At 37.5% G+C, this 144179-nt stretch overlaps 6 protein-coding genes and 1 long non-coding RNA gene across 12 annotated transcripts in view; 4 read left to right on the top strand and 3 right to left on the bottom strand.

The window, feature by feature from the left end:
- The window catches only part of LOC131336323 (L-Ala-D/L-amino acid epimerase), a 27300-nt gene extending 13880 nt beyond the window's left edge, over window positions 1-13420 (top strand). The window contains exons 7-8 of one of the 2 annotated variants that reach the window (XR_009202777.1): window positions 11913-12021; window positions 12947-13420. Coding sequence is in view for 1 of the 2 variants with exons in the window: in XM_058372111.1 (XP_058228094.1) it covers window position 12947 (1 nt within the window). In the remaining variant the exon portion in view is untranslated. The remainder of the gene's footprint in view (window positions 1-11912; window positions 12022-12946) is intronic. The other variant, XM_058372111.1, reaches the window with a different exon arrangement.
- Window positions 13421-53301: 39881 nt separating this feature from the next.
- On the bottom strand, window positions 53302-55001 carry LOC131298614 (uncharacterized). The gene is made up of 3 exons (XM_058324093.1): window positions 54460-55001; window positions 53445-54223; window positions 53302-53336 (listed from the first exon to the last, which is right to left on the bottom strand). Exons 1-3 carry the CDS (start codon window positions 54999-55001, stop codon window positions 53302-53304), a joined length of 1356 nt encoding a protein of 451 aa, XP_058180076.1.
- Window positions 55002-62936: 7935 nt separating this feature from the next.
- On the top strand, window positions 62937-63561 carry LOC131335510 (non-specific lipid-transfer protein 2-like). The gene has a single exon (XM_058370898.1). It carries the CDS (start codon window positions 63023-63025, stop codon window positions 63305-63307), a length of 285 nt encoding a protein of 94 aa, XP_058226881.1. The 5' UTR covers window positions 62937-63022; the 3' UTR covers window positions 63308-63561.
- Window positions 63562-63839: 278 nt separating this feature from the next.
- On the bottom strand, window positions 63840-70932 carry LOC131335511 (kinesin-like protein NACK1). Of its 4 annotated transcripts, none has more exons than XM_058370904.1 (15): window positions 70691-70932; window positions 68857-69174; window positions 68669-68758; window positions 68476-68576; window positions 68272-68388; window positions 68095-68176; window positions 67942-68009; window positions 67794-67853; window positions 67580-67704; window positions 66926-67124; window positions 66713-66823; window positions 66534-66626; window positions 65510-66439; window positions 64941-65266; window positions 63840-64434 (listed from the first exon to the last, which is right to left on the bottom strand). In XM_058370904.1, the coding sequence occupies exons 2-15, from the start codon at window positions 69095-69097 to the stop codon at window positions 64107-64109; spliced, it is 2871 nt and encodes a 956-aa protein (XP_058226887.1). In that variant the 5' UTR covers window positions 69098-69174; window positions 70691-70932; the 3' UTR covers window positions 63840-64106. The 4 variants fall into 4 exon arrangements, with proteins under 4 accessions (XP_058226887.1, XP_058226883.1, XP_058226884.1 ...); XM_058370900.1 differs by having other exon boundaries at window positions 65510-66448; window positions 68857-69129; window positions 70691-70928; XM_058370901.1 differs by having other exon boundaries at window positions 65510-66448; window positions 68857-69170; window positions 70691-70928.
- A 23129-nt stretch (window positions 70933-94061) lies between these two features.
- Window positions 94062-97969, top strand: LOC131335512 (LEAF RUST 10 DISEASE-RESISTANCE LOCUS RECEPTOR-LIKE PROTEIN KINASE-like 1.2). 2 transcript variants are annotated; one of them, XM_058370905.1, is made up of 4 exons: window positions 94062-94932; window positions 96153-96188; window positions 96344-96586; window positions 96814-97969. In XM_058370905.1, the coding sequence occupies exons 1-4, from the start codon at window positions 94173-94175 to the stop codon at window positions 97695-97697; spliced, it is 1923 nt and encodes a 640-aa protein (XP_058226888.1). In that variant the 5' UTR covers window positions 94062-94172; the 3' UTR covers window positions 97698-97969. The 2 variants fall into 2 exon arrangements, with proteins under 2 accessions (XP_058226888.1, XP_058226889.1); XM_058370906.1 differs by lacking the exon at window positions 96153-96188 and having other exon boundaries at window positions 94072-94932.
- A 1358-nt stretch (window positions 97970-99327) lies between these two features.
- LOC131335513 (protein SAR DEFICIENT 1) lies at window positions 99328-110484 on the bottom strand. Its single transcript, XM_058370907.1, has 7 exons — window positions 110247-110484; window positions 109900-109975; window positions 108956-109505; window positions 104327-104487; window positions 103829-104023; window positions 103576-103678; window positions 99328-99972 (listed from the first exon to the last, which is right to left on the bottom strand). The coding sequence occupies exons 1-7, from the start codon at window positions 110327-110329 to the stop codon at window positions 99713-99715; spliced, it is 1428 nt and encodes a 475-aa protein (XP_058226890.1). The 5' UTR covers window positions 110330-110484; the 3' UTR covers window positions 99328-99712.
- Window positions 110485-135805: 25321 nt separating this feature from the next.
- On the top strand, window positions 135806-136694 carry LOC131298480 (uncharacterized). Its single transcript, XR_009190519.1, has 2 exons — window positions 135806-136054; window positions 136503-136694. It is a non-coding gene; the product is annotated as an uncharacterized LOC131298480 (long non-coding RNA).
- Window positions 136695-144179: the final 7485 nt, after the last annotated feature.

A 144179-nucleotide genomic window follows, 5' to 3' on the forward strand; every position in this document is an offset into this window, starting at 1 on the left:
AGCTGGGACATAAAGCCCATAAGTGTATTTTTGTTGGGTACTCTCCTACCCAGAAAGGCTATAAGTGTTATGACCCTTATTCTAGGAAAATGTTTGTCTTTATGGATGTTACTTTTTGGGAAACAGAAGTTTTTTATTCTCCCTCCAAACCATCTCTTCAGGGGGAGCATCAGCAGGAAGAATATATGTTTACCTTTTATAATCATAGTGAGGGGGAGAGGGGAAACACTGGAGAGGAACTAGTATCTGTTGAAAGGGAGACACATGATATTGGTGGTGACATTGAGGAACAATTACCTGCACGATTGCAGGGAACTAGCTTACGAAGGTATGCTAGACGGAAAAATAGAAAGTCTTCATGTGCGTTACCACCTTGTCAATCACCCAATCCAGTTCCAGATTCCTCAGCTGACTCTTCTGGTAATGATTCTTCTCTTATTGAACCTCCTCCTATGAATCCTGACAATCTTCCTATTGCTATTCAAAAAGGTGTTAGATCTTGTACTCAACATCCTATCTCACAGTTTGTTTCTTATGACCGTTTGTCTCCTTCATACTATGCCTTTGTCTCTTCTCTTTCCTCTATATCTATTCCACAGAATTGGCAAGATGCATTCAGGTTACCTAAGTGGAAAGGAGCTATGGTAGAAGAGATGACAGCTTTGAAAAAGAATGGCACCTGGGATCTAGTGTCACTTCCAGAAGGGAGGAGCCAGTGGGTGTTCACTATTAAGCAAAAGACTAATGGTACAGTTGAGAGATACAAGGCAAGGCTTGTTGCCAGAGGTTTTACTCAAACTTATGGTATTGACTATGAGGAGACGTTTGCTTCGGTAGCAAAGATGAATTCTGTGCGAGCTCTCCTCTCGTGTGCTGCCCACTTGAATTGGCCTCTTTAACAATTTGATGTGAAAAATGCATTCCTCCATGGTGATTTAGAGGAGGAGGTTTATATGGATATTCCACCGGGTTTCTCTTCTCCTGCAAGTAAGGGAAAAGTGTGTAGATTGAATAAGACACTTTATGGGCTGAAGCAGTCTCCTAGAGCTTGGTTTGGCAGATTTTCTAAGGCCATGTTGAGTTTTGGTTACAAGCAGAGCCATGCAGACCATACAATGTTCACCCGACAAAGTAATGGTAAGATTGCTGTCCTTATTGTTTATGTTGATGACATAATACTGACAGGCAATGATGTGAGTGAGATTCATAATCTTAAGTCTCGTCTAGCTCAAGAGTTTGAGATTAAGGACTTGGGATCATTGAGATACTTCTTCGGAATGGAAGTAGCGAGGTCTGATAGAGGTATCTTTATTTCCCAACGCAAGTATATACTTGATCTTTTGGAAGAAACAGGTATGTTGGGCTGTAGACCTATAGATTCCCCTAATGAGGCGAATCATCATCTTAGTGGAGATGTGGGGGAGCGTACTGATAAGGAGAGGTATCAGCGACTTGTAGGTCGACTAATATACTTGGTCCACACTCGACCAGATGTTACTTATGCAGTGGGTGTTGTTAGTCAGTTTATGCATGATCCTCGTACTTCACATCTAGATGCAGTTTATCGAATTTTGAAGTATCTGAAATCAGCTCCAGGAAAAGGAATTTTGTTCTCTAATTATGGCCATTTGCGATTGGAGGCATTTACTAATGCTGACTGGGCTGGTTCTCTGGACGATAGGCGTTCTACTTCTGGTTATTGCACTTTTCTCGGGGGTAATCTGATTACCTGGCGAAGTAAGAAGCAATCGGTAGTCGCCAGGTCTAGCGCAGAAGCTGAATATAGAGCTATGGCTCATGGTGTTTGCGAGCTCTTGTGGCTCCAAACTTTGTTACATGATTTGGGGTTTGCTGACAGTTTTCCAATGAAACTCTATTGCGATAATAAAGCTGCCATCAACATTGCTCATAATCCCGTTCAACATGACAGAACGAAGCACATAGAGATTGATCGACACTTCATCAAGGAAAAGTTGAACAAGGGTTTGATATGTATGCCGTTTGTGAGATCTGGAGATCAGTTAGCTGATATATTCACAAAAGGGTTAGGTAGCAAGAGTTTTCATTCTATTGTGTTTAAGTTGGGCTTGATTGATATCTTTGCACGAACTTGAGGGGGAGTGTTAGATAATGGGTCTATTTGTATCTAGTATAATTATGTGTCTTATCATGTAATTAGTTTAAGTATCTAGGACCGTAGAGCAATTATTATACAGCTTGTATATATACTTTACATTAAATGAAATTAACCCTAATGGGATTTTTCCTCTCCAATTACGTTACTTCTAAATCAAACACTTTATTTATTTATTATTATTATTATTATTATTTTGGGGGGGGGGGGGGGGGGGGGGGGGGGGTTAATTTCATTTACACCCCTTGTACTTTGATCGATTTTCAATTATACCCCCTAAACTTCAAATTTGAACACTTGCACCCCTTGAACTTCATGGTAAAGTGAAATCATTAACATTTTCGGTAGAATTGTTGGGAAAGTGACGTTGACTTCTTTCTCCTTATTTTTCTATCCAATTAATCTTTTAAATAATATCCCTAAATGAATCCAATGCATCTTTATTTTAGCAGAAACATATAAATTTTTTAAGTTAATATGGGGTACATGCTACACAGATCAAACTTATTATCAGCTAAAACAAAGAAATAGTAAAACATTTTTCTTCATTTACTTGATGTGTTCTCCTTCCATCCCATCATTATACCTTTTGGTTGTGCTAACTTTTGGCAAAAAAAGAAATTTGATTCCAACTTTTTTTTTTTCAAAATCTTTTCTCCAATCGAATGATCTTAATGACTTCTTTTGATTGGTGTAAAATTATTGGATGAATTATTCTAAAAGATGCATTTTTTATTAGAAAAAGCATGACTATCGAAATGGACTGTTGATAGGGACTGATGGATATCATCATTAATGTTTTAAAAAAAATCAATTTTTGTGAAGTTATCATTTGTCCTCTTTTTTAATTCTTATTTTCTTTACACATTTCCAATTCTATCTTGTTTTGGGATTTGTCGAGAGGCAATACAACAACAACAAAGACAACAGAACCCATGTAGTCCCCAATCATTGGGGGTATGGGCGGAGGAGGATTGGAGACATACCTAACCTTTGGCAATATGCATAAAGTGGCTGCTCTCAGAATACCACTGAAACAGTGGCCCCCTATACCTGTTTTGCTGCGGAATTATGCTTTTAAATAAAAGCCAAATGGCATCAGATAAGATAGGCCTAGAGACCCAATAATAATCATCTTATTTTTCGAAAAAGGCCTTAAATATTGTATGCAAAGGTGTTATAGGTATTTAGAAGGTCCATTGGGTAGAAAACTAAAAAAAAGCCACCAATGTTACTTTTCCGTCAATTCGAACAGAAAAATTAACTGTTTCACTTTACCATGAAGTTCAGAGGTTGCAAGTGTTTAATTTTGAAGTACAAAGGGTATAAGCAAAAATCAGTCGAAGTACAGGGGGTGTAAGTGAAATTAGCCATTTTTTTTTTTGACAAACAAAGAGTTTATGTGACACCTCTCCAAAGGAAGGTAAGTCACTAAAGCTCACATGGGCATAAATCTCCACTAATCTAGCCATTGAAAGAACTCAAGTGACAACTCACAAGCAGTCAAGGTCTAAGAAATGTGCAGTGCAAAGGTGCTAAGAGTGTACGCCAAGATAAATTCCTATCGCTAAGCTAGCAAAAAGAACTACCATGCAACATAAATATCCAAGTAATGTCCAACAATTCTCAACACTAGCCACCAAACAAGTAAACATTGCAATTCCAAACCTCAAGTAAATGGGATCCAACCAGATTTTTTTTGTTGAAGTTTTTCAAAGTTTCAATCCTTTTTGTTTTGTTTTGTTTTGTTATTACTCTAATTGTAACCAAAAAGCAAAGCGATCCATCCCCTAACTTAAAACGAAGCTCAACCATAGAAAAATAGAGGCCGCCGGAGCAAGAAGGAGAAATATAGAGAATAAAAGAAGTTAAAATAAACATACTAAGCTAAGAAAATGAAAATAAATAAATAATAATAATAATGATAACAAAGAGCCCCTAAAATACTCCACCAAGATAAAAACTTATCCACTTTCATCATGCGAAAGATACAGGTACTAATTTACTCCCTTGTCAAACACTGTAGTTCCCTATTTGTTGTAAAGACAATATGTGTAGGATTCAACGATATTTTGAGAAATGATGCTATCATCTAATAGACCATCACTCCCTCTAGGGCTGCTAGATCCCTTAACCCACCACTCGGCTTATGAAGCAATCTCCACCAAGTTAGACATTAAAGTCAGACAAAATTACACGCCTGCGTCCCAACCTTCTAGGTACTACGTACTTCGCTTCGACAATGTGGCTATACCAGACCTTCAGAAGCTGCTTAAGCATGACAAATAGTGGAGGTCTCTCAAACTCCATGGATGTCAAGTCTCTTAGACTCATTGAAAGCACTCAAAGGTTTTAGCTGTTGGCCATCAACTCGATGGACTCAATTTCACCCTCCTCACGTATACCATCCACATATGGTTTTAGCTGTTGGCCATCAACTTTAAACACTCGGCCATCATGTGGATCTCAAATTTCTATCGAACTGTGGGGAAAAACATGAGTAATGACATAAGGTCCATCTCCTGTTGAATTCAATTTAATCGAAAATAACTTCAAACAGGAAAAGAGCCACACCTTTTGATTAGGCTCAAAGGACTTCCTATGGATATGCTTATCATGGAATGCTTTAGTCCTAGCCTTACAGATTTTAGAGCTCTCATATGCGTTATTCCGAAGTTCATCTAATCGTTAAGTTGGAGTTTACGATTAGACCCGGGAGTAGCCATATCCCAATTAAATTTCTTAATGGCCCACATGGCCCTATGTTCCAACTCCATAGGCAAGTAGCATGCTTTACCATAAACCAACCAGTAAGGAGACATGCCAATGGGGGTTTTAAAAGCCGTACGGTAGGCCCACAAATCGTCATCAAGCCTAAGCGACCAATCTTTACGATTGGGCCGAACCGTTTTCTCGAGAATTGATTTAATCTCCCTATTCGAGACCTCTGGCCACTAATTTGATGATGATAAGGTGTTGCCACCATGCGAGTGATGGACTATTTCTTCACTAGTGCCACAAAGTATTTGTTTAGGAAGTGGGTTTCCTCATCGCTTAAAATTGCAAGAATTTGACCACAACCTTGTGGTCATTAGTTCGCGTGGCTAGCGCTTCCACCCATTTCGAGACATAATCCACTGCCACTAAAATATACTCATTCCCAAAAGAGGTTGCGAATGGTCCCATAAAATCAATGCCCCACACGTCGAAAATTTCTACCATAAGAACAGGGGACATAGGCATCATGGCTCAGTGTGATATGTTGCCAACTTTTTGGCAATGAAGGCATGCCTTCCAAAACTCATGGGCAGCCTTAATAAGTGTGGGCCAATAGAACGCACATTGCCAGACCTTCGCTGAGGTCCTCCCACCGCTAAATTGTCCCCACACTCGAGAGTATGACAAAAAGTCTATATAAAATAAAAAATACAAGGGTTCTATCAAAATTAAGATTGGTACAGACGCTCTCTTAGTCTCACTCTTAGTCTCAGGTGATAGTGACCAATGCCGATGCATAAATATCCAAAAAAAACCCTAGTTCCATTGCCGTTTTAGCAATTCCAAATACAATAATTGAAAAGAGAACTCACAGTGGGTAAACGAAATCAATTTGATCTGCCTGGCCACCAATAAGTTCAACTTCAAAAGTCTTGTGATGTTCAAAAACCTGGCAAAGCTAAAACAGAATAACAAAAAACAATTAAATAAAACAAAGAATTAAACTAAAAACGAATCGAAAATACACAACTGTGTTAACTCCCAAGCAATGGTGCCAAAATTTGGTCTGTACCAAAAATATAATTTATAAACTCAAGAATTAACTATTATTTCGAATAACAGTGGTTAAGTCCAGGATCGTTCGCCGGGAGTAAAAAGCCAAGTCCCAATTCTTTCAATTAATTTTTAATTAATTTTGGAAAAGAATGGAAGTTGGATTTGTGATTTGATTTGATTAAACTAGATTAAAAGTAGAAAGCAATTAAAGGATTTGGAAATAGGAGAGAGAAGAGACTAGGGTTTCTGATTCAGTCTTCCCTTGTGACATTATTGTTTTGAGACCTAGGGTTCATATTCAACATTCAACCAGACTATTATAGGGTAGCAATTTCTATCGAGATAATCCCCCAAAATATAGGCTATCTCAACACGGCACAGACTGTCTCACTGGATTTAACCAATGGCACCACCCATCTCACATCGTATAGTCTATCTCAAAGCCTATCTTAGAACGTCATAAACCATTGCATGACAGTGCTTGAAACCATGGATACAAACACATTCGAAGATTATAAAACTAAATAAAAAGTTAGGAATTGACCAAGTCATACAATCAAGTTGAATATAAAACCCTAAGAATCAAACAACTACGCCACTTGGAAAGACCTCGTCATTACCCTAGTCAAGGGGTTGCCATGCATGGAGTTACAATAATTTATCATAAATGAATAAACTCCATTCGAAACCAGTGGAGAAGCTTGTTGCCGTGGCCTTGTTGCGTCGTCGGCTGCTCCTGTTCTCTGTACTGTGCGTGGAAATTTGATCCTGTTGGCTGCCCCCATTCTCTGTTCTCCCTGTGAAAAGTGTCTTCAAACCCTTTTTCTCCCTTTTTATAATGGTAATAAAACCGAGAGCTATGTATGGCCAGCACCCAAATCTTTTCCCAAAACACAGTTCCTCCCTTCCAAAACTGCTGTAGCCAGTCCCCAAATTACTCCTTTTTTTTTATTTTATCGAAACAAATAATTAGTGGCCCTCCTTTTTCTCTTGTTGACTGCCGAGATTTCTTCCAAAAGGAAATCAATTCCTTCTATATTATAATTGGTGGACCCAATGATCAACTCCCTCAAGCCACAAACCACGTTGAAGCACTATGGGTTTTATGCTGTCAATTTCTAAATAAAATCCAACTTTGCGCTTTAGCTCCAAATGTTATCCATCGGCTCCGTGAGTCCTAAAATACAATTTATAAGTATCAACCCCAAGTAGCGCACTAAACGGACATAGCAAGTCTAAGTTAGGGGGCGTAAATAGGCATATTTATGCACCTATCAACTAGCAAAAACATTGCACAATGATAGACCAAAAAGAGGCTACATGTGATGGACCTCAAATGCGAACGTTGCACGATGATAGACCCAAAAAGAGGCTACACATGACCTCAAATGCGGCTGCACTGAGAGAGATGTTAAGGAAGTATAGTCCCACATTTCTTGGGAGTGGAATGAGTGATCATGTAATATAATGTTGGGACCTCTCCACTTATTGTCAATTGGTTTAGAGTTGGACATAAATTTCCCACAGTAAGCTTCCAATCCAATTGCGGTAGTGCTATTATGCATCTCCTCAAGTGTTATTTCTACCATAGAAGTTTCTTCACGTTGTTTCAATCCCTGCATTATTTGCTTGTGTTGCCTGCCGAGCACCAAAGTATAGCTTTGCTCTGACAGTCTTCTATGGTTTGGCTTGGATACCATAATTTGTATTGAACATAGACACCAGAATCCTGAAGTCCATGTTTTGCAATATTTCTGTATACATGCATGTCTTCTTGGTTCACGTGTGCATTAGTAGTCACTGCAGGGCATTTGTTCACCTTTTGTAATTGTCTAATACAGTCAATTCGGGATAGGATGGTAATAATTTCACTGTAGATTAGTACTGTTTAACTAAGGTTAAAGAGTATTCTTATTGAACTGATTGTGATAATGTATGGGGAGTTGAACGTGGATTTTCACACATCTTCCTGACGAGGTAGAATTTGTTTAGAAGATGAAACTCTTGTCCCCCCTATGCCTTCTACCTTGGTAGAAGGGTGACGAGCAAGCATCACACTCTCTTTTTAGGTGGTCTACAACTAAAGAGAATTTTAGTGAGGGAAAGTGGAAACGGAATCTATTTCATTCCAAAACGAGAGAAGACATCCACCATGTCCGAGCAATTATTAAGTTCGACTGTTCAGCCTTGATTAGCATAAATTCACCTCCATAAGCCATTTGAGTAAAGGATCTTCACCCAACTGGTAGGTCCTTGCTTGAGAACAGATTCTTGCTACTAACGCAAATGGCGATCCATATGTAAGCCTGACCTTGGGGTGACTTTTACTGTCTTACTGGAGACTTGACAGTAACCATAGGTTTTTATCGAAGGCGTTGACGGGCAGCCTGATAGTTTACTCTGTTTGTGGTTGCCAAGAATGCTTGTTAGCCAATCATTTGACCTGCTCATCATTTAACCCACCAAAATCTGACTAACGAAGATCCATGGGCAGTCTAGAGGGGGAGTGGAAAGCGGGGAAAGGGAGGTTTTGTGCTGATAATCAATCGTGAGGGGTTGAAACCACACATCGACCAAACTGCAGGGTGTCAAAGTGAAGTTTGCTCTAACTGAAATGATACAAACGTATATATGCTTGTTTTTGGCTGTTCCCACCTGTGTATTCGTGCCCCCGTTTGTTTCGAACTTGTCGCGACTAGTGTCTGTGTTCTTTTGTATTCTTTTGTGTGTCTGTATGTGATATGTTCTACTTCCAGTATTAAGTTAAGGTGCATTTGCTAAACTTCGTGGATAATAGCTCCGACGGTGCTGTGCCTAACACCGTAGATAAAAATAGAAGTTTGATGTTAACTAGCTATGTGGTGTGTGAGCACATGGATAGTCCAGGGATAGTTACATTTCAACATCAAAACGATGACTAACACCAAGGGGTAAAGTGTTAAATTGAACTTTATAGTGTGCGGACTTAGAAGGATAAAGGATCCCTACCTTACTGAGTGTTCCTGAGCTAGATCCCCAGTGGGATGTAGCAGCCATTATACTTATTAGATTGTTAGCCACCAACTCATCTGAAAACTTAAGCTATTAGAGAGAGGGGTAACTTTTTTATTTATATTCTCAACGCGCCCCCTCACGTGTAGCCAAGCTCTCCTCCATGAGAGGGCGAAACACGTATAAATTTTAATCGTTAGGTAGGCAATGAGGTTCAAACACAGGATCTATTGCCTGCTTTGATACCATATTACATTGTTAACATCAACTCATCTAAAAGCTTATGATGTTAGAGAGGGGTAATTTTATTATTTATATTCTCAACAAATACGTTATATGCACAAGTTTTGGTTTGAAGATTGCTTGGTTTACGAGAATGGCAGACCTTGCTGCTCACTGGAAAGCATCTAGGATGTCTGGTTGCCTTAAGCTGGATTGGGTTTCTAATCCATCTGAAGCTCTGCTACAAATTCTGTGTAGATCGATCTCCTCTTCTCAGAGTTGTTTTATAATTGTCTTTGGATTTCATTTTCCAAAAGCAAAAGAAAAAGATACACATGGGGAGGTTAGAGTGTGAAAGTCATCCCCATGTTGTTAAACATATACAGATATATGGGCTCATTCACTGATTCATTAAGAGGAACAAGTGTCAAATCAAAAAGTAGGTTACAATCCAAAGGTTTGAAGTACTTTCAAACTACTTTGTTTTTTCTTTGTAATATGAGAAAGGATTTTATTAACTTCAGTAGATTTTTTTATTTTTATTTTTGATCGGCAACTTCAGTAGATTTTACAACAAGCTAATACGGAGAACGGAAAATAGCATCATTCTCAAAGAAGTATGGCAACTATACCGAACTATCTTGAACTCCAATCCCAAATGGAGTTGGTAAGACACCAACTCAAGAAATCACATGAAAAAAACCCCAAAGTATGCCAGCCGATGTTCCTTCCATTGCCAACACCCAAGTAAAATATCAATCTGCCTATAAACACCAGCTGTATGGTCACTTCCCTTTTGCATCTCTCCCCTCTTCTCGATGATATAACTTCTTCATCCTGGAATGCAACAACCATTCGACCTAAATGCAACAACCATTCAACCTGATTGTGATAACCGTTTGATCCCTCGTCACCAATCATTCCAACACTTTGACCTTGTTCGGTTGAGGTATTTTGGATTTGGATTCTAATCATTCCCTATTTTTCTCCAATCATTACTCTCATTTCTCTCTCTATCTTTCTCCAATCATTACCCCTATTTCCAATCATCACTCTATTTCTCTCTATACTCATTACCTATAAATCCAAATCCAAAATCCCAAAACGAACAAGGTCTTTAGGATCCAAACCTTCAAAATCAATTCCCTGACACTTCCCGACAGTGCGAGCAGCCTTTATTTCTTCTTCTGCTGATATCAATGATTCCTATTCCAAATATCTCCAGACTAACTGTGGACTCAACAGCCATTCGAAATAGTTTTGCAAGGTCTCACCAACAACGATTTATTCTTCAAAATTTTGAATCTATCTTCCTTAGCTCCCTTCTTTACTTTCCTTAGCTCCCTTCTTTACTTTTCTGATCTTGTTCACTGTCCTTTTTTCTTCCTGATGCTGGAAGAAACCGTCTTGGAAGTACAATCGTCATTATTACTCTTTTTGCCTTTGAGTTTGCTTTTTGCAAATAGACTGGTTTAAGGCTTAAGAGAAGAGCGGTATGAGATTTCATCAGACCCGGTGGTTGGGACCTCACCGCTACATAGGGATGGCAACGGGGCGGATCGGAGGCGGATATTGCAATATCCGAATCCGAATCCAAACCCTCCACCCGCCCTCCGAATCCGCCCCGAACTCCGAACGGATTACATTTTTGTCCTCCATCCCCGCTCCGAATGGGGAACGGAGATCCGATCGGATATCCGAATCCGAATTTGGAAAAAAAAAAAGAAAAAGATTGGATTATTGGAACTCAATAAAAAAAACTCACAGATTGAAAAAAAAAAAACCAAATAAAGCTAACATGGGGAGGGAGTCTCGCTGCCGCGTTCCTAAGGGGAGATTGCCGCATCTCTCTGTTGCCAGAGGGGTTTTTTAGAGAGAGAGAAGGGGGAGAAGTCATGTGCGAGGAGGGTTGTGTGAAGTGAAGTCGATTGAGTAGGAGACTGATTATTGACTAACTCTAAAAATAAGAGGTATTTATATAGTCGGATATTTGTAGATCGGATATCGGATTCGGGGCGGATCGGATTCGGAGGCGGATCGGATATCGGATTTGGAGCGGATCGGATCGGAGGCAGACTTACCTCCGAATCCAATCCGATCTCTGAATCTTTTTTGAAAAATAAATCCGAATCTGCCCCGATATCCGAAAAATCCGATCCGTTCGGGACAGATAACGGATCGGATACGGACGGATAGGCCGAGATGGCCATCCCGGCCGCTACATCACCATTGGGAACTGAAATGGCATGCCAAACATCTGTACGCTGATCCCAAAATGGAATTCTCCCAACCGTTGATAGGCCATTAATCTCTCCATCCTCGACAACATCATTAGTTTCCCCCACAACTGATTCATTGGCCCCACTGATGTGATTTTAGTGCGAATGTCAATTCCTAGCCACTTGGATCATGTCATTCAGATGGGTAGCCAAGACATTGCCGCCTTCATTCTCCTTTTACCTTCGCTAGGAGGTGGCCATTCTTGACCGCCAATGGATCTTCCATCACTTTGATCGGATAAACATCTTTAGCTTTTAGATTAATCACTTCATTATTAATGCTGTAGAAACTTTATATCCAGCCCCAAAGCTTAAAGCTATTTGGTGGAGAGGTCCCAACATTATATTAAGTGATCACTCATTCCTTATCCTAGGAATGCGGGATTGGATTCCTTAACAAATGGATTCAATGTGCTCTGTTAGAATGAACAATCTTCCTTATCGAAAGACTGACTCTTTGCATTTAACTAACTTATTTTGATAGTCTCCGTCAAAACATGCCTACATTCAAGAATGGTTGTGTATGGAGTGGAACCTACTACCCCCAAGCATGAGATCCAAGTACACATAGATGGCTTAATCCTATGCTTATCCATCCACCGAAACAAACCACTGTGCAAGGCAAGCATTATTATCCCTGAAAAAAGAAGACATTGTTTTCTTTGAGTCAAATGATAAGAGGACATTAAGGCCGCCCATAGATAAATGTGTGCATCCCATATATCCCATGGCTGATAAAAAGATCTTGCAGCAATTATGTGTTTTCTACTCTGTTTAGTTGGGACAAGAGAGAATGTGATCCTTCTTTTCACCAATTTTTAGATTGGTTTGAGCTTTTCTTTTCTCTTGAAAGTGTATAGGGCCTTTTTGTCTTGTGGCCTATTTGTATACGGGCGGCACTTCCTTAATGCTTTTTTTTATATAATTATTTACTTATCAAAAAAAAAAAAAAAATTGTGTTCTCTACTCAAGAAGCTTTCCCACAGTATTGGTTTCGAGCCAACCCATTCCTGATTCTTTTTCGGCCACTCGTTTAATGTTGCTTCACCGGAGGTTTGCTTTTGGGGAATCAAATGCGCATATGTTTCCTGCATGTAACCAACCCTTAGATGGGAGGAGGATTGATAAAATGCGCAAGGATAATAGTAGCTAGTTAAGAATCTCAATCATGTGATGGAAGCCACTGTCAAAGTGGAGATTCTGTTAATTCTCTATTTTATCTTACTTCTAGTTGATACTGTTCCTTAAAAGAAAATTTAAAGACCGTCCTTTGATGTGAGGTAGAATTGTTGTACATCTCATGATCTGTGAGAGTGCTTTTTGATCTCCACTCTAGCTGCTCCACAGAGAATATGCATCTATTCTCATTAATTTTTAGACAGACTTATTTCCATTTTTTCACGGTTGTTTCCCACCTCATGAAGCTGATATTATTGTCAGAAAATGTCCAACTATTGGATGTTAAATCTAATACTAGTGAGTCATTAATTTTGTAATTTTTTGGTTCAACTCTGATACTCTGTTAACCACACCAAATTATCTGCAGATATGAATGGGCTCCACGTGCTTCCTCTTTGTGGATGTGCAAGTCATTCCACAACTTATGAGATCCTATTGCTTGTAAAACATGCTTCACTTTAATGAGACTCTGGCAGCCCTTTGGTTTCTTCAAGGCTCTCTGACAAGTTGAGTTTTCAGAGGCAAGACGGTCTTAAGAAGGTAAAGTCTAAATTTATTCGGGATAATCTGTATCAAGTGTTTGCAAGCATGCAGTTAGATTTGTCTGTGCAAATTCTTTCTCCCATTGTGTATCGTTACGGGTGTTGTTCAGATATTTCATTATAAATGCTAGCTTCATCTATTTTTTATTTTGGTGCTACTCTATTTTCATTGTTGTAGAAAATGTATCTTCTAAACTAGTGCAGGGAGGCAATGCATTGTGTTAAACAATTGTCAGCAACTGAAATATTGTCTGATTCATCAATACTAATGCTACGAATGATTAATTGGTCTCTCCCCATATTTACGTGTATTAAGCTAATAACTGCTTTTTTAATGTTTTTGTATTTTTCAATAGTGGAACGTCAAATCACTACGTTTTTACATTTATTTTTTCTCAGAAAAACAAAACATTTCGAAGTTTAAACATAAGCACTAGATTAGTCCACCAAACCAGACAGATGGTATCCAACTAGGGCAATGCGTATAGTGGAAAGTAGACCTCTACAAGGTTAAGCAAACTGCAGAACACAGAATGGTTGTTTTAGTTAGTCAGTTGACATGTGTGGGAACACCTAATGAATGGTATAGCACCAGCCAAGAGTACTTGGCCGCAATGGCTTTCCTTCGAATATGTCAGTTAGAGATGATGATTCATGGTGTTTTATTTTATCTTTTTGGGTTAGAGAATTTAGGGTAAGAATCACTCAGACCCCTCATCTTTCACTCTCTATCACTTAACACCTTTCATCTTTAAAACTGATCAACCACACCTCCTCATCTATCAACCAGGATCACTTAACACCCTTATGTCCACATCTTTGCTATTTCCTTCCAAATTAATTTTTGTCACATTTACCCTTCATTTTGGAGGAAAAGTTCAGGAGGAGGGTTTTATAATGCCTTAACAGGTACATTTACCATGCCTTAGAATATTTTTTTTCTGGGTAAAATAACATATTGGTGACTATGTCGTATGTATATTAACAGAAACGAGAGTATGTAACTTCGTCGTATGTATAATTAACAGAAACGAGTGTGTTACACAAAAAGATGGTTTGAAAATTTAGCACTTCAAGAAATAGATCAAACAAATATCTCCATAAAGCCAACTTATGGTATGGAACTAGGGGATGGAGATGTCTGCTAGGTATTAAGAGGAGGGTTTTGTAAGCTTTAGGAGGGAAAGGATGAGGAGGGGGGAACTTCCTCTGATATAGAAAAAATTAATTTGGATGGAAGTAGCAAAGTTCAGTCCAAAATGTGGACTGAAAGGTGTTAAGTAATACCGGTTGTTAGATGAGGGGGTGTGGTTGATCGGTTTTAAAGATGAAGGGTGTTAAAGTGATAGCGAGTAAAAGATGAGGGGTTCTGAGTGATTTTTACCCGAGAATTTAAGATACGTACTCGATAGGAGCTGTTTAGATTAGATGGTCTTGCCTATATCTTTATTGTTGGATAAATTTATTATATACTGTGCTGAATTGAGTTGAATGAAAATATTCTGTCAACTTCCTCTCCTGGGCATGGCTATGATAACCGAACAAGTTAATTGTGTGTCACTCTCATCTGTCACTTACAAATTCCCATACTCCGCGTGTGCATCTCTTTCTCTTCTATTGGCTTTCATCGATTCTGTTTTCTATTAGGAGTATCTCATTTTCTCTTGCTTCACACTCCAATTTAGCCTAGTCTCTTACAACTTTGAAGTTGAGTTTGAGAGGCTAAAAGTGGAGTATGACTGTTATTATCGAGAATTAATCAACGTGTGCATGTGCCTTGATGAATTTAGAGCTTTTCTATGTAGAACTATATTGCTATGCTTCTACTGTTCTTTTTTCTTTCTGGCTGGGTGTATGCTTCTACTGTTCTACAATGTCATATCTATACTGCGATCATTGAAATGCTACTGCAAACGTGAATTTTCAGCGGATCGCTTTTTATTGTGTTATGGCGATAATCCAGAACAAGTCTTACAAATTCCACGGGTTGTAGTTTTTGTGTGTGTGTGATTGTTTGTCAATATTTCCAAGTGTCGCCTTGGTTGAGAATTTACATTTTAGAAGAGGGGGATCAAATCTTGTGTAAAAAAGTGTTTTTACGCTGTTATTCTCGTGCACATTCCATTTGGAAGGGGGACCCTTACCAAAAAACGCAATACACTGGACAGTCTCCATATTCTCCCTCCATGAATGGTGGAGAATCTCTTTTATTTGAGGTGAAAGTACACGGAGCCCCCCTCAATTATCACTTTTTTCAATAGAGCCTAATATTTAAAATCGCATATACAAACTCCCTCAACGATAACTGTTAACCAATCAACACTCTTTTGTCAAAAAGACCATTAAAATGAAGGGGTCGGCATGGACAAATTTTATAAATGAGGGGGTTAGTGTGAGAAAAAATTAAAGGGTAGAATTGTTATTTTCCTTTATTCTGTTAACAGAGTTGGCCAATTTTTCATTTCATATAGTTGAGGGGATTTGTATGGGCAGCTTTAAACATTATGGGGTCTCTATAAAAAAAATGATAGTTGAGGAGGTCTTCGTGTACTTTCACCTCTATTTGATGTCAAAAGAATAGCTCATCATAGAACTTCTTGTTGTATTGATGATTGGTAATAGGACTGCTCCAAAAATCCGGTGAATCGTGAAACTGATCCGGATCAAACTGATTCGTATCTTTTGAATTTTGTCCGTGGATTAATGGTTTGGACATAGATCAAAAAATTAGAAAACCGTGACTCGTATTTTGGTCCACGGATTTTCATTATGAAATAGTGAATTAACCGAATCAGACCGTGAGATATGTATTTATATAAATAATTTTCAGTATTGTTAAAACTTTGTATTTATGTATTTATACACTACTATATACACTACATAGTTACACTATATTTCATGTGGGGAACACTATGGGTCTTACAAAAATTAAAAAAAAGATCTATAAATTTTAAATATTGTTTTATAGGGTCTTGTAAAAAATCAGCTCCAACGAATATTGATTAGTATTATTCCCTCGGTTTCTAAATAAGTGTTCTATTCGCAAACCTAGACTTTTAAAAAGATGCATTTATTTCGTTAAATTTTTTTTTCCTTGCAAATGCAAATTAATAGCAATGAGTTCTATTAGATTGTGAAAAAAAAATCTAGATTTGCGCACTGGACACTTACTTAGGAATAGAGGGAGTATTTCTAGATTCGTAGGGGGTAAAACAGCGCAGTTGAGCAGTTTTGTCCATACAGATCGAGAAATAATATTTACTGACATTTGTTGGAGTTGATTTTTTTCAGGTTTCCATAAACTAATATTTTAAAATTTATGGATATTTTTCTGGATTTTTGTGGGATCCGAAGTGAGCTCTACATGAAATGGAGTGTACCTGTCTTTATTGTAATCTTATACTCATTGGGCCCATTTTCGGGTTCTGTAAAAATGATTCGAATCGTTCATTGATTTTATAATGTTTTTTCGAGTGGCCTGTAGAAAAATTAGCTCAATCCAATAACTGCAATTGCTTAATCCAATATACCGTTTTTTTCATTTAGATTCGAGGATCTTGAATTCTGAATAAAAAATTTATATATGGGAAATGTTACGTACCCAGAATTGAGACACATAAATTACCCGAAATAATAACACTTTAGTCTAAAATAATAACACCTTTGGTCCTCCACCCCTAAAAGGTTGTGGCCCCACCCACTAACTCATTAAATACTTGTTTCTCATTTTCTTTCTTTTTTTCCAAGGCCCAAAAATCATATGATGTCACCGAGCCACGTGCTTGACCTACAGTCACCTCAGCCTTACAGAACAATTTCTACTGCACACTTCTACAGAATGCTTGTAGGGCCCATTCCGGATTCCACAAAATCATTTCCATAAATATCGGTAAGTATTTTTTTTTTAAAAATTTGTGGGGGTGACACCGTTCAATAAAAATCTAGTTCCATGCTGTGCAGAAAATATGAAGACAAAAATTTAAGTGTAATGTCATATAATTACAATGTTTTTTCGTTGGATTTTTTTGAAAATAAAATAAATGGTTGCTTAACCTCTCTTATGATATGCAAATACGATTTTAATTTTTCTTAATTCAAACAGATCATTTTCTAAATTGCAATTATTACAATATTTATACATAGCATTGCATACCCGAAAATACCTAGTCGATCGAACCACGTTAGTTTGTGGAAAAAAATGTGTATTGAAATGGGTTACATAAAAATTTAACGTCTAAATGAGTAGTTGAGCAGTTCGCCCCTACGATTCTGGAAGAAATACTTACCGATATTTGTTGGAATTGATTTTTTACAGGGCCCTGTAAAAATTATTTTAGAATTTATAAGTATTTTATTGTATTTTTGTGAGATCCGGAATGAGTCTCATGCGCATTTGGTAGAAGTGTGCGGTAGAATTGTTCGGTAAGGCTAGGGTGACTGTGGGTCAAGCAGGTGGCTCGGTGACATCATATGACTTTTGGCCCAAAGGCTGGAAAAAAAGAAAAAGAAAAGGAGAAACAAGTATTTAATGAGTTAATGGGTGGGGCCACAATCTTTTATGGATGGAGGATCAAAAGTGTTATTATTTTGGACTAAAGTGTTATTATTCCGGATAATTTATGTGTCTCAATTCTTGATACGTAGCATTTATTGGATTATTGGATTAAGCACGCAGTTATCGAATGATTAGATTGAATCCCCACCCTAATTAGTTCAATAAAAGTAAATTGAGCCCTCAGATTTATGTATATGATTTAAAAATTGAGCTAAGTTATTATATAGAAATATATCGTAACAATGAACGGTTCAAATTATTTTTGCGGGTATACCATATGTCTAAATTATGACATTTTGTAATTTTCGTTATGTCAATTTTTGATTTTCTAATGTATATATGTATGATGCTAGTTATGACTTGTACTTTAAAATTAATCTTTTGAACAAGTCATCAGCAAGATTTCCATAGTTAAAAATATTATTATCATATAATCACAATTATTTGTACCAGAATTCATAATACTTATACCTTGACCAAATATATGCGTGCAAGATCACAAATTAAATAATGTTAACCACAAATGTTATAACAACACTGTAACAACTCCGATTTTTTTTTAATAAATAAAATCTCGTTGTTTATTCAAAATTCTTTAATTTCTCTTGGATGGCTTTATAATTTTCTCGTTAATTTCTAATAATCCGTTATGATTAGATTTGAAACTCCTACATTATATTTCTTGGCTAGAGATTCTACTTGACAAGTATAGTTAGCTTCTAACCAACTAGTTGGAGGAACCGAACTACCCATCCATTTAGTTACCTTTTAACCATTACCCATTGGACGATAAATGTTAGGGAAAACTTTATCCATTGGACAATAGAAAACCTAAATTTTCTATCAAAAGTATTTACTAGATTTTGTTAAAGTACCCATATATAGTTATATATACACATGCCTAAAGGACATATGGTATTATTCTAGTATATATAGTACATCACCCTTTTATTCATTGGTCAATAACTACTAGGAAAATTATTACCAATTGGATAATAGAGTTAGTCTTACCAACAAGTACTAGGGTTTATTAAATAAATCATTTTCTAGATTTCCCATGTGATGATATACTTATATATATATATATATATATATATATATGTGTGTGTGTGTGTGTGTGTGTGTGTACCTTATAGATTTCCTAGGTACACTAGTACAATATTATAATAAGAACATGTGCCAATTTGAACTATTTTAATAAAGGATTTTGATCTTATAATTTTTTATTGGATATTTAGAAATCTACCTAGATTGCATGGTACACACTTATATATATATATATATAAAAGAATAGTTTAATAGAAAAATCTTAACTTGAAATCCCATTAGATCACATAGTACCTTAAGTACATTCCTATATATATATGTTTACTTGTACCTAGAAGTGTATATATATATACATATATGTACAAGTGCTAGGAGAGAGAGAGAGAGAGAGAGAGAGAGAGAGAGAGAGAGAGAAGAAGAAGAAGAAGAAGAAGAAGAAGAAGAAAGGGAGATTTGGTTGTACCTTGACTTGACTTCCATGATCTTCTTACATCCTTTCAATCTATGATTATATATTCTTTCAAGCAAAAATCTATCCTTACATGTACAATTACCAATATAAAACCTTGTACCATCCTCATTTCCTCCACCAATCTTTTCAAAATCAAATCCAAAGTGTTAAATCTAGCCATACAAGCCTAGAACTTGGTAGAAAAGTGCAAACAAACCCTTGATCTTTTAATCAAAGCATGCCAAAAATTCAAGATAGGAGAGAGAGAGAGAGAGAGAGAGAGAGAGAGAGAGATTCGGGTGAGAGGGAGAGAGAGGGCATGCTTGGCCTATAAATAGCAAGCTTATTCAAGCTTAAACTTATACCTTCACTCCTTGCTCCAACTTCTCTCTAGAATTTCTAAGCTTTCCAAGTTCCAAAGTTCAAAGTTCCTTGAGTTTTCTTGAAATTCTTGAGAGATACCACCAAACCACCTCCAAAAACCACCCCTAGATCTTTAAAGTAGCCTAGTTTAGTTAACAAAGTTGTTTCTAGGAAGAGAAAATCCATCTATCTTCCTTTCAAAGCACTTCGGAGCTGTTACGCCGCCGATTCACAAAATCGACGACCTATTCTCAAAACCGACCAACCGCCAAGAAGTAAGGTAGAATCCCTTGTTCCCTAACTCAACATATAGCATAGAACCGTATGTTGAAAAATAGGATGTCTTTACTCTTTAGTTCAAAGTATAACATGAAATATTTTTAAGTAGATAAGGTTATCTATCGCTTATAATGTTTAGAATGCATGATGGTTAACAAACTCGTTTTGCTAATGGTGGTATGAACGTATTGAATAATGAACTTTTACTTCAATAAACATGTGTTGTTTTAAACTTTTCACAAAAGAGGAAAGAATGGATTTTTGAAAGATAAAAACGTATCGCTTGTTTAGAAGTATTCGTATTTTGATCTTTAAGATGGTTATAAGCATGCATACATGAATTGCTTGTATTACTTATGGTATAATATTGAGTTGGATGATCTTGCTAGTTTAGTTTCAAGATTACAATAAATGATTTATGTATACGTGAAAAGTCCTACCGCGGAGTCTGTGCATGTGACGAGACACAAAAAAATCAAGGAAGATAGAAACATGACACCTAGGGTGTTTTAATGACAAGGTGTATTCTGAAATCGCAATGTGGCCGGATTTGCCCATTGTGGGAGTGTGTGTGTTCCAATGGAAATCCGGATCAGCGGAACCATTATGAGGTTGTGTGCATTCCCATGGGAACCCGGAGCGGCGGAACCATGATGAGGAATGGCTTGGTTATCCGTGGAAAGGAGCCAATGCAATTTTTGTGTGCCAATGAAAACTCGGTGCTGCGGAACCATTGTGAGGATACTCAGGAGACCAGAACGGCAGAACCGAGGATAGGTGTGTTAAAACAATTTTGGAAATGTTGATTTGATAAGTGATAAATGGAGACACGGTCCACGACGAGTCGCGTAGGAGAAACTCATAAATCATAGACACCAACGATAGTTGATTAGCAAATGTGGATGTGTCATTATTAACTGTTTTTGTTAGATATGCATGTAATTTGTCGAAATCATTAATATTATGATCGAATGTGTGTAAGTTAAAAGGTTAGTGGGTATTGATTATTTTATTGAGCTCTCGTAGCTCATGGTGTTACCTTTGGTGACCCTGACATATTATACTGGTGGCGATGCTGGCATAATGTGTCAGACTTTGTAGATGATCAAGGTGAGCTGTACACCTTGGAGGTCTTTGGAGCTGAAGAGCTGGCTAGGATGGACGAGCAGGAGGAGCTGTAGTTAGGAACCCTAGTTTCCCTCCATTTTGTAATGAAAGTACTCTTATGAAGGTTGTGATATAATAATAAGCCAGACTTTATTTTGAAGTTTCAATAAAATTGTCTATTTAACGTACCCAAAATTGGGGGCGTTACAAACACCATATATTGACATTATCTTATCACAATGGATCGTACCAAAAAGATATTTCGTAATAAAATCAAAATATGTCGTACCAGAATCAACAATTGTTATGCCCAAGCAAAATACATGTGTAAAATACAACAATTTATGAGTTCAGTAGGCATGTTGTGCAAAATATTTTGTATGTTTGCCCAAAATTAAAAAAAGAAAAGAAAAAGGAGCTCCTTTGATTAAATGCTTGGTTAGGATGCCTTTCATATGGAAATCATACTGACAAGATTGAGTGGCATTAAATTTTCATCTAATTTTCTGAAGAAATGTTTTCTTTTCTTTTTTCTAATATAAAGAAAGAAATAAACATAATAAAATGTTTCGAGAATAAAAAAAAAAGAGAAAGAGTACGTACTATTCCTACACGTTCTAGTTATATAAAAATGCTTCAAATATATATACGCCTATTCATGATTCAAGCTAGTACTTTGCAAGAATCTTCTGCTCTCCAAGCATGAAATAAAGTATAAAACCACTATTTCAACACTATATATACAATTGCACGTTCTAGTACGTAGGGAATGGCTGTATTTCTTTTGCCTAAAACAATGTGGATATATACCAATTTACAAGCGCCATGGAAGAGACTTGATTTTTTACAACGGGGAGAGTACCCCTTTTATAGGCATAAAAGGGTCTTCCGATTACATCATAGAGTCCTCCGCCTACATCATAGAACAATACAACCATTATTACAAGTTACTATTACTAGTCCACCTACGTAGGACTTTTTCTACCTATTATCTGCAACTCTTAATACTCCTGACTACTTTTACATTTATGGACAATTCAACAGTATACACAAATTATATTAAACAGTACACACTAATAGTAAACCCCAATTATTCACCCTCTCTGGAAAAGAGGACAACACTTCCATACTTTATATTACACCACACAAAAGAGACAGCTAGTATGAGCACGTGATTGTCACTCTGAATCATCTGAGCTACTTTCTTCATCTCTGTCAGTCAAGTGATACTGGGTCAAAAGATAGCGAATATTTTGGCGCCATTCTTCCGAATAAGTATCATTGAATTTCCAGTTTGCAGATTCATAATGGAGGAGAGATGAGGGAACGTCTACAGGTGTCAATCCATTAAGTGAACACAGTGTTTGAGTCATGACTAGATAATTTCCACTGTGGATCTCAATGCTCGGAGACTCTTGATATGCTGAAAGGAATATAGTGTGATACTCCTTTCTCCAAGTGATAGAACCATCAGGATTAGAAAGACATCTGTTGTTGCGAGTTGTCCAAAATGCAAATTGGAGGTCTTCGTCTGGACCTGTGGGAACTTGTCTGATCTTCTGTTGCCAGTAGGGTATGCTTCCAAAAAGCAGAACAAATTTCAAAAAGAAATCTTCTGGAGGTTGAACTTGATTGAACGCCGCATGAGCCAAATAGACCAAGACTACTGATTTATTAAAACAAGCACTTATAGTATACACATCGACTAAATACCATAAGAGGAGATAGGCTTCTTTTTTGAAATAAAAGACATTATGGTAAGACACTTCAAACTGGGTGAGAAAATGATAGACAGGATGGAAGGGTAGACATTTATGGGACCTTCATCAAGACCATATTTGAAAATATAGAGATGTTGAAGGTTTTGACACATTTGAACACACCTAGAAAGAAAGGGTTAACTCTAAAATATGACACTGAAGGTAGACAAGAAAATTGACTGGATGGAAGCAGGAAATCATGGGAAAGCAACCAGGAACAAAGGAATGTGATTTTGTTTTTGAAAACTGGTTTATTTCTTTTTTGAGCCTTGACAAAAAATCAGGGAGGACATTTGTTTTTCCTTTTATGTGAATAGTATCAAAACTCCAATTGGAAAACCAATTTGCCCATCTGAGTAACTGTGCCTTTGGAAGGTGCTTTTGTTTGAACTTGAGCATACTGGGAAAACTCATCATATCAGTCTCAATTAGGAAATGATGACCGATTAGATGAAATTCAAACTTCTCAATGCTCCTTTTGATTGCCAGAATTTCTTTGTAAGTAAAGTGGTAATGAAGCTCTGCTGGAGAGAATGCACCACTCTTGTATCCACAAATTCTGCGCTTTTGATCTGTGTTTTCTTCTAAAAGAACTGCTCCCCAATATAAATCAGAGGCATCTGTCTGAAGGACTCTTTTTCCATCTGAAGGTATGGTTAATGGAGGAAGAGTTTTGGCTATGGCTTTGAGGTCTTTTACAGCTTTGGTACAAAGGGCTGACCAAGGAGGAGGGATTTTCTTTAGTAAAGCTGAGAGAGAAGTTCGGTATTGGGCTAGGTTGGGAATAAAATCAGCCATATAGTTAACAATTCCAAGGAATTGTTGAACTTGTTTGACTGTGAGATTTTCATCTGAAAAATGGTCAAGTTGGAAGGCTATATGAGGCTGGAGGGTATATTGACCTTTAGAGATATGCATCCCTAAAAAATCAATTTCTAGTTGAGCAAGAAACATTTTTTTCTCTGAAAGCATGATACCATGGGTTTGGACTAGGGAATGGAAAATTTGTAGTAGGACAACATGAGACTCAATATCTGGAGAAAAAAAGTAGGATATCATCTACATAGATAAGGGCTGAGGATAGAATTGGAGCAAATACCCGAATCAAGGCCTTTTGAAATAAGGATGTGGCTGTTTTCAATCCAAAATGCATGACTGACCATTGGAAGTGGTGATCTGGAATGCAAAACCCAGTTTTAAGGCGATCATCTGGATGGATGCCGAGCTGCCAAAAACCTGCTTTTAGGTCAAACTTTGAGAAAATTTGAGCTTTAGGCAAGTTTGCAAAAAGAACACTTCTCCGAGGAAGAGAGAATTTGTTATCCTGTAAAAAATGATTAAGAGGCTGGTAGTTGATAACCAGGCGAAGCTTTCCTCTTATCTGCTCTAATCTTTTGTTCACATAAAATGCTTCACATGCCCACTGAGAGGTTGTGGGCTCGATCAATCCTTCTGATTGAAGTTGCTGGAGTTCTTGAAGAGCAAGCTGGTAGTGTTCTGGGTTCATTCCATGGTGGGTGGCTTTGGTGGGATTAATATCTTCATTTTTCTTAAAGGGAAGAGAAATGAAGAAATCTGAGTTTTTTCAAAGTGGGTTGGAGCATTTGGTGAGGAATTGGGAATGAGATTCAGCACAGGAAGTTTGGATTATGGCTTCTTTGATGGTGGAGAAATTTTCTATGGAAAAGAGATTTGGTTGGGTGATCCATGGTAACAAGTAGTTTTTGTATTTCAAACCTTTTTTGAGCCAGGAAATTTTGCTGAGATTTTGGAGAATATCAAAGCCTAACAATAAATCTTTTCCTGGGAGATCAGAACCATAGACTTGGTGTTTTATGGTGTATCCTGAGAAAAGTTGAATGGAAACAAGCTTACTTATCAAAGTGATGACAAATGTTTCTCCATTAGCTGCTGTAAAGGGTCTGAAACATGACTGTCAGTAAGACCTGGGGAGGATTGCTGGGTTGAGAATGGAGGCTGCTGCACCAGTATCAAAGAAAGCGATAACTGGTATGGGTTTCTCATATTTTCCAAGCAAGATTTTGACCTTGTCTAAAGGTTGAGCTAGCATGATGTTGGAAAATCCAATTGTTTGGACTTTATAGGGGAATGAGTCAGGATCATCAGAAGAGTCACCTGATTCTGAGGAATCGTCTGAATCATCAAAAGTGAATGCTAGGACCGCTTCATCTGTTGCTTCATCGTCGATAGAAAAAAGAGATTCGACATCAGCATTTTTAAGATCATCATCAATGAGAGCCAAAGAGTTCACCATTTTATCTCTTGCTGCTTTATTTGGACATTGTTTTGCAAAGTGCCCCTTCTTTCCGCATATGTAGCAGCGATCAGACTTTTGCTGCCCTCTGAACTTTTTCTTCTTGAAAAATTTCCATTTTTTTTGGCGTGAGAACCTGCCAGATTTTGGAAACTTTGAAAACTTGCCAAGAGACTGGAACTTCCATTTCTGAAAGTGTTTGGACTTCCGGTATGAAGGACGGCAAGTGCACTTCTTGTCTTTGCACTTTATGGATAAGTCTGGTCGGTCACATGCTTTGCCAAGAAGTTTTCCCTGTTCTTCAAGAGTTCTGCGGAATTTCTGGTGATTGCACAATTTTCCAAGGCAATCAAAGAGTGTTGGTAGATACCACCAAGAGATGTTGCATTCAACGTCAATCCTTTTGTCTGAAGTAACCTTGTTGTCTCATTTCCCAATGGTTCAGGAAGGGAATTGAGAAAGGCTTGCTTGAGATTGACATCATCCATGCCGTTGAGAAGATAAAATCTCTGAGACATGCGGTCATAATGAATCTCGAGATCTTTCCTTTTGAATGAACAGCACTTCATGCTGAGATATTCCTCTCGAACAAACTCTTTTGTGTTGTTGTGGTCACCAAGAAACTCAGTATGCAAGACTGAAATGAATTGATCAAGGGTTGGCAATTGTTTAAGTTGTAGCTGTCGGTACTCACCCAGAGCTAAGTACCATTGACGGAGACGGCCGAGGAATTTCGCTATACACTTAGTAATGACATCACTGAGTGTAGCATTAGGAGAGAGCATAGCAGCTGTGCACCAAGCATGAATCTCATAAAGTTTATCCAACCATTTTGAGGGGGAAATGGTATCAAAAGAGAAACCTTAGGTATGGATGTTGGAATGTGAGAAGGAATCAAATGTTGGAATTTCAGGGGGTGTATCAAACTCAGGACCTTCTTCAATGATGGGATCTTCAACATGTTCTTCTGAATTTTCAGGGTTCATCATGAAAACATGAGGAATGGGCATCGAGTCAATGGATTCAGTATCCGATTCAGGCTCAATGGTTGGTTCAGGAGATGGAGCTTTTGGTATAGTGGTTAAGGTATGTAGAAGAGAGGAGATTGGATTTTTGGAAGGGTTAGGAGTTGGCTGAACCATTAACTGAGGTGACTTTGAATTTGGGTCAGATGGTTTGGAAGGAGTAGAAGTAGTTGGTGTAGATGTAGATGTAGATGGTGGAGACGGAATTGCAGGAGGCTGGACAGGTTTTATCTGGGGCTTTGGGAAAGGAAGTTTTGGTGGAGGTGGTCTTTTTGGTGGGGGAAGAAAAGCTGATGAGCTTCCAAAGATATTGGACTCACCAAATCCTGAAGTAGGATTTATAAGTAAAGGTTGAGACATTTGAGGATACCCAAACAAACTTTGTTGAGAAGAAGATGTGAACATGTCAAACGGGCTTTTTTGTTGAGAATTCTGCTGAGCTTGGAGAGAATGAAGCTGGTTCTTGAGATGCTTCATTTCAGCATCCTTGTGGTAAAAGGCTGCTGAAAATGCTTGGTTGGCATAGGCCATCTGGAGAAGTTCCTGGTGAACATTCTGAATTTTCTGCTGCAAATCTCTAATAAGAAGTTCCAAGATTGATAACTTCTTATGGACAACATTCTTCAAATTTTGTTGGGAGTTAGCAATTCTCTGAAGAATTTTGTTCTGAGCCAGAGAATTTGCTGACTGCCAATTTATTGCTGCTTCTGCTGCTGACAGTGCTTTGGTACTACCATCAGGAAGAATGGTAGTAGAGTCTGGAATTTTATGGCGATAGGTTGTCCTTTCTTGGGAATTATGAAATTCCAAAGGAGGAAAATCTGCTTTAATCTAGGAAGAAGTTGAGGTGAACATAAAACATCCACTCGGTTGAGCAAAAGAACCATCATCAGAGGGAGGTTGAGGAGGAGGTGGAGATTTACACGGAGTGGGAGGCGATGAAGGACATATGGAACATGGACATGGATCTTCAAAGTCCTCGTCATCTTTTAGGAGACTGTCTTCTAGACATTCTTCACAGTCACAGGCATCAAAATAACAATGACCTGTTTCTGGATTTTTGAAATAGAAGACTGGAAGGCCACTGGGATTAAAGTATTTAATTAGGGGACCAGGCCTAGAACCATCTACAAATATGTTAATTCTTGAGGGAAAAATGACAGGATGGGTGGAAGATGAGGCAGAGGTTTCTTTTGGAAAAGTGATTTCCACAGTACCATCAGGTTTGGTGATGAAAGTTGGATTTGAAGATTGGACAGGTATGGGCTTGTTTTGATTTTTCTCATAAGCTGTAACCCAAGATTCTGGGAGAAGCTTAAGAAGCTCAGGACGGGAAATCTGTCTCGGAACATGGACACAAGAGGCTTGGTGAGGTGCGTTTATAGTGAGGAAAAGGGCTTCATCTGTGGAGGATGGTAAGGACATGTCAAAGGCATGGTTTTGAAGACGATAGGCCATTTGGTAGTGAAGGGTTGCTACATATGTGGAGGAGATTTGGGAGGCACCACCAATTTGAACTTGGACCTTCAAGGTGGATAGCAGATGAGGATCTGCTAATGGCATGTTGAAATTGGGGTAGAAGGTAAAAATCACAGTTCCAGCATTGAGGGTGGTTTGGACTGTAGCGATACATGCGTGCTGATACTATAGAAACCTGGTATCGACCAGAGCAAGTCTGGAAGTAACAGGCAAACCTTTTCTGCCATGAAAAGTAACAGCAAGTCGAATTGCACCAAAGTGTAGATGGGTAAATCCTTGTTGTTGCCAAAGGCGAGGCAAATCAACCGGGATTTCCAAAGGTAAAAGTTGTTCAGCTTCTGTAGCTGCTATGAAGCATTGGTCAAATTTAGAGGCTTGAACATATTCTTTTACGGAGGTTGGTCGTTTTGTGGAGAAAAGTTGGGTGACGGTCTTCTTTACAGAAGTTTGTGGTCTGACAAAAGCATTATAAGGATTTAGAAAAGGAAGATCAGTAAGAGGAACCTTACTATCATCAGGAAGGTATTCAAACTCATACAAATATTCAAGATTAGAAGAAGAAGATGAGGAATTTCTACTGGTAGAGGAACATGAAGGGATTAAAGATGACGTAGCAGAGGAGTGAATGGTAAACAGATGATTCATTTTTAAGTAGAAATCTGGGTTCTCCTTTTCCTTAGTACAACAAACCTTTTCTTTTTCAACGTAAAGTCCTTCAACAGATGTTGATTAATAAAATTTTGTATACCAGGGTAAATAAACCGAGACACACCGCTCAATAGCCAAAAGTCTCAAGGTACTTTAACCCACTGATACAAAATTCTTTTAACCAAAATAGTTGATGAAGTTTCTGATGTGAAGGATCCTTAAAAGGCAACCACAGAGCATATGCTTCAAGTTTTTTCTTTTAGAAAAGATTTGAAGTAGTTTTGGAAAAGAAGTTCCCAGAAGAGGGTTTAAGCTAGAATGGAAGACATGACTCTGATACCAAGTTTACAGACACGAAGTGGGTACAAACACTAAGTAAGTTAGGATCAAAGAGAGAACATAAGACACATAATTTTATTATGAAACACTGACCAACCATAGAAGAGACAACCAACAAGAAGAAATTAAAGAAAAGAGATCATCAATTCACAAGGGCTACTTTCAGCTGCATCGTAGTAGGCTAGGTTCCACACTAGCTAAGGGGTCCAAGTCCAACCCTTGTGCTCATCCTAATGTAGAGCTACGATTACTGCTAACCATTAATTAATTGAATTCACAATTGATGACACTAGCTCGACTTAAAATGTAAGGCTATTGGTACCATCCTATGAGATGGGAATAGAGAAAGCCCAAACTTTTTAATACTGTTTTTAATCTAATCACGTTGTTTTATACATACTCATAGTACTCGATCTATTTAAAAACCAAGAATTCGATTATTCATCGTAAGTAACTCATAGCATGATGGCCATGTACGTACATCAATCGATGATATAATCTATCTAAGTTAGTAGTATTAAAAAGGGCAGTGAACATAGTGCACCACTAGAAGTATGGCAGATGGTAAGCATAACATTTTTGAACTACTACTACGGACAGTGGTATTTTAAGACATTTTCATTGGGATTGGGTTCTGGTTAGTAATAATGCTGAAGGACAAACATTGTAGCCCTAATGGACATTTTGGGCAATTTATTATATCTTATGGGTCAAAATATGTATTGAGGAAATTTCACAAGCGAAACACCCCCGCCCTTTTTTTCCGCCCCCATGCACCATTAAATGAACCCCAAAGCCAACTTCACTCAGCTATAAATTCAGATGAAACCCAAAGCCAACTTCACCACCCCACCTCAAACGGATCTCTCCTCTTTCTTCCCCTCATTACCATCACTCGTCTTTTTGCTTTCGTTAGGGAAGTGTGAGAAAATGAAGGCATCATACATAGTTGCTGTGTTTTCAGTGCTAGTGCTCTTCTTGGGGTATGAAGCACAGGTGACCATGGCTGTGGTATGCAACCCGTCGGCACTGAGCTCGTGTGCCGGTGCCATCACGTCGTCCACACCTCCATCGAAGCTATGTTGCAGCAAGTTACAGGAGCAGAAAACTTGCCTTTGCCAGTATACCAAAAACCCTAAACTCAAGAAGTTTCTTGCATCTCCTAATGCAAAGAAAGTTGCTACCACTTGTGGGGTTGCAGTCAAGTGTTAGATTACGTATTTGCCTTGAGTACTAGGCATCTATCAGCTTTACAGAGTACCTACGCTATGGTTGGTTTTTGTTTATGTAGTATCTGATATATCAGATACCTAGCTCTGCATGAGTATGCACGAGTTAAATAAAGTTAATAATTTCACTCCCTTGTGTTACATTACACCTTGGATTATCATTCGTATCGTGTACTGGTTGTAGTTATGGTTTTATATATATGTGTATTAGAATAACTTTTTTACTCTCTCTCTCTCTCTCTCTCTCTCTCTCTCTCTCATATATATATTTATATATTCTCCTTCTTATAAGGATTATCTTATTTTAATAAAATGCGGACCTCCATTTCCCGATCAAATTTTGATGATCCAAGCTGCTCAATGTGTTCAAAACGTGATTTTTAAGGTACTTGCGGGAAATCAGCAAAAAAAAAGACCGGTAAGAGCTTCATCCGAGCAGTTTTTGTTTATTTTTTATCTAACGGTTCAAATAAAAACTGCTCAAATCAAGCCATTTCCGGACATTTTTTTTGCCAATTTCTCGCGGGTATTCTTAAAATCACGTTCTGATCACATTGAGCGGCTCGGATCATCGATATCAGATCGGGAAAGACGAGAAATGGGAGGTCCGCATATAAGGTCCTTATTTTAAGGTCCTTACTTGAAGATTTCTGTATATACATATATATATACACAAATTATCAAGTGAGGGATCCCTCACTTTGTTAAAATGCGGGACTTTCATTTTCCGATCAAATTTTGAAAATCCGAACCGTTCAATGTGTGCAGAATGTGATTTTAAGGGTCCCCGCGAGAAATCAGCGAAAAAAATGACCGGGAATGGCTTCATCCAAGCAGTTTTTTTTAACCGTTCAATGAAAACTGCTCGGATGAAGCCCTTCCCGGTCATTTTTGACTATATATATATATATATATATATATATATATATATTAATCAGCTTCTTATAAGGGATCGGGAAATGATTTTGCCACTCCCTTTTTTGTTAACGCCACTCCCTTGCAAGTGTATTTTTGGTGCAAAAATACATTTGTATGGGAGCGGCGTTAACAAAAAAGGGAGTGACAAAATCAGCAGCCAAGGGATCCCTTACTTAGCTTAAATACAGACCTCATAGATTCCTATCGAATTTTGATAATCCGAACCGTTCAATATGATTAGAATGCGATTTTAAAAGTCCCCGAAAGAAATCAACAAAAATTTGACTAGAAAGAGATTCATCCAAGCAGTTTTTATTGAACGGTTCAATAAAAAATTCTTCAGATCAAAAACTTCTTGGTCAATTTTTTGCCGATTTCTTGCTAAAACCCTTAAAATCACGTTCTGAACACATTGAACGGTTCGGATCATCAAAATTTGATCGGGAAAGGGAGAACCGTACTTAAAGTCCTTACAAAAAGTTTTCTGTATGTATATATAAATAGGGAACTTCTAATAAGCTCGCCCTTATTTTTGTTAAATGCGGACGTCGCTGCATGGCAGCCGTTGGATTGTGAGTTCAATGGTCCAGATCTGCTGATGGTCATAAACTATTGATGACCATCAGCAGACATTGAAATCACGATCCAGCGGCTAAGATCACAAGTCCACATTTTGTCTGTACATCTAAGATCGACCTTAGTAGAAGCCCACTCTCTCTCTCTCTCTCTCTCTCTCTCTATATATATATATATATATATATATATATATATATATATATATATATATATATATATATATATATATAAAATAAAACAGAGCTGCTTTTGAATCCCAAATATAACTAACACTCCAGATTTATCCCCTCGTTCTGCATAAATCTCCACCCTCCATTCTACAAAATGGCATTTTAGTATATACCGTACTTTGTTTTTTATGGAAAAAAAATAAAGATCACATTTATGGTGGAACCGAAATCTTGGACTCTGTTTTTGAATTTTCATTATTTTCAAATGGGTAAGATTTGAAACTGAAATGGAACATTACTTTACCAAAACTTCATCTTCTTTGATAAAGGTAATGTTAGTCAATACATAAATCACATCCCTCCTAATCTAATGGAATTTTCAATCTATTATCTCATTCAAATACAAATTTTGTCATAAATTATGGAAAGTAAGGTAATTTTGTGATTGATTCCATAATCTCCAAATGCATATAGGTATCCACTGATCAAAAAATTGTTTAATTAATATACTCACTTATAAGAAACTTTTAAAAAAAGAAGACTTACAGCTAATCATTTCATCTTTAATTTATGGGATTTCTAATAGAGAGAGAGATGGTTAGTTTGTTCTTAGAGACATTCAACGGGGAGATCATGTGCAACCAAAGTGAGTGTGATTTACATAATTTTTCTACGATTTTACTTTCTTACGTATACAAAAAAAAATTCATGAATTTTTATGGTTTTAGACGTCGTTTACAGATTTGCTGAGGTTCTTCTGAGCACACCAAACATCAATCAAGGTAATGGCATGAATTTAATCTATTATAATGTTTGCTCACGCGATGTGTGATTTTTTCCTAATCTTAATTTAATTTTTGCCTAATCTTAATTTGGTACAAGCTTTTGTTAATTGGGAATGAGCTTTCTCTATTATCTATTGACAATATCAATGTTTGGATTGCCCTCTTTATAATCGCTTTCGGGGGACACATCGCAGGCAAGAAAAATGTTATACCCATATATTTTGTCATTTTATTATTATTGATTTTTTTCCCTACCCAAAATCAATATTGTTAGTTATAGTTAATGAAGTTTAAACCCCTATCAAATGCATGAAGTGTATGGTGCCTACCACTGACTAACACTCCACTTGCTATTATTGATCTTTTCCATTTTGTTTTTTTCTTTTATCTTTTTACAAATCTATAATTCAAAATACTTCTTGAAGAAAGTTTTTTTTTTCCTTTTTGGTAAGTGATCCAGCCATTAATGTTTATTCACACTTTAATTTTTGTTTAATCTCAAAAAATTCTAACGAGATTTTTTCTTAACAACAAACATCTTTGTATTAACTTTTGTTATTATTATTTTTTTTTTGTCATCTTTGCATTACAATGTTTGGATGGGATGTGCGCATTGTAAGGCGAATTTCTTAGAGGACACATAAGATGGTTGTATTTGTGGTTGAACCACGTAAAGTCAAAGGAGCAAATAGATAAGCCCTCAATTTTCTATAATTTAATTGTGAGATATTTTTATGTTGTAATTTAAAAGTTTAAGTTTGAAAATTAGGTTTGTTTCATGTGACACTTCAAAAACATTGAAACACCCTCATTATGTATATTTAAGCACATGTGTATTGCCCACAAATATGTGTAATAATGTTTCTCTTTTTTCTCACAATATTAATAAAAGAACGACCTCCTTATATTTTGCACAATTTGTTTCAAAAGTATCAATACTATGACAGTCTTGCAATTTTATTCTATTACATTATGAATCTTGACAGTTGAAGGCCAAACGGTTAAAAGTTAAAACTCATACAATCAGTTTGTATGATCCATATGTAATGTTTTACGAAGTTTTTTTGCAGAGACATGAGAGAGGTAGAGATCATTTTTCATTTACAAATTCAAAATGCACATGTATCTTTAGTGTTGAGATCCTTTTGTTGAACTCCGGTTCATAGCATGGATTTGTTGCTAGAAAAAATCCAAAAGAAACGAAAACAAAAGAAAATCATTGGAATATGGTAGTGGAGGTGGGTGGGTGCATGAGTCATACTGGTTTCAAGCTGGAAGGTAGTGTCAGCGGAACATGAGTTTTACTATTGCTAGAGGCAGATAAGGATAGAGATTTGACGATGGAAAGTATTGGATATGGATTCAAAAAACATCTAATATGGGTTAGAATCTTATGGAAAATCTTGATGTAAAATGGTATCGAATTTTCTTGCAAATCCTGATTAGTACCCGTAATGCAATATATGTATCTCTTAACAAGAGATACAAAGATACATATTTTTTTGGTATTCTTTTATATATCTACTCGAGACACGTATTTTCAGTGTTATGTATTATTTTTTGTTTGCATTGACGTTTGGATGGTGTTTTTTATTTTATCAAAGTTTTATGCTTTTGAGTTTGTGCATAGGGAAGTTAGAAATTGAAAAATTATTTGCTCTTCACTTACTGATTCAAGTTAAACAGATTAATAAATTTGTTTAGGTTATTATTTTCCGCAAAGTTAAATGCATTGGATAGGGGTTGATATATTAGGTTAAATGTTTAGTATTTATTTGCGTGTGCTGATTGTTCAAGCCATGCCTTCAGGCTGAAGGCACGGACATGCACTAGTGTGTGTATGTGTGTGTGTGTGTGTGTGTATATATATACATATATATACAGTCAGGATTAAGTCAGGAGGTGTGGACCGGAGCTCCGGTCCGCACCTCCCTATTTCTCACATTTTTCGATTGAATTTCGATGATCCGAGCCGCTCAATGTGATCAGAACGTGATTTTAAGGGTACCCGCGAGAAATCAGCAAAAAAAATTACCGGGAATGGCTTGATCTGAGCAGTTTTTTCCTGAACCGTTCAAAAAAAAACTGCTCAGATCAAGCCCTTCCCGGTCATTTTTTTTGCTGATTTCTCGCGGGTACCCTTAAAATCACGTTCTAAACACATTGAGCGGTTCGGATCATCGAAATTCAATCGAGAAATGACGGGTGCGGACCGTAAAGGTGTGGATTTGATCCGAACTGTATATATATATATATATATATATATATATATATATATATATATATATATATATATATATATATATTAGGGCAGTTCCGGGAACATCTATAAAAACATCTAAAAAAATATCTCATAGTTCATAATCAAATTTTGATGATCTGATCCTCTCAATGTGATCATAAAGTAATTTTAAAGATACTCGCGAGAAATTAGCAAAAAAAATGCCCGAAAAAGGTTTAATCTGAGCAGTTTTTAGTTCAGATTTTATGAACGGTTCAATTAAAAACTGCTGAAAACATGCACTTCCCTGTAGTTTTTTTTTTAACCGATTTCTCACAGGTACCCTTAAAATCACGTTCTACATATATTGAGCGCGATTCGGATAATTAAAATTTGATCAAAAACTATGGAATTGAAATTTGGGGTGATTTTTTAGATGTATCTTGAACCGATTCGTATGTGTGTTTGTGTATATATATATATATATACACACACACACACACACGTTTTATTTGAAATGAGGGAATCCTTATTTTAGTTAAAATATGGACCCCCCTTTTCCAATCGAATTTCGATGATTCGAGTCACTCAATGTCTTCAGAACGTGATTTTAAAGGTACTCGTGAGAAATCGTCAAAAAAAATGACCGGGAAGGGCTTCATCCGAGCAATTTTGAACAGTTTTTATTGAAAGGCTCAAATAAAAACTGCTCAAATCAAGCTCTTTTCGGTCATTTTATTTGTAAATTTCTCGTGAGTACCTTAAAATCTTATTTTGATCACATTGAGCGGCTCGGATTATCGAAATTCGATCGAAAAAGGGGAGAAATTGGGAGGTATGACCCCCTCATGTGAGCGGCTCGGATCATTTTAACTAAAACCTGGTTCCTATCCACACATCTTTCCATCCGCACCCGTCCGCACCTCTCCTTTTCCGATCGAATTTCAATGATCTAAGCTGCTCAATATGTTCAGAACGTGATTTTAAAAGTACCCGTTACAAATCGGCAAAAAAAAAACACCGGTAAGGGCTTGATTTGAGCAGTTTTTTATTGAACTATTTAATAAAATACGAACAAAAACTGTTCGGATGAAACCCTTCCCGATTATTTTTTTGTCGATTTCTCGTAGGTACCTTTAAAATCATGTTCTGATCACATTGAGCGGCTCGAATCATCGAAATTCCATCGAAAAAGGGGAGGTGCGGACGGTGCGTACGGGAAGGGGTGTAGACTTGATCCGAGACTATATATATATATATATAGTCTCCTTCTCCTAAGGACCACCTTATTTTAATAAAATAAGGACCTCCATTTTTCGATCAAATTTTGATGATCCGAGCCGCTCAATGTATTCAGAACGTGATTTTAAGGGTACCCGCGAGAAATCAGGAAAAAAAAAACCGGGAAGGGCTTCATCCGAGCAGTTTTTGTTATGTTTTTATCAAACGGTTCAAATAAAAACTGCTCAAATCAAGCCCTTCCCGGTCATTTTTTTTGCCGATTTCTCGCAAGTACCCTTAAAATCACGTTCTGAACAATTGAGCGGATCGGATCATCGAAATTCAATTGAAAAATGAGAGAAATTGGGAGGTCCTTATTTGAAAATAACTATATCTATATATATGTATATATACAGTCCGGATCCCATAAGGGATGCCTTACGGCCTTACCGTGTGAGACTCCCTTTTTCTAAGCCTATTTCAACGATCCGAGTCGCTCAAAGTGTGCAAAATGTGATTTTAAAGGTATCAACTAGAAATCAGCAAAAAAAATGATCGAGAAGGGTTTGATCTGAGCAATTTTTTACTGAACCGTTTAATAAAAAGCTGTTAGGATAAAGCATTTCTAGATTTTTTTTTTTTTTGTTGATTTCCCGCGTGTACCTTTAAAATCACATTCTGATCACTTTAAGTGACTCGGATCATCAAAATTGACTCGAAAGAAGGGATTCCCTTATGGTGCTACCGTGCGGGATCCCTTATGGAATCCGGATTGTATATATATAGACACACACACATAGACAAGATTTCAAATAAGGGCGCCCTTACTGTATTAAGTTAACGACATCTCTTTTCCGACCAATTTGCGATGATCCGAGCCGCTCAATATATTTAGAACGTGATTTTAAGGGTACCCACGAGAAATTAAAAAAAAAAGACCAGAAAGGGTTTGATCCGAGCAGTTTTTGTTTGTATTTTATCAAATGGTTCAAATAAAAATTGCTCAAATCAAGCCATCCCGGTCATTTTTTTTGCTAATTTCTTGCAGGTATTTTTAAAATCACGTTTTGAACACATTGAGCGGTTTGGATAATCAAAATTTAATCGGAAAACATGAGAGCGCCCTTACTTGAAGGAGACTATATATATATATATATATATGGTGGCCCCATTCTAAATAAAATGCGAAGGTCCCATTTTTTCAATTTTTTTGATCAAATTTCAATGATCCGAGTTGCTCAATGTGTTTAGAACGTGATTTTAAGAATATTCACGTGAAATCAACAAAAAAATAATGATCGAGAAGAACTTGATTTGAGCAGTTTTTATTTGAACCGTTTGATAAAATACAAACAAAAATTGCATATATATAAACACACACACAAACACACACACACACACATATAAGGAACGGTTCCAGGGACCCTTAAATAAACCTCTAAAAAAACTCTCTAAATCTTAATCTCATAATTCGTGATCAAATTTTGATGATTTGAGCCGCTCAATGTGTTCAGAACGTGATTTTAAGGGTGCTCGCAGGAAATTGGCAAAAAAAATAATCGGAAAGGGCTTGATTTGAGCAGTTTTTTACTAAACCGGTCAATAAAGTTCAACAAAAAAATGTTCCGATGAATCATTTTTCAGTCATTTTTTTTTGCCGATTTCTCACAGTTACCTTTAAAATCACTTTCTAATTACATTGAACGACTCGAATCATCAAAATTCGATCGGAAACTTAAGGGGGGGGGGGGTTAGAGGTTTTTTTAAGGGTCTCCGGAACCGCCCGATATATAAAATACCTCTAAATCTCCCTCCCCCCCCCCCCCACCCCCAATCTCAATTCTTGATCGAATTTTGATGATCCGAGCCGCTTAATATAATTAGAATGTGATTTTAAAGGTAATTGGGAGAAATCAGCAAAAAAAATGACCGAAAAGGGCTTTATCCGAACAGATTTTTATTGAACTTTATTGACCGATTTAGTAAAAAACTGCTCAAATCAAGCCCTTTCCGGTTATTTTTTTTGCTAATTTTCCGTGGGCACCTTTAAAATCATGTTCTGAATACATTGAGTGGCTCAGAACATCAAAATTTGATCGGAAACTATAAGATTAAGATTTAGAAGACTTTTTTTGAGATTTTTTTAAGGGTCCCCAGAACCGTCCCGTATATCGGAGCGGTTCCGGGGACCCTTAAAAAAACCTCTAAAAAGGCCCCCCCAAGTTTTCGATCGAATTTTGATGATTCGAACTGCTTAATGTAATCAAAACGTGATTTTAAGACTAACTGTGAGAAATCTGCAAAAAAATGACCGGAAAAGGCTTCATCCGCACATAATTTAATTGAACTTTATTGAACGGTTTAGTAAAAAATTGCTCAAATCAAGCACTTCCTGGTTTTTTTTTTTGCCAATTTTCGGCGTGAATCCTTAAAATCACGTTCTGAACATATTGAGCGGTTCAGATCATCAAAATTTGATCGGGAACTATGAGATTAAGATTTAGAGGACTTTTTTTGAGATTTTTTTAAGGGTCCCCAGAATCGTCCCGTATATCGGGGTGGTTCCGGTGACCCTTAAAAAAACCTCTAAAAAAACCTCTCCAAGTTTTCGATCGAATTTTGATGATTCGAACTGCTTAATGTAATCAAAACGTGATTTAAGAGTAACTGTGAGAAATCAGCAAAAAAATGATCGGGAAGGGCTTCATCCGAATAGATTTTAATTGAACTTTATTGAACGGTTTAGTAAAAAACTGCTCAAATCAAGCACTTTTCGGTTATTTTTTTTGCCAATTTTTCGCGTGAATCCTTAAAATCACGTTCTGAACATATTGAGTGGTTCAGATCATCAAAATTTGATCGGAAACTATGAGATTAAGATTTGGAGGGTTTTTTTAGAGTTTTTTTTAAGGATCCCCTAAGGGATCCCAGACAGAGTGTTTCGTGCGAACTATGTTTTAACCGTTGGATCGGATTTTCAATGGTCCATATTTTAATGAAGTTTTTTCGAATAAAAGTTAATTATGACCGGTCATAAACCATCCATAGATCTGGACCATTGAAAACATAATCCAATTGTTGAGACGCGAGGTCTGCACGAAACGCTCCAACTGGGATCCCTTACGTGATCCGGACTGTATATACAGTCCTTATCTTGTGAGGGATCCTGAACGGTAAAACCGTGCGGACCTCGCTTTTTCGATCAAATTTCGATGATTCGAGCCACTCAAAGTGATCAGAACGTGATTTTAAGGGTACTCAAGAGAAATCACCAAAAAAATAATTGAGAAGGGCTTGATCGGAGCAGTTTTCATTGAACGGTTCAATAAAAAATTGCTCAAATCAAGCCATTTTCGGTCATTTTTTTGCTAATTTCTTGCGGGTATAATCTTAAAATCATGTTCTGCACACTTTGAATGACTCGGATCATCGAAATTTGCTCGGAAAATGAGAGTTCCGCACTATAGGACCGTAAGGGATCCCTCACTGGATAATTTGTGTACACACACACACACACCAACCTTCACATAAGGGTGCCCTTAACTTGTTAAAATGTGGATCTCTCATTTTTCGATCAAATTTTGATGATCCGAGTCGTTCAATGTGTTAAGAACGTGATTTTAAGGGTCTCCTATATATAATATAGGAGTTGGTTTTCCTCACACAAAAGTTGGCACAAGTTTTCTGACTGACTTATTTTGGAGTCCCACGCAATTAATCGGAACCATTTAATTTGTTTAAAACGTAATTTTAAGAGTTTTCGTAAAAAAATCAACTCATTTGAATATCGGTAAGTACTTGATAAACGAGTTAAACTAAAGCTGCTATAACGGAGTAAGTTGGAATGTGAGCAGTAAGAAACGACATGGAGAGTCACTTCCGTCCATACATTAGAACTAGAAACAAAACGAGCAATCTTAGAAAGATGTTAAGCTACCCGTTAGTGGTTCAAGGCTTTAACCTAATCCCCTAGTTAAAATTCAAAGAAACGGAAATGCTACGATGACAACATTTTGCTACAACATCTTTACAACGAGTCAGTAGGCCCAACCATTTTACAGCAAAAAAAAAATTACTCTCTCTCTCTTATTCTCTCTCCCCCTGTCCAACCCCAAATCGTTCAACCCAAAATTATTTTCCCCAAATCGTCTCTCTCTCTCTTTCTCTCTCTCTCAAAACTCTAATTGTTCAATCCAAAATCAGTTCTGTAATGATCCTGAATTTTAGTCAATAAAAATTTCGTTAAGTATTTGAATTTTATTTGCATTACTTATTTTCTCTTGAGTGACTATATGATTCTTGTTAATTTTCGTCGTAGTTAAAATTTTGGTCTCGACTAAAAACCTTACGTGACCAATTTAGTTAATTTCCAACCGACTAGTTGGAGAAACCGAGCAACCAACTCGCCTAGTTATTAGATGAACCTTTTGGACCTTTTGAAACTTTTGAACCTTTTGCCTTTACCTATTGGTCTATAATGGTTAGGGTAATCTTTGTCCATTGAACAATAGGCCCCCCATTTAAATATTTTGGTAAAGTACAAGATATAGTATTTTAATGGTGTATGTTCACATGTGCAAAGTACATTTATTCTTTGTTTATTGGGGATTCTCCCACCCCTCCATTATCTATTGGATAATAATCACAAGGGTAATTTTCGTCCATTGGATAATAAATTTTTTATTATAAAAGTACATGTAGTCTTTCAAAAATCTTATTTTAAAATAAAAGGTACTTGTACTCTTTTGTCCATTGGTTATTAACCGCAAGGGAAATTATTATCCATTGGGCAATAACCGTTAGGGAAGTTAGTAACCCTTGGATAATAGAGTTTTTTGACCAAATAAAGTACCGATGTGACTAGAAAACTTTCCAATAAAGTTGATTTGACTAGTCAACCTTTCCAATCCTAGAAATTTCTTATTTATTTTCTTTTATTAATTTAGTTTTATTCTTTGTCCATTAGACAATAAAAGTTAGGGAACTATTATCCATTGGATAATAGAAACCCAATTCTTTATATTAAATGGGTTTAATGAAAGATTTGAACAAAATACTATTATAGACTTTTATAAAAATTCTTTAAAGTACTTTTTGATTATTTTACTATAAAAGTTTCCTAGTAGCTATTATCCATTGGACAATAAATGTTAAGGGGTTTATTATCCATTGGGTAAAAGAGTTATTCTTTCAACTAATCATTTTTCCTAAATTCCAATGTGATGAAATACCAATATTTTAATTTGAAAATACTTATTAGCATTAGTAGCCTTTAAGGCCTAAGATTTTTAAAAGTACCCTTAATATTATTTCGTATTGGGGTTTTGTACCCAATTGGATTAATTTATTGGGGAGTTGATCTTCCTAGAGTACATTAGTACACTAGTTTTATTTATTTAATGGGACATGTGCCTTATTGGAATTCTTTATTGGGTATTTGATTTGGAAAATCTTGTACTTTCTTATTCTTTCTTGTTATATATATATATATATATATATATATATATATATATATATATGTGTGTGTGTGTGTGTGTGTGTGTGTGTGTGTACTTGAGAGAGAGAGAGAGAGAGAGACAGAGAGAGAGAGAGAGAGGGAGAGGGAGAGGGAGAGAGAGAGAGAGAGAAGGAAGAAAGGAGGAAGATGGGTTGTACCTTGACTTGACCTTCCTCATCCTTTCAAATCCATGGGTGAATCTTCCTTCCTAGCTAAGAAACTAGCCCTCCATTAACCTCCATTGTACTTCTATATTTGTTTTAGACAAAATCTTATACCATTGTCTCCAAATCTTCCAACAAATCTTCCATAATCCATCCAAGGTACACCATTTAGCCATGCAAGCCTAGGGTTAGCCTCTGACCTTCCATGAGTGCTTGACAAGTGTCAAAAAATTGAAGAATGAGAGAGAGAGGGGGGCCAGCCATGAAGAGAGGAGAGAGAGCCAAGATTTTGCCTATAAATAGCAAGCCATTCCAAGCTTTGAACTCACACCTTCACCTAGCAACTTCTCTCTCTAGAAAAATCTTGTTCTTTCTTTTGTTCTTCATGTTCTTGAGTTGTTCTTGAGTTCTTCAAAAAACTCAACCTAAGCCGCCACTAAACCGCCACTCGACCACCCTTCGATCCAAAAAGTAGAGTAGTGTTAGTCAAGTAGAAGTTTCGAGAGAAACCTTTCTCTTTCGAAGCTACCGGAGACCGCCGTAGGAAGTTATTCCGTCCGATAGCCGACGTACCTTCCGTAGCCGACTACCGCCAAGAAGTAAGGTAGAACCTCTTGTTCCCTAACTCTACGTATAGAACCGTATGTTAGAAAGGAAATCCTTACTTACTTCCTATTTATTTACTTACTCAAGTATAAAGTAGGTTATCTTTATTTACGTACTTATCGTTTGTTTAGAAATATTTGTATTTTGATCTTTAAAGATGATTATGAGTAGGCATGTATGAATTGCTTGTATTACTTGTGGTGTGATTAAGCATAAGTGATTTCAATCCAAAGACGTCCGTACATGTGGCGTTGTGCTTTGAATAAAGCATAAGTGATACACTCCAAGGGCGTCCGTACATGTGGCGTTATGCTATAAATGCTGACTTAGCATGATAAGTAGTATAGAATTGGATGATTTTGTTGGAATGTTTCATGCTTACTTTTATCCCACCGCGGAGTCTTTGTATGTAAACGAGACATTAGAATCGGGAAAGTAGAAACATGACACCTAGGGTGTGGTTAATGAAAGGAAATGTTTTTTGAGGAAGAAAATATTTTGAAATTACATAATGACCGGTTTTGGGTGGCATTATGTGAGTTGTGTGCGTGTGTAAAAGACGTGTTTTGAAAAGGTTTTGAATTTTCGAAAACCGCAATGTGGCCGGACGTGGTAGCCCATTGTGTGGTGTGTGTTGAAAAACCCAATGAGAACCCGGAGCGGCGGAATCATTGTGGGGATACTCGGGAACCCGGAGCGGCGAAACAGAGGTTTTTAGATTTCAAAAACGCCAAATGGGAACCCGGAGCGGCGGAACCATTGTGGAAATACTCGGGAACCCGGAGCGGCGGAACCGAGGGTTTTAAATTGTGTGCGTTCCCATGGGAACCCGGAGCGGCGGAACCATGGTGAGGTATAGCTTGGTTATCCGCGGTACGGAGCCAATGCAAATATTTTTGTGTGCCAATGGGAACCCGGCGCGGCGGAACCATTGTGGGAATACTCGGGAACCCGGAGCGGCGGAACCGGGGGTTTTAAATTGTGTGCGTTCCCATGGGAACCCGGAGCGGCGGAACCTTGGTGAGGTATAGCTTGGTTATCCGCGGTACGGAGCCAATGCAAATATTTTTGTGTGCCAATGGAAACCCGGCGCGGCGGAACCATTGTGAGGATACTCGGGAGACCGGCGCGGCGGAACCGAGGTTGGGTGTGTGTGTGCCAATGGGAACCCGGGACGGCGGAACCATTGTGAGGATACTCGGGAGTCCGAAACGGCGGAACCGAGGTTGGGTGTGTAGCTTGGTTATCCGTGGTACGGAGCCAATGCAAATGATTTTGAAAGGTTGGGTGTGTTAAACAAATGTTTTTGAAAGATAGTTTTGTAAATGAAAATAATGACACAGTCTACGATGAGTCGCGTAGGAGAAACAAAGAAAATCTTGGACACCAATGATAGTTGATTAACGAATGTGGATGTGTCATTGTTAGCTGTGTATACATGTATCATGTGGAAAACGATGGTTGTTTAACCTGTTGTTCGTAAGTTATGGGTTAGCGGGTCTGGGATTGTCCTGCTGAGCTTTTGTAGCTCACGGTGTTACCTTTTTGGTGACCCTGACATATTATATCGGTGGTGACGCTGGTATAATGTGTCAGATTTTGTAGATGATCAGGGTAAGCAGATCACCATGGAGGCTTTTGGAGCTGAGGAGCTGGCAAGAATGGAGGAGCTGAGGAGCTGTAGTTAGGAACCCTAAAATCTCCCTCCATTTATGTAAATATTGAACTCTTGTGGGAGTTTTATTGTAATAAGAGCCAGACTCTATTTTGAGGTTTTCAATGAAATCGTCTTTTTAACGTACCCAAAATTCGGGGCGTTACAACTTGGTATCAGAGCTTTAGGTTCAAAAGCTCGGTCATGGGTAGAATGGGTAGAACCACGAGATAAGTTTGACCGTTGCACGAACGTGAATTGAGTTTAAGTTTACCGTTCCAAATTGGGTGGAATTCTGTCAAAACAATCTTCGGATTGAAGCAAGGCACGGAAATTGGCAGTACGGCCAAGCTGGGAATTTTCGAACAATTGGATGATGACTTAAATCAAGAATCAAAAGTTGAACATAGATTCAAATCTTCTTAAGTGATTACCCTGTCGTAGGATATTCCTAATTGAGGTTGAAACCTTTCCTTGTAGATGAAACACCTAGTTGATCTTTTAGCAGAAGCCTATCAACCCAGAAATACCATATAAATCTTGACAGCCCAAAAGTTGGAGGATCCCGACTTTATTGCCGCTGTACTTAAAGAAAAGAGAGATTTCCAAAGAGTGCAGCAGAATACCCCTATTCCCGTCGAAAAGGACCCTTGGTTCTATGTGATGTTTCCTATCCTGTCTGCCTTCCATGAGTATTTTGGTGTTTTACCCCCGATGGAGAACTTTGAGGTTAGAGTTAAGGAGGAAGAAGTCAATGGTGATGAGGACACCAATGAGCTGACCAAAGAGGAAAACCATACGGAGGAAGAGGATCTCGAAGAGGACGAGGCCCTAGAAGGTCCGTGAAGGCCAAAGAGATTGCTTAGGCGTGCATAGAATAAATCTAGTAACCGTTGTAATCCTTCGGGATGTAGGGTGTTAAGGATTAGGACCGTCTCAACTTGTAGTAGGAATTCTTGTTCTAATCTATTTGTTTTGTAGTAGAACTCTATGTTTATGTTGTAATTATATGCTTATGTTGTATGATGTTTTTATCTATGAAAAACCTGCTTTATTTTTAAAGAGTACCGTTGCATACTATTTGACCCTTAGAAGGAAGCGCCTTTTTCAAAAGGGAAATCGATTCGGTAGACTAAACCTTCCCCTTCCAATTACTTCTTGTAGATGGTGAGCCGACGCGGTGGACTAGGACACGATAACGGAGAACCCTCGAACGCGAACCCCGACCTAGCCCAAATTATGCAAGCGTTCATAGCTGCCTTGAACGCCAACCGCCAAAACCAAAACCACGATGATGGACCTATGACCCGAACCCGAGCGATGAACGAGTTCTGCAAACGTCGACCCCCGACCTTCAACGGAGATCCTAACCCTACCATAGCTGAAGCCTGGCTGAAAGAAATCAAGGTGATCCTGGACACCTTGGAGATCACCCGAAACGGAGACCGTGTGGCTTTAGCCTCTTACCAGCTGAAGGGAGAAGCCCGCTATTGGTGGGATCTGATGGAGGCAACCCATGACGTCGACACCTTGACCTTTGCCGAGTTTGAAACCCTATTCCTCGACAAATACTTCCCTACACCCCTTCGCCAAGCCAAGGAGCAAGAATTTATGAACCTGAAACAAGGGACGATGACCGTGACCCAGTACGCGGCCAAATTTGAAGAGTTATCCCGTTACGCCCCAACCGCTGTGGCAACCGAAGACAGGAAGGCAAGAAGATTCGAGTGGGGGCTGACAACCGCTCGAAGGGCCGTAGTGGCACAAGCCTTTACCGCCTATAATGGTGTGGTTCAGTGTGCTCTCCGCCTGGAAAGCGAGGAGGCTGACTTCAAAACTCGATGGAGGAAGGCGACGGGCAATGCCGGTGGACCAATCCGAACCCAAACCCTCAGCGATAACCGTGGACCCTACTCCACCAAACCCTTTACCCCGTCTCAGAACCATCGACCCTGGAGAACTGCTAACCATGAAAGTGGCGAACCAAAGAGAGGTGGTAGAGACATAGCGACAGTTCAGTGTTTCAACTGCCAGGCTATGGGTCACTATAAGTGCGACTGCCCCTAACTTCAAAGGAATGGGAGCTTTGGAAATCAGGAAGCCCAACAACCTGAACAGGCCAGTTTTGTGAAGCAAAACCCTGGAGGCCCGCCGCAGCAGCAGAATGGGCAAAATAAGGGAAATCAGCCCATGGGAATCCAGCAAGGCACTGGAGGGCGTATCTTCGCACTACAGACTGAAGAAGCAAGCTGATTCGACAAGGACGTGCTAAGGATATGAGTTTGCATGATGATTTGGTAGAGATTTTGCGTTGGTAGTTACGGTGGAGACCTTACCAAAGGCGTACGACGAAGCAAACTGTTCGACGGCAGAAGCAACTTCAACCCCATCTCGTTAAGCAAGTGATGAAGCTTAATTCGATTGATGGTGACCTACTCCAAATTTTTAAGGGGGATAGTCGATGATTCCGAGACCAGTATAGCGACCTAGTCTAACCTGTAGCTGCGTGCCAATTTTGGGGACGAAATTGTTTTAAGGGGGATAGATTGTAACGACCCTGAATTTTGGTCAATAAAAATTTTGTTAAGTATTTGAATTTTATTTGCATTACTTATTTTCTCTTGAGTGACTATATGATTCTTGTTAATTTTCGTCGTAGTTAAAATTTTGGTCTCGACTAGAAACCCTACGTGACCAATTTAGTTAATTTCCAACCAACTAGTTGGAGAAACCGAGCAACCAACTCGCCTAGTTACTAGATGAACCTTTTGGACCTTTTGAAACTTTTGAACCTTTTGCCTTTACCTATTGGTCCATAATGGTTAGGGTAATCTTTGTCCATTGGACAATAGGCCTCCCATTTAAATATTTTGGTAAAGTACAAGATATAGTATTTTAATGGTGTATGTTCACATGTGCAAAGTACATTTATTCTTTGTTTATTGGAGATTCTCCCACCCCTCCATTATCCATTGGATAATAATCACAAGGGTAATTTTCGTCCATTGGATAATAAATTTTTTATTATAAAAGTACATGTAGTCTTTCAAAAATCTTATTTTAAAATAAAAGGTACTTGTACTCTTTTGTCCATTGGTTATTAACCGCAAGGGGAATTATTATCCATTGGGCAATAACCGTTAGGAAAGTTAGTAACCCTTGGATAATAGAGTCTTTTGACCAAATAAAGTACCGATGTGACTAGAAAACTTTCCAATAAAGTTGATTTGACTAGTAAACCTTTTCAATCCTAGAAATTTCTTATTTATTTCCTTTTATTAATTTGGTTTTATTCTTTGTCCATTGGACAATAAAAGTTAGGGGAACTATTATCCATTGGATAATAGAAACCCAATTCTTTATATTAAAAGGGTTTAATGAAAGATTTGAACAAAATACTATTATAGACTTTTATAAAAATTCTTTAAAGTACTTTTTGATTATTTTACTATAAAAGTTTCCTAGTAGCTATTATCCATTGGACAATAAATGTTAAGGGATTTATTATCCATTGGGTAAAAGAGTTATTCTTTCAACTAGTCATTTTTCCTAAATTCCCATGTGATGAAGTACCAATATTTTGATTTGAAAATACTTATTAGCCTTAGTAGCCTTTAAGGCTTAAGATTCTTAAAAGTACCCTTAATATTATTTTGTATTGGGGTTTTGTACCCAATTGGATTAATTTATTGGGGAGTTGATCTTCCTAGAGTACATTAGTACACTAGTTTTATTTATTTAATGGGACATGTGCCTTATTGGAATTCTTTATTGGGTATTTGATTTGGAAAATCTTGTACTTTCTTATTCTTTCTTGTTTTATATATATATATATATGCGTGTGTGTGTGTGTGTGTGTGTGTGTGTGTACTTGTGGGAGAGAGAGAGAGAGAGAGAGAGAGAGAGAGAGAGAGAGAGAGAGATTGCCGAGAGAGAGAGGGAGAGGGGAGCCGAGAGAGAGAGAGAGGGAGAGGGAGAGAGAGAGAAAGAGAGAAGGAAGAAAGGAGGAAGATGGGTTGTACCTTGACTTGACCTTCCTCATCCTTTCAAATCCATGGGTGAATCTTCCTTCCTAGCTAAGGAACTAGCCCTCCATTAACCTCCATTGTACTTCTATATTTGTTTTAGACAAAATCTTTTACCATTGTCTCCAAATCTTCCAACAAATCTTCCATAATCCATCCAAGGTACACCATTTAGCCATGCAAGCCTAGGGTTAGCCTCTGACCTTCCATGAGTGCTTGACAAGTGTCAAAAAATTGAAGAATGAGAGAGAGAGGGGGGCCAGCCATGAAGAGAGGAGAGAGAGCCAAGATTTTGCCTATAAATAGCAAGCCACTCCAAGCTTTGAACTCACACCTTCACCTAGCAACTTCTCTCTCTAGAAAAATCTTGTTCTTTCTTTTGTTCTTCATGTTCTTGAGTTGTTCTTGAGTTCTTCAAGAAACTCAACCTAAGCCGCCACTAAACCGCCACTCGACCACCCTTCGATCCAAAAAGTAGAGTAGTGTTAGTCAAGTAGAAGTTTCGAGAGAAACTTTTCTCTTTCAAAGCTACCGGAGACTGCCGTAGGAAGTTACTCCGTCCGATAGCCGACGTACCTTCCGTAGCCGACTACCGCCAAGAAGTAAGGTAGAACCCCTTGTTCCCTAACTCTACGTATAGAACCGTATGTTAGAAAGGAAATCCTTACTTACTTCCTATTTATTTACTTACTCAAGTATAAAGTAGGTTATCTTTATTTACGTACTTATCGTTTGTTTAGAAATATTTGTATTTTGATATTTAAAGATGATTATGAGTAGGCATGTATGAATTGCTTGTATTACTTGTGGTGTGATTAAGCATAAGTGATTTCACTCCAAAGACGTCCGTATATGTGGCGTTGTGCTTTGAATAAAGCATAAGTGATACACTCCAAGGGCATCCGTACATGTGACGTTATGCTATAAATGGTGACTTAGCATGATAAGTAGTATAGAATTGGATGATCTTGTTGGAATGTTTCATGGTTACTTTTGTCCCACCGCGGAGTCTTTGTATGTAAACGAGACACGAGAATCGGGAAAGTAGAAACATGACACCTAGGGTGTGGTTAATGAAAGGAAATGTTTTTCGAGGAAGGAAATATTTTGAAATAACATAATGACCGGTTTTGGGTGGCATTATGTGAGTTGTGTGCGTGTGTAAAAGACGTGTTTTGAAAATGTTTTGAATTTTCGAAAACCGCATTGTGGCCGGACGTGGTAGCCCATTGTGTGGTGTGTGTTGAAAAACCCAATGAGAACCCGGAGCGGCGGAATCATTGTGGGGATACTCGGGAACCCGGAGCAGCGGAACTGAGGTTTTTAGATTTCGAAAACCCCAAATGGGAACCCGGAGCGGCGGAACCATTGTGGGAATACTCGGGAACCCGGAGGGGCGGAACCGAGGGTTTTAAATTGTGTGCGTTCCCATGGGAACCCGGAGCAGCGGAACCATGGTGAGGTATAGCTTGGTTATCCGCGGTACGGAGCCAATGCAAATATTTTTGTGTGCCAATGGGAACTCGGCGCGGCGGAACCATGGTAAAGTATAGCTTGGTTATCCGCGGTACGGAGCCAATGCAAATGTTTTTGTGTGCCAATGGGAACCCGGCGCGGCGGAACCAAGGTTGGGTGTGTAGCTTGGTTATCCGCGGTACGGAGCCAATGCAAATATTTTTGTGTGCCAATGGGAACCCGGCGCGGCAGAACCATTGTGAGGATACTTGGGAACCTGGCGCGGCAGAACCAAGGTTGGGTGTGTAGCTTGGTTATCAGCGATACGGAGCCAATGCAAATATTTTTGTGTGCCAATGGGAACCCGGCGCGGCGGAACCATTGTGGGAATACTTGAAAACCCGGAGCGGCAGAACCGAGGGTTTTAAATTGTGTGCGTTCCCATGGGAACCCGGAGCGGCGGAACCATGGTGAGGTATAGCTTGGTTATCCGCGGTACGGAGCCAATGCAAATATTTTTGTGTGCCAATGGGAACCCGGCGCGGCGGAACCATTGTGAGGATACTCGGGAGACCGGCGCGGCGGAACCGAGGTTGGGTGTGTGTGTGCCAATGGGAACCCAGGACGGCGGAACCATTGTGAGGATACTCGGGAGTCCGAAACGGCGGAACCGAGGTTGGGTGTGTAGCTTGGTTATCCGCGGTACGGAGCCAATGCAAATGATTTTGAAAGGTTGGGTGTGTTAAACAAATGTTTTTGAAAGATAGTTTTGTAAATGAAAATGATGACACAGTCTACGATGAGTCGGGTAGGAGAAAAAAGAAAATCTTGGACACCAACGATAGTTGATTAACGAATGTGGATGTGTCATTGTTAGCTGTGTATACATATATCATGTGGAAATCGATGGTTGTTTAACCTGTTGTTCGTAAGTTATGGGTTAGCGAGTATGGGATTGTCCTGCTTAGCTTTTGTAGCTCATGGTGTTGCCTTTTTGGTGACCCTAACATATTATATCGGTGGCGACGTTAGTATAATGTGTCAGATTTTGTAGATGATCAGGGTAAGCAAATCACCATGGAGGCTTTTGGAGCTGAGGAGCTGGCAAGAATGGAGGAGCTGAGGAGCTGTAGTTAGGAACCCTAGAATCTCCCTCCATTTATGTAAATATTGAACTCTTGTGGAAGTTTTATTGTAATAAGAGCCAGACTCTATTTTGAGGTTTTCAATGAAATCGTCTTTTTAACGTACCCAAAATTCGGGGCGTTACAAGTTCTCCCAAATCGTTACCAGTGAACAAAATCAAAAGTGAAAACAATAAAATCTTGAATTGGGGTTTAGTAAAATATCCACTCAATTTATAAACTTACAAAGGTCCAAGAAAAGGAAAATCACCCACCACAGCCACTGCCACAGCCACAGCCGACCCCCATCACCACCTTCGGCGACCACCTCCACCGAAGCACGGTCAAATTGCGAAAATCAAATCGCCCACCTCCGAAGCTCCATTGCCAAGGTCTCTCCTGATTTTCTCCATTTCTCTAACATGGAGAAAACTGAAAAAGCTCTAAATCAAAGAACATAATACAGATCAAGAAGGGGGGAAAGTCCTAAAATTAGAACACTATCAACCCTCAATCCCTAATTCAGAATATACATTAACTAAAGAGGAAAAGAGTTCGTAGAAGACACAAGTAGCGATAGTTTTAGTAACACTTGAAACAGGGATTAGGGCTCATAGAAAAACTGTGTGAGAAAGAGAGAGTGAGAGAGAGGCCTCAATGCTCGATCGAGAGAGATTGATCGATCAAGAGAGGGAGAGAGACGGACCTTGGTCGAAGTTCAAGCTCGTCGTCGGTGTCAGTGCAGTGGTGGTGGTTGCCTGAGGGCAGAGGCCTAGGAGTGGTCGCCAGAGTGAAGAAGACTGGTGGTGGTCGGCGGTGGTGGGATGGTGGCTGGGTTGGTACAACCTAGAGAGTTTTCTACTGTGTTTTTTTTATTTTTGAGTTTTCAAAATTTTTTTTTGGCTGGGTTAATCAGTGGGTCCCCTGAAGCTACCATGTCAATATGTAACAATGTTGTAGGTGTAGCAATACTGTGAAACTCAAATCCTCCATTTCATGAGAAATCTTAAAGCGAGGAACGTCATTCAAGGGAGAGATTATTCCATGCCCCCGGGGCATAGCCACGTGGTGCTCCGGGGCTTTCTGCACCACACATTTTAGTGTGGGGCATAGCCACGTGGTGCCCCGGGGCTTTCTGCACCACACATTTCAGTGTCCCACACTGAAATGTGTGGTGCAGAAAGCCCCGGAGCACCACGTGGCCCACACTGAAATGTGTGGTGCGGAAAGCCCCGGGGCACCATGTGGCTATGCCCTTGAGGCATAGTATAATTTTTCCATTCAAAGAGTGGCAGTATGTCAGCACTCGGCAGTTCCATCACAGAGAACTTCTAATAATACTAGTACTTTGTAAGAAGCAAAATTCTCAAACCTTTTTTATAATTACAAAAATTGGGGAGAATTATACTAGTACTCCATATTCTAAGGAAAAAGTTCACCGGCGCTTCATGGCATCCATTGAGTGGGCCCAGATATAATAAATACTGACCTCTGTAGCTTTCAAAAATTGCAGAGTTAAAAAGATTAAACGTCAAATTACAAAATTGACCTTATACGTTCATTAGTACGTAGATTATTACGTAAGAAATTAGGAAGGCAGATGGTCATATATTACTGCGGAAGTTTATTATAGCAGGAGTGGAAAAGGGCCAATGGTCTTGAGAGCATCCACAATATAATAATCAAAACCAAAAGATTGCTAAAGTAATTAATTTGTGTTTAAAAAAGTGCTCATATTATAATAATTAAACGTAACAATCTCTTAGCAACTCATCAAATTTGGGCATTTGAACCTTTTGTCAATAATCAAATTTATTGGACCCCACAACTTCTCAATTAAGTACAGCCATTATGGATGAGGAAAACTCACTCTCCACTTTGGCAAGTGGTTGTGCATTTAACAATATTGATCACTTTATAGATTTTAACAAATACTTTCCACTTTCATTTATTTTACTATAATACCATTCAATGTAGACCATTAATTTGAGAAGAAAAAAATTGACTTTTAGATTTGAATTTTTGCCAACTCGTTTTGATTATGGACAAAAAATAAAGAATGTGGTACTTGACAATGCTAACTTTAAAAACCTCTAAATGAATAATCAAATCTGATGTGGTAAGTTTTGATTGTTTACTTTTGATTATTACATAGTGGATGCTCTTAGAGTCCTAAAGTATCTGCTATTCATTTGATTCTAGAGCTCTCTTAGGGCTCTCATATGAAAGTCATAAAGTCAAAAATTAATTATGATCCTTTAGAATAAAATGATCAGAAAAATACGATCTTCTTACCGGTTTAAACGGATTAAAAATTGGAGCAATTTATTTTTTGACCATATTTTTTAATATATATAAGTGTTGCGAGAAAGCCATCGTTTTGGGGTTTTTTTTTGGCATGTGGCAAATGACTTATTTACGGCAGTATATTTCCAAAGGAGATTGATTTTAGCACGCCAAGTTTGTCCAATGGCACTCCAACTTTTGTCCTCATTGTGTAAAATTACAAAAGTACCCTTCTTTCTTTAATCTTTCAAGGGCCAAATACCTTAACTACCCTCACAATAAATTAATGAAAAAAAGTCATTCCTTCTTTCTTTAATCTTTCTTGTACATGTATGGCTTTCATTGGCCTGGCCCTTTCTCGTGATACCAGAATTTCACTTCAAAAAAAAACTGCATGATTCCAGTTCAAAAGAAAAAAAAAGAAAAACTATACCCAGAATGTAAACAACCTTAAAATCCTGCAAATCTTAAAACAACCTTGGCCAAATTAGATGCTTGAATTTTTCTGAAATCCAAGACCATTCCCAGATTAAGTCCAAAAAACACAAGAAGTTCACACAATGTTACTCCAAAAACCCATACAAATATTCATCATCTATCCCAGTAGAGATCTCCAATCATTTGATCTTCATAAAGTCCAACAAAAAAACTGCAGATGACATTACAATAGGAAATTGATTTTTGCGCTCCAATTTTTCCTGATGGCGCTCCACTTTTAATGTGAAGTTACTAGTAACTTCATAAATAAAGTGAAGCGCAGCCATCAATAAAAAGTGGAGCGTGAAAATCAAAATCCTTACAATATACTATATGTTCTAGCAGTTTCCTAACTAGTTCCTACCAAAAAGTGGAGATCTTCTTTGCACAATTGGTTCTCCACAAACAAATAGCAGCACATCCACCAAACGAACTCCACCACGGCTATAGTTCCAGTGAGGTTTTGATCTCACATTCAACTGCAAGAAGTAGTTGGAAGCACATATCAATAAAAAAGAATAGTTCAAAGCATCGATTAATCAAGGAAAAAAATGACGACTCCTGCTACAAAAAAATAATAATCTTACATTGTGTTTCCAACATATTTATGTTGACAAGTTGATTAGCCAAGAGAAAATGAGGACTCCTGCTAGTGTTTTCATCCTTATGTGGGCAAGTCCGACTATCATGTCCAATGTGGTGACAAACACTACATTTTCGGGTGTTTTCCACAATCTCAAAAGCTGAAGGATCACGGGTGGTAGAACTATCTCCCTTTCTTTTCTTGGAACCCGATGGTCGTCCTTTGTGGGGTTGAATGCTCGGTTCAAGAGTCAATGGAATTGGAGCATCAATAAGTTGAGCAATTTGCTTGAGGCTATCTTCCTTTTCAACAAGAGGCATGCATTTGTATTTATCTTGAAATTTCTTGAGAAGACATTCAATTTCGCTTCCATTTCCAATTACTCCACCATCCACATTGGTGAATGACCTTATATCAATTCTCCATTGCGGATGTATATTGCTAAGTAGCAAGCTTTCACCTTTCTTGTTAGTCATCATGTGTGCACAAGGTAGACCCATGGTCTTTGAAAAATGACCTCTACAAGGACCCAATATAGAAGATGTCGCCAACTCATGTTGTTTGAAAAGTTCTCCAAAAGCAAAGTTGGAAACATGACTAACAAGTTCCTTCAAAATGGGAATTCGAAATTTATGTGTAACTCGAAGCTTTTCACTAGCAATCTTTGCCTTGATCTCATTGTATTGGTTCTCAATTGCAAGACAAACCTTTTTCCTCACTTCATTGAAATTTCCCGTGGAAACGGTGAGATATTTCTTGAGCATTCCATGTGCACCTTCAGCCCTAGAAGTGACAATTTCCTAAGTGTAGATGTTTTCCAGTCCATGCATGTACAAATCTCTCTTTGAAAGGGAGCCAATTATTCTTGATGTAATTAAGAACATATTCTTTCTCTTTGTATTCAACTTCAAGAAGATGCCAAGCTTCATCAAAGGAACTTTCATCCGGAGATTCAATTAAATTAGTCCAAGCCAATAAAAAAGTCTCCCAATCTTCTCTTCTTTCAAATTGAGACTTACACTTTGAGAATATTTTTCTCAATGTGCCACACACATAGAATATTTGCAATTCCTGGAAAAACAACTTTAATGACATTCATCAATGCTAATTCCCTATCCGATAGAATCAAAAAAGGTTTGTTGGTCATGATCCAAAATTTTACTGAATCTTTCCAATGCCCACACATAGTCTCCTTCTTCCTCATTTTGCATGAAAGCAAAATAAGAATAAAATGATCCATATCAAGTAGTGGCATCTTATATTTGTTTGTCTTATAAGTACAATCCATCACAAAGACATAGGGATAACTCTTGGTTAACGCAATTGAAAAAGGATGTGCAAAGAACAAATGAGTCAAATGGCCATTTTCATCACGTTTTATATCAAAAGTGAAGTCCCCTTGCCCCAATTCATCAAATAATGCTTGAATCATTGTACGACCCGCTAATACAACTTTTGTGATGTTAACCTTTGCATTATAAACCATCCTTGCTATTGCTTTGCAATTGGGATTACTTTGCCACAATGAAGCAAGAATTTGTCGAGGAGGTATACCAGCCATGGTCATTCATTTTATGCTTAGTACCTCTTCGTTTGAAAAACGATGGCAATACGAATGTCCGAACATATCACTTGACGGTTCATGATTATGAGAGGCATTTTTTATCTCTAATTTCCAACACTCACCGCCTTTCTTTTTTCCCGACAACTCAAAAGGACAGTTGATAAGGCGAGAGCCCGATATCTTTTTCCTTTCGTTCAATGGAACACTAGTGCCTTGATATTTCCCACCTCTATCGCAACCAATAATAACATAACAGCCCTGTTTTGATTTTTTAATTGTTGTGACATAACCTTCTTTTAATTGCACATTGCGAACCCTATCTAGGAGCTCTTCTTGAGTTAAAAAATTCTCCACTAACAGTGATGATAGTTCTCTAGACTCACCATTCTCCACAACTGGCATTTTTTCTTCTACACTACCTGTTATGTACCAAGCCACAAATGACTACCACATGTTACATTTTCTATTTTACCATTTCCATAGTATACAAATAAATCCTAGATTTAGAATCTCAAGAATATTAGGAAAGAAAATTACCAGAATCATTTGTAGAAAATAAAACCTAGATTTAGTATCTCGGGCATATATACTAGGAAAGGAAATTACCAGAATCATTTGTAGAGTAGAATGATTTGTAGAACTCCGACGTTTCTTCAATGTTGTTTGTGGCTGTGAGATTTACGATGTTATTTAGCTCTGAAAAATCTTCATCCATAAATCCCATAATTGCTTGAAACAACCGAACCCCGCCCTCGCCGGAGCGGACGAGAGTGTGTAGACGAAGAAGATGGGTATCAATGAAAAGGATTTTCACTTTTCCACCCGAAGAAGATGGGTATCAGTTAAAAGAAAAGTCACCCCCAAAAGATAATGTTCTGGGAGTAAATAAATAAAAAAAAGGGTAATTTGGACATTATGAAAAGAACCCAGAAGAAAGTACAAGGATAGTTTTGAAATTTTACCTAATAAGGCCAAAGAGAGGAGCGCCATTGTTGAAAATGGGAGCGCTGAAATCAGTGGCCATTTCAAAAAGCTGATTTCAAACTTTGGGGGATTATTCTATAGGGCTAGTTGCGCCACAATTACGTACAAATAATAAATTTCATTGCTACACATGTTTTTATTTTGGGTTTTATCTGAACTGTTAGGATTTCACATATTACCAATTCCACCATTATCACAAAAATCAAAGATCATCGGATATAAATCATCTTGTGATCGGAACACATTTGATGTGTCCGAAGAAATTAAAGTGTTATACTGTACTATCCAATCTCCACATGAGGTTTCTTATTGCAATCAGAACCTTCTATCTTTTACATAACATGGATTACATCATTCATACAAAAAATAAAGTAAATTTGTTATCGTTACACACTTGATTGGACGTAGAATATCATTATAATAATGAATCTATGTTTCAATGAAGAGGCTTTCAAAATCTGATAGACCCAAAAATTTATGAGAATGATTAAAACACTAAGCACAACAAAATAAACGGTATCGATCGTCGTGATAGTGATGCATGCGGTCGTGTGGTTACTGTACATTAGACTATAGCACAAGAGCTTGGTTCATAATCAAGTAAGTTCAATGTATAGATTTTAAAGGTAGTTGCCAACTAATTTTTTCAAATGCTCTATCTAAACCGATGGGATTTAACATCTTGTCGATTCTATCATTCTCACCCAAATCAGTGATAATCAGATGTTGGCAACCACATAATCGGAACACATTTGGTGCTTCCAGAGGCGTTAAAGTTCTATAGTGCACCACTCAAGAGCCGCTTTAGCTATTTTTTTAAAATTGGAACCATCTATATTTTACGTAAGAGGGATTAGAAGATTTCTGCCAAAAATGAATTAAATCTCTTGTCACTACATACTTGATCGGATGTAAAATATCATTCTAATAATGAGTCTGCATCCCAATAAAGGAGCTTTCTAAACCTGGTAGAATAAAAAATTTACGAGAATAATTTAAACACCAAGCACAACAAAATGAACGGTATCGTCATTTTAATTGTATTGCGATCTTATGAGTATTGTACATTGTACTAAAGCACAAGACCTTAGTTTAAAAACAATGAGGTTGAAGGTACATATTTTAAAGGAAGTTGTTGAATATTATTTTTCTGATGACCGATCTAAATCGTTAAGATTGCACATCTTATCAATTCTATATTTGTCGCCAAATTCAGTGATAATCAGACGTCAGCAATCACATGATCAGAACACATTCGATACTTACATAGGCGTTGAAGTCCTATAGTTCACCACTCGATGACCGCATTAGCTATTTTTTCAAAATCAGAACCTTCTATCTTTTATGTAAGAGGGATTAGATCACTCCTGCCAAGAATGAAGTAAATTGCTTATCGTTACAAACTTTATCAGACATAAATTATCATTCTTATAATGAATTTTGGTACCGATCAAAGTGCTTCATAAATCGGATGGAGCTCAAAATTTCCAAAAACAACTTAATCAACACTAACAACCAAATCAACGGCATTGATTATTAAAATAAATAATTTACTGAGGTCCGTTACATTTTACTGTTGAACATAATTTTAGAGCACATATACATATTTTAATTTTTTCCACTTAACCACGGTTAAACATTTTAAAATAAAAAAGAAAAGAAAATAAGACAAGTTGGGTATTGTTCTACTTTTAGAGGTTATTGTTATGCTTTTATGTGGTAATATTATGCTTCTTTTTCTTTTTTTCTTTTTGTTATGCCTATCATTGGTTTTTGTTATGCTTCTCAATAATTTTTGCTAAGCTCATTTTGTTATGCTTCAACGGTTATACCATTTAATGGTTTTGTTATGCCTATTTTGGATGAGTGTTATACCTGTTTAAGAAATATTATACTCATGTTATGCCATTAAATTCATGTGTTATGCATTTTTTGGTATAACTTGTTATGTCATAAGTGGTTTTGTTATACCAAATTTGATGACCTGTTGGGATGATCGGTTTGACCGGTCATCTTTGGTCAAAATCGCATTGGTGGCATAATATCAACCGTTGAATTGAAGTTACGGTGTCTCCGATTGGATAGTAGACACCATAGTTTTTCCCTTTTTTCTTTATCATGCATTTGCAATTGTTGTATTTTAGTTTGACCCCAGTAAGGTTATGTGAATTGTTTATTTTAGTATGTGGTAATATTATGTGAACTGTGCATAGTTCATAACGATTCTCATAGTGAATTATCCTCTTTACATAACTTTTTTGTTGCATCTTTACCTGATGTAAACTCTGTACGATGAGGCTATGTGAACTTTCTATGTAAACTACACCCTCCATCCCAAAATATTTGTTCAGTCTGCAAAATGAGGACTAAAAAATAATGCATTTCTTTCAAGAAAAAATTCAATTTTTTTTCATAAATTTAAAGAACTCATCGATATCTAATGAATTGTTGAAAAAAAATTGGAGTTTTTCTTGCCAAAATTGTATTATTTTTACATTCTCATTTTACGGACCAGACAAACATTATGGGACAGAGGGAGTATGTATTTTAGCGTGTGGTTGGACTATATGAAGTGTGTAGTGAGTCTTTGTGAACTGCAAAGCCCTATGTGATCTATGTATTTTAGCGTTTGGTAGGACTATGAGAACTGTATGGTGGGTCTATGTGAAATGTGTAGTGAGTCTATGTGAACTGTGTATTTTAGCGTGTGGTGGGACTATGAGAACTGTGTGGTCGTGGTTGGGATATGAGAACTGTGTGGTTGGGCTATGTGATATGGGTCAGAACAATTCTCATTAACAATTCTCATATAGCCAAGGGTATTTTTGTTCAAATTAATATGGGTCAGGACTATTTTAAAAAGATTGGGTAGAAATAATATGTAGAGTACTATTTTAAAATCATTATGGGTAGGTAATTTGATTTCAGAGTTAAGCAAATGTAGATATTTTACTGTAAAAATATGAGTGGGTATACTACTACTACAAATTATCAGGAAATTTTCAATACATAGTTCTCTGTTCCATTTTCTAGAGAAAAATAGAAGATGAATTATTTCAAGTGGTTCTTTGAGTCCAGAGCATAGAGAGATGGGCACGACTGAAAAATGAAAAAGAGACAACAAAAAACTGACGAAGACAAAGTCGGGGATCCGAAGGTGGGAATGATCTTCAGCACAAAAAAAGAAGCTTATTTGTACTACTCAAATATACTCAGCAACATAAGTTTGCATTGGCTATAAGAACATCAAAAAAATGTATCGATGGAAACTTGAAGAATGTAACTCTTCGAATTACTCGTAGTGGCAATGGTTCGAACAACCAATCCGGTTAGACCTCTTGCACAAACAAAAAGTAGATTGTAAGGCTTCTCTTAATGTTGGCTATTGCGCAGGTGGAAGGTGGATATTGAACTGATTTGTAATTGAGCATAATCATGAAATGAGTCCAGGGAAAACAAGATATTACGAGTGCAGCAGAGTACTTCAAAAACAAGTGAAGCGGAGGCTTGAGTTGAATGATCGAGCTGTGGTTAGAGTCAATAAGAGTTACGCCTCGTTAGAGATCGAGGTTGAGGGACATCCTAATGCCTGGCCTGTATGTTGAAAAGGATTGTTGACATATAATCTTGATAAACTTCACCGGTGACGGCTATGGGGAGGAGATGCCAATGCAATGCACAACTATTTCATGACAATAAGAGCTGACAACTTTAATTTCTTCTATACCATGGATTCAAATGAAAAGTTTCACCTAAGGAATGTATTTTGGACTGATACAAATAGTAGGGAGCATGTGATTAGGAGTTTGGTGATGCGGTTACATTTGACACGACTTACTTGGTGAACAAATATGATCGACATGCCTTTCGGTCCATTTTTAGGTTCAAACCATCATAGCGAATCCATACTCTTACGGTGTGAGCTCATCTTCCATGAAGATATAGTCAATATTTTGTTGTTTTTTTCTTTAGGCGACTTCAACAGTCACATAATTATTTTTTATTTATGGAAAAAATTGAGAAATGAGAATACAAAATTACCGATTTTTTATCAAATTAAACCAAAATTATTAAGATTATAAATAGTTATAAACGAATAATTAAGAATAATATTCAAAATTAGATATGTACAAAATAACAAATTTAAAACTCGGAGGCTCGGAACCCAAGGTAGCTCCGCCACTGGGTACCGTGTCATTTTCGTCAGAGAGTATTGCCTCGTCACACCACACCATTATCTGTAGGGGACCCTACCGCATCTATGTGAGGGCCGAAGCCTAATGTTCTACCACCTTGGGTGGTGTTAGGAGTATGTTTAGCCCCAAGGAGGGACTATGGGGTATTGAATCTTAGCCTTGTCCAACCAAGTCTAAGTTTCTAACCACTGAACCAAACCTTCATTGGTAATATTTCGGAATGAGATTAAATTCTTTATACCGGCGGTGTAAACATTTATTTCTTCCAAATCAATTACATTGCGCCACGTCACAATGTAATATTAATTAGGACCACTGTTTTGACGACGTGACACAATGTAATTGATTTGGAGAAAACAAATGTTTACACCGCCGGTATATAATATTTATTCTCTTTCAGGATTACTAGGTACTCGTTTGTAATCCAATTGAAAATGAAAAGAAAAAAATATTTAAATTCTTTACACCGCCTGTGTAAAAAAAAAAATTCCTCCAAATCAATTAGATTACGTCATATCGTCAAAACAATAGAAAACATTATGCCAGCTAAGCAGTGATGTTGAGACATTTGTGCTTCTCCATTTCCCTATTTACTGTCAATTTTGCTACTCCTACCTTTCATCATGTTTATACAGGGTGAAAATAAGAAACACCCCCTCATCTATCTTTTGTTATCACTTACACCCCTACATCTATTAAACTTATCACTTGCACCCCTTTATCTATCCAATAATCAATAGGGGGTTACGCCATTAACAAAAAGAGTGCAATTACCTGATTGCCCTTGATTATATTGGGGCTTTCTTCCAAAAAAAAAATTAGATTACTCCCACAAGTCCAACAAACTCTTTCCCCATCTCTCTCTACACTAATGGACACACAAAAACAGTGCCTTACACCGTCGACCGCTAGCTCACTTACGCTGCCGGTGACACTAGCTCACCTACGTCGCCAGCGACACCAGTATCCTTGTCGTCGACCTTGCGTTATCTTCTCTGACATCTTAACCAAGCTAGCCTCTCTCTCCAATGTTGTGTCACCCGACGATGTCGTTTACCAGTTGTTGGGCGAGGATCTCGACGCATTGGCCTCCGGACGATCTCGAGCACATGATGGCTGAGTACGACGTCCACGTCACCGCCTTTGAATCTGGAGTCGGGCCGGGGAGGGAGGGAGTTGGTGTGTGGGTGGAAGATGGGGTTACGGAGGGAGAAAAGATGGTGTTGGGGCAGGAGATTTTTGGGGAATTAAACCCATCTTTTGACAACCAAATTACCATCATCAATAAGAACAACCACCACAAAACTTGAAGAGGTGGAGTTCTGAGTTGTGGACCAAATGGGTATCTGAGACTCATTGAGAAGAACTAGATTGCCATCCACGATTTTTATTTTTTAACATTGATGAGGACTTATCTGAGATGGGTTTATCCCTATTTGCTACCCAAGCGATAATAATAGTTTGAAGAGAAACTTTATGGTACACAATACATATGTAGTAGTTGGAGGATTTACCTGGTTTTTAGAAACCCAGTTTGAAGGTTCCGTTTGAGAGAGAGAGAGAGATAGAGAGGGTATATTAGACATGTTTTTCAGGTTTTTTGTCTCTCCATCTAAATGTTGGACAGAAATTAGGAGTAAGGAGGTTAAGTAATAATGCAGGATAGATGAAGGGGTGTAAGTGATGAGTTTAATAGATAAAGGGGTGTAAGTGATAACGAGTTGTAGATGAGGGGGTGTTTCTGATTTTTACCCCCATACACACACACACACACACACACACACATATATATATATATATATATATATATATATATATATATATAGACACACACACACACTTACCTGGGTACGTAATTTGGTCAAATTTTCTTGACATAATGAATACCAGCTACAAATAAGTACCCCCACTATATATGTACTTAGTGGACCTTAGAGGTTGCAAGCACCCCACGTACCCCTTCCCCACAAACAAACGAGCCTTTTCCAAGCTTTTTCCGATAGTTACCACTTACCACCCTCCTTTGTTATCGGAGGCTCAAGCAGAAGGCCCGTGTGTCCGAATTTCCACCGGGTTAATTTTCGAGTTCACGTGGTCGTGGTCCCTAGTCTTAAAGCCCTGGGTCTCGTCTCACCAGAAAGTAGAGAGAGAAATTAATTGTGAGCAACCTTTTTTAGGTTTGAAATATACTACTATTTTAAACTCTACACGTTCCATTGCAATTAGGTTCTGTCTAGCAATACCAAAGGATAAGTATTGTAGTCTTAATGGGATACTTTGGGCAATTTAGAGCATCACCAGCACCAGCCCTTGACCCTCTTTTTCACCCAAATTTGGATAGAGATTTGGATAAACCATCTCCAATGACCCAAATCTATTACTGAATGTCACACTTGAGATTAATGAGAATAAATAGAGGGTTTGAAAAAAATGGGTATGAGATTGAGTCTCCTCAAATTTTGGTGAGAAAATAGGTAGAATTCAAAATGAATAAGCAAATAGTCTGACATTAGTGATGAATTTTTAAACTTTTTACTCAAATTTTAAGTATGGATAATAAAATGAGTAAGAATTAGAAATGCTCTTACTAGCCAATAATCTAGGGGTTTCATCTGCAAAAAATACCATTGAAAACTACAAATATATATATTCTGACCCCATTTGCCAATACCATGTGATTCTTCCGTCCCATGCTAGGATACCAATTGCTGATCTTGACCCTATAAATTCAGATGAATCCCAAGCCACTCTCACCGCCTCTCTCTCTTTCTCTCTCTCTCTCTCTCTCTCTCTCATTAGTATTAGTCTTTTTTCCTTTCCTTGAGTAGGAGTGACAAAATGAAGACATCTTACATTGTTGCTGTGTTTTCGGTGCTTGTTCTCCTCTTGGGGTATCAAGCACAGGTGACCATGGCCGTTGTATGCAACCCATCGGAGCTGAGCCCGTGTTCCAGTGTCATCTCGTCATCCGCGCCTCCATCGAAGTTATGCTGCAGTAAGATACAGGAGCAGAAGCCTTGCCTTTGCCAGTATGCCAGCAACCCTAACTTCAAGAAGTTTCTTGCCTCCCCCAATGCCCAGAAAGTTGCCACCACTTGTGGGGTTCCAATCCCTAAGTGTTAAAAGCCCTACATTATATTATCATCTTTGCGGTTGCGGAGAGAATGAGTTTTTCCACCTTATGTTTGGTGTTGTTTCTATCCTACGTCTCATAAAGGTTCCTAGCTCTGTATGGGCAGGGTATGCACGAGTTAATTAGATAAAGTAAATAATCTCATTCTCTGATGTACTTATATATGGTACAGACTTAAAGCTTGTGTTGTGTGCCGTGTTGAAGTGAAGGTGTTTTATGTAATGGAATAACTTAATTTGTGCTCTCTCTCTCTCTCTCTCTCTCTCTCTCCAAAGCGGCATTTGTTTCTTTATTGATAAATCACTTTTTCTTTTACGTTTTTGAATTTGTCAACTTGAGCCTATGAATGGGGCCGTAGAAGCTAGTCACATACCTGTTGAGATACGTATTAACTGAGACCACAATTTGGTTCATGTAAAGAGCCTTCATGATAAATCATATTTTTTGATAGATCATCTTTTTTTGTCTTTTGCACTTGAAAGGCTCATGAAATGGGTTTGAAACAAGAAAACAGTTTGGATAGAGAAACAATATCCACGTTAATTTATTGAAAGATTGAGACTACTGAAAGATTGAGACTACTACAATTGCAGAAACCCCAAATATCATCACAAGAAATGATAATTACAAAAAATAAAAAACATAGAATCATGATGCACAGTGTGTTCATCATCGACCAGACACAACAAAGTAAGGAACCCAAATTTCTGAGGTAGACTCCAATATCCATTTCATACACGTTACGCAAATATAGAATGGGATGTACTTATAAAATTTTACCGTTGTTTCTCACAACGGAAGAAGGTTTGAAATTTGGTCCCACCCCATAAGCCACGGCCTTTTATCAGATGGAAGCACAAAGTTCAGCTCAAACATCTCCTTCGACAAATTTCCACTTTCGCAGAAGCCTACAAGTTTCGCTACTATGTCAGCACTCTCCTGCACATGTTTCGGATCATGAGGATCTGTCCAAAGCCTGTTTATGAACTGGATTCTCCTGTGCTTTCCATCTAGTGGGATTTCCCATTTTATGTATAATGCATCTCTCTCCTCAGCAGTTAAACGCGTAGTTAACCTCTTCGCAAGGAATTCCCTTTCACGCTTCAATGCTCTAATACTGCAATGAAGATCAAGGAGCTCAAATGTCAGCTAGTTACAAAAGCATAAAACTTACACAGAAATTAAAGGTCATGGTCCAGATTCGAATCCAGGGAGCAGAAACAAAGTTTAGCATATGTATTTGACGTAAAGCGCCTAAATTTCAAGAACAAAACTACTATTTTGGTTAAACTAATGACAACATTTCTGTTTGAACGGTATTATACGACAGTAGCAATCATCTTAATGTTTTTATTGATGCAAAAGACAAATTTTTGTACGTTATATCAATCTATCATTGACATAATACAACTACAACTTGACTGGGGCTCTTTTCTTTTCCTTTTTTTTTTAGTTCCACTTATCTTAGCCTTCCCTTAAATCAAATTTTTAGCATCGTCCTTGCTAGTGTGGTGAGAACCATACGTTTCATTTTACATGCACTATTTCTGTGTTTGTAGAGTCGTCATTTTGAAATAGCAAAACATATGCAAATCTCAGAAAGTAGCCTCAGGAAGCAATAACCTTGATGATAAAGAGATTGTAGGCTCATTGCCAAAGCGAGCTGGGCTTGCATTTCCGAGTTCAGCCAAGTGCTGCTGCAACCAAGTCAAGCGCCGGAGTTCCACTTCCATGTATATCTGATCAGCTGGGTCTCCCTTGAATAACAAATAGAACTGTGTCCTGTGGATTATTGAAACATGACACACATCCCATAACTCAATGATCTGCTGCCTCTGCTCCCTGAAAATCACATTCCATGCAGCTGGTGATGCCTCTTGTATCTCAGTTCTGTTTTCATCATTCTCTACATCATATCCAGCTACTTCATTTGCTTCCAGCTCAAGCACCTAGATGTACAATAACAAACACAGATGATGTTCCTTTACACTCGACAGCAATTTCAGATATATATATGGAAGACCAAATGAAACAAATGCAAACAAAGCAGTTTCGTAAAAGGACTTATTTTCTGCCATGTAGCAATAAAATTAGAGATGCAGATGAAGCGCACACACACATGCAATTGAAGCAACTATTCATTGGTAGTGCTAAAACTATGAGAAAGCCAAAAAAACAAAACTCAATATTACCTGGCAAACAAGTAGCTGCTTTTGGTATTGCAATTTTGCTACACGTTCTTTTAGTTCTGTCACGTAAGCTCGAATGCTTCTCACATTTTCCTCTGCTGCATTCTGGAACATCTTCTGCATTTTCCTCATATTGACTGAACTCGAACGGCGATATGGGGTACCTTCCTTTGATGAGGTATCTCCACCTTCTTCACTCCTTGTAGGGGTATCTTTCTCAGACACTTGTGGGGTGTCACTAGGTGTAACAGCACCATTTTCAGGGGCTCTGTTTTCAATCTCAGTCCCCACCACTTGATGAGTTGTTGATAGAGGTGAGCATGGTGATCGTATGAAGTTGTGCCGGTTGGCACCATTACTTGAAGCTAAAGGAAGCAATTTCTTCTTTTTTGATTCGCTCTTTGATTGCTGATCAGTGGGAAGAGACGTTACCAATTTGTCTATGGACTTCTGAACATTTTCAAGCTGTTCCTCAAGATCTGCAATATTGTTTCCTTGCGAATGAAGTCTGGTTATTTCCTCCTTGAGGTTGGCACTAACACTCTTGTTAACAGGAACCACATTTCCAACTTCAAATTCTTTTGGGGTTTGTCGGATTGCACACATTTCCCTTATTTCTGCTTGAAGCTTAGCAATGGTCTCTGCAGCATTTTGGTTACCTTGTTTATGACAAGCGACCTCCTTTTGAAGTACTTCTAGAGCTCGATTTGCTTCTTCTCCGAGTTGCTCCTGAAGTTGTTCAAGTTTCCTGATTTCATGCATTAGTGTGAAAGGAGTCATCAATGACTGCCTCATTGTCTGCCTTCCCATTGTATTTCTTATGTTATTGCCACGGTTTGTCTCCTTGCCATCATCAAGTTTCGGTGATAATGTCCCAGAGAAAGATAGACACTTCTTCACTACTGGCAATGGTGATTCATATGGCTTTAAACCCTGAGGTATCTATCAACACAAAAGAATAAGGGCCTATCTGAGAGAGAGAGAGAGAGAGAGAGAGAGAGAGAGAGAGAGAGAGAGAGAGAGAGACCTGTTGTTCATCCTCAAGCTTTCTACGCAATTCATCTACTTGGGATTGTGCAAGATCTCTTTGGTGCCTCAGTTCTTCGATTTCCATCTCCATCTAAGCAAAATTGAAGAAGAGAAAATAAGTATTAGTTGAAATCCTTCTAAACCTATGGCTATTTTGCAGAAACAAATGTTGGATACCTGCTGAATTTTCCAATCTTTTTCATTAGATGGATCTGGGGTGCGCAATTCTGCTTCCAGTCTAGCTACTTCCTTCTGCAAATGTTTTACAAGCTGCTTATCTGGAACAACCTGGTCAAAGTTTTTGAACAAGATGGAACTAACCTCAGTATTTACCTTTGCACAAGGAGATTGCCAATGCATTTTAAAGTAGCAAAAGCTAGAAGTACAAACCATATTAACTTGGGCATTATTTGTCACTTCCTTTGCTCGGGTAGCAAAGTAGAGAGTGTTCCTTGATTGTTCAGCATGGCTGAGTGCTGGGCTCAAAGTGCATATGATGGCAGTGCGAGCATTCCCACCAAGCGAGTGCTGCAGGATGCGTGTGAGCTTGGAATCTCTGTAGGGTATATGACCACTTCTTTTCCCGACACTGCAGTCATCCACAATTCTCATATTAATAGAAAATCAATTGGCTTGCAATATGCCCTTGTGAAGACTAAGTAATTGGACCGGCTTGTTAATTTGATTTAGTCCTTGGAATCAAGTTCATAAGCATAAAATGTTTTTAAATATCTAGGGAAATCAAAACAGAATGATCACCAAACATATCAACGGAAACACCAGTTCCTCATAATGGAAGACAAATAGACATTACAATCTGCACGTGGCAGCATTTTGAACAAGTTAAAGTTTAGAAGGAACTAAATTGTACTAATATAGTCTGAGACACGCGATAATAAGACTTGCTTCCACAGCCAGGACACAATTAAAAGAAATCAAAGACACTGGTGGAGGGGAGGGTAATGCATAAATTTCTGGCGAAAAACCATTTGATTTCTCTAGCGTTTGAATATACAGAAATGGACTATAAAACTGAGCTCTGACCTGAGCTTCCTAATGACAGTTGTGAGAGTCATCAAGCTTAGGTTAATATGGCAGCCTTCCCTAAGCCTAGCACCGTCGGCATTCGTCTGAGATGCTCTTTCGCTACCAGCTAGATCTACAAAGTTCTGCATAACAACAACATACCATATATCTTGTAAGTCGCTCTCCCCTGGAATTCTTTTGCACAATTACCTGAAGGCAAAAAATTGTTTACCAGGCTTGCCACGTAAGATCTCACGCAATCTGAACTTTCACGATGGATACTTTCTATTGTCTGCACAATTACCAAAAATAGTTGCAATATGTTTATCATAACGAACAACAGTTACGCACAAATATTTAGTACAAGTTTCTGAACTTGCCAGCCTTATTATCTGGTGCGACCGCGAGCTAGTATCGTTTAGGGAAGTTTCACCCACTTGCCTTTGGGCTGCAACATTCACAGATTAATACGTTTAGAAAACCCAGTTTAACCATATACACCCACAAACTAATTCCAGAGTTCGAATGTTTACCCTCACATATACTGATCAATTGCCTTAGATGCTGATCATTGTTTGCTGTTTCTTCTACCAACTTCTCAACCACAGTTCCTTTCTGCATTTAGAGATGCCAGTAAGCAAACATCAGCAATGCGTAAGACAAACAAAATATGCTTCCTACAACTGTTAGTCAATATGAATAGGTCTTACCTCTGGATCATCTAAAAGCTTGAGATTGCGACCAGATTCTGAATTCAAGAGGTCTCTGACATTCTCATTGTAGATTTCTAGTCCAGAAATTCTTATTCTAAAATCTCTCCCAGGAGTCTGTCAATTCAGATTGTATGTAGAAAGTCTGGAATTAGTCTTGATATTTTCACAAATGAGATGGATTAGTAAAGAAATGTCACGTACATTCATTATGTGCTTATAGATATCGTGGACAGCTTTGTCTGTGATTCCTCTCATTGTGTAAGTTTTCCCGCTGCTTGTTTGCCCATATGCAAAGATGGTTGCTGTAGCACACACACAAAAAAACAAATTGCTCAACATATGTACAAGATTACGTAAAATAGCACCAAATAGATGTCACAAAGAAATGCATTACCATTGATGCCCATTAGAGCAGACAAAGCAACATTCTTCACTCCTTCCTCATATACTGATTCAGTTAAACAAGCTGGACCAAAGACTCTATCTGAAATGGTGACAAGTTTATGTTGTCAAACTATTCAAAACAAAATCGTTTGCTTAAAAGAAATTCCGAAGAGTGCATATGTAGGTTTGATTGGGTACCAAAGGTAAACGAAGCTGGTTGAGTTGCACGCTCTTGGGTCGGTGGTTTGTGCACGATCGTGTGTTCATCAATGCACTCCCATGCTACTTGGTCTTTGGCCAACTGCTCCCGCTTATTCAAAGGTCGTAAACGTACTGTTACAACGATTTTCTCTTCCTTTACTTTGGAGCCACCTGGAGTTGATACTGGTGTCCTCTCTATTTTTGAAACTGGTGTTGTACCAGGATTTTTTACTTTCATTTTACTCTATAGATTTAAAGTTCGCCCTGACACTGTAAAAGCTCGTTATATAACCAGCTGAGTTATCTGCAGTCTGTCTGGTAGAATCATTGATGAATCAGTATAACGAAATAAGAATAATTGCTTATGCCAAATGAACAAAAGGAAAGCATAGAAAAGAAAAGAAAACAATAAACCCAATATAGTAAAGTTGGTGTTTCGCAGAAACTTTTAAGCTTTGAATCGAACTAGATTCTAATCTTTATTATGGTTTGAAATATCGGCCGATATGTACCGAGTTCGATGATGGCCGATATTGTGGTGCGAAAGGAAAATCACATGTGTAACGCGTTGAATAAGTCTCCTACCAAGTTGGAGCAAACTGTGTGTGTGTAGAGGACAACTCCCCTAGGTGTCGGCAAATACCTTCACACGTAGCCTTGAAGGCTGTGGGTTCTTCTCTCTGTGTATAAGTATGTACTAATTGAGATTTGAGAGACAGAGAGCAGAGTGTGGTTGTAGCAATGTAGCCTGAGAGAAGGTGAGGTTGAGAGATGGTCAGATGGGGGAGCCGGTGGTTCTCGCCTCAGAGTGAGTTTTTGTATATTGTGTATGTTTCATTTTTAAAAGTGAAATTTTCCCAATTTCGTGCATGCGTGTTGTGCGTGAGTGACCTCCGATCCCAACAAAACGGTATTGTGTAACAATATCGGCCCTTAAGGGCCGTTACACGCAAGATACAGGCTGTTACGGTCAAAAAATTTGAAATTCACGTGTCTCCAGTTACCCGATACCAATACCGATATGCTACCACTATTACACTCCAAAACCACGACATCACATCCGTTACCGTTATGGCTACACATAGCGATATTTCAAATCATGATCTCCATCTATCCTACCAAAAATAATCAGTAGATGTAGAGCCAGTGTAGTTATCAAGTTTAGAACTTTGTAATTGCGGTAAACTCAGAGTACATGAATATCAATTTCGACTCGATTTTGAAACTACAACTTCACTTACACTGATAAAACTCTTTGCGCCCAAGGAACATATTTCCTAATTAGGCAAGCAGATAAGCTGGAACTACTAAATTAGTTTTCGGCATTGAACAGCTTGTGTCGATTAAAGAACCATTACAGACATATACTGCCTTACATTTCTAAGGAAACAACTTTTTATTCCTCTAATGTGACCGATTTTGACTATTGGAAACCCTAGAAGTGAAAGGCAGAGGACTAAAATTGTCAAATGTAGGTTTCAACTAATTAGTTTTCAACTGAATTTAAGTTTCAATTGCAGATTCCGAACAACTCAAGCTGAGGACTAAAATTGTTGAATGTAAACCGACAAATTCAAGGAGGATCGGGTGCTAAATTCAAGAAAGCAGTGAAGTTATACATCTAGAATTTTCCATTTTTAGGTCTTTCTCTTCATTAGATCATAAAAGTTTTATATTGTCGATATATGGAACAAAATTAGGAAAGGAAAGACCTTTTACAGATTTCCAGAATCAAAATTTATCTGCTGAAAATTAGAGTAGAAAAATTCGGAGATGCAACGAATTTATATGTACACGTGTATATATCTATACAACGAAAGGTAATACTCACAGAGATTTCGATCAGACCCGCACTCGGATTCGACCAAATTAAACCCACACGAATCGATTAGAGAATGCTTGCTAACGGATCTAAGATGAGAGAGAGAGAGAGAGAGAGAGAGAGAGAGAGAGAGAGAGAGAAGAAAAGCTATTTAGATGGAGTATGTGGGTATGTGACTTTTCGAGAGAGGGATCGATTTTTGAATTTGGGTTCTCTCAACGGCTAGTTGATTTTCTCAGGTAATTTTTTATTTTATGTTTGGCGTCGGCGTTTTTCTCGATTCCTAATTGTAATTTTTTGGTGTGCGTTTCGTCAATATATCGCCGCATGACCCCGTTCCGCTTTGCAACTTTTTTTATTTTTTATTTTTTATTATCATCCTTTAATCCTACTATATTTTATCCATTTTATCCTAAGGGACTTGAAAAGAGGGGAAAAAAAGAGTCAATCCTATTCTGTCAATATATTACCACATGAAAGTCTATCTTATTCAATAAGTACTTATTTTTGCAATTTTGGAAAGTGAAATAAGAATCTTTGTTCCGCAAAGAGTTCTTAAGAAATAAATACTTATTCGGTGTGCCGTTTTTAATTGCTTAAATCTTTCAATATGTATCTTAAAAATATGCAATATAGTCTGTTGGATAGATCTCAATTAGTTGTTCTATTATACAAAGTTCGCAAAATCATAAAACTCATTATAAATTGAAAGATATAGTGATTAAAAAATGACACAGATTTTGAAATAAGAAGGTAAAAAAAGTGGAACATGGGTTTTTACTGGGTAAAAAAATACTTTTTTTGTTAGCGGAATGGGGTCTTAACGGGTTCTTGGTTTGACAAATAAATTCCTTCCCCAACCTATAATACGGTTGCATGTTCTTGTGTGTTTGGGGAAAGTTTTAAATGTGGATCTCTTAAAATGTGGACTTCTCTTTCCTGATCGAATTATGATGATTTGAGCCACTCAATGTGTTTAGAACGTGATTTTAAGGGTACCCGCTAAAAATCGGTTAAAAAATGACCGGGAATGGCTTGATTTAAGCAATTTTTTTGAACCGTTCAATAAAAAACTGTTCGAATGAAGCCCTTCTCGGTCATTTTTTTTTTGATGATTTCTTGCAGGTACCATTAAAATCACGTTCTGATCACATTGAATGGCTCGGATCATCGAAATTCGATTGAGAAATAGTAGAAATGGGGAGATTTGCATTTTAACTAAAATGATGTGGTCCTTAGGAAAGAAAGACTGTGTGCGCGCTTAAATAGGAGTCCGGTCCTCTAATGATTCCGGTCCTCTAATGATACTTAAGTCCCCATCCTTAGTGATTTGAATATTTAAGTAGAGTTTAAATTCTTTCCACCTTAGGTGGAAACTATGGGGTTTCCACCACCCACTGCGGACCCCATCGTGTGATTTTTCAGTAATCTGAACCGTTAATCTTGTAGGGTCCGTAGAGTAGTATGTTGACTCAAAAAATCATATTTATCAGATATTGATAGATACATCAAAAATTAAATTTTAGTTTACAAAATAGACGGTCATAAATTGTTTAACTTTAAACTTATCTACCGTTGATTTTGTAAACCAAAATTCAATTTTTTATATACCTATCCATGTCTGATAAAACTATTTTTTTGCGAAAATATATTACTTTGCAAGCTCTACAAAATGAACGATTCAGATTACTGAAAAAAATACACGACGGGACCCACAATTGGTGGTGGTGGAAAACCCATGATTTCCACATGAGGTGGATAGAATTTATACTCATTTAAGTATCCATCCTGACATTCAAAAAATGCACCCTTTGGATAAACCATTTTCTGTTTTTGATTAAACCCTTCACAAACATGAATAAAATGTACCCGAGAATCATGGGATCATTATCCCTTTCCTCATCTAAACACATTCAAACACCCCAAAAAAAAAAAAAAATGGAACGGCAAAACCTCCTCAGGCGGTTCCCAAACTTCTCAAAGAAGATAGGAACACCGGAAACTACCATCCCCAATTCCGAAGTAGATCGGCGAGTACATTCCACGTACGGAGCAGCGAAGATTTGCGATAGACTAGATGCCACGCCGGAGTAATGGTGATTTGCGCCCCTCTTCCACAAGCGCCTACGCATACTCTCTCCTCTCTCTGTGGAACGACGATCTGCACCCCACCGCCACGAACGCCGTCGCGGACTCCTGCAGATTTGACCACGGATGCCGTCACCCATGTCGCCAAAGATGGTTCAGTGCTTCCTTCCGGTTGTATAAGAGAAATTATTTGTTGCTTCCTTGGGAACGTAGCAGATCCATAAAAAAGAAAAATTATTCAGTGCTTCCTTGGTTTTGTATATTTCCCATGTAAGCAAATTTATTACTTTTGTAACCATTTCTTAACTTAGATATCAACAATGGCTAGATTTCGTATTGCAATTTCTAACCTACAATTACATTTTTTTTGTTTTGTTTTGTCATGATTTTGGTATTTGAGTTTCGATTTCTCCAAATTTTGTCACGATTTTGGGTTGTTGTAATTTTGTTCGGACAATTTACAACTCATTCATGAGTTCTTATGTTTTATGGTGGTTCCACAAATTTTGTCATGATTTCGATATGCGTTTTTTGATTTCTCCAAATTTTTGAAATGATTTCGATTTACTGTAGTTTCGTCGGAACGATTTTGAGAAGTGTAAATCAAAAACTCAGAAACATGACAAAACATGATGAATTCAAAAACATGACATAAATCGGAAAAATGGCAAATTTTGAGAAGTGTAGGTTTCGATCTAGGTAAATGAACAAAACATGATCAATTCAAAAAATATTGATTGTACGATACGTATTCATGATTTTTTCTGTTTCATGGTGATTTCACAAATTTTGCCATGAGTTCAATATGCGTGTTTCGATTTCTTCAGATTTTGTCATGATTTTGGTTTAATGTAGTTTCATCGGAACAATTTTACAATACGTATATTCATGACAAATTCATGATCGGTTAATTGCTTTTTCTATCGACCTTGTACCATGTCTTGCAGACTAATGAGGCTGAATTTCGATCTACGTTTTTGGTGATGTAGCTAAATGTGGTCGAAGATTTATTCTGGGATGTGAGATATCTTGGATCGGCTTGTTGACGATTTTAAATTGAATTTGGTTGATCTATGGGGACTTCTAAATTCGTTGTGTGTTGAATGGTTGATAGCTTCATAGACTTAGTTGCCTTGGAGGGTTTGTAGGGCTCCTTTTGACTAGTGCTCTAGGAATTTGACAAATGGGAACCAAGTTTATGCTGGTTTTTGAGATTACTCCATGTGTGTTTTGTTCAATTGTCGAACAAAGATTTTGAAATTTTGGGGAAGTGAGAGGAGGTAAATTGGCTGGAAGATTTGTTGAGATTATTTAGTAGAGATTATCATCGTCTAAGTAACTTTGATTTTGTCATAGATCAATAGGAGTCGGAGTAGGCGTAGGAGTAGGAGTAGGAGATAAGATGATTATTACGTAATTGTAATTTTCTAATTTAGATGACCGATTTTTGTGTGGATGGAATTTAAGGTCATAATGGAGCAACATGACATTTTGAGAATGAGAACATAAGTATTCAAACTCATTAGGATGGATACCTAACTAAGTCTTCTAAATAGGATGCCTATATTTCCCTTGAGGGATCCCGCACGGGCTTGCCGTGCGGAACTCCCATTTTCCGATCGAATTGGGACGATCCGAGCCGTTCAAAGTGATCAGAACGTGATTTTAAGGGTACCCGCAAGAAATCAGCAAAAAAAAATGATTGGGAAGGGCTTGATCCGAGCAATTTTTTATTGAACCGTTCAGTAAAAAACTGCTCCAATCAAGCCCTTCCCGATCATTTTTTTTGCTGATTTCTCGTGGGTACCCTTAAAATCACGTTCTGAACACATTGAGCGGCTCGGAATGTCGCAATTCGATTGGGAAAGGGGAGGTCCGCACGGTAGACTGGTAAGGGATCCCTCACTGGATCCGTGGTGTGTGTGTGTGTGTGTGTGTGTGTGTGTGTGTGTGTATATATATATATATATATGTGAGGATGGATCTAGGGACAAAACATTTGTCAATACTTTTGACACTAAATCCTAACCATTGTTTTGGATGATTAGGATTAAAAGCAAAAAGACCACACACACACACTCTCTCTCTCTCTCTCTCTCTCTCTCTCTCTCTCTCTCTCTCTCTCTCTCTCTCTCTCTCTCTCTCTCTCTCTCTCTCTCTCTCTCTCAAGTGTCAATTGTAAATCCCAAATCCAAAACAGGGGCACCCCCAAACATGGACATAAATGAAAAACAAGCACAGTAATGGCGGAAAGTTTCAACAATTTATATAAGAAAATCCAAATGAAAATCTTGGCAAAACCAAAAAGAAATATATCTCACTTAATCTTCCTCTTCCATGATGATTAATTTTCACCAAACAAAACAAAAATGAACAATAAATGGCAACAAGAGGATAGCATCGTTACATCAATTGAAAATAAAACACACCCATTTACAGATTTCGTTTGACACCTAAATTAACTATAATGGTGTGCTGGAGTCGTCTGCTACTGCCCGGAGCACCCGAATCTGCATTTCTTTCCTGTTTTGTTTCTTTCAAACGGGGAAGGCTGAGAGCAGGGGAAGGAGAGAGAGAGGTTCAACACATATAATGTCGCAGACAAGCTATAATCGAGAGAGCTCGTGGGTTGCATGTCTTCATCTGGTGATGCAATATCCCAAAAAATGTAGATCTTTTTACAAGTATATCTTATTTTTCCTTTTGATTTTGATGGATATTAGGGCGTAGTATATATCTAAAGAATAGTGGGTGTGATTTTTGTGTACTTTGTCTATTTCTCTAATAAGATTTCTTATGACATTATATGGGACATTATTCCTGGAGGTAATTTGGCAATGGGGTGTTGGTAGGAGAGTGGGGATGGGATGTTGTGAGGAGAGAGAGAGAACAGTGAGATCGAGAGAGAGAGGTACAACACATGAGAAATGGGGGAAGAGAGAGAAAGTGTGGTCTTTTTACTTTTAATCCTAGCCATCCAAAGCAATGGTTATGATTTAGTGTCAAAAGTATTGGCAAATATTTTGTCCCTAGATCCATCCCCTATATAACCATTAAGGGATTCCTTAACTTACTAAGTTAAGGACCTCATGAATTTGACATTGTTCTTGATCAAATTTTGATAATTTGATCCGTTTAATGTGTTTATAACGTGATTTTAAGGCCACCTATAGAGACCCGTACTTTTCGGAAATTATTCAAAGGTTTATTGATATTAGAAATTAAGGAAAATGTGAAATATGTGTTTTTATGATTGGGGTTTGAATGAAAGAATTGGAAATTGAGGGAGTGCAAGTGTGATTTGTGTATGTCCTAGTATAAATACGGTGTGTGTGTGTGTGTAGAGGATAGAAAATCCTCCTCCCACTCTCCCTCCCGTCCGACTCTCTCCATCTCTCTCGGCCTCTCACTCTCTCTCACTCATTCCACCACCAAAGCTCGAAACCCAAAGAACCCAACCTTCTTTCCATCTTCCTCACGTGCCATTGAGTTCGTAACTTGTCTGATTTGGCTCGGAGAGGAGTATTTTGTGCGTATTTCAAAATTTGAGCTCAATGATTTGCGTGGCTCGATCTCGTTGCATGTTTGCTCTCCGACTTTGAGATAAGGATTTCTTGCACTTGTTATATGTTTATGTGTTTACTTTGCTCCTTGATCGTGCCTATGATTGTTGTTGCTGTTGTCATAGTTGAATCCTCAGAAATCTGCAGAAATCGCTGATCATAATGTCTCCGTATTGATACGAACTTTTGTAGTATCGATACCATTTCAAAATGTAGCTTCAGAGTTTATGATTTGAATTCCGTATCGATACAGTGTTTTGCCGTATCGATACTAGATCCTTATGGACAGTTTTGCTGTATTTGTTCTAAACTTCAATTGTTTTGACCCCCGATCACTTTTAGCACCTCTTAAATGTCTTTAGACCTTCTCTAAACTCGATTGTTCGATTTCATTGACTCATTAATGTTTCCATTCTCGAGACACTCGTAAAACGTAACTCTAATATTGTTGTAAATGGAGGATGTACCGTAAGGCGGTTTAAGGGTGTCGTAGGTTATGCGAGGCTTCGTGATGAGTGTGAATGGGTAGATGGGTATCCGTAAAGTGATCTGAAAGGTAAGACTGAAATCCGTGTCTTCATGATCTGTCTTGTTGTTTTCTTTAATTTCTTTGGTGCTTATTTCATGAGGTCTATGTGTTGATATTAGCGAGGGGTATGCCGTAGGGTGTTGATGAGTTGGTACTTTATGTGTGGAATTGTGGTATACTTAAAGGGAATGACGTGTATTAATTTATTAGTCGTGTATTAATTTATTAGTCGGAGTCACGATATGGTTGACAGTTGGGGACGTTTTGAAATGTAATCAATGTGGTGGATTCGTAGGTCGTTTAGGATGCTTGAAGTGTAATCGATGCTGTGATAGAATTGTTTGGGATGATTAAATTGTGATTGATTGATCGACATGTGCAGATATGATGACATATGACACTATGAGCATCACTTATATGTGATGTGTTTCGGGGTTTATAAATGGGCATCACTTATATGTGATGTGTCCTGGAGTATGCACGATACATGAGAAAACCTGGATTGATGAGATATGAGTTTTTGAGAAAAAGAAAGAAATATTGATTTTTACTAAATCAGATTGTTTAAAAAGGAAAAGGATTTTTGATATAAAATCTTCCGGTGTTCTTGAGCGAATCAACGGTTTTCGGTATTCGTGCACAGAATTAACGGACTCTGGCTATTCAAACTCGAATCAACGGAGTTTGACCATTATAGGTCATGTATTTCTCTACATTACACTTATTTAAAAACAAAAGAGATTGATTCATGAGAAAGAGAATGTTGATGACCAACAATAGGGAAAGGGAGAATGATTTTGAGGATGGGAATGATTGTGAAATCATATGTGATGCGATGAATCGGTTGATAAACCAAATATTGGTTATTTGTGATTGATGTAGGAATGTTAGTGGTACTAGTATAGCGTGTGAAATGATAGGTATCGCACATAGGATTGTTTAGAATCATTTGGCCATGGTGAGTTGCTTGTCGACAATCATATAAACCTTGGGCATATCTGTCTATTCTCATTCACTCTAGATGCATAACTCGGCATATTTTCCTATAACTTGTATATAAATTTCTCTACTGGGCTAGTGTAACTCAACTTATCATTTTTCAGGTACATTGCAGGTCTTTGACATGTAGAGCTTGGAGTACATGTTTGACTTCATCTTTTGAAAGCTAATAAGGGAGAACTACTTGGCATCTTTGTAAAACTCTTTCGAAAACGAAAAATTGTAATTTCGATTATTGTTAAAATCTTTTGACTATGGAATCTTGTAAACTCTTAATACTCTCTTTCAGCACTAGTACTATGATAATTTGGGGCCTTTGAGCCAGAGATGAAATCTTGAATTTAACTTGTGATTATAAGAAAGAGTCGTCTTTTGGGTTAACATTTGTATTAAGGCAAAGATTTCATTTATCGAATGTTATTACCATTTATGTTGAAAATCGAAGCCGTGACAACACCCTCTAGAAATCGGTGAAAAATATGACCAAGAAGGGCTTAATTCGAACAGTTTTTTTTATAAAAGTGTATTTAAAAGCTATAAATGCATTTTTATGAAAAACTGTTCAGATCAATCTCTTTCCGGTCATATTTTTTGCTAGTTTCTCGCGAGTATCCTTAAAATCACGTTCTGATCATATTGAGCGGTTCGGATCATCAAAATTCGATCGGAAAATGGGAGGTCCTGAACTCAATAAGGGATCGGGGACTATATATATATAAGATAGGACTGGGTTTGAATTCAAAAGATAACCAATGCTCAGATTTGTCCCCTCTATAAATCTAGACAATTGGTTGTTCAAGGTTATCATCATCGCATTTGGTAATCGGCTAATCAAAAAAAAAAAAAAAAAAGAGGATCCCTGAGATTGATTCCCTGTGATTCAGGGATTTAATTTTTTTACCACATTTACCAAATATTGACATTTAAACTTCTATTGATTATCACATAAATTGTGAAAATATATAGCAAGTGAGTTTGGAAAGAATGAACCCCCAATCACGTAATGAATTGCAAGGAGGAAAAAATCACAGTTGTTAAGCGGCAATCACAATCTTAATTACGGCTGCCAGTTACTAAAATTTTTTATTTTCCTAATTGTGCTGTTATTCATGTTCCTAATTATGCTTTTTGGATGAAGTAGATATGCGTTGGTACAAAAACTCTTGGGAGGCAGATGGAAAGACAAATTTCAAGACAATAAAACCTATGTTGAACACATTTTTTTTTCCTACATAGTGTATCAGATTTGACTCTATATAGATTTTAAGATTTTTTATGCATGTTAAAATTGGATTCTATGAATACAACATGGCATTGGTTTGGAGTTTTGTGGTTTGGATTAATATAGTTCAGTGTATATCTTATCAATGCAATTAACTCGGTATATGTGATTGAGATTATCATTGGTAGTGATGTACGCAAGGGTAGAGGTGTACCAAAAAAAACTTTTTGCTGCGGAGTGCTACAGGCATAGATAATTAGCATATGGACCGGCTTTGTTCGTTTGCCATTTTAGTTTTGTTTTTGTTTTGTTTTTCAATCATTACCCTACTTCTTTCTCCAATCATTACCTTATTTTTTCAATTATTATTTTCACATCTCTCTATCTCTCTCTAATCATTACCCTTATCTTCAATCATTACTATATTTCTCTCTCCACCCACTACCAAAACTAAACTAAACTAAACTCTCAACCAAACACAACCGGTTACTTTGTTCATACCCATTTTTTTCGACATGCTCCCTTTGCACATTGCTCGACCCGTAGCTTTAGTTGTCTTCAAAATGTGTTACGCCGTGCCTTCAGGCACAAGTATTCGCTAGTGTGTGTATATATATATATCCGAGCCGCTCAATGTGTTTAGAACGTGATTTTAAGGGTGTCCGCATGAAATTGACAAAAAACAATAAACGGGAATGACTTGATTTGAGCAATTTTTTATTGAACCGTTCAATAAAGTTCAATAAAAAACTGTTCGGATGAAGCCCTTCTCGGTCAATTTTTTTCTTGATTTCTCGCGGGTACCCTTAAAATCACGTTCTGATTACATTCAGTGGCTCGGATCATCAAAAATCGATCGGGAACTTGGGAGTGTTTTTTTAGAGATTTTTTTAAAGGTCCCCGGAACCGCCCCGATTATATATATATATATATATATATATATATATATATATATATATATATATATATATATATATATATATATATATATAAAGAGAGAAATCTTCAAGTAAAGACTTTAAAATAAGGACCTTATATGCGGACGTCCCTATTTTTCGCCTTTTCCGATCGAATTTCGATGATCTGAGCCGCTCAATGTGTTCAGAACGTGATTTTAAGGGTACCCACGAGAAATCGGCAAAAAAAATGACCCGGGAGAGCTTGATTTTAGCAATTTTTATTTGAACCGTTTGATAAAAAATAAACAAAAACTGCTCGGATGAAGCCCTTTCCGGTCTTTTTTTTTTTGCTAATTTCTCGCGGGTATCCTTAAAATCATGTTCTGAACACATTGAGCGGCTCAAGTTGTCGAAATTCGATCGGGAAAGGGAGGTCCGCATTTTATTAAAATGAGATGGTCCTTATTAGAAGGAGACTCTATATATATATATATATATATATATATATATATATATATATATATATATATATATATATATATATCTATATATATATAAGTCCACTTCCTGTAAGGACCACCTTAACTTAATAAAATGCGGACCTCACTTTTTCGTTCGAATTTCGATGACCCGAGCTGCTCAATGTGTTCAGAACGTGATTTTAAGGGTAACTGTGAAAAATCAGCAAAAAAAATTACCATAAGGGGTTTTATCAGAGCAATTTTTATTTATTTTTTATCAAACGGTTCAAACAAAAATTGCTCGGATGAAGCCCTTTCCGATCATTTTTTTCGCCGATTTCTCGCTAGTACTCTTAAAATCACATTCTGAACACATTGAGTGGCTCGGATCATCGAAATTTGAACGAAAAATGGAAGAAACTATAAGGTCCTTATTTTAACTAAAATAATGACCTCCTCATTTGAAAATGACTGTATGTATATATATTGTGTTTTGTTTATTTTTTTAAAATTTTTACTATATTTGTCTGATATTTTTTGGATTAATTATCCGTCACGACAAGAGGAGTCTAAAAAATAAAAATTATTATCAAAAAGAAAAAAAATCACTAAAGACTGAAAAAATCAAACAATTCTCTTTTTTTTTTTTAAAGTGTCGTCTTATAAGAACTTTTTTCAACATTCCATATTTTTATAATTTTCCGATGCTTCTTGCTATAATGAATGGTTAATCCTAAAAGTTAAATGAAAAGATAAACAAAAAGTTATAAAAAATAAAAAATATTGAAAAAAGTTCTGAACAAAAAAGTTCACAAAAATGCAACCTAAGTCACATAATATGTAGAGGTGTGAGTTTGAAAGCGTCTATTAAAAATATCTCAAACTAATAAAATTTATATGAGCGAGGATTGAAGCACGACCGCAAAGAAAAAATTGTTAATTTGAACAGGAAATCCCACTGAACAATTATGCCCATGATAAGAGACAAAAAAAGTAGGAGAATTTTGTTTGCACCACCATTTTTCTAGGGTCATTGTATTTGGATCCCAAAAAATTCTTTCTAGCCCCAAATTTCTCTTCACACTTTTAAAAAAGTTTTTTTTTTTCAAAACGATAATAGAGGATATTATAGATCCAAGAAGTATTACATCAAGAGGAAACTCTATCCCTAAATAAGGGATCAAAAAATCAAACAGGAAGAGACTCAGTCCAAAAACTATATACAACTCCAACTAAACCCACCGCTCCAAACAGACGGAACATCACAGAAAATAACCAAAAACACCCATACAGGGGTGATAGAAGCCCCACAAACTGAAAGAAATCCCACACAAAGGACACCAAAGAAGAGAACCAAGAAAAAAAAGAAAAAAAAAAGGTAATGGAAGTGGATGGAATCCGCCGTACCAAAGCAAACTTCATCCACCGACCTAAATCTCCCCCTCTAGCGGGGGGAGGACGCCTCCGGCAACCACAATTTGCAAGGCACTACCTCCAACAGCAGCAGGATTACACGGTGGAAGAGGCGGAGGAGGGGCAGCGGATGGTGGTTTGGGAGTTGAGTTTTGTTCACCCTCCACTTAAGATGATGAACTTTACTCTCATTCTTATTCGTTGAAATGGTATGGATCCCACCATAAAATGATGTCATGCTTACCAAAAAGTGTATTGCATGTGTAGGACCTACACTATTTCAACTAATAAAAGAGAGAGTAATATTCACCATCTTTTAAGGAGGGTGAACAAAATTGCACTTGTGGTTTGGGGAGGAGAAGGATGGGAGTGAAGGGGGAATGAGAGAAAATCTCTAACTTCATCCACCGACCTAAATCTCCCCCTCTAGCGGGGGGAGGACGCCTCCGGCAACCACGATTTGCAAGGCACTACCTCCAACAGCTGCAGGATTACACGGTGGAAGAGGCGGAGGAGGGGCAACGGATGGTGGTTTGGGAGTTGAGTTTTGTTTACCCTCCACTTAAGATGATGAACTTTACTCTCATTCCAATTGCTTGAAATGATATGGATCCCACCATAAATAAGGGATCAAAAAATCAAACAGGAAGAGACTCAGTCCAAAAACTATATACAACTCCAACTAAACCCACCGCTCCAAACAGACGGAACATCACAGAAAATAACCAAAAACACCCATACAGGGGTGATAGAAGCCCCACAAACTGAAAGAAATCCCACACAAAGGACACCAAAGAAGAGAACCAAGAAAAAAAAGAAAAAAAAAAGGTAATGGAAGTGGATGGAATCCGCCGTACCAAAGCAAACTTCATCCACCGACCTAAATCTCCCCCTCTAGCGGGGGGAGGACGCCTCCGGCAACCACAATTTGCAAGGCACTACCTCCAACAGCAGCAGGATTACACGGTGGAAGAGGCGGAGGAGGGGCAGCGGATGGTGGTTTGGGAGTTGAGTTTTGTTCACCCTCCACTTAAGATGATGAACTTTACTCTCATTCTTATTCGTTGAAATGGTATGGATCCCACCATAAAATGATGTCATGCTTACCAAAAAGTGTATTGCATGTGTAGGACCTACACTATTTCAACTAATAAAAGAGAGAGTAATATTCACCATCTTTTAAGGAGGGTGAACAAAATTGCACTTGTGGTTTGGGGAGGAGAAGGATGGGAGTGAAGGGGGAATGAGAGAAAATCTCTAACTTCATCCACCGACCTAAATCTCCCCCTCTAGCGGGGGGAGGACGCCTCCGGCAACCACGATTTGCAAGGCACTACCTCCAACAGCTGCAGGATTACACGGTGGAAGAGGCGGAGGAGGGGCAACGGATGGTGGTTTGGGAGTTGAGTTTTGTTTACCCTCCACTTAAGATGATGAACTTTACTCTCATTCCAATTGCTTGAAATGATATGGATCCTATCATAAAATGATGTCATGCTTACCAAAAAGTGTATTGCATGTGTGGGACCTACAATATTTCAACCAATAAGAGAGAGGGTAATGTTCACCATCTTTTAAGGAGGGTGAATAAAATTGCACTCGTGGTTTGGGAAGGAGGAGGATGGGAGTGAAGGGGGAATGAGAGAAAATCTCTAAGATCTAGGATCAGGAGATGAAAAAACCTCACGAGAGAAAGAAATCCCTCCTCTCCCATCAACCATTAGGGCGTAAACCCTGGGGGGAGGGGAAGGAGGGAGATGGGAGCGGCGGCTTCTTTAGGGCTAAAGAGAGAGAACCGGGTTTTGGTTAAACCACACCCTTAAAAAAAGTTTATACAACCCAAAATGTGATTATCTTAAAACCTAGTTTTTCTTGTACTCGATCTCTAACGTCCTTTGACTCCCATTCTAAAAAAACCAAACTGAGAGATCCTTTATGACGTTTCATCAATATAAATAATTACAGAAATCTATTTGATTCTTCACCAAGTCAACTTCTCAAAATTCGATCAGAGCAAGATAATTGCAACTCAAAAGTATTACGACGTAGCAAACTGGCCAATAAAGAATCCGCAAAGAGGTTAGGCAAAAGTTTAAAAAAAAAACGATGTGACAAACCAAATCGATCGAACTATTGGCAAATTAAGTTTAAATATTCATCGAATAGTGTATTCAGTGCCCCTAATCCTTTGTTATTTCGGAAACCAAGAAATCACTGGAAGCCATAGCCCTTTTGGAGGACAAAGAAGAAAACAAATGTTGCCAAATAACACCTGCCGGTTGATACCGAGCAAGTTGCTATTCAGCAATTAGTGATGGTACCACTAATTAGATTGAGGAAAACACAAACAAATTAAAGGATTGGAAGGCGGTGACCGAAAAGAAGAATATTTGTTGTCTAACTTTGTTCATAACTTTGGTTGATTGTAACATTGAAATGTGTCGTGTTTTAATTTACTATTCTTTGTGTTCATACATTGTTTCTTTTGTGCCCAAATAGAGGAAACTTATTTATAGTAACTTTATCCATTTTATAAAATCAGGAGAAGATATGTGAACGAGAATGATCAGAGCAATGATGCAACGATAGCCTAATTCAAAGACACCCCCCATATCACATTTTATCACATTCATAGATCAACGAGTTGCCGTTGGTGGTGCAGGAGTACGGGAATAGGAAGGCGGTGCCGAATCAGATTTTGTTGGGAAAGATGAAGAGGATCCTCGATGTTATGCTCAACGGAAAGGCGCACAAGTTATGGCATAAATAGATTTTTATTTACTTATTTTGGTAGTGGTTTGGATTTTGGGATTTGTTGTTGGTTGTTTGGGTGTAGGGCTTACATACCAAAAAATATATTTACAAGCCCAAAACCTAATTTAACATAACAAGGGGTAACTTATATAGTTTTTTCCATTGTTTCTGTCCAAAATTTTAACGGAAGTGAGTGGAGGGGTGGAGTTGATGGAAAATGAAAGTTGAGGGGGTGAAGTTGATGAGTTTTTTAGTTGAGAATGTGAAGTTGGCAAAACGTAATAGTTGAAAAGGTGTCCTTAAAATTAAACCAAACTAATTAAATAATGAGTGGTGTGTGAATGGTACCTCATCGGAAATGACGAGCACAGTTGCAACGACATTTTGGAGCCAAATAGAGTCGAGGATGACTCAGACAAAAAATGAAGCTTTCCTTTCTTTTTTATGTATACTAGTGCAATGCCCGTGCTTCGCACGTTTCCGCATACTCATTGGATGAATTTGTAGTCGAGAAGTGTTTTTTGTTTTTATTGTGATGATAATAGAGAAATAGCAAATAGGTTATTGAATTGAACCACAGATCTTATGGAATTTGAATTGAATAAACGGAAGGAAGTTAATTGGTACCTCTATCTTATTCAAGGAGCAAAAGGAACCCTTATTTCGCTTTTGAAATGTTTTAATCCTTCAATGACAGGCACAAAAAGAACTTCTGCCAATATTCGACTGGCAACCTTTTTCTTTTTGTTTATGGTCAAAGGTATGGGCTATTCTCTCAAACCTCAACTTCAGATAGACTCTTTATTCCTAACACAACGGCAAGGTTTATAGACAATGGTATCCAGAGGTTTGAGTTTCTTGGAAGAGTTGTTGGCAAAGCACTTTATGAAAGAATATTGCTCGATTATTTGTTTTCACATGTTTTTGTCCAAAAGCTGTTAGGCCGCTATAGCAGAAAATAAATCAGGGATTCTCGATCGCATCATAACAATCCGTTCCATGTAATTAGCTAAAAATCAAACAAATTAGAATAAACAGCAAATCACAAACTCAATTGCCTAATCCATGCATGTATGTCTGTATCTACAGCCGTACGCACACTCACTTCTTCATATATGGAGAGAGAGAGAGAGAGGTATACAAGATCAACGAGGGCTATGATATGCTTGACAAAAGCAACGTGCACTTATTCTCGTTAATCCCGTGCTTGTGGTGCCTCCGAGTTGTTCACGGTGAGAGAGTTAGAGAGAGAGATTGTCTTGATGTATTGGATATATTTATAACCGCACCAATAGTAATTTGCCGCACCAATAATAATGTAGGGACACTTCCTCAAATTATGGAAAAGGAAGCTTTACTTTTCTTGTTGTGGAAGGAAGACATGCAATACCTAAACTACCCTCAATTAAAAAAATCGGAGGACAAACCTTACGAGGGCAATTTTGTATTTTCAACGCATGCCTTGGCTTGCCATCCTACGTTTTTATAGCCGCACCAATAGTAATGTAAGGACCCTTTTTCCCTCAAATTATGGAAAATGAAGCTTTACTTTTCTTGTTGTGGAAGGAAGACATGCAATACCTAAACTACCCCCAGCTAAACAAATCGAAAGACAAACCTTACGAGGGCAATTTTGCATTTTCAACGCATGCCTTGGCTTATCATCCTACTTTTTTCTAACTGCACCATGGTCAATAGTAATTTGCCGCACCAATAGTAATGTAAGGACATTTCCTCCCTCAAATTATGGAAAAGGAAGCTTTACTTTTCTTGTTGTGGAAGGAAGACATGCAATACCTAAACTACCCCCAGCTAAACAAAACGGAGGACAAACCTTACGAGGGCAATTTTGTATTTTCAACGCATGCCTTGACTTACCATCCTAGGTTCTTTTATTACAGGTGTATTGATAAGGGGCAAGTAGAGATCATGATATGAGCATCTTCAGACAGATCCGGGGTGCTGTGGTGCACCCTTGTGTAGTGCGCGGTTAGGGCATCAAAATGACGTCGTTTTGTTGTCAAATGAAGCCAAACACAAAGCCTCAAAACAACACCGTTTCGAGCATCTGAATAAAAAAAGAGTGAGCAAGCTATTCGCAACCACAAATTTTCTGTACGTAGCATGTTCTAAATTAATTACTTTCGGACAAAAATGCCCTTAAAAAAACTAACAAAAATACCCTCAATGAAACGACGTGATTTTAGGATGACAAAGTATCATCCATCATCTTCCTCCCCACTCTTCTTCCCCAACCGACCACCAACCCTAATCAACATTGTGATGAACTCCGGCGGCAAAGGAAAATGTTGGGCTGGGGACGCTCCACAGCTGTGGCTTCTTACTCTTTATACATATCTTCAGTACGGTAATAGGTTTTGGAATCGGAATCCCAAGTTCTACTAGAGAGAGAGAAGTCCGTGCTTGGGTGATCGTATGGAAATGAAAGGAGATTTGCAAAGGCCTAATTCGTTGTCTTATGCAAATTCAATTCCATTGCATTTATACATTACAGTCTTACTAATTGACCGGAAAATGGTTCATTTTTTGTCCATCAGGTGCACCTCTCTCTCTCTCTCTACTAAAATGTCGACGATGAACTCCGGCGGGTGCCGCAATGCTGGGGTTTATGTTAGGGCTCAACGGACGCAAAGGTGGAGAGTCATCATTTCTCTGCCGACGAACCAGTCCCATTGCGCATTTTTCAAATGCGCGATGTTAACCGCTCATTCATGACATGCGTAATACGGAACATGACGCATTTTGAAAATGCGTTTTTACCAACAATATATATATATATGACGCATCTTTAAGATGCATTATAGAGTATTCATGTATTAGAATCCAAATTTTCCAAACATTTTCGAGTTTTAAAATCTCAAATTTTCTATTTTTTCGAGAATGTGTATCCAAATGCCGTCAATTATTTTTTGAAGAAGGTGGTATATATGGCGGGTTTGGTGTGGTCCGGTGCAAGCCCCATTTCACAATTGGACGAAACTCTGATTATTGAATACTTGCAGACAAAACGTGGCCTTTTGGCGTGGTGGCAGGTCCTGTCGCCATTGGTGGTGAATGGTTGGGAATAAAACTGGTGGTGCAAGTGTGGCGTGGTGATGGTTATGGAGGAAGAGAAGCAGGTGAGCCCTACAACGTCGTTTTGAAGCCCTACACACACATATTACACAGGGGTGCACTCCTGGATCCATCTTCAACCATATTTTATTTTTTCATGGGAGACTTAGCGAAGAATTCTTCATATTTACATTTTTTGAGCTCAAGGACAATCACATTTTGTAATCAAACTACATAGCGGTGCACCACAACACCCCTGGATCCATCTTCAATCATATTTTATTTTTTCATAGGAGACTTAGTGAAAAATTCCTCATATTTACATTTTTTGAGCTCAAGGACAAGCACCTTTTGCAATCAAACATAATGACAAGTACCTTTTGCAATTAAATATATGGACAAATATGTTACATGATTACTAAAATACATTTTTTGCAGAACTAGTGAAAATGCCTAAAATCTTAGGATATCCTATGAAAGTAGCTAAACCTTAGGGTACTCTATGAAAGTGTCTAAAATCCTATGGTACCCTATAAAAGTGCCTAAAACTCTAAATCCTATAAATGTCTAAACTACTAAAACTCTATCATAGGAAAATGCACCTTAAAATCTTATGAAAGTGCCTAAATTTTAGGGTACCCTACCCTAGAGTACCCTTCATCCCCACCCTACCCTAGGGTAATTTTTCCATGTAAACATATTTTGCCCTTATGGCTCAATAGCTCAAAAAATTGAAGGACCTCCACTAAAAATTACGGAATATTTTGATGGCGTCCTTTCTCTAAATAAAAACTATTTTATCATACTTACAGCTAATTTTTCCTTTTTTTCATTTTATTCTACATATCTTTATTTTGAAGAATCTCTTCCCTCCAATCATACTTCATTTGAGTTCTTCAAAATGAAGACTCACGCTATTCATTCTCTATAGATAAAGAACCATTCAACAAATGAAGAACATGGTGGAGAAAATTGAATTTTAGCTTACTTTGAGCTTTGTTTTGAGTGGGTCCCACATGTCTATGTGGTCGGATCCACATATCATTGTGTTTGTTTTGTATAGAGATTAATATCAAACACTAGGTTGACTAAAATCGAATAATAGTGAATGAAAAATTGACAATAAAAGTTCCTATATGAACATTGGTAGATGAGAAAAATAAGCTTAGTCCGACATTGGTGTGGCAACTACGAATATTTTGGTATTTATACCCCAAGTTTACATAAGGGCTTGGGACCTTGGGCAGGCAAGTTTTGAAGGGGGAGAGGACATGGATATCCGGGAAAAAAAGGAAAATGACGGTCAATGACGTATTTTGATAATTAATATCCGGCAAGAACATTTACAGCATTAACAAATATTCTTAGCATGTTCTTGGCGGGTATTAATTATCAAACGTCCTGGGCCGTCATTTTCCCGGAAAAAAAATAACATGGATAAAGTAGGTTTTGGCCCATTTACCATACACGCCCGCCACTTTCCGAATCGAGTTGGGTTGGGTTGATAAAAAATGGGTTTGATGCCTTTTTCGTCCATTTACTTATGGGAAAATGACGGTCAATGACGTATTTTGATAATTAATACTCGCCAATGACATTTTTAACAGTAACAAATGTTCTTAGCATGTCTTTAACAAGTATTAATTATCAAAACACGTCCTAGGCCGTCATTTTTCCTTTACTTATTTTTACAGAAATTATTGTTTGGCCCAATACCTATTCCTTCTCCCTAAAGTTTTTTACTTTTCCTTTCTTTGCGTCTTTTCAACGAATTGTTTCGTCGGCCAAGGGATGCACCCGATGCCTTTTTCGTCCCGATCGATCAAGCGTGTCTGGTGGCTGTTTGGTTCTGTGCCCATTTCTTTATAAATAGGACCCAATTCCTCACATTCTATTGACTCGTTTCCTTGCATACATTCTAGTAGGGGTGGCAAACGGGCGGGTTGTTACCGGTCACAATTGATTTTTGACTGGTCAAAATAATGGATGAGTTGACCCATTGGGTCATTTAAGTTGATCCAATTGATGCCCAATTATGACCCAACTAATAATGGGTTAGTTGGGTTTGAACCCATTCTTACCCAACTAATAAATGGGTTGGGTTGGGTCTATTTTCTAGTTGATGGGTCTGGGTTTGTTAATGGGTCTGGGTTCAATTTGCCACCCCTACATTCTACGCATAACATCCATGTATTCTAAGAGTTCTACATAGTTTACTGGTTCGCCTGTTGAATAGCTAGATTGGTGTGCTGCAGCTATTCTTCAATAATCGGGTAATCCTAGGAGGCAACCATTCAACTTACCCAAGAGCACCAGTGTGGTGGGTAAAATTGCTTTAAGGATATATAAAAATACTAGCCTCAATTGTCAATTTTTTGACACCTGAATTGACCGAGAAAGTTTCTGACTTCGTTCTTGTTTGTTTTGTTGCAATTTGTTATTGCCAGTAATAAACGAATTCCGATTCCAACAGAACATTTGGATTGTAGTTCATTTTCATAAAGGTAGTATAGTTGAAAAGATATTAGTGGGACTTTTAAAAGAAGACCACTAATCAATATATTTAGGTACTAATATTTAAAATATTAGAAATTGAATTTTGGCAAAAAATGAATGAGTTTTGAAAAAGTACTGAGAGAAATTAAGAAATGGGTCGGAGTTGGGATGAATAGTTGTATTCTTCATACTTATTTTTTAAATAAAAAATGCTATTTTGATTCTTTAATTTGAAGAATGGGTACTTGGAGATGCCATAATGCGGTGCCGCATTCTTCATTCTTAGAACATCTCTAACCCATACTCCATAACTCCAAATCTCCTTCCATTCCTCCAATTTGGAGGAATCATGCATTCCAAACTCATCCTCTATACTTGCCTCCATTTTGGAGGATTGATTTTCGTCCTCCATATTTGGAGCACCAAAAATTTATGGAGGATCTCCTTCATTTTTTTTTTGCTCGGCTAGAGGATCTCCTTCATTTCACTATTCATCCTTTTCATATCTCATTTTAATCATCAAATTGGTTTTGGTGCATTTATCTTTTGTAAAATTAGTACTAATTAAAAGATATTTACAGGTTTTGGTGCATTTATCTTTTGTAAAATTATTACTAATTAAAAGATATTTACATTATCTTTAAAATAAAACCAATTTTGAGTATTTATTTATAAAAATAAAAATATGATAACTTGAATTTTGGAGGGAAAGTGATAAAGTTTGAGATTTGGAGTGAGATTTTTAACATATAAAGAAGAAATAGAGTATTGGATTGGAGTTGTTATGAATAGTAAAACCCTCTAAGTTTGCTTTTTGATTATTAAATAATATTTTGGTCCTCCAAAATGAAGATTTGGGGGATGTTGGATTGGAGATGCTCTTATAGAGACAACACGGACCAAACTCGAAACCAATGGATATTCGAACCGATCCAATCCTATATGGCCTAGTTTTTTTTTTTTTTTTTTCCCACCCATTGGCGATTTTGGTTTTAAAATCATGATACTTGGCCAGTTTCGGTTTGGATTTTGTATTAGCAAGTATCCGGACCAAATTCGAACCAAACCCAAAAACCAATCCTTGTAACATCATTAGTAGGAATAATAATGGCTGCTGATTTTGTCATTCTATTTTTTGTTAATGCCACTTCTCTGCAAGTGTATTTTTGGTGTAAAAATATACTTGCAGAAAAGTGGTGTTAACAAAAAAATAGAGTGGCAAAATCATTTCCATAATGTATACTACTTTGAATTTGGATATGGTAATCGCAGAACCCGGATCAAATCAACCCATTGCCATTAGTGGTTGGGTATAGCGTAGTGTGCACGTGTCTCCGTCACCATTGGCTCATCCTTTGATCTCATTATCAGCAAATGTGAAAAGAGGCCAGGTTTTTCTTGAAAGAGTGTGGGCCGGGGCCTTCTCTTTTCCACACGCTTTCACTTGAATCTATCTCTCTTTCTCACCCAAATTTGTCACCAAAACTCCACCACATTTACTTACCAACCGTCACTTTCACTCGTTTCATGTCCCCCCACTTTGTTATGTTAATATTTCTCTCGTTCACATTTACATCCTAGTTCTCTACTCCCACAAGTGGCCATTATCGTGTTGACTCCTACACAAGCTTCAACTCACAAGTATGTCTTTATTATAGTAATAAAATAATAATTAAAGAGAATATACATACCCCAACACGCTACATCTATATTAAAAATGCCATCCAATATATATATATATATATATATATATATCAATTTTTTTATAACTGATGTGGCTGCGAAAGTTTTGAGTGCCCAATCCCACCGTTCACTTGTGAAGATTTCAATTAAAATCAAAACAAAGCTCTGGACATTGATGTGCAAAAGAAAATGTGAATGGTTTTTTTTTTTTTTTTATCGGACGACATACATTAGCGGGAGTTAGTGAGGTCTAGAGTATATAATTGTACTTGTTTTTGGTTCTCTTGTAGTTGAAGATACAACATTACCTCATTCAGGGTGTTTTTTTTTTTTTACATGTGAAAGGACACCATTATCTAATTATATCAATGAAGACAAAAATGGATTCCAATTATTATAAGAACAGGGAGGGTGTAAAATTCCATTCTCTTTTTTATTCATTGAGTAATTATTAATTTTCCAAGAAAAATGCATTGGTGCAAAATAAAGTGCGATTTTCACTATTTTTTTTGATAGGCAAAAATTTATTTAAAATGGCGAGAGGGGAAAGGGAAATCCAACAGAAAGTTGGATAGTACATCACAAGGGCCAAAGCCTAGCCCAAAGGTCTAAACGGGAGTCCAAAAATAATACAATAAAGCCCACCCGAAATCTAAATAAACAATAAAGCCCAAACAACACAAACAGGCCAGGAAAGACCCGCCAAGCCAACCTCACAAAACCCTAACCTGCCCTTAAACCGCCGCCGCACAAAATACCATAAGCCTCACCAGCTAGCAAACACCACCACCCAACCGCCTCGCCGTTAAGCGATTTTCACTGTTGGTTTGATTCTTTACCTGATATTCAAATACTGCGGGCTCATGGAAATTTTTTTCCTTGGAAAACCCTTGAATGATGTTACAATGATTTCTTGGGTACTTGTTTTTTTGTGCAATTTTGTGTAGCACTGTTCACTCGGATGCCGTGATGAAGCAATATCATCTGAAAGAACTCGATCTGTAGATTTAATATTCGCCCAAAGACAAAACTAAAAACTCTCATAATAAGGAGAGACAAAATTCTTATAGAAAGGAGAGACAAAACTCTCACAAATTAGATGACAAGTAGTTGATCTGAAGAGACATGAGAAAAACAAACCAAGTACAAAAAAACAAAAAGGGAGATTGAGAACCAGTGTCATGGCCTTCCCCTTTCGCCACTATATTAGGGTTGTGAAACCCTAGGGAGGGAGGGGAAGGGAGAAGAAAGGTAAAAACTGGCCCGATTGATAAAAAAAGTAAGGTGGCATTCCACTTTTTAAAAAAGAAGATTTTGGGAAAAAGAATGTAATTTCAAGGTCAAAAATTATGTGTTGACGCAAATAATTTTTCTACCAATATGAATTTTGTTTGATAAATCTCATTGAGATCTTTTAAACGATGCAAAAAAAATTAAAAAATTATTTTTCATTTTCGTTATATTTGAATTTGAAATTACCTTCTTTTTGAAAAAGAAGGTTTTGAGAGAAAGAAGAACAGTGCCTAATTCGCATACTTTCAAATATTTGTTTCTAAATGTAAATATATAGTTTACATACCTAGTTTCGACTATTCATTTGGACTTATCCAATCAGAGGAACCAACAAGATGATTGTTGAAATTTGTCCCACATCGGTTAAATATTTCTTCCAAAACTAGTATACGAGTCTGAGCGGTTTCTCCACTCAATAGCCAATTGGTTTTAAGTTTGATGCGTTAACATGGTATCAGAGCTAGTGTTTTGGAAATTTTGTCTCTCCTTATTTGTGTCATAAGTGCACCGTTGTTTGTTGTGATCCATGTTTTTATGGATTGCTTGTTTAACTTTCCACGTGCAAGTCGGGGGTCGCATGTGTAAGGAAGTGTTAGAGTTTATCCAACATTGTTTAGTTATCTCCTCCAAAATTAGTCTATAAGCCTGAGCAATCTCTTCGTTTATTGTCAATTAATTTAAGGTTGGATGCTTTCACATTGGTCAATGGTTGCACAAATAAGGAGTAGCATCAACTGGTCAAACATACGGTTGAAATTCAAGTCCTCCATTTTTTGCATTCATAAAACTTGCAGTTGAAGAATGCAAGACCATTCCAATCATTAAAATCCCAAATAGCACAAGGGCGTATCAATCACATACTACTATAAATAAATATAGGACCCTAAAAACTGACTCATATCGAAAGATCAAACAGAATCTTTTCCGAATGCTTCCCTCCACTTACAAACCTTCCTCCTCCAGTCCACCTCTTTCTCCCCTGTTTTTCTGAGCTTTCTTCATTCCTTCCTCCCCAAATGCACCTCAATAGCTTCTTTACTTTCAGTAAACCTTACCATTTTCTTTCTATTTCTACCATCTTTACGATCTTATGGGCTACAGCTTTATCCGTCGACCAACATTTCAAACCCTGCAATGTCGGAAACTGTGGAAATGGTCCAAATATAAGCTATCCCTTTTGGATTGCTAATCAACAACAGTCTTACTGTGGTCTCCCCAATTTTGAGGTCACTTGTGATGGAAAAAACCCGGTTGTATCGATTTCGGGTGACAAATATATCATCAAAGATATCTTCTACTCCAACAATTCACTTCGCTTGGCGAGCAAAATGCTTTTGAACTTTGATAATTCGTGCCCACTTCCTCTCCATAATTTTAGCACAGAAACAACTCCATTCATCAATAGTCCAAGCTATGCGGATCTCTTCTTTTTCTACCGTTGCACCAAAAATCCCAAAAAATTTCAAACATACTCAGTTTCTTGTGCTAGCAATTCTACCCATCACTCTTTTGCTGTTTTTCATATTGATATTCTGAAGCACCATAATTACTCCATTGATTCGTGCCAGTCCTTGGTTAATGCACCGGTGGAAGGTCAAGATATCAGAGAATTGCTGAAGATGAACTTCACTGATGTTTTGAGGAAAGGGTTTGTTTTGCAATGGAACCAAACTTATTGCAATGATTGCCAGAGAAGCGGCGGGAGCTGTCTTTGGGTTGATAACGAATTTACCTGTTTTTGCGCCGATAAACCCCATTCAAGAACCTGTGATGACGGTAAATACATATCTTTACACTTAACTGATTTTTTTCTTAAAGACAATTGAATTTCGTTTCTCTTCTGTTAGAATAAAGGGCAAAGTGCACTTTGACCCCCTGTGGTATAAGCCATGTGCGGATACACCCCTTATGGTTTAAAAGTATGCACATAACCTCCTATGATTTTAAAAATGTGCGGATAGACCCTTGCCGTCATATTTTCCATCCATATTAACGGACACAACATTAAAAGATAGATATACCCTCATCATGTCCTTTGATTCTTCTTCTTTTTTAAATTTAACCACATCATTCCCTATACCAAAAATTGAATACAAAACGTTCATATTATAAAGTTTGACGAGTACTACATCTATACCAAAATTCAAGTCAATCAAAAAAATAAAAAGCTCATGGTCGAATCGATTTTGTTATGAAATAAAATTTTCAAATTTGAATTTACTAAAAATTAGATCACTGAGTTATTAATACTTGATCGTGATGAATTTTTTTTATAGAGAATAGTCTATTCTTTATTTAATATATTATGAACGACTCAGATTACATTCTAGAGGCGTATGAGATATACCTCCGTTAATATGAATGGAAAACATGGCGGCAGAGGGTCTATCCGCACAATTTTAAAACAACATGGGGTTATGTGCACACTTTTAAATCATAAAAGATGTATCCGCACATAACCAAACTCACTAGGGGTGAAAGTGGACTTTGCCCAAGAATAAATAGATATAATAAATAAAATCTTGATCTTAAGATTATAATTTGATTGTAATTATGATGATTTTCTTCCATAAAGTTAATTAGTATGATTTTATTCCATAATTAGGCTCCCTCTCCTCTCCTAAATATACTGTAAATAGAGGGCTTATTGTAAGGTTTCATATAATCGAATTCAATAAAATTTCTCTTTCATATTTTACATCTTTAACGTTCTGAAAGTAACAACAGTTTGTCACTCGTAAACACCAAGTGCCACAGAATTGAAGGCATGGCTTTTAAGTTTTATCAGGATCGATAACTAATAATGGTTGCAGTGCAGTACTCTGCTTGTTCGGTCCCAATTTTTTTACAACAGGAAAAAAAAAGAAGAAAGCACCACAGAAAATCTGTAGTATGGCTGATAGAAACCATGTGTGCACTATTTAAAATCAAGAATCCTTCCGTGTGGAGTCTGTGGACTAATTGTTAACTGTTTCAATGGTTATAAATCACTACAGGGAAGAGATTGAGTTTAACAGCAAAGCTTGGCATAGGTAAAGTGCTCCTCACAACAAATTTATTCTAAAATATTGCCGATCAATATATATATATAGACACACACACACACATTTCTTCTAATATCTCCTCGATCAGCACAACCATTTGTCGAAACTTCTAAACAAACATTCTAACTCCGATTTCCATACAGGTTTTGGCACAGCAGCTGGTTCCCTCCTTATCATCACGGGCCTTGTTTTCTTTATTCATAAAGGCTTGATGAAAAAGCGTAATAAACCTACACGTACCTCTTCAATGTTGCCGACGGATCTTGAGAAAGGATACGCCCACAGTGGAATAAAAACTTTCACCTATGACGAGCTCGTACAAGCAACTCACAATTTCGATACGAAGAGAGAAATAGGAGATGGAGGATTTTGCACCGTATACCAAGGTAAATATTAACACCGGTCGGTTTGGCCAGGTTTGTGGTAACTTTTTTGCACCACTTACTTCCTTCCTTGAGGGAATGGAAAGTTTATTCCTGGATCAGTGGCAAACAGCACTCGTTCCATTGTGTACCGAACTCACATTTCATTTTAGACACATGACATGAAAATTATCCGGAGTCTGAATACTGTCCAGTAAAATTTGGTCACTTTTGCTCTATGTTTTGACTAGGCAAGCTTCAAGATGGGCGTGTTGTAGCGGTCAAGCGATTGTATGACCATAATCACAAGAGGGAAGCGCAATTCATGAACGAAGTCGAGATACTCACATGCTTGCGCCACCAGAACCTTGTCTCCCTATACGGGTGCACCTCGCGCTACTGTCATGAGCTCCTCCTTGTATATGAATACATTCCTAACGGCACAGTTGCTGACCATCTCTATCACGAACGAGCAATACCCAAATCCCTCTCATGGCCCACTAGAATGAAGATTGCCATAGAAACCGCAAGCGCATTGTCCTACCTCCATGCCTCCAATGTCATCCATCGCGATGTTAAAACAACCAACATTCTGCTAGATAATAATTTTTGTGTCAAAGTCGCGGATTTTGGGCTCTCCCGCTTCTCCCCAATTGACGTTACCCACATTTCCACTGCCCCTCAAGGCACTCTCGGATATGTGGACCCCGAGTACTACGAATCCTATCAACTCACTACCAAGAGTGATGTTTACAGTTTTGGGGTTGTTTTGCTTGAGCTTATATCATCGAAGCCTGCTGTGGATATCAATAGGAATCGTCATGAGGTCAATTTATCAACCTTGGCTATAGCTAAGATACAAAGTCATACTTTGGACGATCTTGTCGATCCAGAACTTGGATTTGAATCGGACCATCAGGTGCGGAAGATGATCACTGAGGTGGCAGAATTGGCATTTCAGTGTTTGCAAAATGCTAGGGAGACAAGGCCATCTATGGAAGAGGTGTTGGGGGCTTTGATTGGAATTCAGAGAGAAGATTATGATGCAAAAAGTGCAGAGGAACTGGAAATTCCGGCTCACGAGGCAGTAATGCTGAAAGCTAGCTTAGTTGGCGAGGTAAATAGTGCAGAGTGAGCAATTAAGTTTTATTGTACCCTTTCAATTATACATTTTCAGGTGGCGATTCCATCTTCTATCTACTAGTGATAATTAATTAATACGTTGAGATATCTTGAAGAGGATGTACATTGAAATTAGGCGATTTCTTTGGGATACAAAATCCAACTCGGCGTGTTCTTTATTTTAGTAGTACTAATTAATTACTACTACGACTGGGAAAGAGGCATTTGTAAATTTGACGGAGATTGAGGAAATAATACAGGGTATAGTATTATAGTACTAATTGAGTTAGAGATTGGCATGACGATTCTATACTCTGAAATGGGTCCAACTTCTAAGGCTCTTAGAAGAAATTACTAGTACGTAATAACCTGCATCACTGCATGCTGCTGCTCAAATCCAGTGCGATCAATTGAATACTCCTATCTATATAATTGAAGATAATTTTTGAAAGAAGGAAAAAGACCAGGAGTGAGTAGAGTACTAAATCAGATATTGTGGAGACTCTCGCCGCCATCTTTCGGAGTACATTAATACGGAGTAATTGGTGCACTTCCAGCTGGACTCAACTTGCCTTTTTAAGTACGCAACGTCGGCCAATTTTCTTGCATAGTTGATTAGTTTTCAATTAGCAGAAACACAAAAACATGATCTTTCCTAATAAGCTCCTTTTCTATGAATGCACACATACGCTCGAGTTTCTATGTAGCAGTGGGGAAAATGTATACTGCAAAAACATCTTTCCCCACGAAACTTGGGAAACTCGACTCTGCTCTTTTCTTTTGCCACAAGCTTCCTTAAACAAATGGCTAAATTGGACATGACACGATCTTTCCCAATGCACATGCCCTGGTGGTGGCTGTCAAAGTGTGGAAACGCTTCTCGGTCATTTCTTTAATTTGCTAACTACACCGTCCGTTGAGCACACTTTGTGAAACAGAGGGGGAGATATATGGAGAGGTTTTTTAGACGGAGAGAAGGCTTTGCAGTACAGGATTTTGTATATGAGAAGGCTTTGCGGTATAGGATTTTGTATATGAGAAGGCTTTGCGGTATAGGCTGTGCTAACCGATATTTACCCCACTTAGACACACACACACACACACACATCAAAGTGTTCGTTCTTGTGAAAGTTGCTCTTCTAGTCGGACACTCTTCGTGTTGAGTATTGCATCAGCCAAACAGTACTGTTCCGTTCGTTTTTGGTCTGCATTATCCTTGTAAGTAAGATTATAAGTCCTAGTTTACTATAGGTAGTAAATTGAGCAAGGATTAACCGTTTGATTGATAAACACCATGTGCTCTGCCCGGGCTTCTGTTTTTTTGGTAGTATATATGGTAAACAGAGTTCTCTAACTTTCTGAGTACTACTATTCCAAAATATCGACCACTGATACAATGTGGTTTGTAAGGGGTTGCAGAAGTGATAGAATTTCTCGTAAGGACTAGGAAAATATCCTTACATTTTAAAATCAAATTCATAGCCGGTGCACAATGCTTGAACTAAACCAAATGCCATGCGCAAACAACTTCTTTGAAACATACATCAAATTTTCCCCAGGGAAAACATGACTAGTTGTGATTTTTCACTATATATGAAAATTTTTACCATCAAAGTTTCAATTGATTTACGCAAAACAAGAGCTTCACTAATTAAAATCACAATTTACTGCATTTTTCAGTATCTCGGGATTTTTCCCCACGTCGTAAACATATTCAGAAGAGCCTTGTGCTTCTTTCTAAGTGCCAAGCCACATTATTATTTTTTTACAAAAGGGCGGCTTTATAGGAGTATATGCTTAAATGCATCAAATTAGGATAGAGGGCACAATGCCATCGAGAAATTCTATGATCCCAGAGTATGGTCTCCGAAACTCAACCGGAATCTAATATAGGTGGTTGAGAGTGGCTGAGTGTAGGCCGGAGCCCTACACATCCAAGTGGATCACAACCACTTGTTCTAAATTCGGTGAAGTTTCGGGGGATCATTTTCTGGAGCCATAGCATCCGCCTCACCTCCATCAATACTATCAAGTATGGTGGATGAAACGCCTTGCAGGTGGTAAATCATCATCGGATGAGGACTCAGAGAAGTTGCAATGAACACCAGCTTCAATTGGACTACTGAAGAGTGTTGAATTAACAAGCCAGTGATCATTGCATTCCATGTTTCTGTTGGTTGCTGCTGAAGCCACCTCCATGGATCCATCAGTTATTGATAAATGTTGTTGATCATATGATGTTGCCATGCTCTGTTGATGATGGTTAGGATACTGCTCGACTACATTACCTGTAATGTGCATAGCGATGCATCATTAGTACATGTAAAATTAATTGTAAGGGGGAATAACTTGACAAAAATGGATTGAAATCATACGATGAGGAATTTTTTAAATTCTGTACGAGAATTCTGGAAAAAGTTTATATTTATATCAGCTCCGCAATTCAGTACTCGAAATATAAATACTAAGAGAGAGAGAGAGAGAGAGAGAGAGAGAGAGAGAGAGAGAGAGTATGCAATCTTTAAGGAATGATCACACCAAGTATGTGGTCAACAACTTGATTCAGTACGAAGAAAATTGTTCTTTCTGTCCAGAATAGTGGATAAATAGGTCAATCATGCATATTAAAGAATTTAATTGGTAAGTCTTTTTTTTCTCTGTTGAGCAATTTAATTGGCAAGTCTTGTTCAACCGATGGATGACATTAAACCTGAACTAGGTCAATAACCATCTACCCTTCTTAATCTATGATTGTGCAGCGCGCTGCACGTAAATTGAGGATATGATCACATCAAGATGAGGGTATCACTCTTATGTGATTAAAAACCACTGTATTCGGTCTATGAACCTACCAACTGACTCCTCATGGACTCTCAGGAAGATTTTTGGGCTAAGGAAAGAAGGTCAACAGTTTATTCTATCCAGGGTTGGTAATGGCTCCAGTACTTTCCTTTGGCTAGACAATTGGCATACACTGGGCCCTTTATTTCAGAAATATGGGGATCAAGTGTCTTTTAACCTTAGTAGATCTCTTCATGCAACAGTTAGCTCTATTATTCATCATGGTTCTTGGAGGTGGTCAAGGAGTAGGCATCCTATTATCAGAGAGATTATAGCCAATACAGATCCAAATCTCATTCCACATGTTGACAATGAGGACTAGTGATTTGGACTTTGAATGCTTCTGGCTCTTTTTCTATTAAGTCAGCCTGGCAAGCTTTGAGATCTAAACGCCCAGAGGTTCATTGGTTTACAATGGTGTGGTTCAGCAGGCATGTCCCAAGGTGGTCGTTTATTTTTGTGGTTGGCCTTGCTTGGTAGGTTGTCTACCAAGGATAGGCTAAGGACTTGGGGTCTTCTTAATGATTGTTCTTGCGTTCTGTGCTATGGTGGTTATGAATCTCATTCCCACTTATTTTTTGACTCCCCTTTCTCCTCTCTTATTTGGAAGGCTGTAAAATCAAAATGTGATCTAGTTTTACCTGATTGTGACCTGTTGCGGTGCATTGGGGTTCAATTCACTACAAGGATAACTCTATGCAATCCAATGTTTTCAAACTTTGTATTGCTGCCTCTGTGTATTATCTGGAAAGAACGCAATGGAAGAGGTTGGGCATGACTCTACTTCAGTGGAAAGATTGGTCGTGGAGGAAGTTAAAGCTTGTATGAGTTCTTGGAGGTGCGTGACTTGGACTGCTAAGAACCAAGGCTTGATTCTAGATTGGGGTCTTCTTGTTGAGGTCCTTTGTAAAGCCTAGTTTGGCTTCTTTGTTTGTTTTTTAATCAAGAGTCTTGTTTTGCTACAGCTAGGGCATGTCCTAGTGTAGAGTTTCTTAATGCCATATCCTTGAGGTTTGGGCTGGGTCCCTTTTATAACAAAAAACTAGTTCCAAAAAAAAAAAAAAGATGAGGGTAATTGTTGGGTGGATATAAGAACAATAAAATAGTTTTCATTTAGAGGAAGGAAGCTAACAAAATAGTTTTCAATAGAGGTCCTTTAACTTTTTGAGTTCTTGAGCCATAAGGACAAAACATGTTTTCACGGAAAAAAACTACCCTAGGGTAGGGTATCCTATGGTTGTAGGGTAGCTTAGGGTAGGGTACTTTAGGATTTAAGCACTTTCATAGGATTTTAGAGTGCACTTTCTTATTATAAAGTTTTTAGTATTTTAGGCACTTTCATATGGTACCCTACGATTTAGGATTTTAAACACTTTCATATGCTACCTTAGATTTTTAGGCACTTTCACTAATTAACTTTCAGTTATTAGTGAACTTTCACTAGTTTTGTAGAAAAAGTATTTTAGTAATCATGTAGCACATTTGTCCTTATATTTGATTGCAAAAGGTGCATGTTTTTTAGCTCAAAAAATATAAATATGAGGAATTTTTTGTTAAGTCTCCCTTCTTTTATTAATATGTATGCACAAAATTATATACACTCAACTCTCAAACACCTCTCCACTCTCTCACACACAATTTACTCCAATATTGTTGGTGTGGGGGGCTCCCCAATCTCACTTCCATGTTCTCTAACTCTCTTTTCCCACGCACTTCACTACACAAAGACAATACATATATAGAATTCTCAATTAGTAACAGAACACACGTGCACAACCACTAGCTATACACAGCCAAATGCAGCATTCAATTGCATCTCCATTATGCAACCAACTGCCTTTAACTCAACGTAATAGCACAGTCGGGCTAGGCCCCTCGTTCATCACTCTTATCTTCTCCTCTGTCTTCCCACTCTCTCTGTCTCCTCAACCAAAAACACTACTCAACCCCACACACAATTAAGTTACAATTCAACAGTAATGACCAAGACATGTTCACTACAAAATTATGCACTACTTAAACGAAGTAGGGTAATTTTTCTGACCAAAAACTAAAAGCGACATGAAAAAAAAATGTATAGTATATATATAGAGGTTCAAGTCCACACACCATCTTACGGTCTGTACCACCCGCACCTCTCATTTTTTGATCAAATTTTGATGATCTGAACCGTTCAATGTGTTTAAAACGTGATTTTAAGGGTACCATTACAAAAATAAGCAAGAAAAATGACCGGGAAGGACTTGATCTGAGCAGCTTTTCATAAATGCCGATAGAAACTATTTTATGAAAAACTGCATGGATCAAGCTCTTCTCGATATTTTTTGAGCTGATTTCTCACAAGTACCCTTAAAATCACGTTTTAAACACATTGAACGGTTCGGATCATCAAAAATTGATCAGAAAATGAGAGGTGCGGACTGTAAGATGGTGTGGACTTGAACCGAACTGTATATATATTCAAGTTTTTTTTATGCAGAATTCTAGATGGTTAATCATAAAAGCTAATTTCAATGAGTTTTGGTAGAGTACTTGTGACAATTTTGTCAATTTTATGGAATTGAGCTTTTTCACACATTGTATTAAATGATACTAATAGACGATCAGAATAAGTATTTTGCGAAGCAAAGGATATGGAAATTCAAAAGCTTAAGATGTAAGTAAATTCCAAAGCACCAATGCAATTGTTGCATGACGTACAAAAATGATAGTCATAATTTGGTTGACATTATATATGGTTGTTGGTTTTTGATGCGGCAATTTCATAGAACAACACTTAAAAAGCACATGTATCGATCGAGAAGGAAATACGTGTGCGGATGTCCTTGTAATAAAGAAAGCGAACCAAACCATGACTAGGCTCATGATAGTTTAGATTTCATTAATTCCGAGCTTTGTTTGTATTTTCTATTAAGGGAGGATGCAGGCCTTGGGTATACCCGGTATATATTCCAAATTAAAACTCTGTATTCCATTTCCTGTTAGTAGTAGCTAGTACTGAGTTGCAAGTTTATTCTTTTTATCAATGGGAAAGAGATGTACAAAAATACCTTGGGTTAGTAGCAGAGGCGTTTCATTCAGAAGTAGTCCATCAACTTCTTCCAAGGAATTCCAACTAGCAAATGCTTCTCTCACCAAATTCTCAATATAGGCCTGATCGATCAGTACAGTGGCATCATTAAATTAAATAAGTAACCAAAAACGTAGTAGTATATATGAAATTACAAAAAGGACTGAGACTAGTTTATCGAAGAAATTAGTAATAAGAGAGAGAAGAAATAATTAAGTGCCTATAGCTCATACCTTATGCATACTTGTGATTCCGGTTGTAGGGTATGTTTGTTCATTTATCATAGCCTTGATGACTTGACAAATAGGATTCAACATCAAAGTGTAATTGGGCCCACGGGATATATAAAATTTGTTACCCATAATGCAACTTCTTGCATGCTTTATGGTTACTTCCCACATTTTCTCTGACATTCCAATCCCTAGTATCTGTTTTACAAAAAAAAACAAGAAAAAAAAAAGAGGAAAAGAAAATCCAAGTTACTCCATTTAATTTGGAAAGAAAATGCCACAGTTTTCTAACTAATTATAGTAATTTCTTTTGGAGGAGTAATTATCAGTGGTTTTTGGGCACTACATGGCAATATCACAGGCCAAAGTTTAATACTCCTATATATATATATATATATATATATATATATATATATATATATATATATATATATATATATATATACACACACATATACACACACACACACAGACAGTAGATGATGAAGAATATGTGGATACCTTTCTGAGCTTGGATGGATCCACAACAGAGAGCTTCAAGAAGTCTTGAACAGTGTTAATACCCATGGAGGTTAGCTTCTTATGAAAGGCTCCATCTTTCCCAATCTTCTCCAATCTCCATACTTCGTCTTCTAGCATGGGTGGGTGATGCTTTTTGTATACTGTATATTTATGTCCACAATATTTATTACTTAAGATTAAACTTTTCATTAATTCAAGCCAACCCCATGCACGATCGTACAACTTCAAATCTTCAAAACAAGCAAAATGAGAACGATACGCTCATGGATATGATTATATAATAAGCTACAAAATTGGAGTAAACCCCGGCCCTAATGGAATTCATGAAAAGTAGTACACGAATAAATTAATGAAAATAATATTAGAACCGCTAATATCGCCTCATAAGATGTTATTAATCTTAATTACAATGCAAAAAAAAGATCTCCCGGAATTAGGCATTCTTCAATGTGTCACTATATGTTGCAATGCTGCTTTGGCACTTTAATTAAAGGTCTAAGTTATATGTAGTACTTTTGTTGGAGGCCGGTCATAACTTCAGTCCAGCTACAACTTTTAATTTCCACAAAATATTTGTGTGGACGTACTACAGTATTATTTTCTTAGGTCATACCACTTGAACCAATTCCAGCCAACATTTCAAATCATTAATTAAACACGTCGCATAGCGTTAAAGGCTTAAAAGCCTTAGAGCAAAAGTTACTTTTTTCCAGAATATATTGAAAGTACCTGAGATTCACTACAATTTGTCCGTGTATGGTACAACTGAGTCAACTCACCATGTTCGTTTTGAAATTTTGAACTTTGTACTCTCTTTTTTTCTGCGCATGGTTGTCAATAAATTTCCTCTTAATTATTATTCTAATTTCTCTCTCCATCTCTCTCCACTCATTACCCAAAATCCTAAAACGAACATGGCAGGGGGTGTTTATACTAACGAATAAATTAGTGTGAATAAATTGTTGAATACGAGTTGTTATTATTCACACTAATGAATAAGTTGATTGATGTGAACAAGATGCAATTTTGGTGTTGTCGATTGTGAATGGAATAGTGTGGATAAGTTGTGAATTAGTGTGAATAAGATGCTAAAATGTCAACACTTGTTGATTATTGTGAACAACATGCAATTTTGGCACAAATTGTTATAAAAATATATATATATTAGCGTGAATGCCCGAATTAGTTTGGACTAACTAAAGTTATTTTTTTATCTTTGTGATTTTCTTCTCTTACTAATGTATTTGGTTTTGTTATTTAATAAAATATTTCACTTTTTCGATACTTCTCGATTTAGAGTACATATGAACAGACCTTGCAAAAATAAAAAAATATCATTTAAACTTTTTTACATAACAAATACAAGAAATAAGCTAATTATATGGTAGTAACAAAGAAAGAAAGGCAAATCCCTCTGAGGAAAAAACACTCATACGCAGGTGGGGAGACTCGAACTCTTGACCTCCTAGTGCGAGATGCAAGAGTCCTGACTGCTAGCTAGCCCCAATTGGTCATAATTGTTTGTCCTTAATTAGTTAATATTTTTTGCCTTTCAAAAAAAAAATAGTTAATATTTTTAGTTTTTGGGTTCTTCTATATTGACAGCCCTCGAGCATCAATAAAAAAAGAAAATGACCAAAACAAAAAAAAAAAAAAAAACATTCCAGTACACTTTTTAAAATTTTCAAACACTTGTATATAGTTTATGCACATTTTAATACAGTTTATTAATCTTAATTAATGACAACCGGCCCACTGGACTGTTTTTTAGCATTTTTCTTAGTTCTTTTATTATAACTTGTAATTATTTAAAACGTTTTGGTCAACATGGATGTTTAACCCTAATAAAATACGACAAACTAAAACAAATACGGAGTAAATTATAACAATTAAGTCAGAGGAGGGCCTATGTATCGAAACAGATTGTTTCAAGTAAGGGTCAACTCGGATCAAAAAAAAAAGTAAGGGTCAACAGTTAGCCCGCCGCCCGCGATCAGCCCGTCAGGCTATTGCCCGGCCCAAGCCCGTTCAACGGGCGGGCTAGTCCAACCCGAAGTGTTCATGGTCCGGGCTTGGGCATAGGAATTTTTGCTCGGCCCGCCCGTGAGACCCGCCCGATAGCCCGAAAATCACCCAATATTACAAATTATAGAAGTTGAGTAGTGCACATGATTGACAAGTGTGGGGGTGTCAACTTAGTTCGGATGTACATATTCGTAGTGATACAATCCCTCGCCTCTTTCTTTTTTATGTAACAATTTATGCATATTTAATTTGAGTACTTAAAACATATATTTTTTTATCTTTTGATAAATAAAACAAACAATTCAATAGTGCAAATGCACTTATTAGTTATTTGTTTTTTTTTTTCATTTCTTTTTTGACCTTTGGTAATCTGGTAGCTAGAGTAATAGCGAGTGGGTAATCTGGTAGGTAGAGTAATAACCAGTAGGTAAGCAATTAATTCATTAATGCCATTTCTTGGTCATTGTGAGCTTCCATTTGCTTTGTAGGTAAGCAATTACTGTAATTAATTGCATAATTTCTAGACTTCTAGTCATGCACAAGGCCACACAAACCACCAGTAAACAAAGCCCAAGGTTTGAACTTTGAACTACCAACAAACAAACCACCAATTTGACGAAGCCCAAGGAAATTTTAGCCTGTCCGAATGTTAGCCCGTCACCCTGCCCAGCTTTTGGCCCGGCAGCCCGTCAATTTGGCTAGTTCATGGGCTGGGCTTAGGCTTCAATTTAAGCTATATAGCCCGGCTCGTCCGGCCTGGAAAAAAAAATCCGCTCGGCCCAATCCGTGAGTTGACTTAAATAGTGACTTAACGGGCTAAGCCGACCTAGCCCAATGATGACCCTTAGTTTCAACTTTCAAGGCAGAAAGCAACGTCTCCCTCGTAATATGGACAGGCCCTAGGCCCTAGCTAGTAAATACTCCCAAAATGTTCCGGTCCCAGAAAATTTCAAGTTGGTATTGACCGGTCATTGTTAAAAGCATCTCCAATGTATTCTCCATTTTCCATATTTTACTCTTTCAAAATGTGAAAAAAAAAAAAAAAAGTGTTTTGGACTTTGGAGGATATGTATTTGCTTCGATCTATCCTTCATTTTTCCCTGTCTTCAGATTTTGGTACTCCAAACCTTTCTCATTCTCAAAATTTGGAAGATGAATAAGATTTGGAGGATCAAACTATGGAGATATTGAGGAATGAATGATAGATTGGAGCAAATACATACTCCAAAAACATCAAAGAATAAAATATAAAGATATGGAGGAATGAAATGTGCATTGGAGATGCTCTAATTTAAACAAGTAACTAGAATAGATTACCTTATCAGGCAAGGATTGATTATCATCATTGACTGACAGTTGAGGTTTTATGTGCCTTACAAAATACAAACGACAAATCATATACTAGTGGTAGGACCTACGCACGCGTAAACATCACTCAGTTTACGATCCTCTGTCTGACTCTCCCTGTCCGACCTCTCTCGGCCGTTGATCTCACAAATCAATGGTTGAAATGGGCCGAGCATGTTTTGTTTCAAAACGACGTCATTTTGAAAAAAAAGTGCTCGGCCCATCTCAACCGTTGATTTGCGAGATCAACGACCGAGAGGGATGGGACAGACGGGTTGAACAGGGGATCCGGGTTCCTCAGTTTTTAGGATAATAAACTCTCTCTCTCTCTCTGCGATGACATTGCAATATCACTATTTAATTGTTGGGTCTCACATAAAAACACAACTTTAGATAGGAATTGAATCTCTTCAGTCTTTAACTTGGCATACAAAACCCTTTTAAAAATTTAGACTATTGATTATATCAACTTATGATGCAAATTTAGACGACTATCCCATTCATTCCAAATTAAAACTTAGAGGTATTAATGGATTGTTCACTGATATAATCAATAACACAGATTTGCTTAGATATTTTTATTGGTAACAAATTCGAACTATAGATTATACCAACCAATGATGCAAATTTACACAACTATCCCACGTCCACTCCAAATTAAAACTAAGATGGGAGAGAGAATCCAAACCTTTTAGATATATTGAAAAGAAGATTTCTCTATCGAAAGATACTAAAGATCGATTGTCCTAATAGTATACTCCCTACGTTAGTTATTTTTTATAATTAAAGTGCTTATATATTTTTTGACCAAGTATTACTAGTAGCCCGATTGCCCCCATTATATTTCGATACTGATGATTATAAAACTGCCAAATAAGAACAAACAATCGATAACGTACAGATAGAGGCTCAAATTCATTTGATATTTATTCGGTGTTTAGTACTGTTGTATATATGTTGATTTGGAATTAATACGTATAGTAAAGTTTTAATAACTTGGAATACAAAACCATTTTCAAATTCTGTGGACATAACGATTTTATATAGTGTTAGAATGTTATAAAACAAAAGACTCATGAAGACGCTTTTCTGTTATAAATTGTCACCGCCAATGATTTTGATTGAACAATTATATATGAAACAAAAGCGCATTTCCGTTTCTTAATTAATTAGGTTAATTATGGCGATGCTAACCCAAGGAAAAGGAGATCAAATAAGTAGATAGAGGAAACTTACGTTCTCCACGGTGGTCTTTAACAACGAAAGGCTCGGTCATGGCTTCGCGTATCCTAAAACCCCGGCTACTACCTTGAACCACTCTTGCACCAAGCCTAAACTTTCTGCTCCGAATCCAACTCGAATTGTCAGTGAATTCAACTTCTCCAAAAGGCGCAAACCCATCCCTCATGGTGAATTGCAGCTCTCCGTTTAGCAAGGGTCGCTTCCCGGTTCTCTCCTTGAGTACATTCTTGTCAAATCCATCACTAGTCCAAGTTTCTTGACCCCCGGGTGGAGGAAAGTCCCCGTCGAGAACCACAATTTCAACTTTTAAGGTAAAAGGAAGACTTGTTGGAACCAAACGATCACATGTTTTGTCTACCAGAAGGATATGAAGAGGAGAGTTTTCGATGTCCATTATCTTGCTTCCAGTGAATATTGGTAGAGAAAGTTTCTTGCTAAATATAAGTTGCAAGCTTGATGGTTCCAATGCTTGAATTCTCAATGAAGGAGACCTAGTTAATGACCTTGCACCCCTCTGTATCCCATTTTCCACCTCTTCACTCACCTGATCATCGATATCATGAATCACTTAATTGCAAGATGTTAGAACTTCTTCTAGCTACTAGCTAGCCATTCTATATATATATATATATATATATATATATATATATATATATATATATATTGGTTAATTAATTTAATTACTACTGTAAGTCTGTAAACGGAATTTCAGCTGTTAGAGATGATGTGTTACAGTATATCGATCACTTCATTAATTTTTTCAAGTCGATCATGATAAGAAAAGATTGAAGAATTAATTAATTAATTAATGAAGTACACAAACAAAAAGTATATATGATGAGTATATATAGTAATATATATATATATATATATATGGTCCGATCAAAAACACACACACACATATATAGGGAGTATGTGATGCTTGGTACTACTCATACCACTTTTCGAAGCATTGGCTCCAAGGCTGAACAGAAATTCTTTAAGCAATTCACCATTACCACTTCTCCGATTACACTGCACATAAGAGATCGAGAAAACAAAACAAAAAAAAAAATAGTAAGAGCTAGCACGGCCAGCATCAATCAATGAAGAAGATTCATACAAACACATCAGGAGAAAAATAAGGTGCATGGTACTTGAAAAAATAAAAGCTTCATTAGGCAAATTAACAAGATGCCAATGACTTTTATATATATATATATATATATAAGAAAACAAATAAGGAAAGCAATACTTATCAACAACAAAAAAAAAATACAAGGAAGTGCAATATTGGGAGACGTACGAAGCAAAAGAAGGTCTAGTTCTCATTCGTTTTCCATTTGGCTGGTCTGAGTCCGAATCGTTAAAAAACCGTTTGGCTGCCATTATTTCCAAGAATGGAAGCCAAAAGCACAAGTGTACAAACTAGCTAGAATTAATACGGAATAATTAACTCTAAGAGAGAGAGAGAAGAGAGGGATCAGAGAGAGAGAGAGAGAATTAGGAATATGAGATTTGGGTTGCATGCGTTTTTGTATCTCTCTCTCTCTCTCTTATACTTAAAGAGGCAAAGGGTACAGAACATGGGGATGTAGGGGTGCATATGTATAGCCGATTAAAGAACTATAAAAATAGAAGTTTCTAGGAATGATAGAGGAACCATCCGGGTAGTGGAGGCGCGTAATGACCTATGTGCTATGATGTAAAGACTTTGACGTCAACTCTATCCTCAAAAGTCTCTCGCTCTCTCTCTCACCAACACCCACACCCACACCCACACCCACACATCAAAATATAAATATAAATATCAATAAAGACATACTACAAAACTACACGCCATCACACCATAACATACACACACAAAAATATATCCCCCACCATACACCACCGCACCCGTGGCATGGTAAAATTATTTGTACCTTGTTTGATTCAATTTTCATCTCATCTCATCTCATCCTTCTCTCTACATATTTTTTAATACCTTTTTCTTTCTATCTCTCTTCACTCATTACTACTCATTACATCAAAAATAATTTTCAAAAAGTTGAACCAAACAAAGTGTTGGTGGTCTTAATTTAGGGCAGAGCCAAATTGTGCTCCACCAGTGGCAGATTGTTACAGTTGGTATCAAAGCACAACTCTGGTCTTCATGGTGGGGGTCACCTCTAAAATTTAGTATGAGCACATTGATTGTGCTGTACAGAGCTAAGTGTCACATCATGACCACCAGGAGAAGGTTGTTGGGCCAATGCAATGAGGACGTTGCACAGCCAATGTGGGGAGATTGTGAGAACCCACTCTTATAACAAGAGTCCCACATCTGGAATTATAGGAAAGTGAAATTGGTTTATAAGGATTCGTCCACCAACTACTGTATAACTTGAGATTAACATTTTAAGCCAAGTGATTAAATGAATGGTTAACAAGTCAGTTGGGACGGATCGTTACACCATCACTTTCATCCACTACATTTTTTTATGAGATCCAATACTAATATATAAATTCAACAAAATGATAGTGCTAGATAAGAGTTTTAGGACATCGCTATCTCTGAATAATTACTCCGTGGCATGGGTGACCCTTCATTAAGCAGGCTAGGGCGATCTCCTAACCTACCTTTAATTGATCTTGGTCAAATCCTCATACCACACATCTTTTTTTCTTAAGAAGAAAAAACCCAAAATAAAAGACCACACATATCGGTGGTGGTTGTGTTGTTTGTCTGAAGCTTGTGCGCGTTGGCGATTGGGCGATGGTGATTTTGAATTTTCTCAATAAAGTAGGGCTAGATTTTGGATTTTCTTGAGCTGTGCACTGTATTTTCATATTTGGGCAAATATAGGCCCATTTATTTTTTGCTTTTATAGTTTATCTTGACATTTTAAGCCACAGGTGTATTGAGCTTTGCCCTTAAAAAGTGTTTGGGCTTGTCCCAACTGACTGTATTTCGAACTTTTGTCACTCAGGCAGGACCGACAAAGAAGTTACTGTTAATAAAATATTACTTTTGTCGATAAAAAAAAGACTCACGATGTCTTTGTCAATAGCCTAGAAAGAAACATCCTTATATAAAGGTGTATTGAACTAAATCCCTGTAGAACAGCCCAATAACTGGATTTCTATGGGGGAAAAGTTCAAGAATTTATTATATTCTAAGGGGACATATATAAGAAATAATCTTTGTCCAAAGGCTCAAAGAAAGAAAAGAAAAAAACATTCTGTAGCTCCAACCGATCAATTTTCAAATCATTTTCATGTTTAATAATTTCCAAAAGTACAGCGATAATGCCACGAGCAAATCTGTTAGTTCCACGAGACTTTACTTTTTCTCCCAATTTTACCCTTTAGTTGGACCCCCCCCTGTAAAAGTAAAAGTACCCCCCCTCTCCTGTAAAAGTAAAAGTAACAAAAATACTAGAGGCACATTAGTGTTGGCACACCTTAGTCACACTCATCTCACATACAAGTGGGGTCCACTGGAACGGGCCTGCCCACTGGAACGGGCTCCATCTGTATGTGAGAAAATGTCACATCTGATGTGCTCCTAGCACCTCTCTTAACAACACACTTTCCTCTCTCTCTCCCCCACTTACCAAAAACAACAGACTTTCCTCTCTCTCCCAACTTCCATCTTTGCCTCCACCGCCAAGCCGTTCAGCTAAATAAGTCAAGTGGCTTATTTTTTGTTTTTATTTAATTTTTTTTTCGCATTTGTTAGTTTATCAATTTTTTGGAGATTATTGCTTAATCATGACGAAAGGAATCTAAAAAAATAAAAAATTACGCTTGAAACCTAATTTTTTTGAATAAAGACAAAAATAAGCCAATAAGTCAATTTTTTGGTCTTTATTGAAAAAAATTTGAATTTCGATCGTAATTTTTTACTTTTCAGATTCCTCTTGTCATGAAGAAGCAATAATCCCTAAAAAACTAACAAATGCGTATTTTTTTTGAATAAAGACAAAAAAATAAGCCAAGTGACTTATTTAACCGAACGGCTAGCTCTCTCTCACACACACTCACAACCGCACACATCCCTTCTCTCCCAAAAGGGCCAAAACCCACTTTCTCCCTCACTCGGCTAAAATCACTCACAAGTCTCTCTCTCTCCCTCTCCCTTCAATTTTCTCTTGGTCTCTTCCTCTAAATCTGTAGCCCATCACCATTCACTCGAATGTAGAAGCTCCAAACTTCCTAGAACTATCTTCAGTACAAGTCTACGAAGCAACAAATCCATCTGGCTAAATGTGGAAGAATTTGGGTCTGTTGGTGCATGGGGGGCCATGGGTATTTTGTTCCAAATGGGAAAGAATTTGGTTATGTTAGTGCTTGGGGCCATGGGAATCCGAAAGCGTGACCAGAAGTAGATTTTCAACGGGAATTAAATTCGAAGTTAGCTAATTTGGTAGGACTTGTGTAATATGGATCGTATGCAATATATATCTTACTGGATGTTGGACATCTGTTTTTCAAAACTTGATTGCTGGTTATTGTGAATCTCGGTTCATGTCTACTTTTTTTTCCTTCTTCTAAGAACCTGATTCATATGGTTTATCAATTGAGAATGGAATATTTCTAAACCAAGCAAGTGGAGAAAACGATTTGCAGAGAGTGGTGGTATTGGGCCTGTTGGCTGTGTTGATCAATTGCCCATGGTGGTGTATTGGTTGGACTTGTTGGCCAGAGGAAGGAAATGGGAGAGAAGGGATGTGTGCGGTTGTGAGTGTGGGTGTGTGTGAGAGAGAGGAGAGAGAAAGAGAGAGTAAAAATGGTGGTGGAGGTGGAAGCGGAGAGAGAGAGGAAAGTGTGTTGTTTTTGTTTTGTTTGAGAATTGAGTTAGGTTAGTGGAGGTATTCACTAACGTGATTTGACTCTCCGCCTCAATATTATCAATAATTCTAACACCATACCCACTCACACACCCATTCACACACCCACACTCACAATAATAGTGGGGCCCACACACACTGAATGTGTAGTGTGTGCGGGCTTGGTATCATAATCTTTAGACTTAGAACAGTCTCCGGACTTTGAGCAAGTACACTAGAACATCTATAATACTCCTTCAGTCTCATAATATTTGTTCGGTCTGCAAAACGAGGACTATAAAATAATGTATTTCTTTCAAGAAAAAATTCAAATTTTTTTCATAAGTTAAAAGAACTTGTCAAGATCTAGTAAATTGTTGAATTTTTTTTCAACTTTTCTTACAAAAATTGTATTATTTTTACGTCTTCGTTTTGCGGACCGGATAAATATTATGGGACGGAGGGAGTACCTATTTTGCTATTTTACCCAAGAAAAGTATAAAAAAATCCACCTGCAGTTGCTTCGGGGAAAGGGCATGTATTTCCCATTTGTGAACAGTGTTGAGCTATTTCTATCGAAGATCTGTTCATCTGCTACCCATTAAAAATTTAGTTTCTTTCTCCTCTTTTTTCACTCAGAACACTGTTCATGGTCTCTTACTCACTTTTTTTTCTCTAAAAGTAATAGTATTTTAATAGAGAATATGTTAAATAAACATTGTTGGTGTAGTGTTAAAAGAAATATGAGTATGTAAAATAAAAAATGTGTACTGTTCAAGAGTTTTTTTAGCAAACAACCGGTAAACTTGCTCTTATTGTTCTAATTTTACTGTTCTACCGATTCTTCCAAGGAGTATTGTCTTTACTGTTGTCCGGAAAACTCTGTATTTGATTCGCCATCAAACTTCTCATTCTGATGTGAAGATTATGATAATGAGGGGTAAGGTTGAGGAAACATCACTTTTAATTAATGGTGAGCAAAAAATCTGTCAAACAGTGAATTCAATTTAAATCAATTCAAATCGAATGATTTGGTTTGGTTTTTTTAGTAGTGTGATTTGGTTTCGGTTTTAAAAAAAATTAGAAACCGGTTTAAATGGTTTTGGTCTATGAATTTACGTTAATGATTTCAGTTCCAAACCGATTCGAATTCGAACCATATGTGTATATGTGTGTATATATATATATATATATATATATATATATATATATATACACACACACACACACACACATATACATACATACATAACTCATTTAATTTAGATAATCCAAGTATACATGGAAGTTATAGTCAATTAATTTTTTAAATTAATAATCTATTTAATTCATTGTCCTATTTAGCATTCATTTACTACCAAAAATATTTAGCATAAATTTCTATAGATCACAACCTCTAAAATTTTGGTACACCAAAAGCACATGGTATAATGTAATGCTCCAATGAATAGTGATTCCATGGCTCAATTAATTTCTAAATTTTTCTATATTTCTATACATGAAAACTAATTCTTAGTTTATATCCGCAATTTTGACTACTTTAAATAGTTTATGAAATAATAACTGATCAGTTTCAAGTAAACCGCAGTCCGAAACCGAAATTGAACTGTAGTCAAATGGTTTGGTTCTATACCTTTTTTTTGGGTTGATTTGATTTTTCAAATTCAAAATCCGTAGATAGTGATTTGGTTCTTGGTTTACGTATTATAAAATCAAACCAATCTGATTCATACTGACCCCTACTTTTAATTTTAATAAGGTGGAGTAAAATAAGTTATCAACACACCCGAAACTCAGTTATCTACAATCGGCTAGATTTTAGACCATTTTTCCACTTTTAATTAGAAATACCTATTATTTCCAATTTTGCAGGTTTTTTTCAATCACTCATAATAGGTTTTTTAAGCTAAAATACAAAAAATTAGCTCCTAAATTTTACTAGTAAACACACACAAAACATTATCCAAAAAGTACGTATCCCGAATTTAGATTTTTTAGAATTATATTTTAGACGCTTTTCTATTTTTAGGAATCTCTAGAGTGCGAAAATTGGTTATTAAAATTTTTCAGCAAAAATAACAACTGTTTCTTAAAGACTCAAATTCTAAAATCTGCTTTCAATTTATCAAAATAATAATAATCTGCTTTGAGTATTGGCCACACATTAGATCTTTCCACGAAATGAAGAGAGCTTGACCGCATGGGAGAAGTTTTTGGGTATTGGGCGGGTACCACACACGTGATATTCCGTCGATAATCTTAGCGATCCAAACATGTTTTGGACGGTCCAGATTCAAAATATAAGTACTTATTTTTTGAATTAAAGGTAATGTGTTGTGAGAAAATGACCTGTCTCATAAAACCGAATAAGTACTTATTTTTTAAGAAGAGAATCTAGAACGGGGTTCAACAATAGTTTTGTATCGCATAAGCTTCAGCCATCGATTACGTTTCAAACCAAATATAACAATTTTGTATCGCATCACAAAACTGTTTATTCTGTATGATTTTTTTTCGTATTTCATTAAAAATGGGACAATTGTATAAAAGTAAAATGATAGACAGAGAGAGATAAGAGAGAAAAATTGCAGAGAGGCATAGTGGTAATATATGTGGTTGTCTGTTTCACTCTCCTTTTTTTTCATTCCAGCGATGCGGGTATTTCAATTTTTAGAGTTAAATTGAACAGGGAAATATACGTTTTGACATTTAGGGGGAAAAGAATTGAAGTACATATTTTCCCAATCTACTGTTTGCATATGAAATATTGGCTCTGTTTGTTTTAGCGTAAAATATTTTTCGGTAGAATATTTTAATTATTTTTTGGTGTTTAGTTTTGTAAAAAATTAGGAAAATATTTTACATTTAAAATATTTTCGATCAATTGGATGAAAATGATTTACCCTTAAATCTTCCATAAGTTATTTTCCGAAATGAACCCGTTGCCTTCAACTGCAATTCTCACTGCCCAGTTCCCTCGATTGTCAGTCCTGACTCACGTTCAATTCCAATATTCAGATATTCTCACATCCCTCCATCGTTTAAGCCACCCCCCTCTCTCTCTACACTATTTTGTTGATTTCTGAAAATATTTTCAAATGTCAACCAAACACCAGAAAATAAAATTTTAAATATTGTTTTCTAAAAAAATATTTTACATGAAAAATACTTTACATTATAAAATATTTTACATCCAAACAAACGGAGCCATAGATTAGGATTAACGGATTGGGTTACCTGTACAGTTTATATTCATGGTACAAATAGAAGTAAAAGTGGGTTTACTTTTGTAAATTGCTTTTCCCAACCCCGACACACCCCCCATGGGAACTATGCCAAAAGTCCAAAATACCCCTCCTTTTAAATTAAATTTCAGTTTTATTTAATTTCTTAATTCCTTTGTCTTATTTATTTAATTCATTTATGTAATTATTTATTTTTCTCTTTTCTTTATATCTTTTTTCTCTTTTATTTATTATTTTTTTTTCTCTTTTATTTATCCAAAATACCCCTCCTTTTTAACTAAATTCTTTTTTTATTTAATTTCTTAATTCTTTTATCTTATTTATTTAATATTTTTCATGTAATTTTATTTCTTTGTTTATCTATTTATCTCTTTCTTTTTTTTTCCTTCAATCTCACTATTGTAATTTTCACGCCGATATGAGAAAATTGACATATCTCGGGACTTGATCGGACAACATTGATAATTTTGGGCAGTCTAAAATGTTCTCAAGACAATTACAATACTGCAAAGATCAGTCTATTTAATCACCGAATTTGGGAAGTCAAAAATGTTGATTTGTATGCCAATTAATAAATATGACCTATTATTAGTTCAAAAAAAAAGACAACAAAATTGTTGATTCGTGTGCCAAGAATATTTATTTAATATTTTGTATATCTTTTTTCTCTTTTATTTATTTAATATTATTCAAGTGCTCCAATTTTTAATCCAATTGAACAGGTACGAAGATCTTATTTTTTTTATTATTTTATCCTACATGGTCGTAATGAATTTTTGGCTCTAAGGCATTTCAACGAGCATTCTAAGGCTTCTTATTTGGTTTCAGAGCTTAGGGTGCCTATTGAAATGTCTTAGAGCAAAAAATTCACTACGACCATTTAGAATAAAATGATAAAAAAATAAAATTTTCGCACCAGTTCAACCGGATTAAAAATCCGAACACTTATTTTTTTTACACCGTTTATATATTAAAAAATATTGTTAAAAAATTAAGTGTTTCAATTTTCAATCTGTTTGAATCAGTGCAAAGATATTATTTTTTTGATCATTTTATCTTAAATGGTCATAATGAATTTTTGACTCTAAGGACTTTCAATGGGCACCCTCAGAGAGTTCTAAAACTAAATAAGGAGCCTTAGGGTGCTCGTTGAAAGACCTTGGAGCCAAAAATTCATTACGATAATTCAAGATAAAATAATCAAAAAAATAAGATCTTCTCACCAACTCAACTGGACTGAAAATTGGAGCATTTAATTTTTTAATCATATTTTCATGTATTGTCAATATATACTCAATTATAATAAAATAAAATTTTATTTAAATTTATTATTATTAATTCAAAGTTATTTATTTATTATTCATTGTTAAGACAAATTAATTAACTAATTAAAATTATATAAAGTCAAATTTAATTGAAAATATAATTTGAGTTAATTAAATTAAATTAAATAAATAAAGATATAAAATTAAGTAAATAAAAAAAAGAATTTAGTTTGGGGTGGAGGGTATTTATATTGTGGGGGTGGGGTCGGGAAGGGGGTGGTGTCGGGGGAGGGGGAAAAGTAGCTCTCTGTTTTTACTTTGTTTGAGAATTGAGGTTAGAAGAGGGACCCATCAATGTTATTTGGTTTTCTACCTCAGCATTATTGATTAGTATTATGATCTCTAGACTTATTGAAATCAGAATGAAAAAGGAGAAAATAAAGGAGTGGAAGAGAGTTAAAGTGGGTTTGTACTTTGTTAGTCAGAGAGAAAAGTCAGAGAAAGAAGCGACAGAAAAGTCAATGGCATATGAAGCATTCGCATCAGTCTCTCTAAATTTTAAATCGAATAACTTATAAAAAGTCACATTATTATTTTGGGAAAATGAATTTTATCCATCACCGGTGTAAAATCTCACTTTTTCACCACCGTCTATCATGGGCCCCACTGAATGTCTATTATTGTGATCTAAACCGTTCATAGTTTAAGACCCACAATATAGTATTGCCGTGCAAAAAACCAACTTTATCGGAATTCAATAGATATATCAAAATTTAAATTTTGGTTTATAAAATGGACGATCTGATTTCTGACAATAATAATAAAGATATACTATTCATTTTACAAAGCAAAATTCAATTTTGATACTCCTATCGATATTCGATCAATCTTAATTTTTTGTATGGATACACTACTATGTGGGGTCTATAAGATGAACGGTTCAGATAAAAAATAAATACACAGTTGGACCGAAAAAGGTTGAGGTAGAAAAGTGGGGTTTTTCACTACCGGTAGAAAGAGTTTAATCTCTTACTTTTAATTACTCACTTTTAAAATATCTATTGCATCAACTTCTCTATATAAAAACTATCTCATTAAAAATATAATTACTTTATTCTAAAAAAGAGACCAAACAACGGCAAAATTTGACCCCCCCACCCCAACTTTACTCTCTCCTCTTCTCAACCCACAAGACCACAATCTCAAAAAATTACGACTTCCGTTCCAAAATATTTATCCAGTTTGCAAAACGAGGACTAAAAATAAATGCATTTTTTTCAAGAAAAAATTCAAACTTTTTTCATCAATTTCTAGTGAATTGTTGAAAAAAATTTAAATTTTTCTTGCAAAAATTGTATTATTTTTCTTTCATCATTTTGTAGACTGCACAAATATTATGGGACGGAGAGAATAAACCAGCAAACAAAAGGCAGCCCTGGGGCGGACAAGTTAGCAGAGAAAAATGGTGTTCAAAGTCAGGTTCTTCGATCTCGTCGAAGAAATCAGACCCATCAAGACCAGAACGATCGAATAGCCCTCGATCCAAAAGGGAAGAAACGAGTGTGATGCATATGCTCTAAGTTTATAATGCGGGATTGTGGAACTAACAAAAGTACAAAACAACTCGTGGCATTATCAGCCACACCTAACTGTTATCATCTATAATGCCACACCTAACTGTTATCACCTTTGCTTTTGAAAGTCAAGTCTATGTCGTGACAAATTTTTGAGTGTCAAGCAGGTACACACATGGCAGTATTCGTACTTTCGTAGGAAATTTCAGCCATCCAAACATGTATTGAACGGTTCAAATTTATTTCCTCTTTCTCCTCACCCGACCACTCTCTCTTTCTCTCCTCTTTTTGTCTTTTTAAAATCCAAACCGTCCAAAACATGTTTGGATGACTAGGATTGCCGACGGGATATCACGTGTGTGGTACCCGCCCGACACCCAAAAACTTCTCCCATGCGATCAAGCTTTCTTCATTTCGTGGAAAGATCTAATGTGTAGCCAATTCTCAAAGCAGATTATTATTATTTTGATAAATTGAAAGCAGATTTTAGAATTTGAGTCTTTAAGAAACAGTTGTTATTTTTGTTGAAAAATTTTAATAACGAATTTTCGTACTCTAGAGATTCCTAAAAATAGAAAAGCGTCTAAAATATAATTCTAAAAAATCTAAATTTGGGCTACGTACTTTTTGGATCATGTTTTGTGTGTGTTTACTAGTAAAATTTAGGAGCTAATTTTTTGTATTTTAGCTTAAAAAACCTATTATGAGTGATTGAAAAAAAACCAGCAAAATTGGAAATAATAGGTATTTCTAATTAAAAGTGGAAAAAATGGTCTAAAATCTAGCCGATTGTAGATAACTGAGTTTCGGGTATGTTGAAAACTCATTTTACCCCACCTTATTAATTAAAATTAAAAGTAGGGGTGAGTATGAATCGGATTGATTTGATTTTATAGTACATAAACCAATAACCAAACCACTATCTACGGATTTTGAATTTAGAGAATCAAATCAACTCACAAAAGGTATAGAACCAAACCATTTGACTACGGTTCGATTTCGGTTTCGAACCGCGATTTACTTGAAACTGATCAGATATTATTTCGTAAATTATTTAAAGTACTCAAAATTGCGGAGATAAACTAAGAATTAGTTTTTATTTATAGAAATATAGAAAAATTTAGAAATTAATTGAGCCATGAAATCACTATCCACCGGAGCATTACATTATACCATGTGCTTTTGGTGTACCAAAATTATAGGGGTTGTGATATATAGAAATCTATGCTAAATATTTTTGGTAGTAAATGAATACCGAATAGGACGATGGATTGAATAGATTATTAATTTAGGAAATTAGTTGACTATAACTCTCATTAGTTGACTATAACTTCCATGTATACTTGGTGTATCTAAATTAAATGAGTTATGTGTATATATACGGTTCAGATCGGTTTAGAACTGAAGTCAGTAAAGTAAATTCATAGACCAAAACCATTTAACGCGGTTTTTAATTTTTTTAAACTGGAACCAAACTACACTACTAAGAAAACCAAACCAAATCATTCAATTTGGATTGATTTGGATTGAATTCACGGTTTGACTGATTTTTTGTTCACCCCTAATTAAAAGTGAGGTATCCTCAACCTTACCCCCCTCATTATCATAATCTTCACATCACAATGAGAAGTTTGATACACTACGAGGCGCAAAAAACCACTGTGGTTTTCGACAGATAAAAAGCAAACACAGAGCGTATCAATGACCAGGGTTTGCCAAAAATAGAAATCGTGGAATGTATGCATCAGCACCTAGCTCGTCAAATACATAGACAAGATAAGCACAATTGTTAGTAGAAAACAATGGAACAACAGAGAATGAGAGTATTGGGGATGAAAAGTTTGATTCTTTTCCCTTCAGTTAGTGAGCATAAATGGCCAATGTAAAGAAACACAGATCCTAAAGTTTAGGATTGAGAAAACTAATCTAGGAATGGCAATCTCTGCACAGAATAATTACAGAAATTCTAGTCTATCTTGTACAGCTAATAACGGATACAATGGAGAGAAATCAAGAATCTTGATAGCCCGGTAATCTTTGTGCGTGTGATCTCGTAATAGATGCGACATGTACATGGGGCTTTGGCTGTGAAAGGTAGCCCCTCCATCTTTCGTTGAAAATTAGAGGTAGATATTTTTGGAAATACTGAAATGATGGTAGTTAGCCACGGTTGCATGTGGGGTAACCATGGTTGGTGGCCGATTTCGCTTATAAATACCATAATCGAAGATTCGCAAAGTATTAGACAAGAGGTGTGGTGACTAAAAATGGAGTCCGGCTCCTCTCCAATTCATAGAGAATTGGAGGATCCTCCAATTCTAATTCAATGGTCAGGATTACCTTAGTAACTCCAGCCCTGTGGGCTCCCCGCCCGGCGCGCGCTCGAAGAGTCGCCACCCGGATTTTTGAGATGGATAATCCGAGAAACCGAGAGTTCGTTTGAGAGAAAAAGGCTTTTGATCTAGCGAAAACGTCGAGACTTTGGGCCTGGGAGCCACGTTACGAGCGAAGAAGGTTTTGTTGAAAAAGCACCACACTCGCCTGGTAAAAACCGGTCTCTACTTAGGATTTTAAATGGGGGATTTAATATCATTTGAAAAACTTAACTTTGATTAAAACATGTACGGGAAAGGTACATGGGGTTTAATATAACACATTGACGTGCTTGTGGTGTGAGTTGTACAGTATGAAATGGATGAGCAATGTACAGAAAGTGAAATAACAACATCACAGCAGTCTGCCAATATCATGTGAAACACCATGCGACAGACCAGAAACATCGCACGGTGTAACTAAAATACTGTGCGATTCACCTGTCTACGTATTCCAAAATCAGTTTGCTTTTACATTACAAAAGAAACCATAGGTCCGCAAAATAGTTTGTTATATTTTTCGAATCTCTGAAAAATGATTTACGAGACCATTTTGTTTATCTTATCATGTAAAACAATGTTAAAAGTTTTTTGAAATGTTGAAAGATTTAATAAAGTCAAAAAGATGACTTTTAGCATGAAACTTGATTCTGTAATGTACCCTCACAGAATAGCAGTAAACAGACTAAATAGAATAACATAAGAAGGAATATGTACAAGAAATAAAATGTTGCACGGTGTAACACTACGCCGTGCGGAGTTGTAAAACACCGCACGGTGCAGCGTATCCGGTACAGAAACTATTTTTTTTGTGCTTTTTGAATATAAAGCTCGTTTAAGACCCAAACTTGGTATAGAAAGACCGAGAAGGACCTCGATCGGCTCCCCCTCAAAGCTAAACGTGGTTTAACCCAAGGAATTTGTTTTATACCTTTTGATTGAAGTATGGATGTGTTTGAAGATGGAGGAATGGAAGTTGATTTGGACTTGAAATGCTTAAATGGGGATTGAAGGATCTGAGGTTGTTTGGATACTTTAAGGTGGAGGTCCTTCTAAGTCAGTAGTTTACTAAACTTAAGAGGAGAAGAAGAATGGGGGTATTTTTAGAGAGAGAATGAGAGTCTAGAAAATGGCAGAGCAGAGTAACTTTATTTGGAGTTGAAGGGGTGCTTCTCAACTAGAGGGAGGTGTATTTATAGGAAAATGAGCCAAGGATGAACACTACAAAGAGGGGAGGTGTAACGACCCGAATTTTTGACCCAATTTTTTTTCTAAATATAATATTATTAGAATTATTTTCCTTAATGCAATTCTTTTTTTTAAATACAATTATGCATACAATATATACATGCATTTTTTTTAAAATTTTCCTACACATACATGCGTACATGCACACTCCTTCTCCTCTCTCACCTCAAACTCCTTCCGTCTCCCCGTCTCCTACTCCGTCTCTACTTCCTCCCTAACCCAAAAATCAAGCCATATTCGTCCATTCCAAATCCCATGAACCCAACCTCATTAAATTAACTCTTATCATCTTCTACCAAAATTTTCCTATAAATATCCCACCCCCTTGACCCACGAAATTTACACCACAATATTCCCCACGCTCCACCAGTCCAAAAGAGAGAGAAAAACCAGAGAAAACCAAGTTTCAATCTATGGAGTTCTGGAGAGAGAAAGAAAGAGAGAGAAAAGTAGGTTTCATAGCCCCGACGAACCGAGACCCGAATTGATCATTCCAATCACTTCCCTCAACCCCAAGCATCCCCAAGCATCATTCAATTCGAGCCCAAGGTTCCCCGATCGCCAAAATCGAAGTCTTCTTTCTCAAAATTCAAGATTCGTTTTTGAATCAATTCGATCCGATTAAAGGTATTATAATCCTATCCAACCTCTTCTCTAAGTATATTAAGTGTTTATATGCTTAACCTTATGTCCCGAACGAAAAAAATATAGTTTACCACGCGTTTTCTGCCGTATTCACCAATCTGATATTATTTTTGAGCCTGACACTTTATTTGTAATTATTTACGAAGAAGATGACCTTTCGGATATTTATTTTACAATCTGTCTGATATTAATATTATGAAAGACTACTGATCTGATATTATTTTTCTTACAATATAATATCATCTTAGTATAAAACGTATTAATTATATCAGTTTAATTTATCTGGTAGATTTAGTTGTTTTTAAATGTTTCGAAACGACTTTTCGACCTTCCAAACCTTATTTTTGACTCCCGAACTATTTTTTATAGACTTTTCATACATCAAAGATCATAACTTGTTAAGATCATTTTTTTTATTTAATTATCTATTTATTAGATTATTTATTCGTTATCCATCAAAGTTTGCAAACGAAAAATCTTTGCGACCTTCCAAACGACGTTTTAACATCCAAACTAATTTTTCCTAGACTTTGTGCATCTCAAATATGATATCTTGTTAAATTAATATTTTGTTTATTTAATTTACTATTTATCGTTATTTTTATAGCGTTTCCGATTAAAAATTCTTTACGACCTTATAACCTTATTATAAATGCCCGAATAATTTTATTTAGACTCTCTATATTTTGAAGATGAAATCTTGTTAACAGTAGCATATCTTAATTTGCAAATTATTTATTATCTATTTACTTCACTTTCGGCCACTTTATTTAAATGTCTTTATTTAAATTAATCTCGTGACCTTCCGGACCCAACTTTCGACACTCGACTGATTGTATAGGACCTTTAAGACTCTTATTAAGGTTATGACTAATATTTTAATATTTTTATCTATTTAATGTATTTAATTAGTTTTTAATTAATTTATTATCTTGGAATTAATTAATAAGAGCCCAGAAAATTTTCTTTTTTATTTCCTTTTAAAACTCTTACTTGATTATTGACATTGTGACCATACAAGATTTAGGGCAACGGCCCGTTCATAATAAGTTGCGTGATTACATTGTTTATTAATTGTTTTAATTATTATTGATTTGTTGTATATTGCATCGATACTTGATTTAAGTGTTAGATTGGACCCTAGAGACATGGGGTGGTATGCGAGTAGAATTCACCTAGACGATGCTAGATAATGGATGAATTGGAAAGTTTTATTTCTAGATTGCCTGCAGGCGTGATGTTGAGATTTGTGATGAGATTGAAACTGGCGTGTGTCTAGTGGTGAATTAATAAACTGACGTGTGTCCAGTGATGATTTGATAAACTGGCGTGTGTCCAGCGATGATGGTGAAGTGGTATATAAGATAGGCGAACTCTAGTTGTGATTCAGGCATGATAAGCTTTCCCCTTGTTGTAGTTATTGGGATGCATACTCGGTACATAACTTAGATGCATCTGCGACAGCAAAGGGAAGTGACCTCATGGGACCGAGCATGGCTAGCGGTTGAGGGAGGAAAGATCCCGCGGAGGAGATCTTAGATTACACGGTGGATAGTAATAAACTGGTTTATGTGGAACAAACTTTGTCTTGCTTTTTCGCACTATTATTATCCTGCTGCTTGCTATCTGTAATGTAAGAGGGGTGGTTTGGTTGAATTATTCTATTGGGTGATTTATCACTCACGGATACGTCTGTATCCTGGCAAATTGTTTGCTTCGGCGATCAATTTGCTAGAGGGCGCAGGATTCACTGGAGATGATTCGAAGATGTTGCAGTTCAACACGGAGAAAATATCAGGAACGAAGATCGAGTATGTTTCGAATTTGTATCAAGCTTAGAGTCAGCTCTGAAATTAATGTATTTTGAATCAACAAATTTATCTTGTGACTGTAATAGTTAAACTTTATTTTGAAAAATTATATTTATTTAGCAAATTTTTTTAAAATTTTATTTTATTTTACTTCCGAAAAGTCGGGGCGTTACAGGAGGTGGCTTCTGAGCTGAATAAAATTTATTCTTTGCACCTGCAGGCTTGGCCGACAACTTTCTGCAACTGTCAGAACTTTTCCCCGAAACGCCACGCGACATAAAGAGAAATGCCGTGCTGTATATTGAAGTCTCGTGCGTGGAGTAATTTTTTTTTGAATTTTCTGAAATGCCGTGTGGCGTTTCTGAAATACCGCGCGACTCTTTGAAACGCCGCGCGGTATTGTGTGTAAGCACAGCACACCAAACTTCGCGGGGCTGCCTCGGACACTCCCGAACTCATATTTAAGCACGGTTCAAAGCATTGGAAAGCTTATCGAGCCCTCTTACTAACCCAATTGGTTTCATTCAAAGTCGTTTTATACATTGAAATGTGTGCCCATTTTACCCTCAACGTGTCATGAAAAAAGTATTTTTTGACAAAGCAAACGCGTTTTTCTCTTTGCAATTGAATCGGTGGCCACCCTATATATTTGGGAAGGGGTTTTCTTGAGGTTTAGAGAAGGAGTGACAAAGGAGCAACAATCCAAGTCTTGAAGGTATATTTTTTCTTATTTATCCTCGGGGAACTTAAAGATTATTCGGAGGCCCAGATTGGTGATAAGCACCCGTTAATGCAATGCAGGGTGCGCTAGTATCTAGTTTTAGTTAATTTTATCGTTTCATTAGTTGCTTCTTAATTGCGTTTACTCATAAGGTATGTTTTTAGTGCTTTCAGGTAAATCGTGTGAATAAGGCATATTTTGACATCATTCATGGCCCGAGTGCGTCCAAGTACCCAAGAAACCAATGAAGACCTTGTCGACCCTTGAAAATCTGTCTAAGTATGGAAAAATCACTTTTCGAAAAAATATCGATTTTCGAAATAAAAAATGGCGGTAATTGATCCTTGAATTTTTCCAAGAGCAACTTCAAAATTGCAAGGTTTTATTCAAAGATTAAGGTCATGTTTTGAGCCATTTATTCGATAGAAAAGTGTGCTGTTTTCTGTTTTACACTAAAAGCTAGGGGTCAACATTTTGATTATATTAAAATCTCAAAATTCTGGTAATGTCATTGTTTCCAAATGGGGGGTACTTCCTTATTTTCATTAAATAAATTAAAGTAAAGAAAAGGTAAAAGAAATGTTTAAAATGCAATCTTTACTTAAGCTTAGAGAATGAAAATAAGATGCTGTGGAGATTTGCCCGAGCAAAAGCAGATTTGCCCGAGCAAGAGGAAGGCAGCCAAGGCAGAATTCTGAGCTATTGAGCTCGGCATCGATGGGATGCCATATGTTACATCGATGCCGAGCCCCTTAGTGGTCCAGTCTCTTATCCATCTCCGCATCGATGGAAGGAAATGTTTTACATCGATGCCGAGCCCCTTAGTAGAGCACTCTAAGGCCGTTGCCATCGATGCCAAGGGGCTTAGCAGGGGATTTTCAGAGCATCTGGGGAATATTCCAGGCGCGGATCTTCAAGATATAAAAGCTTATGTCATTTTTGTAAAACAACAAGTAGATAGATTCAAGTAGCATAATTTCTAGATCTAAAATTAGATTTCATGGCAATTCAAATTGTTCTTGAGTATTCTTCATTTTTCAGTTTTAAATACTTTAATTTCTGCCTTTAGTTGTTAGTTTTTGATATTGTTGCTTTAATTAAAGTTGTTTATTTTCTCCCGATCTATCTTAATCTCTAATTTTCTTCTAGTGTTGCTTTTCAATTATGTTGAGTAGATTTTTGCTTGCTTTTATCTCTCTAGATATGAGTGAGTAGTTTCAAGGGTTAGGTCATGGGATGATTAGCACCTCATGGCTAGGGCAAAAATTGCATTTTGCACCCAATAAAGCTTTAAACTTTGATTTGAAAATTGATGTGGGGTTCGGGTTTGTTTGTCAAACTACCAAGGTGTTAACCTCTTTGATCATGTGTAGGTGGGACCTTCGCCTACCCACCACACATGCTGCTTAGAGCTCTGTCGCTCGAGGTATTTGCCAAATGAATTCTAGAGCTAGCTTGATTCTCAAACCATTTTATCTTCCGATTTGAGAACTATAATCAAGTATCTTAAATTGTGTAATTGGGTGAAGAGTGTGATTTAGCTTGAGTCTTGAGTGTTAATAATTCCTAGACCTAACCTATCTTTTCTCTAGTTAATTCGTTTTTAATTTAGCCCTTTTATTTCCACCGTTTAAAGTAAAACAAAGTTAGCTGTCTAAAAGCCAAAAGCCCTTACTTGCATCTACAAATCCAGCGAAGTCATATAATTATTCCCTTGGGTACGATCCCGGATTTCCGATTTATTATGCTTCAATCGACGTGTTAAACCCTACGCTTGGGGTATTATTCCATTACATCGGAGAAAACGAAGCAATTGGGGTGTTTACAATAGTCCCTCTTTAACGGAACTTAGGTACCATTGCTTGGTATGAGTGACGTTAAAGATTAGACATCCCAAACCATCGCTCCAAAGTCTTTAAGTTAAATTCAAGAATGCAATAAATGTGGTCGCGCTCATGGTGCTGCCTACGTACCCCGTTGTAGGGATCAGACCAATGTAGTTCAATCGGGACAATGCAGGTAAAACGAGTCCCTGAGGAAAAATTGCAAAAACAAATAAACTTGAGAAGATTGAGTGCTTGAGTGCCATGAAATTTTTGATATGAGTACTTGGGGGACTAAAATTGAAACGAGTTATCGGGGGACTTAAAATTGAGATGAGTCCTCGGGGGACTCAAAATTGAGACGAGTCCCGTGGGGATTAAAATTGAGACGAGTCCCAGAGGATGAAATGCTCGGACGGCGAAGAGCTTGAATTTTGGAAATAGCTTGAATTTTGAAGACTTGGAATCTTGAAAGAAGCTTGAATTTTGAAAGAAACTTGAATTTGAATTTTAGAAGAGACTTGAATTTTGAAGACTTTGAATTTTGAAAGAAGTTTGAATTTTGAGAGAGTCTTGAATTTGAATTTTGGAAAAGACTTGAATTTGATTAGCTTGAATTTTGGAGACTTTGAATTTTGAAAGAAGTTTGAATTTTGAGAGAGACTTGAATTTGAATTTTGAAAGAGACTAGAATTGAATAGCTTGAATTTTGAAAAAGACTTGAATTTTGAAATAAGCTTAAATTTTGAAAGAGACTTGAGTTTGAATAACTTGAATTTTGAAAAGCTTGAATTTTGAAGAGCTTGAATTTGAGACTTGAATTTTGAAAAGCTTGAATTTTGAAGTTGAATAATTTGAATTTTGAAAAGCATGAATTTTTGAAAATGGCTTGAACTTGAAGAGCTTGAATTTGGCGTTCGATTGAGACAATACATGAATGATGATGCGAGTTGATATGTCGTGGAATGTCACGTGAGCATGTAAAATGAATGCAAGTATGACAAAAGTGAGTCCCGGAGGACGAAGTGCAAATAGATTGTGACACCCCGCTTTCCGGTGGCCGGCGGTACTGCAGGATGGCAGGCTCCGTCCGGACGGGAGGGGGCAAGTCATGGTTTATAAGGAAAAGATCCCTCATACTTGTACAAGGCCTTTTAAAGCTGTGAGGGCGGGCCAAAGCGCATAGGAACTTCACAGTTAAGCGTGTTCATCCTGAGGTAGTCCAGGGATGGGTGACCTACTGGGAAGTCTATAGGCTTTGGGCGTCTAAAGCGGACAATATTGTACAAAGATGGAGCGGGTCGTTACAGAGTGCGAGACAAAGTACAATCTCAGAGGATGAAGTGCAGATAGAGTGCAAGACAAAGTACAGTCCCAGAGGACGAAGTGCAGATAGAGTGCGAGTCCCGGAGGACGAAGTGCTAGACAAAGTGTAGTCTCAAAGGACGAACCATAGCTCAAGAGACTAAATGGTTTCTAGGTCGGTTAGACCGTAGCTTGAGAGAAACTACAGGCCTAAAAGATTGTGGATTGATCTTGGAATTGACTCTTGAATAATCATTCAAGATTCGCCTATGACGCCGAACGACAATGATGATGACATTCCTTGAAAAATAGGGGACATGTCTAAGCACCCTATTTGCTTTATTGTCTTTGGCTAGTGGACCGGTATTCTCAGGAGCTTTGAATTTGGATTGGATTCCGTGCCGGATTTGAGCTAGGGATTGCCTTTGGTTAGGGTTTGAGTCTTAGATTTGTTTTTCCCGGTAGACAACATTGAGCCAATGTACCCCAGTGAGTAACGACCTCCAGTCCTGATGGTTTTGGCAAGCAGTTGACCAAGCGCAGCCCAGGCTATGATTACAGCCTAACGAACTTCCCTCAGGGATGACTTTCACGAGTTTAGGATTGACAAGACCAAGACGACTGGTTCGACCTTTTAGCAAAAGGGGTGGATTTTGATAGGACTATGTTGACTCAAACATACGAAGGAGGGAAAGACCGTTTATAAATGAATCGACTTTCGAATAGTGCCTTTGATTAGGCCGAGAGTTTGACTCTTTGAAGAAAACAGGATTCATGTCCCATAATTTACGACAAACCAGGTTTTTGTGATTTTTCCCTTCGAAATTTGTTTTACTCCATCAATTGATCAAAACACAAGAGTTTTTATCATGAACCAAGTTGCTAATGATGACCCATGTCCCCGTTTGGATTTTTGCCTTGATTGATGTGGGTTTCGCACAATGCCTCGATGTATTGATGCCCTTTTAATGTAACACATAGGACTCTTGCTATCAAGTTGTGCTTTCCAATCTGAAATGACTTTTTGGGTTGTAATGTGGGCCATGGTTTGGGCTTGACAAAGAAAGGATATTAGACTCAAAAATTTCACTTTCTTTTGGGTTTTCAAAGCTAGCAGTTATCTTTAAATTGTAGGTGCCTTCGTTTCATTCTGCCTTCAATACCTTTCAGTGTGTTTGACACTTTCATCCTGTTGATGCTTTGAATCTCGATGTGTTTGGCACTTTCACGCTTTTGATGATTTGAATTTCAATGTTTCTTCTGGCACTTTATTTCTCATTTCACCCCGATGTGGAGGATAGCTGGCTAGCTGGCTTCTTTTTCAAAGAATTTGATTATGGCTCAAAGAGGCTATCAAAGGATACATCTTTATGTGTAGGATGAAAGAAACGATGGCCTTTCTTCAATTTAGATTGCACAACCTAACAACTGAATCCTAGATACTCATTAAGAGGCTTTTGTTTGCATGCTCTAACTTTTGCCTAGGTCAGATTTTGAGATTCTGACCTAGCGAGCTTTTCTTCTTTTCTCTTTTTTTTTTCTTTAGAGTTAAGGCATTGTTCATTGGAATGGTGTTGGGGAGCGGTCCCTTGAAATTGTTCTTCTTGCATGGGGTGAGGGTTCAATCAAAAATCATCTCGTGTTTTGAAGTGATTATTATGATTCTCAAGTGATGGCGGAAAACAATTCCGAGTTGGGCCGGGGATAATCACAAAAACCTGAGTTTGTTATGATGATTTTGACACAAATATGCGATACTTGAAAGACAGAGGCCGAACCAGCAGGGATTGACTCGAAAGACTATGACCGAACTTTGGGATCGACTCGAATGCCCGTGACCGGGCCTCAAGGTGAGGCTGCCTACGTATCCCGTAAAGAAATCAGGTCACAAAGTAGTTCAAGATTACGAAACTGACTCTTTATTTTGATTTTTTTTTTGACAACATACAGACACGAAAGTGAAAGCATGAAAGACTCAACGTGCAGACTGACATAATAAGGATGAAACTTGACTCGAAACTTTGAAGATTTCCCAAACTCGTGGAAAGTCGGACAGTTACATGGCTCTTGACATTTTACTCCTCTTCTTTGAAGAAGGCGACGTTGATGCAAGGATTGCGCTTGGGCACGGGGTCTGGCTTTTGTTAAGGAGGTGCTTTAATGACCTTGTTGTCAATGAGGTCTTGGATAGCATGGCGAAGGCAGATGCAGCCGTTTGTGTTATGGCCGGGCATTTGATGGAAGATGCAGAAGGTATCTGGGTTATGGGATACTGAAAGTTTTTGAGGTAGAGGAGCTGGAGGGAGTGGCTTGATGAGGCCAGCGTTTAGGAGCTCCCCATAAACCAAGGATTGGGGTGCGGAGAAGCGGGATGAGGTTCTCGATTTGGCGCTGCAATTAAGTTGAGGGCTCGTAGTGGTACCGAGGGTGCCCTTAATGGAATCTTTGCAGGTATTGCTTGCTTCGGCTAGGCCCTTAAACATTTCGGAGAGCTTCATCTTTGTAGGTGAATGCCTTTCATCCATGTCTTACTTAGCATTTCGCTTTAGATTTGGATCCGAGACTATGAAGGTGAGGAGACTATCCATCTTTTGTGTTAAAGCCCATATTTGGATCATTTATGTATCCATTTTGTGGCCCATTTCCTCCACAGCTTTCCTCAATTCTTTAAGCTTTGTTTGCTTTGTCGTTTGTTCGAATTCCAATACTGAATTACTGGATTCATCGGGAATGAGTACAATTGGTTTAGGCAGGTGAGTAGGAATGATATAGTGAGTGGGGTCAAATATAGTGGAGTTGGTGTTGATGTAGTTAATGAGGTGGTTTGACAAGGTGTTTGATTCCTTTGGTGGTGGAAGGATGGTTTCGCTATCGATAAGGTCTTGAATTTTATGACGGAGACGGTAACACTTATCGGTAACATGGCCAGGCATTTGGTGAAAGGCGCAAAAGGCATTTGGGTCGTGGTAGGTTTGAAGCTTTTGAGGCAAAGGAGTTGGAAGGAGTGGCTTGATGAGATCGGCTTTGAGGAGCTGTTCATAGAGTGTGGATAGGGGTGTGCTGAATTGGGTGAAGGTGTGAGTTGGTTTATTAGCTATTTAGTTTATTTTGAGGGATTTGGCATTTGAGGAGTTCTCGACGTGGGAGGTACTGCTGTTTCCGAAAGGACTTCGCCATTGTCGAGATGGAATCCCTTGCCTTCTAAAGCGGGTTCTTTCTTCTCGAGTGTACCATCCTTGAGGGCTTCTTCAATAGCCAATCCAGAATCGTAGAAGGTCTCAAAATCGGGAGATGATTGCGACAGAACCATGTAAGGGGAAGGCACTGGACAGGTTTTTAGTGATGATACGTATCTGCTCTTTTAGGTCTGGCTTATTGTGCATTTAGGTAGTTTTGGCTCTCCACCTTTTTACATAGTCAGCGAAACTCTCATTTTCGCCCATTTTGGAGTTCTCAAGTTCTCGGGTGGTCATTTTTAGCTCAACGTTGAAGTCGTATTGGGACACAAAAGCCATTCCAATGTCCTCCCACGTCTTTTTCTTTGAAGGTGCCAAGGAAAGGAACCATTGTAGAGTCGGGCCAGTAAGTGACTCATGGAACAGTTGAGCCATGGCGTCTTTTTCGACCCCTCACATGGAAAGGGACCCAACATACCCAAGCAAATGGGCCTTTGGATCAATAGTCCCATCGAATTTGGCAAAATCCATCCCTTTGAACTTTTCAGGCAGTTTTGCATAGGGAAATAGACTTAAACGATCCATGTCTATTTCAGTCCTCCCCATCCTTTCCGTTTTGAGGATAGATTCCTCGAGTTTGCTGATTTTGGCAATCAATTCTGCCACTTGGGGGTCAACAACGGGCGCATCCCCGGCGAGCAATGGTTCTGGGCTTGGAGTAGATTTGGCTGGTAGGCGGTCACTGATTTCTTGCATTGATTCGAACATCGTGGTCATGTTGTTTTGGACATCGGCAACAACTGACTTGAGCTGACCATCTATGTTTGTAATTGATTGCCTGAGTTGATCCTCTAGGTTAACCATGGCTTGCCTGATTTCCCCTATTTCATTCCCTTAACCCACCATTTCAGATATCACCACTGGTGACTAAGCTTCTCTTTGCAAACCCACCTTTGAGCCGGACGGTTCCAATTGGGTGAAGTCCCTCAGATGTTTCAGAACTGACAGTAAAGCAAAAATGCGGCTCAAATCCTGCCCGAGAATCATGTCCATGCAATGTTGTTGGCGTCATCTACATCCTAAGACCTACCTCAGCTCCAAATCTCATTTAGGATATGACTGTACCAAGGGTTTCAGCAGCCACGGGTAAGTCGTGTCAGGCAGGTTAAATTCCGAATGCTTCGGAATCAGAGTCAATCTCCTTATCTTAACCATTTGAGACAAAGCAATGAGGTTGCCGAAACCTAGATATAGACACATCCTAAGGCTAGATCTAGACTAGAGGAGCCGTTCGGGCACGACAAACACCGAAGGTATCTCAAACTCCATAGATTTAAGGTCTCCTAGACCGACCGAGGGAAGGCAAAGAGTCCTAAAGGAATCCTATCTTCTAGTCTGTAGAATGCAATGATGTATGAATGATTTGCATGCACAGAAAAGAAATGCACATAAACAGGATAGATCACATAAGTCCTAGCCACGGGTTCCTGTCCTAGTTGGGAAGGTTCTATGGCTATGTACAAGTGTAGAAGGCCGGTTTTGTTCTCAGAAGGGTTCCCTGGACAAGAGCCAAGATGTACTCCCAATGTCAAATGTATTGCGAGACAGTGGTCGAACAGTACGATGGCTCATCATCATCGAGGATTGCAAGCCATCCCGGGAGAGCTTATCACCGGTAAACCGGGCAAGATTGCCTAAAAACACTGGCGAGGCTTGTGCTGTGCAGAGTGTAAAAGAAAACAAAGTTAAATTTTTTTCAAACGATTTTAAATCCCCCAAAGAAAATGTCTTTCAAGCTTGGCTTGCTCCACTAATCAATATTTTGGAGAAAACCAAACAAGCGAACAATAGTAAAAGTCCAAGTTTGGATTGGTCGGATGTGAAATCCTATTATGTTACTATTTCGTTCTTTAGCAGCGTGGAGCGTACTATTTTGACAGACTTTTGAAAGATTGTTCATTTATGTATTAATTTCTAAAGTTTTGATTAACGTAATGTCGTCCCCAGCAGAGTCGCCACTGTGAGACCTAGTTCTTTAAAAAAAAATGAGTAAAAAATAAATAAAAGGAAAAGTGAGTCTATTTTTTTTTTATGTGGACCCTTAATGTGATTTCCTAGAACTATTGGGTTTAAGTTGTAAAAAAAAAAACAAATCTGTGTGCTGGTGTGCACGTGGAGCATAAAGGGTGTGCTTGTGTGCATGTGTGATATATATCTATCAAACAAAACAAAAAAAAAAGAAGATCAGAAATAGAGAAGAAGAAGTAGCGGACGGAAGGGAGGGAAAAGAGAAGAAGGAAAAAAAAGAAAGAAAGAAAGAAAAAGGAATTAGGTTTGTGGTAAGTACTCTTAATTGTCTTATTGTCATGGGGATTTTGTGATTTGTTACGTTTTTTTTTTCTCTCTCTGATTAACTCTAGGGTTTGAGTAGGACTGGAATAAAGGGAAACATTTATCCTTTTAAGAACTGAAACATAGGTGGTTAGGTGCAGGATTTGTGTGCTAAATACTGGAAATTATCTTCATAGCTGCTGTAAATGAATTTGTAAGTGTTGAATTTTATTGTAATCTGTTAGGATGTGAGCCGGAATGTCTAAAATAATTGCCCAAGTGTTGAGCTGGGTTTGAAATTGCCGAAAATAAGGGAGATGCCGAATTGACTGTACCAGATGTTGTGCTTTTGGAATTCTTATGGCAATTTGTGGAATTTGGACTATGTAGTTGTTCAGGAAAGGAAACTGGGCTTCGTACTTGGAGCAGAGAACATGGGTTCTCTTGTGATTGCCAAAAGGGAATTTTATCTTGTGTGGCAAGTGTACAAGAGTATATATTGCTATACTTTAGCTAGAGTTTGGCTAATCTGATGGCTTTTTGGATATGCGATTGACTTGTTTTCTTTTTCTGTTCTTTAATGTGCTGAATGTTATCTTAAGGTTAGTTGGAAGGAACATGATACTAGAGGAATGGTTGCAATCCTTTCATTTTTATGAGTATATCAATCATAATACTCACATGTGTTGATTTATGTGTAACGCTTCAGGTTCGGAGGCGGCGACGAGTACCGTGGCTCCACGTAGGGAGTGAGCTCGTGTTGGTACCTTTTTGACTGGACCTCGAGGTGGGTGTTCTTATTTTTAATAACGGAAGATAAGACATAGTGTAAAGTTATGTTTTATGTTGATAAGATATTGTTCGGCTTGAAGTTATTTGATATATAGCCTTAGTGGCGTTAAGAATATGGCCTTAGTGGCGTTGTGAGTATTATAGCCTTAGTGGCATGAATGATATTGCCTTAGTGGCGTGACAAGTATTGCCTTAGTGGCGTGAATATTTTGCCTTAGTGGCGTGATTATGAATATTGCCTTGGTGGCGTTACTAGTACTATGTTGGTGTTGTTATAGCTATGGCCTCGAACCTATAAATTTACTGGTGTATTAATGAAGTGGTTATAAACAGGCTGAATATTGTGGTTCGGAATATTTTTTTTTATAGTGCTTGTCAATATTGCTTCTTTTATTATGGATAAGAGCATTCACTGAGCACGTTGATAGCTCACACCCCCACAGTGTTTTCTTTTCAGGTGCGTGACGGCACGCGGGTCCACTGCAGAGTCTAGACAGGAGTTTTGTATATAGAAGTCTAGCTTTTTGACTCTTTTGATTATGTGTCTATTTTTGGAGCTTGTATATGTTGTAAATATATGTGGGCACGTCTTGTATGACAGTTATTTCCGTATATATGCAAGTTAAGTTTTTTTTTTATGAGCTGGACTCCTAGCTGGTGTTTTTATTTACTGTTTGAGCAGGGCCAAGGCATGGGTCCATCCCATTCAGAAAATAAATTTAGTGTGGTGTTTTCCGGGATGGGGTGTGACAGCCACTATGGGCTCCCCGCCCGGCGGGTGCTCGAAGAGTCGCCACCCAGATTTTTGAGATGGATGATCCGAGAAAACTGAGAGATCGTTTGAAAGAAAAAGGCTTTTGATCTAGCGAAAACGTCTAGACTTTGGGTTCGGAAGCCACGTTACGAGCGGGGAAGGTTTTATTGAAAAAGCACCACACTCGCCTGGTAAAAACCGGTCTCTACTTAGCATTTTAAATGGGGGATTTAATATCATTTGAAAAACTTAACTTTGATTAAAACATGTACGGGAAAGGAACATGAGGTTTAATATAACACATTGACGTGCTTGTAGTGTGAGCTGTACAATATGAAATGGATGAGCAATGTACAGAAAGTGAAATAACAACATTACAACAGTCTGCCAATATCATGTGAAACACTGTGCGACGGACCGGATACATCACACAGTGTAACTAAAACACCGTGCGGTTCACCTGTCTACGCATTCCAAAATCAATTTGCTTTTACATGACAAAACAAACCATAGGTCCGCAAAATAGTTTGTTATATTTTTCGAATATCAGAAAAAATGATTTACGAGACCATTTTGTTCATCTTATCGTGTAAAACAATGTTAAAAGCTTTTTGAAATGTTGAAAGATTTAATAAAGTCAAAAAATTTACTTTTAGCATGAAACTTGATTCTGGAATGTACCCGCATAGAAAAGCAGTAAACAGACTAAATAGAATAACATAAGAAGGAATATGTACAAGAAATAAAATATTGCACTTTGTAACACACTACGCCGTGCGGAGTTATAAAACGCCGCATGGTGCAGCGTATCCCGTACAAAAACTCTTTTTTGTGCTTTTTGAATATAAAGCTCGTTTGAGATCCAAACTCGGTATAGAAAGACCGAGAAGGACCTGGATCGGCTCCCCCTCAAAGCTAAACGTGGTTTGGCCCAAGGAATTTGTTTATACCTTTTGATCGAAGCTTGGATGTGCTTGAAGATGGAGGAATGGAAGTTGATTTGGACGTGAAATGTTTGGATGTGCTTAAAGGATGTGAGGTTGTTTGGATGCTTTGAGGTGTAAGTCCTTCTAAGTCAGTAGTTTACTGAACTTAAGAGGAGAAGAAGAATGGAGGTATTTTTAGAGAGAGAGAGTGAGAGTCTAAAAAATGGCAGAGTAACTTTATTTGGAGTTGAAAGGGTGCTTCTCAACTAGAGGTGGGGTGTATATATAGGCAAAAGAGACAAGGATGAACACTACAAAGAGGGGAGGTGGCTTCTGAGCCGAATAAAATTTATTTTCTGCACCTGCAGGCGTGGCCGACAACTTTCTGCAACTGTCAGAATTTTTCCCCGAAACGCTGCGCAACATAAAGAGAAATGATGTGCTGTATATTGAAGTCTCGTGCGGTGAAGTGATTTTTTTTAGAATTTTTTGAAATGCCGCGTGGCGTATCTGAAATGCCGCGTGGCGTTTCTGAAATGCCGCGCGACGCTTTGAAACACCGCGCGGTATTGTGTGTCAGCACAGCATGCCAAACTTCGCGGGGGTGCCCCGGACACTCCCGAACTCGGATTTGAGCACGGTTTGAAGCGTTGGAAAATTTGTCAAATCCTCTTTCTAACCCAATTGGTCTCATTCAAAGACGTTTTATACATTAAAATGTGTGCCCATTTTACCCTCAACATGTCATGAAAAAAGTTATTTTTGACAAAGCAAACGCGTTTTTCTCTTTGCAATTGAATCGGTGGCCACCCTATATGTTTGGGAAGGGGTTTTCTTGAGGTTTAGAGAATGAGTGACAAATGAGCAACAATCCAAGCCTTGAAGGTATATTTTTTCTTATTTCATCATTGGGGAACTTAAAGATTATTCAGAGGCCCCAGATTGGGGTGTCTACAAGCCCCAAAGCTCATCTGGCATTCTACTGGCACCCAGTTATTCCACAAATATTTTTCAATTACATAAGCGTCTCCCCTCCCATTAAACCTACCTCTTAAGGATTTTTTGTTTTTTTTGTTTTGTATAGCTTATGTTTCACCATTTCGGTTATCTTATCAATTTTTGAATTATCTTGTTGTAGTGAAACTTCACAATTAATGACTCTATGTCAATATCCTTCACATGCAACTTATACTGTAATAATTAGCTGCTTTATAATTTGGTTTTATAATCAAATGTTTTGGTGCTTGTGCGCACCTCAATTAATTCGGAGTCCTGAAAATAACGATTGGGCAAAACTGCCAATGGCCCCAAGTGATTTCAACATTTTTACATACATAAATAACTACAATGAGCATGCAACATCGTGCGAAGCACATGGAAATACACTAGTGGCAGTAAAAAAAAAATCTTATGAGCTACATAATATCAACAAAAGAAATCATGCTGAAAGAAAAAATTACTGATATAACATTAGTAAAAAAAATCCTCACAAGCTATAACCTATATATTATTAGTGGAAAAAAAAATTCTCATCAGCTATATAAAAAAATCCTCAGATACAGGTTTAATTGGGAAGGGAAGATACTTATGTAATTGGGGAATATATGGGAGTAATTAAGTGTCCGTAGAATACTATATGAGTTTTGGAGCTAGAGTTACTAGGATAATCTTGACCATTGAATTAGAATTGAAGGATCTTCCAATTCCCTATGGATCGGAGAGGAGCCGGACTCGTAAAGAGGAAAGATGATTGAGTTATAGAAACAAGATCTTTTACGATTCGTCGATAACCATCATTATCGATAAGAATGGAAGGGAGACAGGGAGAAGAAGGAGCTACATAGGCGAATTCAATGTTGTTCGTGGATAATCTTCCCAATGGTATTCGAAGGGCTTTCTTCTACAACCTTTTTATAAATTTTGGTAAGATTAAAGAAACTCACATTCCAAATAAGAAAAGGAAGATTACTGGCCAGAGTTTTGGCTTTGTGACATTTGTTTCCAAGTGAAGATGCAGAGCAAGCCATTATTAATAAGGATGGAGCTTGGGTTTGGAGTCAAAAACTGGTAGTTAAAAAGCGGAGATTTTGAAGAAAAAGATGTACAACAGGTGAAGGAGCTCTACAATGATCATCGGAACAGAGGTCAACAAATACTTTATCCAGTGAGGCAAATAGCACATGCAAACCCAATAAAGTACACTGGTGGTGGAGGAATTGTAAAATCTTCCCAAATCATACAACCATCTCACATTACTAATCCCCAGAGGAGGACCTTGGAGAAAAGAGGCAAGGAAATCTGGAGAAAAAAGGGGCAACAAGAGTCAAGCAAGTAAACTGAGTATAGAGGTAAAACAAATGATGGGGGAAAAGAAATAATTAGAAGTATTCAAGTACAAGCCGTTGGAAATGGATGGTTGAGCATATTTGCAATAGGCAAAATGAGAAGATTGATCTTAGCCCATAAATTAGAAGAAGTATTTGCTAAAGAAAGCATAGAGAATGTTCGTGTTAAATCAATGGGTGGGAGATTTGTGGTAGTAACTTTACCAAATGAGGAGATGAGAAATGGAATTTTAAAGATGAGGGGGCTAGAAATTTGGTTCGAGGAACTTAAACACTGGAATGGAGAACAAGCAAGTGATGAGAGATTTGTCTAGGTCGCTTGTTATGGTATGCCTCTTAATTCATGGAACATGCCCTCATTCAGAGCAATTGGCAGCATTTGGGGTCACTTAATTGAAGTAGATGAAGGAACCCTGAAGGAGATCTCTTTTGAAAAAGGTAGACTTCTTTAGGTCACTGAAAATCCTAACAGGATCGAAGGAAAAATTTGGCTGGTAGTCGATGTTATTAATTATACAGTTAGAGTGGAAGAAAAAGAAGAAAGCTTCAGAACTATCAGTTCAAGTAAGCAATTTTATAGTTTTGGGTCAAGGAGAGTTGAAGAAGATGATGTGTGTAGATAACCCAATTTGACCTAACGATTATTTCAAGTCCCACCTTGGGGACCATCCCGATGATGATATGGATACGATGATTGCTGATTGACTTCTCGTAAACCCATGGACTTATGGTGACAACTTTTAGCCACTTAGAGGACCCAATCCAGAGCCATATAGCCTTTCAAACAGAAATACAGTATCCTAGGCAAATCCATCTTTCAACCGTAACATCAATCTCACGGCCTCAACATCATTTCTTCACCCGTGAAACTTATTGCTTGAAAATCTCTCTGAGAGATTGATCTTTTAGTCGCCAGGTCCATCCTTCGGCCGCTTAATCATTTCCACGGCCACCAGATCTATTGCTCGCCTGCCAGATCGTCTATTTTCCAGATTTTGGAATGTTTTGTCAATCGTTTGATCCGTTCACAAAACCCTAGCAGCCAAATCCCGATGCGTTCGGGCAACGTAAGGAGATTACCATGAGGAGTTCGTGTTGCCTTATAACTCCAATTCAATTGATCAATTTTGATTAGTTGAGGTGTGTCATCCCTATGCCTATACAAAGGACCCTTAGGGTTTCGAAAATATAACGAATTGATATACTAACACACCCTCTCAAGCCACGAAACTCTATTAATATACACTCTCAAATCCCCTCTACAAAAGCCCCAATCTCCCGAAGGCAGCCTCTAATCCGATGATCAAACCTCGAAGTTCAAACCCTAACCCTTAGGTTTTCGAGAAGCAAATCAGTCTATCCCATCTAAATTCGAAGCAATCAAGCCACTAAGAGATCAAGGTGGTGAGGCCCAGTAGCCTTTGGTTTGTTTTACTTTCAGTATATGCATGCTAATCATAGGATTTTGATTATCTGTTAATCGTTTAGTCTGTTGTGAGGAAAAACATCGACTGGATCTTCGATCCATCGGCCGGTACATTGAAACAGGAGGATCTCTCGGCCGTGACATCCATTCACCGGTCGTGAGATCCATCTCCCTGGGACATCTTGTTTTATTCTGCTTATTCTGATGCATGTTTCAATTACAGTCTTAGCTCACCATTAACTATGTAAAGGCTAATTAATCAGTTTATGTGTTAGAATTACATAGAGCATGTATTAATCTTATATCAAACGATTATGGGCCAGTCTTACGGCTCGGCAAAGAGGGGTGCCTAACACCTTCCCCTCATTGTACCTTTGGCTCCCGTACTCGGAATCTCTATCTATATTTCCTAGTTTTTATAAACTGGGTGGCGACTCTGTTTTGATGATAACCGTTATTATGTGACAATGTTCCTAGCCATGGGAATATCCACGATCTTGGTTTATGAAGTAAGCAACCAAACAAATAATGATCAATCTATATGGCGATGCCCTGCATCCGAGAGATGTCTACAATTTTTGGCGACTCTGTTGGGAACTTGAGAGCCATAACCAGAAAGTTCGACATAAGACTAATACATGCTTTATCTAATTCTTCTATCATTTGCATCGAGCGGGCTACCTCGTTGAGTTCACCTAATACCCTAGCATGTCACGAGCTGTGTTAGGGGATCCAGCAAACTCCACACTCACTTGTACCTAGTGGTATATCAAAAAAGGAATCATCCGATTACCGCCTATGATGGGCTGGTGAAAGGATTGGTGCCCTTTTAACAACGGAGCACCCTTGAGACTACCTAAACCTTACATATGTTAGAAAGCCATAGAACTTACCAAAATAAGGCAGAAACCCGCAGGTTAAGGATTTTTCCTGCATTTTCCTTTAAAGTTCTTCCTCACACCCTATGTAAACTGTTGTTGTAACATCTCTTCTTGTGTAGATGGGTTGGGATTTCTAGCCCAAATCCTAACCCTATACAGCCAAGTACTGACTTGCAGGTATTTTACTTTTCAAGCAGGCATGATAGGTAGACTAAAAAAGCAACCACAGCCAGTTTTATACTCTTACAACACCCGAAGCCACGCCAAACAGAAGTCTTTACAGCCATCCCGACTGTCATCCTCGCCTGTCAAAACACACCCACCGCAACGGTCTCAATCACTTCATGGGACTTCACGGTCATCTTCTCATTGAATCCGATCATCTACCAACCCTCAAGCTTCACCAAGATATCCTCCCACTCTTATTTCAAGAATGGCAGACAACGACGCCACTATAGCTGAACTCCGAGCTCAAATTACTTATTTATTAGCTGAAAAAGCAGCAAGATATGCTGAAGACAAGAAAGACGAGGAAGAAGCAGAGAATCCTCATGAAGTGGTATTAGCAGAAAATCCTGAATTGGCCAAGCAAGTCAAGGAAATCAAACACGCCTTGGCCCGTTCCCAGGGGGACCAAATTCTAGACTTCGAGGGACTTTGCCTTTTTTCGGATTCTCAACTGCCAGAGAAATTCAAAATGCCAAACATTAAGAAGTTCAACGGAATTGGTAACCTAACCAGCCATGTCCACCATGTTATCAACACCCTAAAGCCAATGGGTCTGCGTGATGAGCTCATCGCTCAATTATTTCAAAGGACTCTCACTGAAAGCGCTCTTGATTAGTTTCTCACTTTGGAATTTGTGCACTATCAAACTTGGCCACAAATTGCCAATGCTTTTGTCAAGCAGTATGCATACAATGTTCAAATTGAGTTAACTACTCGAGATTTGGAGATGACCAAGCAGGAGTCAAGCGAAGACTTTGCTGCCTTTGTGGCTAGATGGAGAGAAGAATCCGCTAAGATGAAGAACCGTCCCTCTGAGGAGGATCAAGTGAGGATAGTTGTCAAAAATCTGCAGCCTAAGTATCTCAGGCATATCTACACTCAGGCTATCACCAATTTCAAACACCTGCATGCTACTGGGCTACAAATTGAAGACAGAATCAAGCTGGGGCTCATTAGGAAAGAAGAAACTCTCCCTCGACCCAAGAAAACCTTTCCTACCCGTACTTCTCATGCTTCTGTAAACACCCTTACCCCAGCCTTACCACAAGATCCTTTCCAAGCTAGCTCATCCCGAAACTCAAATCGCCCCCGTCATAACTTTGATCCTCTCTACATGACCTCATCCCAAGCCTTAGCCATTCTAAGTCGTCATGGGCATCTCAAGCCTTTGAACAACCTGCCTCCTCAGCCACCTTACGGCCCAAGCTATGATGCTAACAAACAGTGCGCTTACCATCAACACCCTGGGCATGAGACAGACCATTGCATTCGTCTTCGTCATGATATCCAGGATCTCATTGATAGCCAAACTATAAAGCCACCTAAACCCAATGTATAAATCAACCTGCTTCCCACTCACAATGCTGAACCACCACCTCGAAACGTCAATCTCATAAGCCTATCCAACAGCTCCACCTATAATCCTACCCAATACATCATCCCAAACACCTAAACCGAACCATATTCAACCTTCCCTGAGGATAACGGGTGTCATGTAATGAAAGAGAAGTTTAATTGCCCTTACGTCTGTGAAATTAATGATGGGGATTGGTGGTCGAA

Source organism: Rhododendron vialii, chromosome 8a (genome assembly GCF_030253575.1).
Source record: "Rhododendron vialii isolate Sample 1 chromosome 8a, ASM3025357v1".
Taxonomy (NCBI): Eukaryota; Viridiplantae; Streptophyta; class Magnoliopsida; order Ericales; family Ericaceae; genus Rhododendron; species Rhododendron vialii.

Coding starts and splice junctions, on each gene's coding strand:
- LOC131298614 (XM_058324093.1), bottom strand. CDS start 55,001: ATGGCTGGTATACCTCCTCGACAAATTCTTGCTTCATTGTGGCAAAGT. Junction 54,224..54,459: donor GAGAAAAATATTCTCAAAGT/GTAAGTCTCAAT, acceptor TGTCACTTCTAG/GGCTGAAGGTGCACATGGAA. Junction 53,337..53,444: donor AAATATGTTGGAAACACAAT/GTAAGATTATTA, acceptor TACTTCTTGCAG/TTGAATGTGAGATCAAAACC.
- LOC131335510 (XM_058370898.1), top strand. CDS start 63,023: ATGAAGACATCTTACATTGTTGCTGTGTTTTCGGTGCTTGTTCTCCTC.
- LOC131335511 (XM_058370900.1), bottom strand. CDS start 69,097: ATGAAAGTAAAAAATCCTGGTACAACACCAGTTTCAAAAATAGAGAGG. Junction 66,449..66,533: donor AGCTTGAGGATGAACAACAG/GTCTCTCTCTCT, acceptor TTGTGTTGATAG/ATACCTCAGGGTTTAAAGCC. Junction 65,267..65,509: donor AGCAGCTACTTGTTTGCCAG/GTAATATTGAGT, acceptor TTGTACATCTAG/GTGCTTGAGCTGGAAGCAAA.
- LOC131335512 (XM_058370905.1), top strand. CDS start 94,173: ATGCACCTCAATAGCTTCTTTACTTTCAGTAAACCTTACCATTTTCTT. Junction 94,933..96,152: donor TTCAAGAACCTGTGATGACG/GTAAATACATAT, acceptor AAATCACTACAG/GGAAGAGATTGAGTTTAACA. Junction 96,189..96,343: donor AACAGCAAAGCTTGGCATAG/GTAAAGTGCTCC, acceptor ATTTCCATACAG/GTTTTGGCACAGCAGCTGGT.
- LOC131335513 (XM_058370907.1), bottom strand. CDS start 110,329: ATGGCAGCCAAACGGTTTTTTAACGATTCGGACTCAGACCAGCCAAAT. Junction 104,024..104,326: donor ATCCATCCAAGCTCAGAAAG/GTATCCACATAT, acceptor TTTGTAAAACAG/ATACTAGGGATTGGAATGTC. Junction 99,973..103,575: donor GCCTCTGCTACTAACCCAAG/GTATTTTTGTAC, acceptor TGCACATTACAG/GTAATGTAGTCGAGCAGTAT.